General features: G+C 43.4%; 9 protein-coding genes and 1 pseudogene across 14 annotated transcripts in view; 5 read left to right on the top strand and 5 right to left on the bottom strand.

The window, feature by feature from the left end:
• The window catches only part of LOC118364966 (mucolipin-1-like), a 24,055-nt gene extending 13,474 nt beyond the window's left edge, over window positions 1-10,581 (bottom strand). Inside the window, exons 1-4 of the mRNA XM_035746810.2 lie at window positions 10,308-10,581; window positions 1,370-1,641; window positions 881-1,048; window positions 244-400 (exon numbers count right to left, since the gene is read on the bottom strand). Coding sequence (XP_035602703.1) covers window positions 244-400; window positions 881-1,048; window positions 1,370-1,641; window positions 10,308-10,353 — 643 coding nt within the window. The 5' untranslated portion in view covers window positions 10,354-10,581. The remainder of the gene's footprint in view (window positions 1-243; window positions 401-880; window positions 1,049-1,369; window positions 1,642-10,307) is intronic.
• A 992-nt stretch (window positions 10,582-11,573) lies between these two features.
• LOC118364967 (trafficking protein particle complex subunit 5-like) lies at window positions 11,574-13,704 on the bottom strand. The gene is made up of 3 exons (XM_035746811.1): window positions 13,642-13,704; window positions 12,975-13,247; window positions 11,574-12,735 (listed from the first exon to the last, which is right to left on the bottom strand). Exons 2-3 carry the CDS (start codon window positions 13,242-13,244, stop codon window positions 12,439-12,441), a joined length of 567 nt encoding a protein of 188 aa, XP_035602704.1. The 5' UTR covers window positions 13,245-13,247; window positions 13,642-13,704; the 3' UTR covers window positions 11,574-12,438.
• A 1,401-nt stretch (window positions 13,705-15,105) lies between these two features.
• LOC127914378 (N-acetylmuramoyl-L-alanine amidase-like) lies at window positions 15,106-20,200 on the top strand (annotated as a pseudogene).
• Window positions 20,201-20,595: 395 nt separating this feature from the next.
• Window positions 20,596-22,725, top strand: LOC127914379 (neuroblast differentiation-associated protein AHNAK-like). The gene is made up of 6 exons (XM_052490160.1): window positions 20,596-20,618; window positions 20,775-21,114; window positions 21,314-21,422; window positions 21,759-21,821; window positions 22,074-22,456; window positions 22,615-22,725. The coding sequence occupies exons 1-6, from the start codon at window positions 20,596-20,598 to the stop codon at window positions 22,723-22,725; spliced, it is 1,029 nt and encodes a 342-aa protein (XP_052346120.1).
• Window positions 22,726-24,877: 2,152 nt separating this feature from the next.
• On the top strand, window positions 24,878-40,096 carry LOC118364968 (ras GTPase-activating protein nGAP-like). Of its 4 annotated transcripts, none has more exons than XM_035746812.2 (18): window positions 24,878-26,145; window positions 27,127-27,266; window positions 27,500-27,578; window positions 29,612-29,679; window positions 29,867-29,952; window positions 30,041-30,173; window positions 30,421-30,519; window positions 31,266-31,934; window positions 32,051-32,195; window positions 32,319-32,463; window positions 32,625-32,861; window positions 34,565-34,766; window positions 37,892-37,983; window positions 38,131-38,449; window positions 38,634-38,744; window positions 38,884-39,074; window positions 39,198-39,282; window positions 39,520-40,096. In XM_035746812.2, exons 1-18 carry the CDS (start codon window positions 25,521-25,523, stop codon window positions 39,634-39,636), a joined length of 3,543 nt encoding a protein of 1,180 aa, XP_035602705.1. In that variant the 5' UTR covers window positions 24,878-25,520; the 3' UTR covers window positions 39,637-40,096. The 4 variants fall into 4 exon arrangements, with proteins under 4 accessions (XP_035602705.1, XP_035602706.1, XP_035602708.1 ...); XM_035746813.2 differs by having other exon boundaries at window positions 30,044-30,173; XM_035746815.2 differs by lacking the exons at window positions 24,878-26,145; window positions 27,127-27,266; window positions 27,500-27,578 and adding an exon at window positions 27,877-28,257 and having other exon boundaries at window positions 30,044-30,173.
• Window positions 40,097-50,226: 10,130 nt separating this feature from the next.
• On the top strand, window positions 50,227-65,331 carry LOC118364970 (E3 ubiquitin/ISG15 ligase TRIM25). Of its 2 annotated transcripts, XM_052490617.1 has the most exons (11): window positions 50,227-50,361; window positions 52,558-53,268; window positions 54,216-54,311; window positions 54,524-54,757; window positions 54,929-55,097; window positions 58,271-58,315; window positions 58,539-58,649; window positions 59,193-59,243; window positions 59,730-59,849; window positions 61,452-61,511; window positions 62,269-65,331. In XM_052490617.1, exons 2-11 carry the CDS (start codon window positions 52,660-52,662, stop codon window positions 62,799-62,801), a joined length of 2,028 nt encoding a protein of 675 aa, XP_052346577.1. In that variant the 5' UTR covers window positions 50,227-50,361; window positions 52,558-52,659; the 3' UTR covers window positions 62,802-65,331. The 2 variants fall into 2 exon arrangements, with proteins under 2 accessions (XP_052346577.1, XP_035602709.1); XM_035746816.2 differs by lacking the exon at window positions 59,193-59,243.
• Window positions 65,134-76,479, bottom strand: LOC118364971 (diacylglycerol kinase epsilon). Of its 2 annotated transcripts, none has more exons than XM_035746817.2 (11): window positions 75,424-76,479; window positions 74,921-75,104; window positions 74,638-74,757; window positions 74,183-74,326; window positions 73,699-73,856; window positions 73,346-73,394; window positions 72,763-72,876; window positions 72,329-72,400; window positions 71,890-72,017; window positions 68,839-68,950; window positions 65,134-68,458 (listed from the first exon to the last, which is right to left on the bottom strand). In XM_035746817.2, the coding sequence occupies exons 1-11, from the start codon at window positions 75,873-75,875 to the stop codon at window positions 68,237-68,239; spliced, it is 1,755 nt and encodes a 584-aa protein (XP_035602710.1). In that variant the 5' UTR covers window positions 75,876-76,479; the 3' UTR covers window positions 65,134-68,236. The 2 variants fall into 2 exon arrangements, with proteins under 2 accessions (XP_035602710.1, XP_035602711.1); XM_035746818.2 differs by having other exon boundaries at window positions 74,945-75,104; window positions 75,424-76,478.
• Window positions 76,480-77,874: 1,395 nt separating this feature from the next.
• On the top strand, window positions 77,875-82,023 carry LOC118364706 (uncharacterized protein C17orf67 homolog). The gene is made up of 3 exons (XM_035746401.2): window positions 77,875-78,035; window positions 80,729-80,817; window positions 81,230-82,023. The coding sequence occupies exons 1-3, from the start codon at window positions 77,978-77,980 to the stop codon at window positions 81,344-81,346; spliced, it is 264 nt and encodes an 87-aa protein (XP_035602294.1). The 5' UTR covers window positions 77,875-77,977; the 3' UTR covers window positions 81,347-82,023.
• A 1,884-nt stretch (window positions 82,024-83,907) lies between these two features.
• LOC118364972 (chromobox protein homolog 8-like) lies at window positions 83,908-87,690 on the bottom strand. The gene is made up of 5 exons (XM_035746819.2): window positions 87,516-87,690; window positions 87,374-87,417; window positions 87,086-87,151; window positions 86,872-86,938; window positions 83,908-85,640 (listed from the first exon to the last, which is right to left on the bottom strand). The coding sequence occupies exons 1-5, from the start codon at window positions 87,678-87,680 to the stop codon at window positions 84,771-84,773; spliced, it is 1,212 nt and encodes a 403-aa protein (XP_035602712.1). The 5' UTR covers window positions 87,681-87,690; the 3' UTR covers window positions 83,908-84,770.
• A 9,465-nt stretch (window positions 87,691-97,155) lies between these two features.
• LOC118364973 (E3 SUMO-protein ligase CBX4-like) lies at window positions 97,156-106,009 on the bottom strand. The gene is made up of 5 exons (XM_035746821.2): window positions 105,712-106,009; window positions 105,481-105,524; window positions 104,348-104,413; window positions 102,083-102,149; window positions 97,156-101,786 (listed from the first exon to the last, which is right to left on the bottom strand). Exons 1-5 carry the CDS (start codon window positions 105,778-105,780, stop codon window positions 100,302-100,304), a joined length of 1,731 nt encoding a protein of 576 aa, XP_035602714.2. The 5' UTR covers window positions 105,781-106,009; the 3' UTR covers window positions 97,156-100,301.
• Window positions 106,010-122,500: the final 16,491 nt, after the last annotated feature.

Here is a 122,500-nt window from a genome sequence, read left to right on the forward strand (position 1 = left end):
TTGTTCAAATCCGGCACAAAGCTCATCGTTTTTCAACCAGTCAACTAATCATCAAAAGCATGATAAGCCGAATCAGGCGTTTTAATGCTGGAACAGAACTACATTTAGTGCAACCCACTCCAGTGCAACCCACTCCAGTGCAACCCACTCCATAGGGTGCCATTTGGTAAGCGCAAACACTGTGTAGCTCTAGTACCAGGGTTGGTGACCACTGGCATAATGCAAGAAAGTAGATCGATGTACCTGTGATAACATGAGGGTCAATGTTGAAGGTATCATTGGCGGGATCGATGCTGCCCTTCTTGTAGTACTGCTGGCAGAGAGAGAGGGCCCTCCCTTTCACCCCGACCCCATAGACGTACGCATAGCGTCCCACCGTGGTCTCGGGTAGCATCAAATACTGTGAGGGAGGAGCAAGGGTACGAAGATGGAGAATAAGGCCCTGCTCTAATATTTTTAAAAACATATTCATCCCTCCTTCCTCCCTAATTTGAGGTAATCAGTGTTCTGCATGAGGATTCGTGGACGATTAGTGAACGTTTCCACACTACCTCTTCCACCAATCAAACTCGCTCAGATCTGTGATTACTTCAAAATGATGCAGGGAAGGAAAGGATACATTATAAATATTCAAACAGGGCCTAAGAGTTGGAGGCTTTCAGTTGAAAGTAGAGGATGAAAATATGAAGGGGACGAGATGTGGTCCTTCTTTGTGCTGCATGGACATGTTTCCATATCAGTCTGTATGCCGGGTCGTGTACATTCGGCACCAAAAGGAGAGATTTGCTGAAACCCTCATTAACATTTTAGTTTAAAAAAATAAAAAAATTCTATTGCATGCCCTAACGAACATGACCCAGGTGTCGTTAGTGACTGTTACCTGGTCTACGGCGTAGAAGATGTGTTCGTAGACGTCGCTCTGTGTGTACACGGCCAACGTGTCGTCGGAGCCCTCGTCATAGTCCTTCAAGAAGATGTGCTTAAAGGACATGGTGTTCTCCTCCTTGAACGTCACCACCATCTGGTTGCTGAGGCCAAACAACACCAGCTGAGGGAGGGAGGGAGGGAAGTAGGGATTCAGGTGTTTTATTGAAGGACAGCGACTGTTCGCAACTATAACATAACCCTTTTTGCTCGTAGGGAAATTATAGAAGTTAATGTTGTAAAGATTGTCGGTCCCTATTTAAAAACGTCAGATGCACAGACATCCTATCCACCAATAGGAACGGTGCACATGAAACAAGGTGTCAGTTGTTATGGACTTCAGGATTGTTGGTCCTGCCATAAAACCCGAGCTTTGCCATGAGGGAGTTTAAAATGTACTGTTCATACACTCAAAGTGCATATGAAACTAAATGGGTGTAGTTACCTGCACCGTGACAATGATAATCTTGAGCAGCTGCAGGCCCAGTTTGAAGGGCTTGCGGCCCTTGGCGTGGAACTTGTCACAGGGGCTCATGAAGAAGTACTTGAGCTTCCTGCGCAGGGCCTCCTCTTCCTGCTCTGCCCCCAGCCAGCCCCCCGCCGTTGCTGTGGGCAACCGGGGGTTGCCATGGCTGTGTCTGTGGTGAACATGCTTGTCACTGCTGTCGCTGGAGCCGTAGCCGTGAGGAGACACAGAGGAAACCAACCACTCCTTCTCTGGAGAGACAGATGGAGAGCGAGGGAAGAAAAAAACATGTTAGCAGCGATAGAAGGATAGTGAGAGTGACTAATATGGCCTATCAAAGAAACAGCGATGTAATCTGCAATAGCGCACCGCTAACGACACTCCTTATTAGTGCCATTTCCTCTGTGAGCACCGACACGGTTTACCCAGTGAATGTGGCTTTGAACCGTTGACACTGTTTCTTACCGATGAATAGGCTACGTGTCATAATGTTACCCTTCAGTGAGTGACAGCTCTTGGACTAGTTTGGGCAGCTTTCATTCACAACATTTCCTAATCTCCCTCGCCTCATGTAGTCATCCTTCACCACGTCTCTATCTAGTAAAACCCTGGGAGGTGACACAGGCCAGCTTTTTAAAACAACACCCAGATCAGAGGCCCTGGGCTGAGCCGAGCCGGGCGAGACAGACAGCCTCCCTGGAGGAAGAGAAGCGGGTGATTGGTGTGCTATAGCTGACGGCTCCGCCCCTCAAGGTAGACAGAAACACACCACTGGAGATGGAAGACACAGAAAGACTCCAGGGATGGTCGGGCTACTGCTACGCTACTACACCCGTCTGACTTGGTAGCCATTTGTCAAAGGAGCAGAGCTTCGAGGTGCGATGCTACACATTTCGATTGGCGTCGTCGATAACGTAAATCATAAAAGGTGTAGCAACCTCAGAGTTGACCAAAAAAACATGTGACAATAACAGATTTGGAAGGGAAATGTGGACCACATAGTTAGTGGGTAAAAGAGCTAGTTCAGCAGTATTAGAAAAAAATGAAGTTGAACTTGGAAATTAACTGCTGTCAACTCTTGGGTCACCTCACATCTGGTAAACAGGATGTGAGTTTACCAGAACTCAGACCCAGACCTGAAGACACAAAATCTGGTCTGACGGATGTAGAAGAGATTATCACTGATGTGTGTGTGTGTGTGTGTGTGTGTGTGTGTGCAAGACTGATATCTCAATGTTTACCTAATAGTAAGTCATCCACAATAATCACCTGCATATCTAACAATCTTTAGTTCGGCCAAGTGAATGAGAGAAGCCTATCTAGCTGGGGTGACCTGCCTACATTATATCAACAACTTGCACACCCAGAACCTTGCAAGGTCACAAAAACTCAGACATGACAGCAGTTGCGTGACTCTCCCTGTCAAAAACAATTCAGACCTGCGCTGAAAGAATTTGACTTTGTAACATTTCGTGCCAGCAATAGGAGCCCAAGCCAAGAAATTGACAGATCTTGATGGGGCATTCGTCAAAACAAAATTGCAGATGATGAGGGCTTGTTGCTGAGCCGCACTAAGAGATAGAGTCAATCAAACTGAATAAATCCGCTGAAAAATCCTGCTTTTCCGGTTCAGGGCAGTCAATGGTGTGTTAGAGAAGGCTTAATAGATAATCCTGCACCTTGTCCGTCAGTCATAGTCAGCACTGTGACCATCAGTCTGCCAGCATCTCTATCGCTACAACGGATCAGTCTGCACTGGGCAACCTAATTGGAACCAGTAAACAAGCAAAGCTGCTCCTCGTCTCTGTCAAATCTTAACTCTCTTGGACTCTATTTCCTGTTTCTATTTCCTCCTGTGGCAAGAGGACATGGTTATGAGGTGGACTTCTTGTTATTGTTATTTTTAACTTTAATCTGTTTCTTAGTCTCAAAATGCACATCAGCCAATTAAAATTGTTGATTTACTTGCACGTTATAGAACACTACATTGTAGCTGGTCCAGTCAGATAACCTGGCACATGTTAGCACTATGCTAGCCTCACCAGCTGACAGTGACTATTTCCTGTAACAAATTCTGCATCAGCCTATAAAAGATCTTGGACTTTATATCCAAAGGTGGGTTAACTGCTTTGTTCAGGGACAGAACGACAGAGTTTTACCTTGTCAGCTTGGGGATTCGATCTAGCAACCTTTCGGTTACTGGCCCAACGCTCTAACCACAAGGCTACCTGCTGCCGTGTGCCATCCACGCAGCCTCCGCATTGGATTAGTCGACTCAGACTGGCTTGAATCAGACGTGTCTCTTGTGCCATAATTTGATTTGAAATATTTGCCACTGCTCGACCCCAAAAAAATCATGGTCGACCAAACAATCACCCAGTCGACTAAATGGGGTCAGCCCTAATAGTAATGCATAGAAAACGTACATGTAAGTGTAGCCTACATAAGAAATTAAGTGATGTTTTTGACCTAACAGTAACATTAAACTACAGTGTATTTGAAAAGTATTCAGACCCCTTGACTTTTTTCCACATTGTGTTACATTACAGCCTTATTCTCATCAATCTACACACAATACCCCATAATGACAAAGCAAAAACAGGTTTATATAATTTTTTGCAAAATATAAAATAAAAACATTTAAATGTCATATTTACACAAGTATTCAGACCCTTTACTTTGTTGAAGCACCTTTGGCAGTGATTACAGTCTCGAGTCTTCTTGGGTATGATGCTATAAGCTTGGCACACCTGTATTTGGGGAGTTTCTCCCATTCTTCTCTGTAGATCCTCTCAAGTTCTGTCAGGTTGGATGAGGAGAGTCACTGCACAGCTCGGCCACTCCAGATATGTTAGATCGGGTTCAAGTCCGAGCTCTGGCTGGGCCACTCAAGGACATCGGAGACTTGTCCCGAAGCGTTGTCTTGGCTGTGTGCTTAAGACATTGTCCTGATGGAAGGTGAACTTTCACCCGTCTGAGGTCCTGAGCGCTCTGGAGCAGGTTCTCTCTGTATTTTCCTCTGTTAATCTTCCCTCGATCCTGACTAGTCTCCCAGTCCCTGCCACTGAAAAACATCCCCACAGCATGATGCTGCCACCACCATGCTTCACCGTAGGGACAGTGCCAGGTTTCCTCCAGACATGACAGTTGGCATTTAGGCCAAAGAGTTCAATCTTGGTTTCATCAGACCAGAGAATCTTGTTTCTCATGGTCTGAGGTACATTTTGGCAAACTCCAAGCGGGCTGTCATGCAATGCTTTGTCGTTATGGGGCATTGTGTTTAGATTGATGGGGGAAAAAAATAATTTCATCCATTTTAGCATAAGGCTGTAACGTAACAAAATGTGGAAAAATTCAAGGGGTCTGAACACTTTCCGAATGCACTGTACACTATTATAGTCAGTATGTTAGGCCAATGTAGAATACTAATGAAACATTAAGTGATCTTGAGAGACTGTTTTAGCTTTTATCAAAACATTTTTTTTAAATAAGCACCATTCTGAGAATTGGTGAAGTATGGCTCTGGTGCACTCCAGCAGATCTACCCCCCTGTATAGCAGTAGCCTATAAGTCAGTCTGCGAGAGGGACTCCAAGAACTCCTCATTAAATATATTTATAATCTTAATTTCTAAGGTTTTAGCTGAACCTTTCACAACATAAAACCTTAAAATAAATACCTGTAATTCACAAGGAATTGTCAAAGGAAAAATGTATATCACAACTAGGATTTGAACATCACAAACTGCAAAAATGACCAGAAACCTGGCTCGCAACACTGTGAGCTATTTGTCCAATTTAACTTTTGTAGCAGATGGTGCCGTGTGACTTCTGTTAAAGGACATTCATGTAAAAAGTGTTCGGTCACGTCAGAGAGGAAGAGGCGAAGTGGGAGGGTTTACTCCGCGCAAAATCTGTACACATAAGCAGATCATTAAAATTTAAGCAAGTTGAGGAGTTTTTGTATGGGGGGGGGGTAAGAATGTTGAATTTAGTCAAGCCATTTTATTATTGCTATTTAGATACATGAGGCTTATTTGATCTAATAGAAGCTTCATAATGCTTACAGGTTTACTGATAAAATTGTGATGCACATGACATCCTGGCAACTTTGAGAAAACAACACCGATATAAAGTGTTAAGGTTGCACATTTTGGGGAATATTCAAGGGTGGAAACTTTGTGGTAATTAATGCGAATATATGCAAATTCATTTTAATACCATTTAAATATAGATGTTTTTTTGCATTGTATATATTTACCATATCATATGGCGACAGAAACATAAACCTTTTACCTTATCACAAGTAGACATAATTGCAATTGATTAAATCCTTCCAATAGAAAAATTGAACTTTAATTAACTGAGTTGACTCTTCACATGGGATGATTTCACTGAACAACAAAAGAAAGGGAATATTGAATGATCCCCAATGATCTATTGCATCTCCCAAAAACATTTTCAACATACATCTGTAAAATGATAACCTAAGCTTTAGTTTCTAGACCGTCTTCCTTTCAGGCTTCTATGTCTTCTCCCTGGACCTCCTCAAATGTCAATTTCTTGAACAACAGACTGAGGCCTCATCTTCACTGTCACTTTCAAACCTTGTTGAGGATGGCTTGTTGTCAGGCTTAAAAAGTCTCAAATTTGCACAGATGGCCACCAATTTTTCAACCCTTGTATTGGTCAGCCTGTTGCGTGCTTTGGTGTGTGTGTTCCCAAACAAGGGCCAGTTGCGCTCTGAGGCGGCTGATGTTGGTGGGATTTGGAGGATGATGGAGGCAACAGGGGAAAGAGACTCAGATCCACAAAGTCCCTTCCACCAGGTGGCTGATGAGACATGTTGGCACGACTTGCATATTGCATCTACACCCCAAAGCCCTAGCTTGGAAGTGTACTTCCTTCTCCAGACTGCCAAGAACCTTGCCCTCATCCAGGCCAAGGTGGCGAGACACGGTAGTGATGACACCATAGACCTTGTTGATCTCTGCACCAGACAGTCCAACTTGTACGCCGCGGCATGTATTGGCTTCAGGCAGAGGTCTTCACACTTTTTGATGTATTTCAGAACTGCAGTTTCCTCTGCTTGGAGCAACAGTGAAGTGGGCAGGGCAGTATGGATTTATTCTCTTACATCTGCAAGCAGAGTCTGAACATCAGACAGGATGGCATTGTCTCCCTCAAATCCGTGCAATGGCTACTGCTATAGGTTTCAGGCTGCTTACCACTCTCTCCCAAAATACATCATCCAGGAGGACCCTCTTGATGGGGCTGTCCATATCGGCAGACTGTGATATGGACATTTCTTGGAGACTCCTTCCCCTCCAGGACTGTCAAACATGATGACAACACCACCCCAATGGGTGTTGCTGGGCAGCTTCAATGTGGTGCTCTTAATCTTCTCACTTTGCTTGGTGAGATAGATTGCTGTTATAACTTGATAACCCTTCACATACCTAACCATTTCCTTGGCTCTCATGTAGAGTGTATCCATTGTTTTCAGTGCCAAAATGTCCTTGAGGAGCAGATTCAATGCATGAGCAGCACAGCCAATGGGTGTGATGTGAGGATAGGACTCCTCCACTTTAAACCATGCAGCCTTCATGTTTGCAGCATTGTCTGTCACCAGTGCTACCTTCTGTGGTCCAAGGTCATTGATGACTGCCTTCAGCTTATCTGCAATGTAGAGACCGGTGTGTCTTTTTGTCCCTTGTGTCTGTGCTCTTGTAGAACACTGGTTGAGGGGTGGAGATTATGTAGTTAATTATTCCTTGCCCATGATCATTCTACCACCCATCAGAGATGATTGCAATACAGTCTGCTGTCGCTAGGATTTGCTTGACCTTCACTGGAGCTCTGTTCAACTCTGCATCCAAAAAATGAGTAGGTAAAGAATGTGTGGTTGGAGGGGTGTATGCTGGGCGAAGAACATTCAGAAATCTATTCCAATACACATTGCCTGTGAGCGTCAGAGGTGAATCAGTTGCATACACAGCTCGAACAAGACATTCATCAGCATTTCTCTGACAACGTTCCTCCATTGAGTCAAAAAAACATCTGATTCCAGGAGGACCATGAGCTGTTGCTATCGATAAGGTGTCTGATTCATAATTTTCACCTCGAATAGAAGTAAAGGGACTTTTGTCAGAGGTTGCTTGTTGTGAGCACTGAGGGAACTTTATGCACTTGGCCAGATGATTCTGCATCTTTGTTGCATTCTTCACATATGATTTGGCACAGTATTTGCAAATGTACACAGCTTTCCTTCTACATTAGCTGCAGTGAAATGTCTCCACACATTAAATAGTGCCTGTGGTATTTTCCTGTAAAGATTAGATAAAAATGAGTAATAAAAAAACAACAAATACAATTCCATGTACAGATAAATAGATTAAATAACTCATTTGTAAGATAAATGTTGTAAACTGAAACATGTATGGAAACAGGTGAATTAACACTCCTCGGTTAGCAGGCTCAAGCAAGTTAAAACCCACATGGTAGCAAAAACTAACTAGCAGAAATTGTTAACAAGTTAGGTGATTCAAAACACACTTTGCTGTAGGCTGCCATTTACTAGTTAACAAGAAATAATGGATGTCATATAAAATGTATTCACCCCAACTAGTATTGTATTCAAAACATACCAGAAAAGATGTTGTCCTAGGCTACTAGGGATTGTGAATCCCAGGTTTTCACTTTAATCATAAAAAAAGAAGATCTTTACAGGCAACCTTACATCATACACACACGTCTTACATATGCAGTAGTGTGGGCTCAATAGCATCTCATCAGTGTGCAAGATCTGAGAATCAGTTGTACATGTGATGAAAGAGTGCACTGCACATGTGATGGAAGAATGCACAGTGCATGCAGAGGGTTGAAATTCCATTGAATTTGGGAAAGTTTAATCAAAATATGCCACAAGACCTAGAATTGCCTTATGTGTAACCCACAAGAAAAAGGTTCACTGTTATAAGCTAACTCTTTTGATAAGCAAAATATCCCAAATTCCAGGGCTTAACTTTCCATGGAAAAATTCCAACCCTTTGCAACCCACAAATTAAGTAGTGTAAATGAGTCGAAAGTATACTACGGCATGAGAAGAAAAAATGCATTGACTGCTTACAAGACAATTTCTAAACCCCTGACCCACACACAGTGAAGTGCAGAAGTGAAAGCCTATGTCCACAGTCATATGGGCACCATAGACTATGACACATGTGAGAGGAAGTTAAGTAACTGGGTGGTGGGAGGTTATCACAGAGTATGGTAGATGGAGAACCTGGGTCAGTCTGGTTTAAAATGTAGCAGACATGCTATGGTGGTAGGGGGGAGCAAGAGTCGTCAGTCTTTGGAGTCCTGGAGGGGGCTCATGAAACAGTTTCTTTCAGCTTCCAACGCTCTAGAATTTTAACGGAATCCCTGGGACGTCCAACTAATCATTTAAAATGCTTGTGGTGGGGGCTAGTGTTTAGGGTAGAGATGTCCCAGGGATCCCGGATAGCGCTAACCCTGGAATTTAGGAATAATTGCTTGAATCAAGACTCATGAGCATTGAAGTACAGCATTGACTGTAATGGCGGGATAGAATAGAACAATTTCAAGGCTACAATTGTCCTTGCTGAAAGTGGCCATCAGGTATAATTTCCTACCTCAAACTTGACAAGTGTAAACTATTATTAGCTAATTCTGTCAGCAGCAGGTCAACATAAAGCGAACTCTTTGCCTATTTCATCCAGAATGTCTGTAGGGGAGAGTGGGGTATGTTGAGCCAAAGGGTAAGTTGGCCACCCCTTGTTTCTAGGAAACCATGCACAAAATGTATGATTTGACCAAATATTTAGGAAGAAGTCATGATTTCATTGAGTCTGTGGAGGAAGAAACCACATGGAAAGTGGTAAGCAAGTTAGGTCCAACAAACTGTTTATCACCAACTCAAATGAATGTATTGTGCTAGAGGTTTCATGATGCTTGCATATAAACCAAAGATTGTTCTATACATCACTTGGGGTCTCTATAAGCGTCGACATGAGGCCCTAAACCTATAATGAAAGTTAATCCTTGTAGTTCTGTTTGCCTTGGGGTAAGTTGAGCCAGTGGCAAGTTAAGCAAATTGAAGTGTTTTCTTCCTAGGTGTAATGCAATACATTTTTGCTGGGATATGAGGTAACACCAGGGCCTGGCTTATATTAAAAGTGTTTAAAATATACTGTGTTTGTTAGGTGATAATACTGTGTTAAAAGATGAGTAAAATGATTAAAAGACAAAGCGATTGTGATTGTTTTGAATTGTGTTTGAGAAATATGGACATGGTTTTAAAGAGGTAATGATAATATGTAGGCGGCTCAACTTACCCTGTGAATATGGATAGCATAACGCTACTAGATTCTATTGGAAATACGGCATCATTCAGGATTCAGGAATAGCATACACACAACGACTCATATTGCACACATTAAAGCTGTAGGACTTGCCCAGAAACAGCGATCACATGATTAAAAACAAAACATATTGTGGATAACTGACTAAATATGGTGGATGGTTTTGTACACATTTAAGCAATAAAGCTTCTTCCAGTCAGTGTTTGGAAACATTGTAACAAAACATTGTTGATGCTGCTGCGTCAACCTCATACAATGTTACCGTGTTGCACAATGTTACTGCGTTATACAATGTTACTTATGCATTTATTCACGATTAATCACCATTCATTTTGTACCTAGAATGAGATGTATGTTTTATGGAGATGATTGGCATGACAGCCCTCTGTAGAGCTACGTTACACAAGTAGAATATACTCAGGGCCCTCTTTCAGTGAAAGACATGCAACAATATAACAAACCATTTAAAAACACAAAGTTACAAAGTAACATGTCAGAAAATTCTTGAAAATAACTTGTAAACAACTCAACATACCTGAACCAGCGCCGCCGTGGTTGCAATTCCCGCTTGCTGTAGCCATGTAAGCGTTTTGAAACTATAAATAAATATGCGACATAAAAATCTGACCTGTTTCAGAATAAGCGAAAGCAAATAAAAGCTGTTATTAAAACGCGAGTATATTGTTGGCGTGGAATTAACTGTCCGAGAAGATAGCCATATGAGGACGACGTTTTTCTGTGTGTTCTGCATTTACTGTAGAGGTTCAGCATCGGGACAAGACATAACTCGCTTCCTCAGGCGACATCACGTGACTCATGTGTCACGTGACTGCACAAGGTGGCGCTTGTTCTCATCTCTTTCAATTCACACGGCTGTATTGCCACGGGGAACGTGTTCACAGTGCAAAAACAACCGAAATAAACCATTTATTTAAATGAACAGTTATACATTACACTCACCAAAGTTCAAACAGAATAAAGACATTCAAATGTCGTGTTATGTCTGTATACAGTGTCGTAACCATGTGCAAATAGTTCCAACATCAAAAGGGAAAATATATGTTCTTCACTGGTTGCCCTTTTTGTTGTGGCAACAGGTCACAAATCTTGCTGTGGTATTTCACCCAATAGATATGGGAGTTTATCAAAATCAATTTTTTTGTGGGTCTGTGTAGTCTGAGGGAAATATGTGTCTCTAATATGGTCATACATTTGGCAGGAGGTTAGGAAGGGCAGTGTGGACATAGCCTGTCTTCTCTTTAGAGCCAAGTCTGCCTACAGCAGCCTTTCTCAATAGCAAGGCTATGTTCACTGAGTCTTTACATAGTCAAAGCATTCCTTAAGTTTGGGTCAGTCACAGTGGTCAGGTATTCTGCCACTGTGTACTCTCTGTTTAGGGCCAAATAGCGTTCTAGTTTGCGCCGTTTTTTGTTAATTCTTTCCAATGTGTCAAGTTATCTTTTTGTTTTCTCATGACTTGGTTGGGTCTAATTGTGTTGCTGTCTTGGGGCTCTGTTTTGTGTTTGTGAACAAAGCCCCAGGACCAGCTTGCTTAGGGGACTCTTCTCCAGGTTCATCTCTCTGTAGGTTTCGTTCTCCCACTTCAACTTTGCCATTTCTTTGCAGCCTCTGGCCAACATTTAATTGCAGACAATAGTAAAACACATACCAAGCTAAACATCTAATTATGTATAACTTGAGACCTGTTATTGACACAATTATTTATTATCATGGAATTTCTGGTCCATATGGCAAATGTAAACATTACATTTCTTGGTAATTTCAATGAAATACAAAGGCATTATTTCAGGTTTGACAGTATTTATTTCCATTTTGACAAAGCAATATACAAGCACCAAATAAGTTGTGAACATTAAAGCAGCCACACATATATTTACAATGACACAATGATTCGTCAGGTCTAAAATGGGGAGCATTGTAACATTTCCCACCCATAAGATATTACAAATAAGACCGAAGTGCATATCATTGTACAGTGCTAGATAACTCTGTTCAATCAGGGGATTCCATTTTTACAAAAATCACATCTTGCTGAACAGTCCAGGATAAAGCGCATTCAATTGTGACCATTTCTGTTTTTTCATTAGTGAACTACTGAGCTGCTCAAGCCACACTCCTCTCTTTCCATACTGTTACTCCTCCCTTTCATCTGCCTTTAGAGTAGGTCCTTTGAAATAGTGAATACCGTACTATCAACTAGCTTCCTTTCCTTGTTCCATGTCATTGTCCTCACTGATTCAAATGCACCGAATAGGTCAAATAACTCATAAAGCTAACGTTTCTGAATAAAATCTGTGTACTTTCTGCAAATGCCATAAAGTTAATTTACGGCAGTGGAAGAAGTATAATGTAGTTATAGTGGGTTAGTCATAGTAGGGAAGTTCTGTAACCATGTACACAAATTGATGCATTGTTGTAAAAACTGGCTCCGCCCACGTAGCTATATTCAAGTAAGTATGTTGACCTTGCCAACAGATAGGGAAGTGAAAGTGAGTACTTTCTCCGATCTTCCACATCTGTCAGGACAATCAAATGAATAGGGAATAGGAAAAGAAGCACTATATATTATACAGCCAATAGGGTATACAGTACATCCCTTTTACATCTCAGTCCACACTTCCTACTACCTCTGAACTCTATCTACCCTATCTGCCCTCCAGTGCCTTGTCTCGGGCGATGACGACCTCATCAAACTTGATCATGAGAGTGGTGCCCTTGTGCCAGTGTACCGTGACCTTGGCGGGGAAGCCGCTGTGTGTTAGAATGGCCTCCACCACGCCCCCGGTGAAAGCGGCACAGTTGAGCGTGCTGTTCTCTTTGGGCACCGAGATGAAGGCGTTGATCAGGGGCTCTTTCTCGATGATATAGTAGGTCTTGTCATCGTCGTTGGCCTGCTCCAGCTTGTCCGCTTCCTTGCCGAACAGGGCCCTCCACACCGACACCTGGGGAATCGAGCGGGAACGGAAGACAGAGAAAGGTGAAGATATGTTTGTGTTTATGCTCATGTCAGAGGCCAGGTCTGTTGAAGTGGAGGTCAAGTCGCTGCTACAGCCAAGAGCCATGTATACTGAGGCTATATTTGTATTACATTATAGCCTAATGGTAGTATAATGTCAAACATGGGTTGTTATTACACTAATGAAAAAGTCTAGTATGTCAATCTCAGTTCTCTTGGTCATACCTTGATGAAGAGCAGTATGTTCAACACTTTGGTTTCCCTTTTTCCATTCTTCTCTCTCAACACCAGCACATCCAACAGGCTGGCCCCCACGCCTTGACCCAAGTCTGCCAAGCGTGCCTGCAGCTCGGACACAGAGTACACCCGACTCTGGCAGTATTGCACCATTTCAGAGAAGAGCAGGGCGAATGCGCTCACGCTGACCTCAGTCTTGGGTCTGGTGAGCGAGCGCTCTAGAATCGCAGACTTGCCCCTGGTGAAGCGAGTCTCCATTTTCTACACGGGAAAGTGAGGAGAGTGAGTGACTATCAACAACATCAGAATGCTGGTGTATAATAAAATATCTGCACATGACTGTTGGTGCTTTCAAGACAACTGGGAACTCTGGGAAAAACGAGGTCAAATCATGACATAAGTGATCTTCAGGTCGTAACTCCAGAAGGATGCCCGAGTTGGATGACAGTTCAAATTATTTTTCCCAGTCATCCATTTCAACACACCAGCAAACGTGCTACTACGGTTAGATACTCTTGAACAGAATATGAATAAAAACAAGGATTATTTCGTTCAAAGAGCACACATTGTTGGAAAGGTGACTCTAAAACATGCACAAAGAAGAAATAAACATAGCAAATACTATAATTAAATGATTCAAATGAATCTTTCTCACCAATTTCTGTTGTTCTTCTTCACAGAACAATTGGCAAACATCACGTTTTACTTCCTGTTCCGGGGAAACGTCACAGTGACGGATCATGATATTAATGTTGAAATATTTCCGTTTAAACATTATGGTATTGATACAATTATTTTAAATATTACAGTTTTCATAAATAATTATTTTAAATAGATTTTTTAAAAATCCTATACAAACGATTAAAAAATAGCTAATTATCATCCAGTAGAGGCCACTATATTGTCCCATTTATCCACTGGTAATTATGTTTTTCTTAATGTCAAAAAATGTTAAAATTCACCTCATACATTGAGAACAAGAGGTTTGGGGATGGAAAAAAACACAAAACAAACAGACATTGGCTGCTATTCTCTATGCAGCAGTCACTCAAATGTAATAGACTTTGTTCCCCTTTACTCCCAACCACCAAAACCTCATAAGCCAATGAACACCACCTGCCACGGGACACTAATGTCATGAGTCAGGAACGTTACTGTCATCTGAAAAAGCATACATGCACTGATTATAGTGTCTGCCTACTACATTGGCTTGTTTTTGGGGAATTTGTTTTTTGGGAATTTGAAAGTGTCATTTCCAGTAAGGTTACTGGGCTTCCCTGACATTGACGGTAAACAGACCGCCCCTCTCCTCTATGCATCATGGAACACATTTACCAGACTTCACCATCTGTGTGTGTCTGTGTGTGTCTGTGTGTATATGTGTGTGTAATTACATCCATATGTGTGAAAGGTGGATGTAATAGATGTATATAATGGAAAAAATACTGTGATGGCTAATACAAACCAGCATAACTTCAGCACTTCTCTTGTCCCTTTAAGCCTGATCTCGTGACAAAAAAAGGGCCTTATTTGTTTTCTGATGACAAACTTTGACTTTGGGTAAGAACCAATCAACATTTGGAGAGTTATTTCATCTATTGGGACACCACATTACAAACACATTAATTCCCCAAAGTGGGAAGTGAAACCAGCTTTAGGTACTTATTGAGCACCTGGACATTCTGCTTGTGGTTTGTCATGAGTGGTTGTGGTTTGTCATAACAGAACGTTGGACTGTAAGAGACAAGAAGATTTACAACTCTCGTCGGCAGCCTGGGTTGACCTTGTCTGGGGATTGTTTGTGGGTTTTAGTTTAGCCTCTGGATCTGGTGTGATACAGCTGCACTCAGAATGACTACAGTGGTTCTATGGCTCTTCATTGTGGCTGGAACGTGCTACAGCGTTCTCTGTTCAGGCAGCCTGAGTTAATGGACTGAAATTACAGTACATGTTCATTTGGGTTAATATGTCTGAAAGTATGGCTGCCATACTGTGTTGTCCGTACACATCTTCATTGGCAACATATGCTTCTATCGGTAAACTGAGAGCTCAATTGAACAGAAAAAAAGTCACTAGTATTTAACTGGTGTACGAAACATTAAATACCCCAAGATATCAAATCAAATCAAATTTTATTTGTCACATACACATGGTTAGCAGATGTTAATGCGAGTGTAGCGAAATGCTTGTGCTTCTAGTTCCGACAATGCAGTGATAACCAACAAGTAATCTAACTAAAAATTCCAAAACTACTGTCTTATACACAGTGTAAGGGGATAAGGAATATGTACATAAGGATATATGAATGAGTGATGGTACAGAGCAGCATACAGTAGATGGTATCGAGTACAGTATATACATATGAGATGAGTGTGTAGACAAAGTAAACAAAGTGACATAGTTAAAGTGGCTAGTGATACATGTATTACATAAGGATGCAGTCGATGATGTAGAGTACAGTATATACGTATGCATATGAGATGAATAATGTAGGGTAAGTAACATTATATAAGGTAGCATTGTTTAAAGTGGCTAGTGATATATTTACATCATTTCCCATCAATTCCCATTATTGAAGTGGCTGGATAGTATGAATATGAATGAAGCCCCAGGTGACTGTTTGCACGGAGCCAGTTGTAGCATGAACGAAAAACATTTGTTTTAGTTTCAGAGGACCACCTGCGGGACATGGACTGTTTCATCAGTGCCGTTGAGCAGGCTGAGGACTCTAACCCAGACCTGTCCCCACTAGCCCTGGTGAGGACCCACTCACCCTGCACCTCCTGGGGGCCTCCAACAACATCAGCCGCATCCACACTTCCGTGTTTGACACTATTCTCTTTGGCTTCTTCGACAAAGCCATCCACCGTTTTGTGACGGACTGTGGTGAGGAGAGAGGGGTCATTCTGACCCAAGATGGCACCACAGTGGCCATTGCTCCCATGCTTCTAGGCATCGAGGTGGGTCTGAAAGCTAAGCTTGAGGGCACACTTCCTCTGGGCATGTTTCCCCTCACCTTGGCCAAAAACCTAGGGTTGTCGTTCCTTAGCCTCCAGGACTTTCCACCCGCTCAGCGTCTGGGGCTGGACGGCTGCTGGGACAAAAGTGACCCACTCCAGGGTGTTCCAGCTGTCACGGGTGCCCACCCATCAAAGGGGGAATTAAGGGGTCCATCTTGGGCATGGATCTTGCCACCCTGGCCCCCTCTGAACAGCCTAGTAAACTCAGCAAGGTGATGAAGGGTTACTACAACCATGTCCTGGAGGGGCAAGACCTGGGGATTGTATCCAGCCACATCGGCCCCAAGCGCAGGGAGATTGCCAAAGCCCTGCTGGGCACCCTGGACGTGATGAAGGGTTACTACAACCATGTCCTGGAGGGGCAAGACCTGGGGATTGTATCCAGCCACATCGGCCCCAAGCGCAGGGAGATTGCCAAAGCCCTGCTGGGCACCCTGGACAACTAGACCCTCCCTATACCTGGTGTGGAGGCTGGAGGACAATCAGTGGATAGCCAAGGATACAGGGGTGGAAAAAGCAGTGAGAGACAGAATGCTGGAATTTGTCCACAGGTACTGGGGTGGGTCTCAGGATGGGGGAGAGGGAATCATTTACCCCTGTAATTATGAAATTGTAGGTGATTAATGGCTATTCATTTGAAGTCTACAGACAATTGGCCTGTAAATATGAAGAGTATATAGGTGACCTTTGACCCCCTCATCCATTCGCAGATATTAACAAAACTTTTATACTAAGCTTCATAGATGGAGACAAGTGTCCTGTACAATTACTGAAGCAGTCATATCATAGTGTAATGAAAAAGATTGGAGACAGAGAGCTGGTTTCAAGCGCAGGGCGCAGCAGGTGTTTCTTTGTAAAGGACCACATGTCCACGGGCATGCAGAAGGTCATACACAGGGGGTCCAAAAAGGCAACAGTACAGGCAGGGAAAAGGCTAGTTACGTCGTCCGGGAGATCAGGCAATAGGTAGATAACAGGAAATCCGATAGGCTTAAGTACAGGCGTCGTTAGTGAGGCAGGCAAAAACTATGAGGATTAAATTATGGGAAAAACAGAGCTCCGAACAGAAGTGTGTCACAAAACAAACACCTCACAATGACGGGGTGCAAAGAACTAAATAGTGTGCGATAATGACAAACAGGTGTGTGAACAGGTGATCAGAATTCAGGTGATTGGGATCTGGAGTGAACTGCGTTCACGGGGATCCACGTGTTTGAGAGTGTGAGCTGGAAGCAGACGTTACACATAGCAAATCTTGACATGATGTTACACGGTATAACTTGAAGCAATATGTAATGACAAGACTCTATAACAGGAATCAGGGTTGTGAGATCATTTGTTTTATCACTCTAACTCCTAAATGTATGTCACCCTCAGCTTTGTGGTGGGTTCTGACGGGTACATCTACGCGGGGCGAGGCTGGCATCACCTTGGCACCCACACCAGGGGACAGATCTCTTACGGTTACGGCGTGGCATTCAAGTTATACCGTGTAACATCATGTCAAGATTTGCTATGTGTAACGTCTGCTTCCAGCTCACACTCTCAAACACGTGGATCCCCGTGAACGCAGCATAAACATTCATTGGCAACTACTCCTCCTCTCTGCCACGCCCTGGATCTGGTGCACCAACACCTGGCCAAGTGTGCAGTGGACGGCGGGGGCCTGCAGGCCAACTTCACCCTCCACGGGCACCGGCAGCTGGTGGACACCTCCTGTCAAGGAGATGCACTCTACTCAGAGATCAGGGGCTGGGAGCACTTTGGGGTGAGAGACTGTTCAGTATTATAGGCTACTATACTGTTTGTTAGTCAATGTCAAATGTATCCGTTTAAACACAATCAAAAGGGCATCACAGTTGCGCCAGAACACTATTCAGTCACAATACAATTGTGCTCTTTTTCATACATTAGACATTAGGTGATAAACACCAACATTAAGCTGTTTGTGCACTGTTGATATTGGTGCTGCTGACACGTTTTCATCCGGTGTTATCTTGACCACTAATTACAGCAATCTTTTACAGGAAACCAGCTCATCAAAAAAGGACCAATGAAGGAGACAAGCATGTAAAAAGCAGTGTGGAATAAAGCCAGTTTTGTCTAAATGTTTCATCGGATTGTATGGGGGTATCAATTTGTTATGTCCATGATAATAGTGTGTTTTAGAGTTATAACAGCGTATAACACTCACCCTTATGGTTGTCACTGCTTCACATGATAGTATTGTAACACAACAGAGAGACATGCACACTGAACAACATTATTAGAGCAACATGTAAAGTGTTGGTCACCATGTTTCATGAGCTGAAATAAAATATCCCAGAGATTTTCCATACGCACAAAAAATTTATTTTTCTCCAATATTGTGCAGAAATGTGTTTACATTCCTGTTAGTGAGCATTTCTCATTTGCCGAGATAATCCATCCACCTGACCGGTGTGGCATATCAAGAAGCTGTTTAAACAGCATGATCATTACACAGGTGCACCTTGTCCTTGGGACAATGAAAAGCAACTCTAAAATGTGCAATTTTGTCACACAACAAAATACCTCAGAGGTCTCAAGTTGAGGGAGTGTGTGATTGGCATGCTGACTGCAGTAATGTCCACTAGAGCTGTTGTCAGATAATTGAATGTAAATTTATCTACCATAAGCCACCTCCAACGTTGTTTTTGAGAATTTGGCAGTGCGGCAATCGGCCTCACGACCGCAGACCACATCTAACCACGCCAGCCCAGGACCTCCACATCTGACTTCTTCCCCTGTGGGATCGTCTGAGACCAGCCACCCGGACAGCTAATGAAACTGAGGAGTATTTATGTCTGTAATAAAGCCCCTTTGTGGGGGAAAAACTAATTCTGATTGGTTGGGCCTGGCTCCCAAGTGGGCGGGCCTATGCACAGTCTTGTGAAATCCATAGATTAGGGCCTAATTTTTTTATTTCAATTGACTGATTTCCTTATATGAACTTATAACTCGGTAAAATCGTTGAAATTGTAGCATGTTGCATTTCTATTTGTGATTAGTATAGCTGCATCTGTCGAAAGAGAGAGAGAGAGAGACAGTGACACCCAGTGGCATAGGAATGACTCCTGTCACCAAGGCTACAAGAGGATCCAGGATGGATGTGTTCCACAATTAAATTAATGTAAACATCGCATTTAACACAAAACTAACATCCGTTTTAGCGGGCGTAGGGAGACAATTAGCCCTATTGGAATACTTTGAAACTGTTTTGGCAAATGAATTATACAACTTGGCTATCTGTCCAATTCGTGAAAAACATATTGATCAGGTTGTGAGAGCGAAATGTTTAACAGGTGTGTAAGTTCATATTAATGAAACATTTATTAAATAGGCCTAAATCCTCGATTTCAATCAAATGATTGTAAACTCAACGCATTGAACATTATTTTGAACATTCTTATTAATATCATTATTGTAATAATGAATATTTTGTAATGTTATTTATTTTCTTCATCAGCATGGGTTGACAATCATGGCATATTTGTTCAGTCAACACTGATTTAGCTATTTTTCATACACTTTCAATGTATTACAAGTACAGTATAATGTTAAATATCAACACTGGTCATTGTTGATACCTAAGCATACTGTAAATCGTATTGATTCATAAGGTAATTAATTTCATATAGCCTACTTTAAATAACATGTTGTCTTGTATTTTCTAAGCGATTTTTTTTATCAACAGATTTTAATGCTGTATTGCATGTTTTATGTATTTCTCTAACCCTTGTGTATGCGAATTGCCAATGCCAATAAAGCATCATAAATTACGTTTTTTTTTCAAGTGACATCGCGTAAAAATGTTAGAGGATCTGCTGTATTCATTAGGGAGAAATAGGATTGGCCCGTGGCACATAATACAACAGGATAAATAAATGTGCTCGGAAATGTACGCACGCTGTGCGCAATAAGGAACCTAGATTATAATTCTATGTCCGTCACAATGTCCAATAACATACATTTTAATTCCTAATTCTATGTGTATTACTCAAGAGTTTTAAGTTATTCGCAATCACAACCCATCTACAGTATATCGATAGCAAACTCGAATTCTTCATTCAAGTCGATCAAAAAAAAAACATTTTTTCCTGTTCTCAGTAAGGTGTTCCCATAATGAAAAGGCCCGATATTGCACGCATTCGACATTTTAGAAAAATAATCAAATCTATTAGCTACACAACCACTTTATCGATCATCTAAGATGACTTGCTTCCTCGTCATAATTAAGGTCTCATTAATCTCATTTGCACGTTCATTGTTTATATTGCATGTTGTTCTTCTATGGAAGGTATAATGTATATTCTTCCCATTTAGCTAACTTTTTCCAGCATTCATTTGAAAAAGACAGATGTACTGCTGTAGACACCTGGTATTGGGTCATGTGCTCAGTAACCCTCCCTCTTTCTGCAGAGCTTTGGCCAGCAAAAACAAATTATCAAAAAGACCTTGTCACTCTCCACGGAGGAACAGTTAGTTCGTGCCATGAACCAATTCACATCACTCTCGCTCGCCACATTGTTGGAAGAAATGTTGGAAGTTGACCTTCTTGCATCTAAATGATGAGACATGCCGGGCCACTGAGGTATACGACATCTGCAATGCCAATATTGTTTCTTTGATTAAAATGTCAAGCATCTTTGTCATTTCTGTGTATGATATGGTGTTCGACGTTGGTCAATATTACATAGGAGTTACCATCAACTTTGGATGTATTTGGTGTGTTATATTTGTGAAGTAGCTATAGGATAGTTCTGTATCTCTCTGAGCTGTACGGACATTCTGAGACCTCTTCAGAACAAACTCTAATTGACGAGAAAAGTCCAACAACCAAGTGCCCGGCCAGTGTCGCTGGGGCTGCTTACATTGACAACACCAATGAGGAGGCTTCAGAGGAGTCTCCGAATAACAATGTGGTGGACGTTCAGGCTGAGCCACTGGACCTGGTCAGTGTGGAGAAAGAGGCTGCTGGAGATGGAAAGGTCCTCAGCAAGGTGTTGAAGCCCAAAGTGTGTCTGAAGGAGGGCTGCCAAGATCAGCTAACCCCCAAAATCTATGATATGATTGCGGAACTATCAAAGGTAAGGAACAAGAAGCCTGTTTCGTAAATGAAAGGTCAAGTGTCTTTGCATGTTGAGGTGTATCAGAGTTGTCTCAAACTAGACAATATTACAAATAAGCTGCTATAATCTGACTTTGGATGTATGTGGTATGTTTTGTGAAAAAGGACAGATATCTGTTTTGTTCTTACTCTTTCATTGCTCTGCATTGTCTGCTTAGTCCTATTTCGGATCCACTGAGAGCATTCCTGAGATGTGTAGCAGAGGTCCTGAGGTGACCAGCAGAGGTCCTGAGATGTGTAGCAGAGGTCCTGAGGTGACCAGCAGAGGTCCTGAGGTGACCAGCAGAGGTCCTGAGGTGACCAGCAGAGGTCCTGAGGTGACCAGCAGAGGTCCTGAGATGTGTAGCAGAGGTCCTGAGATGTGTAGCAGAGGTCCTGAGGTGACCAGCAGAGGTCCTGAGGTGACCAGCAGAGGTCCTGAGGTGACCAGCAGGGGTCCTGAGGTGACCAGCAGAGGTCCTGAGGTGACCAGCAGAGGTCCTGGGGTGACCAGCAGAGGTCCTGAGATGTGTAGCAGAGGTCCTGAGGTGACCAGCAGAGGTCCTGAGGTGATCAGCAGAGGTCCTGAGATGTATAGCAGAGGTCCTGAGATGTGTAGCAGAGGTCCTGAGGTGACCAGCAGAGGTCCTGAGATGTGTAGCAGAGGTCCTGAGGTGACCAGCAGAGGTCCTGAGGTGACCAGCAGAGGTCCTGAGGTGACCAGCAGAGGCCCTGAGGTGACCAGCAGAGGTCCTGAGGTGACCAGCAGAGGTCCTGAGGTGACCAGCAGAGGTCCTGAGGTGACCAGCAGAGGTCCTGAGGTGACCAGCAGAGGTCCTGAGGTGACCAGCAGAGGTCCTGAGGTGACCAGCAGAGGTCCTGAGGTGACCAGCAGAGGTCCTGAGGTGACCAGCAGAGGTCCTGAGATGTGTAGCAGAGGTCCTGAGGTGACCAGCAGAGGTCCTGAGGTGACCAGCAGAGGTCCTGAGATGTGTAGCAGAGGTCCTGAGGTGACCAGCAGAGGTCCTGAGGTGACCAGCAGAGGTCCTGAGATGACCAGCAGAGGTCCTGAGGTGACCAGCAGAGGTCCTGAGGTGACCAGCAGAGGTCCTGAGGTGACCAGCAGAGGTCCTGAGGTGACCAGCAGAGGTCCTGAGGTGACCAGCAGAGGTCCTGAGGTGACCAGCAGAGGTCATGAGGCGTCAAATGCAGTGGAAGAGGTGTGCAGTGACAAAATGAAGATAGAGGCTACTGGAAATCTTCTGAAAACTGGAAATGGCCTAAGCAAGGTGGTGATCCTATCCACTGAGAGCCATCCTGAGGTGTGCATTAGAGTGTATCAGGGTTGTCTCAAACTGGATAATATTACAAAGTAGCTACTATAATCTTTGACTTTGAATGTCTGTGGTATGTTTTGTGAAACAGCTAAAGGACAGATGTGTTGTTCTTACTCTTTCACTGCTCTGCATTGTCTGTTTAGTCCTATTTTGGATCCAACGAGAGCCTTCCTGAGGCGTGCAGCGGAGTGCCTGAGGTGTCGAACGCAGTGGAAGAGGTGTGCAGTGGCACAAAGAGGCAGAAGAAAGTGTGACTGAAGCACACACAACTCCGGGCCACACTTTGCCTCAGCGACTGAATTTCTCCACCATCTCCCCCTTTCCTTCTAACTGCCTATTTTTATTTATAAAAATAAAGGGGATTTGAACCACAACAAAAAAAAAACAGTTTAGGATTTTTTTCCCATATAACTTTGTAATGTTTGAAATACATTTTTTACTAATTTGTTATCCAGACTATTAAGCTGCTTGAGAAGTACTTATTAAGTGCGTATTAATCACAGTATTACTGCATTACACACTAGTAAATATGTACGAAATCATTTGAGACACTTTGTAAGTTTGTGGTTGAATGGCTCTACTGTGGGCTGTTGTCCTCATCAAAACCAAATCAAAACTTTACTTACATAGCACATTTCTTACAGATGATGCATTTCAAAGTGCTTAGCAAATAAAATAAAAAAAGGTTAGAAATATAGAAATGAGACCAATTAAAATAGTAAAACGCTAACAGTGGACATGAGACTAATGCATTAAAATACATGAAAATAAATAAGATATACACAATGGGCTAAAATAGACAGGACTAAGCAAAAGCACTGCTAAAAAGTAGCTCTTCAAAATGTCTATAGTTTCTGAGGCCATCAGATCCTCCGGCAGGCTGTTCCAAAGGCCAGGACCACAGTGGCCGAAGGTATCCTCACCAAACATTTTGGTTCTCACCTTTGGAACAACCGAAAGACCCATGTCAGAGGTTCTGAGGTTCCGACCAGGCACATACAGTATCTTAAAAGCATGTTAGACATGTATTCAGATGCAGGGCCACATAGTGTGTTTAAAATCAATTACAAAACTACAGGCAACCAATGCAGGTTGTCACGTTCTGACCTTAGTTCCTTTGTTTTATCTTTGTTTTAGTATGGTCAGGGCGTGAGTTGAGTGGGTTGTCTTTGTTTGTTTTTCTATGAGTTGGTATTTCTGTGTTTGGCCTGGTACGGTTCTCAATCAGAGACAGCTGTCAGTCGTTGTCCCTGATTGAGAACCATACTTAGGCAGCCTGTTTTCACCCTTGATTTGTGGGTGATTATTTTCCTGTGTCTGTGTGTTCCACGCGGACCTGTTTCGGGTTTTGTTATTTCACGTCGTTATTTTGTATTTTTCTGTGTTCTATTAAAAGTATCATGAACACTTACCACGCTGCGCATTGGTCCTCCGATCCTTCCTACTGCTCCTCGTCAGAGGAGGAAGAAGGACTTTAAAATAGGTGTTACAGTATGTTCAATTACATCTCCTGACGACAGATCAGTTATATTGGTGTAATAGTGCCCTCCAGTGTTTCTGAGTAAAGGTTTAGATACATTACGCTTGTAGTGGTGGGGCTTTGACAAAGCTATTGGAAGTTGTTAGTTTGTCTTCTAAGTGCGTTTTAGGTTGCATAAGGAGACAGTTAAAAGAGAATCTTTGAAAATGGTTCTCTGGTCTGGCACTGATCAGAGAGAACTGTAATGTGGAACCCTGTTTTCCCCTATCCAGTGGTGTTGGATCAGAATTCTTGGCTGTCGGTCCAATTCAAACTCACAGTCATAATCTCATGAAACACACATTGACCAGTGTGTGAGATTGAAATATTAAACAGGTGCATGTGTCACTACTGTGCAGCGTCAACACAGGAAGTGGTTTAGAGTCTATCGAACCTGTTTGTCTGGCAGGAAGTGCTGCTAGTTTAGACGGGAAACTGAGCCCAACAGCCACTGAACACAAACAACCACATGTATGTATATATCTGTGTCAGACGACCTACAGATGGTGATGATGTTCTATTAAATATCATCCTACAAATATTTGACATCTTTGTTGTCGTTAATGTATGAACTTCAGGGTTGATCCGAATGGTTGATAGAACTGGTGAATGGGACAGGCCCCATGATCGAGTTGTGAAATGGATGTCTCAGCTTCCCATTATTATGATAGCATCAGATCATGTCTCAATCAATGTTTTAAAAAAAGAAGAAAAAAAAGAGGAAGGTGTGAAGAAATAAGAGCCATCTGTGTAAAATGAAGGTACAGATGCAAACCATTAATATCTAGGCTCGATGAACAAATCAGAACCAAGCATGTATTTGCATTTCATATACAAAGAAAGAGTAGGCAAGTGGATGGGGACATTTGAAGACGTCCCCCTGTTCCTCTCTGGTGCTTTCAAAATCATTGAGTGAACTGACACACTTCCTGTGTGACAACGTCGCAGACTTAACAATGGTTTTAGTTACCTAAACCATACACGTGAAGAGGTCCTGAGGATTTTATGAGGAGATTTCACTCCAAGCAGCGGAGGAATCTAACAATACTCTGCTTTTCAGGACAAGGGGCCAGTAAAAGCCATTGAGAACCTGACAGAGGGTGTGGGATGATTTGAGGGAAAGTAAAAAGAGAACTCTTGAATAGGATGTCAAGGGGAAGAAGGGGAGAGGTGAGAGAGCAGCGAGACCAGTCAGAAAACTCAAATACATGAAGAGAAAAAAACAGAGTTAGTGACACTGTGAAAGGAAGCAACCGTTGAGTGTGGGAGGTTGAGGGCGTGAAGACTCACAGCAAAGGAACTACACACGAAGCAGTCAGACTGATGTTGCCGGATGACGTTTTGGAACACAGAAATCAACAACAACAAAAGTCATCAAGAAAGAAAAACAAGTAATGTCCAGATTATTAGTCACCCTAAGTGATTACATTTTGAGGGGACCTTAAGTAGGGAGGTAAAGACGATTTACTCCATTCTTGAAAACAGTGAGAGGAGCAAGCTAACAAAAAAAAGATACTCACAAATACCAAGATGAAAATGGGCACAAACCAGGAGGCTGAATCTGAGCCAGAAGCGAAACAGATAGCAGAGGAGACGGGCCCCACAGAGGAGGAGAAGGAGACACCTGCTGAGCATCCTCAAGACGCCCCTCCTCCTGAGGACGTCGACCCTCTCAACACCTACAAGTGGCACACTGGAGCCAAGGCAGCAACCCTCGACGGGACGAGAGGAGATGGTGGAGTCACAGCATCAACAACAATAGAGAAGGTGGAGAAGACCTCCACCACCAGATGGAGTAATAAGATGCAGAACTGGCGGAAGGCCCTGAGCGAGGATCCCGGGGAAAGAGCCTCAACCGTTGGACGAGGAGGGGAGACCCCCAGGCTGGAGAAGAACCCTGCCTCCAGGAAGAACCCCTTCAGAAGGGCCCAGTCTGAGCCTCCAGGGTCGCTGTTCACTACCCAGTTCCCCTCCTCTTCAGCCCAGGCAACATCGGGACCGGGGGCAAGCCCAGAGGCACCGGAACCATCCCTCGCGGACACGCCACAGAAAGGGGGCGGAGGGGCACTGTTCAGGAAGTACATACGCACCGTCTCGCAGAAGCTCAAGAGGCCCCGGCTGCTGAACAGAAACACCCCCCCGACCCTCCTACAAGGTGAAGGCACAGAATGCACACCATAAGCGGATTGCCTTGTTATCTAAATGCGCACCTAGCGCCACACATGACAGTGCCATGCTCTTTCTTCTGCATCGCTGTATGTCAACCATTTCGAGTACAGTTTGAAATTCTAGGTTTTGAATTTGTATAGTTTAGTTAGTCTCTCGATTTCAGTCTAGTTTAGATTTTCCGTCATTTTCCTTCAGTGAAATGCTGAAATCTGGTGTTGTATACCACGCATTTAGTGTGCGTCTAAGAACCCATGATGAAGGTAGACATGGTTAGAAAGCATTTTACACGTTAAAGAAGCAAGTTTGCACAAAGCCAAAAGCATTATACTCAACCACACGGTCAGAGACCATTTTGAGTGGGCTTTTCAGACAGTCTATTCCCGTTGGAGACTAGAATAAACCTGAAGATATAGATATGGATGAAAAAAAAACGATATGATTTAGGAGAAGTTAATACAGCCATACTTAGATTAGAAAACAAACTGACACAGGATGTGCGAGAGTTGTGGTTGTTATAGATGGGGAGTGAGGAGGGGCGGAGAAGATAGCATCAAAAACAACAACTACAAACCAGAAATGGGAGTGGCCATGTTGCACTGTGTCAGATAACAACATCATGCCATAATTACTCCGAATGAAAAACATCCAAGGGCTAGCGTGTGCACTCAATTACCCCACCCCCAGAATGACCATTGCTGGTTTCCTTAGATTATACTGTAATTCGGAAAACTCAAATGTCAGACACAGGAATAGAGTATTGTTAAAAAATAACGGTGTCCAATCACAGAGACATGACTAGGGTCATCAAAATGAGTCGAATTAGTGGCATCTATTGTAGACCATGTAGTTAGTTGTGTCACACGGACAGTTCAAATAAAAAAAGGCCAGGATTTCAAGTGACTATTGGAGTGATCTGGTCATTCTGTACTGATCTAGTGTGCTGTCGTCATGGTGTGTGAGTGTATAGATGCGGGTGGGAGCGGGCTTGCAGCTGCGTCCCTAGAGCTAGCCAGGCTGTCATGGGCCCCTCCCCAGGACGTCCCCGTTTGGGACATCAACAACTGTGTCCTGGAGGACGGACAGATCCTCATCACCCCGGAGGAAGAGGTACACGACACAGACCAACAACACTGAAAATGACACAACACTTAGCAATGCACTTCCATTATTAAACAACATGGAGTCAACACCACCTTAAAGCGTTGCATTTAACAGTTAGTACTATTGCTGGGAGCACTGCACTCACAATGGAAACTCACACTGGACTGTATGAAGTTGATAGTCATGGTTTCTCTCTAGGTTATTATGTGAGTGTGCATCTCTTCTACTCCCTCTCTCAGCCAATGATGTGGACCCGGAACCGAGTCAGCAGCTGCCTGTCAAACCTCAGCATGCAGAACCTGGTAGATGTCAACATGGGTCAGTACTACAATACTGCCTCATGGTTTAAGACAGTAGGAGTGTTTCGTATGAATGGGGTTCCTGGAACTGTGCTCAATACCTTGCTTTCTCTAATAGCTTTCCCAACGTCAACATCAGAGACACAAAGGAGATACAACAGTGAAGTCCCATTTTCTCATCAAAATGGTTGATCCTCAGAAATACAGACAGAGCAAGACGGAGTTCAGGGATGTCTTTGCGAGGACAACATCCATTCGGCAGCATCACAACCACTAGAGAGTCTAGCAGAGTAACGGTAGAGCAGGCACAGAGGAAATTGCTGACGTGATTATGCTTTCGAGTGGCTTTCAAATTGTTTCCTCAAAATTTGGGGGGTAGATACCATCGCATGTGTGTGTTCCAGAAGACCAGTCAGGGCTGGTTGAGAAGAAGCAGTGTCGGTAGCGTGGCTTCTCTCGTTCATGTTACTTGTATTAGTATTCGCTTGTGGACTTAGTCCGGCTATATAATATTAGATACCGATTAGTTCTATGTGATGCCTACATTGGCGAGGCCCATTTGGTGAAGAGCGGAGAACCATGAGAGGTTGAAGCAGTGTTCACTCTTAAGTGTGATTAGGAGAAGCGGGTTCGACAGATCTCTCGCCCTCTCTCAATGATGGGATTTAGACGCTGGATTGCATGTGGAGGCACATTGGGTAAGCAAAGGGTTAGATAGAAGTTTATTTGTACGGTCACAATTGCTATTGATTCAGACAAATATTTCACTTGGTTATGTCTATGACAAGAGGAATATCAACAAAGGTGAATTTTTAACGAACGCTCTGAAGAAAAGTGATGTACTGTATGATGGCTTTAGTTACTGCCATAGGTAAATGTATTATTTTAGCCCAAAAAGTGTCACAATGGGCCTCCCGGGTGGTGCAGTGGTCTAAGGCACTGCATCGCAGCGCTAGCTGTGCCACCAGAGACTCTGGGTTCGAGCCCAGGCTCTGTCGCACCCAGCCCGACCAGGAGGTCCGTGGGGCGGTGCACAATTGGCCCAGCGTCGTCTGGGTTAGGGAGGGTTTGGCCGGCAGGGATATCCTTGTCTCATCGCGCACTAGCGACTCCTATGGCGGGCCGGGCGCAGTGCACGCTGACCAGGTCCCCAGGTGTACAGTGTTTCCTCTGGTGCGGCTGGCTTCCAGGTTTGATGTGCGTTGTGTCAAAGAAGCACTTGGTTGGGTTGTGTTTCTGAGGACACATGGCTCTCGACCTTCGTCTCTCCCGAGTCCATAAGGGAGTTGCAGCGATGAGGCAAAAGAGAAAAAAAGGGGTAATAAAGTGTCTCAAGTGTTGTTTTATTGACGTGGCTGATTTTCTGCCCTGCAGTGGTACTCAGTACTCTGAAATGAAGGCTGCACGTGCAAGGTTCCTGCCCTGTCTCGGCCACTAGACAAAAGCAATATCCGGTGTGACTGTCAGAACACTTATCAATGGTTGACTCATTCTGACACGGAGCCTAGTCATCCCTCAACCTTCTTACGTTAGACATTTCTTACTGTTGGAGAGACTTAAAGCTAAAGTGGTTATCAATAGGATTTCAAAGCCAGTGTATTAATGTTCAGTTATACAGTACACATACTGTACTTGATTAGTTATTCAAACTCAGTCTGAATAATCTCCAGCCTTGCAGCATCATCTATTTGAGCAGTTATTTGTTCGGTCTTCAGAGGAAATGCAGAGAGGGGGAAATGACTACACTTCCCCTGGTGGTTTCAGAGGACTGCAATTTCATTTGGGGAGATTAGAAGAACCACTGGTTGTCTCTCCACAATGGTTTCCAAATGAACAGGGATATATGTAAGACGTGAGTGATATGTAACAAGATACACAGTAGGTCTCCAGATGAAGCAACAATAGCAGAGACAACCCACAATGCCCACTTCCCGCCCGAGACGCTCTGATAAAAGGTTGTCATTTTTTTCAAAGGGAGGGGAGGGATCATGCCAAGCCAAAACTGTGTTTACATGTTTACATGCTAACTGTGTGTATCTCCTGGACCTGCAGAATGCAGCCCCGACCACATGGCCCCCACTGGAGGCCCCAGACTGAAGGGCCAAGATGGAGGAGTGAGGGTGAGCACTGCATACTCCACAGATAAAATACTGTTATCACATGATTCATAACAGCTCTGGATTTCCTGAGGATTCTGTATGACTCAGGGCCTGCTAATCAGTATGCCCCTGGGGATGAATTGAATTGCATCAACCCATCTCTCCCTGCCCCTTCTTTAATTGTCTTCTTCCTGCCCTCTGTCTCAAGGGGCTGATCAAGCGGCGTTTCTATGGTGGAGCCATGCGAAAGAGCAATACCCAGTTAAACACCGTTGGGTTGAACAAAGGGAGCAGGTATGCGGTCAGTCTCATAGTGCTCTTGGTGTGTAAGGCAGGCTGTTCCTCATCGACTCCTCTCGTCTCCTCCTCCCTGTCTGTTCAGCAGGCTCCATGGCTCACGGGAGTCCGTGTCCATCCCAGTCAGCGCTGCAGGAAACCTGGATCTGAGCACAGACACCAGTACGGTCATCAGGCCTGTACACAGCTCCATCCTAGGGGAGAAGTACTGCTTTGAGGTAGAGCTGACCTTTGACCTGTAACACCTGCATTGCTTGCGGTTTGGGGTTTTAGGCTGGGATTATGTGCAGCATTTTGTGACATCAGCTGATGTAAGAAGGGCTTTATGAATACATTTGATTGAACTTCTATACTCGTCCCATGTCTTAAAAGTGATTTGACCAGGTTCATGTTAAATACTGCCCAATAACATATTTTCTTCACTCTGTCCTGTCATGTATTTCCGCCTTCATATTGATGTCCTAGGTGATAAACTCAGAGAACAACCACTGTTTTGGGTGCACCTCAGCTGCTGAGCGGGACCGCTGGATAGAGGACCTGAGACGGGCTGCTCAGCCCAATAAGGTAAAGAAACTATTTAAAAACATTAATCTTCAATACCAATTAAAGGAGAAGTGTTTTTTGGTTGTAAAAAAACATTTTATTTATTTATGTAAATGGCATGTTATAGAAGGGTCCAGACACCTTTGTTACTGCACTTGTTTTTGAGAAACATATCAAACAGCAAATCATTTCCTCATCCTTGTTGTATATTGTGGGGGCCCCCGAAAAAACAAACAAAGGCTCCAAAAACACCCAAATACGTCCTTTTAGAAACAGCAAATCTCTCAGTGTAGTGACGCAGGTCTTTAAATGTTGTACACATGAAATTGTCACTCCAAAGTTGATCCGCAACGTTATATTCCCTTTTGTGTGACTCAAGTGGTTTCCCCGATCCAGCTGTTCCATTCTTCATGTAGCCTGCTTCTACAGGTAACTGCCAACACAAATGGTCTTAATAGGGCGTTGGGCCACCACGAGCCGCCAGAACAGCTTCAATGAGCCTTGGCATAGATTCTACAAGTGTCTGGAACAGGCTTTCAATATACAGTACTTTGTGTCCCTCATAAGTGTTTTGTATTTCATTTTGGCAGTTACTTATAGAATGGAGAGGAACCACTGGAGTCACAAAATGGAATATTACAAAAGAAATTGATATTTTTGTACAAAAGAAAACATATCCTTTAATGTATGCCACATTGCCATGATATCCTAGGAATCCATATTGTGTACTCACTGATTGATGTTCTAACATGTTCCGTCTCCGTTAGGACAACTGTGAGCGGACAGAGAACTCCCTCAGTCTATGGGTGAACGAGGCCAAGGACTTGCTCCCCAAGAGGCGATACTACTGCGAGCTGCACCTGGACGGCACCCTGTTCGCCCGAACCAGTAGCCGAGCCGTGGGCAAGCCTTCCCATCACTCCAGCTTGGTTGGCGATGGATCCTCTGGTGGGGTGCTCGGGGGCAGCGGTGGGGTGGTCGGAGGCTGCCAGCTGTTCTGGGGAGAGTTTTTTGAGCTGGACAACTTGCCGTCGGTCTCCCAGATCACCCTGCACCTCTTCCGCGATGAGGAGCCCAAGAAGAAGCGTCACTCCCGGGATGAGTCCACCCTGCATCCCCTTGGCAGTGTGGCCATATCCCTGGCCGACATCCGTGGAAGGGCCTTCCAGGAGAAGTGGCACCCGATTATTCCCTACAAGGCGTCTGGTGCCGGAGGGACGAAGGAGCAACTGGGGCCCCAAGCGTCGCTCCGTGTCAAGGCCCGCTTTCAGAACCTGCAGGTGCTGCCCATCGAGAGGTATAAGGAGTTTGCAGAGTTTGTGACAGTGGACTATGTGGGCATGTGCAGGAACCTGCAGCCACTGCTGTCAGTCAGGAAGAAGGAGGAACTAGCCGGGGCACTGGTCCACGTCTTGCAAAGCATTGGCAAGGCCAAGGTAAGCAAAACAAAGGGGTGACCGCTGCTTCATGATAAGCATTTAAAGTAGACCTTTACAATAGTCAGCTAGTCATAACTTGCTAAAAGTGCTTATTCTGTGTGTTTATGTTCCAGGAGTTCCTTATCGAGTTGGGTAGTGCAGAGGTGGAGCGCCTTGGGGAGAAAGAGGCATTGATCTTCAGGGAGAACACACTGGCCACCAAGGCCATTGATGAGTACATGAAGCTGGTGGGCCAGAAGTACCTCATCGACACCCTGGGTAAGGAATATCTGTGGAAATACAACGTTTCGCCCTGGGTAACAGTGGATCTGTTTTAACACTTTTCGTAGACCTTCCTCTAAGAAACTGTTATGGAAAACTGTGCCATTGGTCTTCTTACAGGGGATTTCATCACTCGACTGTATGCCTCAGTAGACAGCTGTGAAGTGGACCCTCTCAAATGCCCCGCCTCCGAGCTGTCAAACAACCAGCGGCACCTGAAGGAGAGCTGTGAGGAGGCAGTGCAGAAAATCACTGAGATGCACGGGTGAGGGACAAAGAGACCTGATGGGAAACCATGTATAAAGATAGGAAATGGGGATAGCAGTCTTAGCCAGAAGAATGCTATCAAATTAATGCCGATTCATATTCACTCACAGGAAATACAAGGCTGCAATTGACCGCTCTCGCCACCGTTTCCCCTCACAGGTCTTTCCCTGAAGAGCTGAACAGGATCTTCTCCAGCTGGGTGGAGCTGTGCGAGGAGCAGGGACGACCTGGAATCGGCCAGCGCCTCATCTCTGCCTCGCTATTCCTCCGTTTTCTGTGTCCCGCCATCCTCAGCCCCTCCCTGTTTGGTCTGACACAGCCCTACCCGGAGCCGGCCACCCTGCGCACCCTCACCTTTACCGCCAAGGTCATCCAGAACCTGGCCAACTTCACCCTGTGAGTGCGTGGGGCTTCATCTCTGTCTGCACCCCATCATCATTCATCCATCCATGTATCCATGGATACCAACCTTAGAGATGAGCTACTAGATACATTACATAATATACCCGCAAAACATCTGACACAATGATGGAAATAATACACTTGACGCTCATTTTAATTCTTCAAACTATGTGGTCCAAGTCAATCATTTCTTTTACAATTTTTATTTCACCTTTATTTAACCAGGTAGGCTAGTTGAGAACAAGTTCTTATTTACAACTGCGACCTGGCCAAGATAAAGCAAAGCAGTGCGACAGAAACAACAACAAAGAGTTACACATGGAATAAACAAGCGTACAGTCAATAACACAATAGAAAAAAAAAAAGTCTATATACAGTGTGTGCAAATGGCATGAGGAGGTAACAGTAGGCCACAGTAGCAAAGTAAATACAATTTAGCAGATTAACACTGGAGTGATAGATGAGCAGATGATGGTGTGTAAGTAGTGATACTGGTGTGCAAAAGCGCAGCAAAGTAAATAAAAACAATATGGGGATGAGGTAGGTAGATTGGGTGGGCTATTTACAGATGGACTATGTACAGCTGCAGCGATCGGTTAGCTGCTCAGATAGCTGATGTTTAAAGTTAGTGAGGGAAATGTAAGTCTCCAGCTTCAGCGATTTTTGCAATTTGTTTAAGTCACTGGCAGCAGAAAACTGGAAGAAAAGGCGACCAGAGGTGTTGGCTTTGGGAATGACCAGTGAGATATACTTGCTGGAGCGCGTGCTACGGGTGGGTGTTGTTATCTTGACCAGTGAGCTGAGATAAGGCGGAACTTTACCTAACATAGACTTATAGATGACTTGGAGCCAGTGGGTCTGGCGACGAATATGTAGCGAGTGCCAGCTGACTAGAGCATACAGGTCGCAGTGGTGGGTGGTATAAGGCGCATTGGTAACAAAACGGATGGCACTGTGATAAACCTCATCCAATTTGCTGAGTAGAGTATTGGAAGCTATTTTGTAGATGACATGGCCGAAGTCGAGGATCAGTAGGATAGTCAGTTTTACAAGGGTAAGTTTGGCGGCGTGAGTGGATGCTTTGTTGCGAAATAGAAAGCCGATTCTAGATTTGATTTTGGATTGGAGATGTTTGATATGAGTCTGGAAGGAGAGTTTACAGTCTAGCCAGACACCTAGGTATTTGTAGTTGTCCACGTATTCTAGGTCAGAACCGTCCAGAGTAATGATGCTAGTCGGGCGGGCGGGTGCGGGCAGCGAACGGTTGAAAAGCATGCATTTGGTTTTGCAAGCATTTAAGAGCAGTTTGAGGCCGCAGAAGGAGTGTTGTATGGCATTGACACTCGTTTGGAGGTTAGTTAACACAGTGTCCAAAGAAGGGCCAGATGTATACAGAATGGTCTGCATAGAGGTGGATTTGGGAATCATTCGCAGCAAGAGCGACCTCGTTGATATATACAGAGAAAAGAGTCGGTCCGAGAACTGAACCCTGTGGTACCCCCATAGAGACTGCCAGAGGCCCTCCGATTTTACACACTGAACTCTATCTGCGAAGTAGTTGGTGAACCAGGCGAGGCAGTCATTTGAGAAACCAAGGCTATTGAGTCTGCCGATAAGAATAAACTTCTTTCCATATTCCCAAACCAGGCGTTCCCTCCTCCAACACTAACCCATTCCCCATCCTCTTCCATTAACAGGTTTGGGGAGAAGGAGGAGTACATGCTGTTCATGAATGACTTCCTGCAGCAGCACTGGGAGAGGATGAGGTGCTTCCTTCAGACAGTGTCCAGCCCAGACATAGAGATCCCAATGACATCCTTCGATGGCTATGTTGACTTGCCTCTGCGTCTGGCTGTCCTACACAGCCTGCTGGTCGACATAATTTCCCCAATGAAGCAGGTAGGCATAAATCAACTGAATCAAAGGCAACGGTTATGCTTTGACATTCTTGTACTCCTGCTACCAGTCACTTTTCAGCCCTGTTTAGATGTATATCCGCCTATCGCGCCTACACTGACACTCTTGCTGTAACGAGGGCATAGGGAGTTAGGAAACAAGTGCAGTGTGAGTTTAATGATAACAAAACATGGAACAAGCATCTAACAAGGAAATAGAAACAATACTACCTGATGACTGACAGAAAGAGTGCTAGATAAATGGTAAGTAGTCAAGGTAGTAATGAAGTCCAGGTGTGACTGACAACGCTGGCCAGGGGGACGGCCACAAGGCCGAGGAGCGGGCTCATCCCGAAGGTGAGATTGTACTCCGCAGAGGTACCTTGCAGGAGTTGGAGTAGTTGCCCTCTGGTAGATGGTCGAAGACCGCCCTGAACAGAGCCATGAACCCCTCGTAGGAACCCAGCTCATCCTCTCCTCTCTCCCAGACGGCCATAGCCCACTCCAACACCCGCCCAGTCAGCAGAGAAATGACCGTGGCAACCTTGGACCTCTCATTGGTGGGGACTCTCGTCTGATGAGCGAAATAGAGGAAGCCATGGCAAAGGGATGCCATCCCATCTTATTTGTCCAGGAGGGACATTTGGGCCTCGCTGACCTGGGCTTGGGAGACTGGCTTGTCGGGATGAATCACGGTAGAAGGCCCTCCGTTATTTGAAAGTGAATCCTCTCGGGTGGTGTTGAGATGGTGGAGGACCTCATCCATAGTTGCACCCAGTTGCGCCAGCTGATCGTGGTGTTGACGAAGTACAAAACAAGAGAAAAGAAGCGTCTAACAAGGAAACATAAACAATACTACTTGATGACTGACATAAACAGAGTGCTAGACAAATGGTAAGTAATCAAGGTAGTAATGAAGGGGAGCAGGTGTGCGTAATGATGGGCAGCCAGGACCGGCGGTTAGTAAACCAGCAATGTCGAGCACGGAACGGGGGAGAGGGAGTAGACCTGACACTTGCGTGCACACACACACGCACACACACCCACCTCCACTTATGCTGCTGCCACTGTTTACTATTATTATTTATCCTGCTACCAGTCACTTTCTCATAATCCCTGCCTACATGTGCATCTACCTCAAATACTCCAGTATCACTGCACATTGTAAGATCTCTTATTTTTATTAGTTGTACTATAGTTTCTACCAGCATGTCACGTGTGCTACCAGAGGAAGAAAAGAAAATTACTCAAGACCACTTTTACTCCACACACAGAGACGCGTACAAAGCTCTCCCTCACCCTCAATTTGGCAAATCTGACAATAATTATATCCTCCTGATTCCTGCTTAAAAGCAAGAACTCAAGCAGAAAGTATCCGTGACTCGCTCAATACAGAAGTGGTCAGATGACGCGGATGCTAAGCTTCAGGACTGTTTTGCAAGCACAGACTGGAACATGTTTCAGGAGTGGGTGCTTAGTCCCCTCATGTACTCCCTGTTCACCCACGACTGCGTGGGCACACACACACACACACACGACTCCAACAAGACAACGGTGGTAGGCCTGATCTCCGAAAACAATGAGACTGCCTATAGGGAGGAGGTTAGAGACCTGGCTGTGTGTTGCCAGGACAACAACCTCTCCCTCAACGTGAACAAGACAAAGTAGCTTATCGTGGACTACAGGAAAAGGCGGGCTAAGAACAACCCCATTCACACCGACGGGGCTGTAGAGGAGCAGGTTGTGAGCTTCAAGTTCCTTGGAGTCTACATCACTAACAACCTATCATGGTCCAAGCACACCGAGACAGTCGTGAAGAGGGCACGACAAAACCTACTACCCCTCAGGAGACTGAAAAGATTTGGCATGGGTCCTCAGATCCTCAAAACGTTCTACAGCGGCCTCCCGGGTGGTGCAGTGGTTAAGGGCGTTGTACTGCAGCGCCAGCTGTGCCATCAGAGTCCCTGGGTTCCGGCCGCGACCGGGAGGTCCGTGGGGCGACGCACAATTGGCCTAGCGTCGCCCGGGTTAGGGAGGGCTTGGTCGGTAGGGGTGTCCTTGTCTCATTGCGCACCAGCGACTCCTGTGGCGGGCTGGGCACAGTGTGCGCTAGCCAAGGTGGCCAGGTGCACAGTGTTTCCTCCGGCGCATTGGTGCGGCTGGCTTCCGGGTTGGATGCGCACTGTGTTAAGAAGCAGTGCGGCTTGGTTGGGTTGTGTATCGGAGGACGCATGACTTTCAACCTTCGTCTCTCCCGAGCCCGTACGGAGTTGTAGCGATGAGACAAGATAGTAGCTACTACAACAATTGGATACCATGAAATTGGGGAGAAAAAGGGGTAAAAAAAATATATATATATATTTTTTTTTAAGTTCTACAGCTGCACCATTGAGAGCATCACCGCTTGGTATGGCAACTTATCGGCAACCGTCAGCAAGGCGCTACATAGGGTAGAGCGTACAGCCCAGTGCATCACTGGGGCCAAGCTTCCTGCCATCCAGGACCTTTATACCATGCGGGGTCAGAGGAAGGCCCTAAAAATGGTCAAAGACTACAGCCACCCAAGTCATAGACTGTGCTCTCTGCTACTGCAAGGCAACTCTAGGTCTAAAAGGTTCCCAGACAACTTCTACCCCCAAGCCATAAGACTGCTAAACAGTTCAATCCAATAGCTACTCTGACTATTTGCATTGACCCCATTTTTTAACGCTGCTGCTACGCGCAGTTTATTATCTATTTACATGTACATTAACTCAATCTGTACACCCCCACATTGACTCTGTACCGGTAACCCCTGGATAAAGCCTTGTTATTGTTATTTTATTGTGTTACTTTTTATTTGGATTATTTCTGTAGCAAATATTTCCTGACTTACTTTTTTTTATTTTTTTATGTATTGTTAAGGGCTTGTAAGTAAGCATTTCACGGTAAGGTCTACACGTGTTGTATTTGGCACATGTGACAAATACTGTTTGATTTGATATTGAATACTGCAGTGTTGGGGAGTGCTGGGAAATTAAGCATTTCGCTGTATGTGACAAATGTGGCAAATCAAACTTGAAACGAAGCTGAAACCTCCCATGGTAAGGTTTAGTGGTGGCTAACATGCTGTTCATATCTCTTCCTCAGGACACCATAGACAAATTGCACCCTCTGCCTTCAATCCTGAACCAGATTACAGAATCTCTGGGCCCAGATGCTCTACGGATTACTGTTAGCAGGTGAGGTTGGCGAGTGCACTTCTGCATGTGCACCCTATGTGTATTGCACATACGCACTTTTGTAGACCTACTTGTGTGCGTACATAGTTTCACAATCTTTTTTTTTACGTCTCGTTTCATTGTCGCGATTTTTCTTTTTCACAACAGCAACATTGGTCATTCCAAGCCGACCTACGTGCCCCCTAAAGACGTGAGCAAGTACAGCCCTCTGCACAACTCCCTGCAGCAGCTGCCTACGGATGTGAAGGCCGGCCAGCGGAAAGAAAGTTTCCAGGGGGTCAAGCGAGACAGGATGAGTGCCAGAGAGAGGAAGCCAGTATCCAGGACCCAGAGTGCTCCGCACAGACGGCAGATGGACCCCAAACAGCAACTGAGGAGACAGAGCAGCACTGAAAATCTGCCGCCAGAGGACCAAGAGGCAGAGCAGGAAGCCAACCCTCCGCTTGACATTTCATCACCACAGAACGTGAGTTTGGAAATCTTGGTCATGTGGTTTCAATTGTCAACATTCTATCTTATGTTGACATTATCCTCAGGAAGTACATGGTTCATAGTCATAACCTTGCATTGCCATGTGGTTGTTCTGCTGAGAGTCGATGGGTGGGAGGAGTGATTGAATCTCACGAAAGCATCCCCTCTTCTTGTGTCAGAGTGTCGGTGTAAAGGCTCCTCCTGCTCCAGTGCCTTGGATCAAAGTGTCCCAGAGCAAGGAGACAAACGAGAGGAAGGTAGAGAATGAAGAGATCAACCTACTGGACAGGGTGGGTTCATCTTCATGTTATTTACCATCCAGCAATGCTGGTCCTTCCTCTTTCGGCATTGATTACGTCAGCTCATCAAAGAAATACAGCAATGATGAAACTGCTTGATCACCATGTTGATGATTTGCGATTTAACCAGCATGCACAGGAGCTGTCGGAGCTCCGCCTGGGGCTGGAGCAGGTGACAGAGAGTGAGTTGGAGATGGCCAAGCGGCTGGAGGACTTCATTGTCCAAAGTCAAGATCAGAATGCAGTCTTGTTGGCTGAGGTTAACGAACTGCGTAATCATCTGGCTGTCCGTGAGGAACAGCTCGCCAGCGCCACTTTCAGGTGAGACAGTGGAGTAAGAGGGACAGATCGAAAGGTCATAGCGTTTCATTCACAACCTTTCAAATGAATGAGTTTATTTGGTTTGAAGATGAACTAAAATGCAATTGTTAATCGGCGTCATAGGCTGGGGGTTATCGAGGAAGAGAGGGAGGAGGATGAGAGGAAGCTGAACGTCGCCGTGGCAGCAGCTGAGCGAATGAACGTACTGGTAAGACTGGAGACATCTACCACAATCATTAAGATAAAGATGAGTTATGACAAGTGTTTAGGCTACATATTAATTTTCAATTTCTCTTACTTGCCCACGTCTTTAGGGGGCACGTAGGTCGGCTTGGAATGACCAATGTTGCTGTTGTGAAAAAGAAAAATTGCGACAATGAAGCGAGACGTAACATGACTTGAAAAGCAAAACTAAACGTAGCCGTTTGTTGCTGTGTGTTCTCAGGAGGAGCAGTTTGCAGACCTGCTGAAGGACAGGTACCAGCTCAGTGGAGACTACACCGGTGACCAGAGCAACACACAGTACCCTGGGGTCGGGGCCAATCATGTCAACAGCATCTGAAGTCAGGCTGGCAGCACAGAGTTGTATTATAGACATATGCCTAGTTTAGTCCCCATAGCTTTCACGTTCTTCCAAATACAACCCCCCCGAATTATGTTCACAGAAATGAACTAAAAAGTCACAGGTATGCTAAGCCTGTTTAACATTGCACTTACTGTGTACACTGCACTTGAAACATTTGTGGAACATTAGTTGATTTGACAGGAACAGACTGATCGAATTTGAGTGTAGAAACCTCAACATCAATGATAGCCTACGGCAAGAACAATTTCCCTCTCTGCAGTTTAACAAAATGAATGTAAGGATACCACACCTTGATATGTAATTAAATACATCGTTGTCCTCTTTTGAGTCACCACTTCTTAGAATGTTGTCCATTTTCCATACATTTTGAATGCAGATTTACCATTTCTGTGAACTTAATGAAATAAAAACTTGAATAAAACAGATGCAACATCAATATTGCTACATGTTCTCTTTTTTTCCTTTTTTTTAAAGACAGAGACAGACTCCACCTAACTTTGGCTTGTAGTCCATGTCTGCAATAAACTGGAATGTGAACTGAATGTTTGTTTACTGTCTCCGACTGTCCATTAATTATTATTATTTTTTACCTTCACACAAATTCATTCAGGTGTATAGGTCTTCGGATGGCGCTACCAGACCTTGTGTGGGGAGTGTTGATTACATTTGTTTACTCCATGTGTAACTCTGTGTTGTCTGTTCACACTGCTATGCTTTATCTTGGTCAGGTCGCAGGTCGCAGTTGCAAATGAGAACTTGTTCTCAACTAGCCTACCTGGTTAAATAAAGGTGAAATAAAAAAAATAAAAAAATAAAAACATCAGGAGTTGCTTGACCTGAGATGTTTGGATCTTCTTGTTGAGGTGCAGCGTCCGCCTCCAGGTTGTGTTCAGCACCCTGCTGGGCGTCAGCTGGTGCTCTGTTTACAGGCTCTGTGCCAGGCTCCTCAACAGTGGGGAAATCCTCCCCTATTTCTCTGCTCTTCCTCAGGTGTCGCCTGTTCCTCCTGAAGTCTTGTCCCTTTTCTGTCTTCACCTCGTAGGACCTTTGCTCCACAGGTCTGACTACTGTGGCCCTCTGCAACCACTGTTTCTGTCCAGTGAGTGGCTGAACTCTCACCCTGTCATCTCGTTGCAGCTCTGTGAGATCCTTAGCAGAAGTGTCATAGTACTTTGGCTGTTTCTGCAGGGCCAGGTATGGGACAGCACCTGCTCTCTTTGCTTTTTTGCCATCCGTCTTTTGGCTGTTTTCACTGCAGAGTCCACTTTCCCATTACTTTGCGGGTATCCTGGGGACGATGTTTTGTGTGTAAAGTCCCAAGCCTTGCTGAAACTTCGGAACTCGTCTGGAGAGTACTGGGGACCATTGTCTGAGTAAAGGATGTTGGGTATCCCATAGCGTGCAAAGTGTGCCTTCAGTTTTCGAATGACCGTTTTCGACTGTGTGTTCTCCAAATGGTCCACTTCCCAGAAGTTGGAGAGATAATCAACTGTGACCATGTAGTCTCTGTCGTTGAACAGGTCAGTCCCTATTTTTTCCCAGGGACGCTTTGGTGCTTCGTGTGGCCTCAATGTTTTTTTCTGCTACTTCATACCCCATGCAGTGCAGGTGCTACATTGTGCCATGTTTGTTCTCAGCTGTGCATTTATGCCTGGCCTCGTAGACACTCGCAAGCTCTTCCCTCTGTTCCTATGTGTGAGGAATGGATTCTCTGCATTATCTCTGACCTGAGGGCAGTAGGCACAACGACTGAAGATAACTCCATTTTGCACACTCGGCTCATATCTGTTGTGAAAATACATGGCTACTTCCAAGGGTACATGTCCTTTCACTTCAGGCCACCCATGCAGGATCACATGTTTCTGTGTCTGGAGCTCCCGGTCCAGCTCAGTGGCTCTCTGGATGTGCTTTAGTCTCTCGCTTAACACAGGGAGGTAGTGTATCATATTGATTGATTCTACTTGGACCTCCACAGGGCCTCTGTTGTCTTGTTCTGTGAAGTACTCCCTGCTCAGGGTGTCGGCCAGCACCACATGTTTTCCTGGAACGTATCGGAGACTAACCTCGTAGTTTTGGAGTCTCATGAGCATGCGTTGTAGTCTTTTTGGTGCGCTGAAGAGTGGCTTTGTCATGATGCTCTCTAGAGGTCTTGTGATCTGACTGCACGTCGACAGTTTGTCCATATGTGAATTGGTGGAACCTCTCCATGCCAAACACCACTGTAAGCAGCTCCTTCTCTATCTGTGCATACCCTTTTTGTCTCTGTCAGGGCTCTGCTGGCGTATGCTATTGGTTGTCCTCCCTGCATCAAGGCTGCTCCTAACCCACTCTCTGAAGCATCACAATGTAGTACAAGCTGCTCTGTTGGGTTGTAGTATTTCAGCACAAGGGCCTGTGCAATGGTATCCCTGATTTCATTGAAAGCCTGCTCATGTCTCTCTGACCACTCCCACAGTGAGTCCTTGTGTATTAGATGTCACAGTGGTTCGCAGAGCTCCGTGGCGTGCCTACAGAACTTGGCTAGGTAGTTTACCATGGCCAGGAAGCGCTGCACCCCCTGTACATCTGTAGGCCTAGGCATCTGTTAGATGGCTGTCACCTTTCCTGGGTCCACTTTCAACCCCTCCGATGTTAGCAGGTGGCCAGTGTAGGGCACTTCTTTCAGCCTGAGCTGCAGCTTCTCCGGAATTCACCTTGATATTGAGCTTCCTGCCTCTGTCCAGGAGCATTTTCAGGTTTTTGTCATGGTCCAGTCGCCACTTCATCGTTGTCTCCTTCTCCCACAATCAGTTTTACGAGGGTCAGAGCAGCTCATAGATTACTGCACCTGTACATAGCCCATGTATAATTTAGCCCAAACAACGACCTGTTGCACCCTTGACAAACACTGTGATAATTAAAATAAAATTATGCAAATGTCAGCACATACAACAAAGAAGAGGAACAAATCACTGTTGCACAAACTTAAAGCCAAGGGCAATGTTATTGTTTTCACACAGAGAGCAATGTCAAGGAAGCAATCTCAATTACCTCCGTGTCCAGGTGCATAAAGTAATCCAACAATATGTGCGCCACCATCGTGTCTTTCAAGTCTTCTCACTCTTTGATCGAGACAGGTCTCTGTCATCATGACATGCAGAATTTTGGGGTGGACACTCACCTTTTGTTCAACTTTACCTTCCCCTTGTGCAAAGCTAGGGGTTGGAAGCTCATGTTGGTGGAATCAGATTCTGTACCACCTACAACAAAATACAGAACAATACACAATTTAACCACCCCATTAATATTATTGATCTCTATTAGACTGGCTAGCTAAGCATACCTAACATGGACATTTCAATATTGTCAGCTTGCTGTTAGCTAACTTGCGTCACTAAATTGGCAACAAGATTGCTAGACAGCTGAGACAGTCTGAGAACTAACCATAGACATGTTTTGAATAGTTCTCTAATTACTGCATCAAAGTGAAGATTGATAAGCTCAAGTTGCAGGTCAGTGGGAGCGTTTCCACTTTGAAGTTCAAAGGAGAGGAAACCAATAGCATGTAATTTTCCAACAATTAGAAAACTCACCGTTCAAAGCACGCAGCAGTGATGTATACTTCTCCCGGTGGTCATCTGATAGGGAGCAGACAAGTAGTGGCTTCTACTTCACGGGTCAGGAGGAGTCATTTTCCTTTGAAGGCTTTGACAAGGCTGTACATGTGATGTGCAAACAGGCCCTTCCCTTGTAGTTTGGAATTCAGTTCATTCATGAGGGCCATGATGTCCACGGTGAATAAATAAATATTTTGATGTCCACTCTTGCTGGAACACCCTGCATTCATTGTCTAGTTTCCTTTTCTTTGAAAAACTAATTAAAAAAAATATATTCTAGCTTGCTACTACTTGTAATTGTGACGTGTGTGTGTCAGTCTTTCAATCACTGTCTCATCTTGTGCAGTTGTTATTTATACATGCCTTCAAAATAAATGTCCCACAAGCGGTGGGAGTGTAATGACTCCTCTGACGAGGAGTATGGCAGATCGGACCAATGTGCAGCGTGGTAAGTGTTCGTCATGTTTAGTGAAAAGACACTGAACACGAAAATACAAAATAACAAAGTGAAAGACAGAAACGACACAGAAAACAAATCACCCACAACTCAAGTGGGAAAAACAGGCTGTCTAAGTATGGTTCTCAATCAGAGACAACGAACGACACCTGCCTCTGATTGAGAACCATACCAGGCCAAACACATATATACTACACAGAAAAAAGAACAGACTACCCACCCCAACTCACGCCCTGACCAAACTAACACAAAGATATAAAGGAACGTTAAATAATAGTTAAATAGTTAAATAATAATTAATTTTTTTTCCCCTTTTTCTCCCCAATTTCATGGTATCCAATTGTTTTAGTAGCTACTATCTTGTCTCATCGCTACAACTCCCGTACGGGTTCGGGAGAGACGAAGGTTGAAAGTCATGCGTCCTCCAATACACAACCCAACCAAGCCGCACTGCTTCTTAACACAGCGCGCATCCAACCTGGAAGCCAGCCGCACCAATGTGTCGGAGGAAACACCTCCGACACGAGGACATCCCTACCGGCCAAACCCTCCCTAACCCGGACGATGCTGGGCCAATTGTGCATCGCCCCACGGACCTCCCAGTTGCGGCTGGTTACGACAGAGCCTGGGTGCAAACCCAGAGTCTCTGGTGGCACAGCTAGGGCTGCAGTACAGCACCCTTAACCACTGTGCCACCCGTGAGGCCGGAGTTAAATAATTACACAAAGATGAGTATTCATTGGGCTTTTAATTTGAATAACAATTACGCATTTCAAAACTGTACTATCGCAAATTCTTTATGTAATCTGAGCATGATTCCGCGGCCTGGCCTTTGCTTAGGCCTGAGTTTGAAACAATTCCCTAGCGGACTTACACAATACGGACTTGCACAACTTGTTACAAAAGACATGGAGAGGGTGAGAGAGAGACAGAGACAAAATACTTTGGTACATTTAGAAACTACTCTTACAGTAATCATATACTTCGCACACAAACCGCCACCCGTTTGGAGTAAGAAATCATGAATGTATTTACGTGTAAATTTCAGTGTTCTTTGTGCATTTCTGTCAGAACCAGTCCTTCTTGGAAAGGGTGTTTAGCCTTTTTGCGGCACGCTTGTAAGGCTCCGATTGTCCTAAAGGGGCCCCCACCAGTCTCCTACTGTTGCTCTCCTCGGCCGTCGCCCGGCGACTGGTCGTGTAGTCCTTCACAGAACTACAGAGCTCACTACTTCCACTCGCTCTGGAAGATGATTCTTTGAAGATATGCTAGCCAGCCATGTCGATGGTTCTCAGTGGGGTGATGAGAGTAGCGTACTACGGTGATTTGAGAAGAGTAGTAGAAGGGTACCACTTAAATTCGCTTTTGTAGATACTTTACTTAGGACAGCGAATCAGCCATACCAGTGATTGTCCGGGAGGTGACTATCGTCTTTACCTCGTGTTGAGATTTCAGAGTTCAAACCACTTTTGGACGTGAGCTGCAGCTCGATGCCTTTCTGGTCTGATATGTTAATTCTTAACCCATCATATTATGCAGTTTGTTCAAAAGGGGCGGTTCCACCAGGCTGACACGCTCTCTGACCTCACTCAGGGGGCGGTGACTACTTTCTTGTACAAAGTTATAGAAACAATTTCCTCCTATAGTTTCTAAGATCACATCCCTCTCTTAACAAAAACACTTTCATAATTTTCCATACAACGATTCGAATGGACACGTCACACATATAGTGTGTATACTTTTCAAGTCACAGTATTTCCTTCATAAAAAATGCCATGACATCACAAAATAACAACCAAACAACATTAGTGGTCTTTGGGTCGGCTCTAACCATTCCCCGCGTTCTATGTTAGAAATAGCATGGGCAACGTACACAATGGGCGTTAATACGATTCTAATGGAGTTCTCTCATCTCCTCAAAAGTATCACTGGCTCTGCTCAACGGACTAAGAGACATGAGAGTGCTTCTAGCTATTTTTGGTGGCTCCAACAATATCCAAGGAACATTATACATTTGTTTTAAATAATCTGTCATCTTATATTTGATGAGGTTTAAGCACTAAACACCATGTTATGATCTTAGTCAGATAAGACTGCATTGTGCAGCAGAGCACAAGCAAATGGCTCAGCTTCAGTGGCGATTTTAGCATGTAAATCTTGGTGGGGTAAACCCAACACAACACTAAACAATACATTCATTCATTGCACTATAATGGTGACAAACTGTTAGGGCATACATAAAGCTGTCCCTACAACTTACCACTGCTACACCTGGAAATCAAAGGAGCCTTGTCTGGCAGCCAAACAGTTCCTTCGGCCTCATTTACTGCCGTTTAAAAAAACATAGCTGATATGGTTGACTTGCTTAAACAAATGTGGTTTCTACTGACAATCGAGATGTACAAACTATGGCATAAGGCAGTGGTCGCTAACCGGTCGATCCAGATCTACTGGTTGATATTCAGGGCATTCCTAGTCGATCACCAAATATTTCTGTAGAAAAGCCAACTTAACTTAGAAAGCGAGAGTTGCACCCCTTCTGAAAAAACCTACACTCGATCCCTCCGATGTCAACAACTACAGACCAGTATCCCTTCTTTCTTTTCTCTCCAAAACTCTTGAACGTGCCGTCCTTGGCCAGCTCTCCCGCTATCTCTCTCAGAATGACCTTCTTGATCCAAATCAGTCAGGTTTCAAGACTAGTCATTCAACTGAGACTGCTCTTCTCTGTATCACGGAGGCGCTCCGCACCGCTAAAGCTAACTCTCTCTCCTCTGCTCTCATCCTTCTAGACCTATCGGCTGCCTTCGATACTGTGAACCATCAGATCCTCCTCTCCACCCTCTCCGAGTTGGGCATCTCCGGCGCGGCCCACGCTTGGATTGCGTCCTACCTGACAGGTCGCTCCTACCAGGTGGCGTGGTGAGAATCTGTCTCCTCACCACGCGCTCTCACCACTGGTGTCCCCCAGGGCTCTGTTCTAGGCCCTCTCCTATTCTCGCTATACACCAAGTCACTTGGCTCTGTCATAACCTCACATGGTCTCTCCTATCATTGCTATGCAGACGACACACAATTAATCTTCTCCTTTCCCCCTTCTGATGACCAGGTGGCGAATCGCATCTCTGCATGTCTGGCAGACATATCAGTGTGGATGACGGATCACCACCTCAAGCTGAACCTCGGCAAGACTGAGCTGCTCTTCCTCCCGGGAAGGACTGCCCGTTCCATGATCTCGCCATCACGGTTGACAATTCCATTGTGTCCTCCTCCCAGAGCGCTAAGAACCTTGGCGTGATCCTGGACAACACCCTGTCGTTCTCAACTAACATCAAGGCGGTGGCCCGTTCCTGTAGGTTCATGCTCTACAACATCCGCAGAGTACGACCCTGCCTCACACAGGAAACGGCGCAGGTCCTAATCCAGGCACTTGTCATCTCCCGTCTGGATTACTGCAACTCGCTGTTGGCTGGGCTCCCTGCCTGTGCCATTAAACCCCTACAACTCATCCAGAACGCCGCAGCCCGTCTGGTGTTCAACCTTCCCAAGTTCTCTCACGTCACCCCGCTCCTCCGCTCTCTCCACTGGCTTCCAGTTGAAGCTCGCATCCGCTACAAGACCATGGTGCTTGCCTACGGAGCTGTGAGGGGAACGGCACCTCAGTACCTCCAGGCTCTGATCAGGCCCTACACCCAAACAAGGGCACTGCGTTCATCCACCTCTGGCCTGCTCGCCTCCCTACCACTGAGGAAGTACAGTTCCCGCTCAGCCCAGTCAAAACAGTTCGCTGCTCTGGCCCCCCAATGGTGGAACAAACTCCCTCACGACGCCAGGACAGCGGAGTCAATCACCACCTTCCGGAGACACCTGAAACCCCACCTCTTTAAGGAATACCTAGGATAGGATAAGTAATCCTTCTCACCCCCCTTTAAGATTTAGATGCACTATTGTAAAGTGACTGTTCCACTGGATGTCATAAGGTGAATGCACCAATTTGTAAGTCGCTCTGGATAAGAGCGTCTGCTAAATGACTTAAATGTAATGTAAATGTTAACAATAAAGGCTTGCGCTCCTTTTTTAAAATTGTGTTGAGCTGTTGCCGGTAGGTGCACTTGATTCAAAAGTCCTGCGCACCGGATAAGCAAAGTGTTAACATGAGACAAACAGCAGCTCTTTGCTGTATTCGTTGACAGTCTCTCTGTGGTCATGGTTTTAAAAGTTATTAAATCTTATGTCGGCTAGCAGCCTATTACACTTGTCTGTGGCCAGGGTCATGGAAGCTCTGTAGCCACTGTGATTTGAGGTATCCGATTGGGCAATGCAGTAGGTAACTAAATCGGAAAATATGTGAGTAAATATCGTGCACCTACTGCATTGCCCAATCGGATATGTCAATGCACCTGTTGATGCTCTGACCCTAGAGGAATGGGAGGTGGTGGAAGAGGTGTGCAGAGTCCTGGAACCCTTTGAGCAGGTCACTGTGGAGATCAGTGGAGGTACAGTAAGCAGTTATTACTACATTATTTAATATGTATATGAGCAGTGGATGAGAATGTAGTATCAGTAGACAAAACATGAACTAATAAGTTACTGTTCAAAAATGATATGCAATGGTCTGCAGCGAATCACCAGAGAGAAGCAAAGGTAACCACAGGACATGTGACAGAGTTGATGGACACCCTATTTTCATCAATGGACTGAAAGTTCCACAGAATGGAATATAATCACGTGCTATCAGAAACCGCTGCACTTGACCCCAGGTTTAAGAACTTATCCTTCAGTGATGCCAGAGCGATTGATGAGGCTCTTCAAAGAATAACCTCAGCAGCAGGGAGGGACAGCCCCAGCAGTCAGCTGGCTCAGGCACCAGGGCAACAGGAAGAAGAGGAATCCGACAGAGCAGAAGCACCAGCAGTAGTGCCACAAACACCTTCTGTTTGGATGCTGTTTGACTAGAGAGCAACTGGGGATGCAGCACGAAGGAATCCCTCAGCAGATGCCATAATGGAGGTCCGATCATATTTGGAGGAGCCCCTCCTCCTCCTCCGATCTGCAGATCCTCTGAGCTGGTGGAAGAACAAGGCCTCTGTCTACCCACGGCTTACTAAAGTCATGACAGGGAGACTCTGCATAGTGGCCACAGCCGTTCCCCCTGAGAGGGTCTTCTCAAAAATGGGACAAATAATTACAGAGAGAAGAAACCGCATCAGCCCCTCGAAAGTGAGGCAGCTTGCATTTCTGAATGCAAATCTCTCATTAAAGCAAAATATGTTCAGCATTGCTGTGTGCTGCTGGTTATAACATGGCAATAAGAGATAAAAGAGGGACCAGTTCAATGTTTTAAGTGGGATGCTGCAGTTTTACACATTGTTATTTATTTTTCTTTGATATGGTGCAATATTCTATTGTGTTGTTCAGATTGTATTAGTTTTGAATTGTTACATTTATATGCACTTTGTTTATATACATAAAAAAATGTATACTTTAAATGCACATCTGTAAACGCAACCTTTTTTACATTTATTTCAATTTGTGGGATGCTGCAGGTTTCCAAATTGTTATTTATTTTTCTTTGATATGGTGCAATATTCTATTATGCTGTCAAACTATCGCAAACTGTTTGACTTGAAAAAATACAAAACTTATTTTTTTAAAGAGCCGTTTGGGAGCCAAAAGAGCCGACTCTTTTTGTTAATGAGCCGGCTCACTGAAAAAGAGCCGGAATGCCCATCACTACTCATAAGTGCCAAACCAACTGATCTATTTTGTTATCAAAGCTCGAGTTTTGAAATATAATATGGTCTGATTAACAATATTGGCAGCCCAATCATAGAGCCAATATGCTGTGATAATGTATTAGGACTACAGCCCAAACCTCATTCCTACAAAACTGTATATGAGGTTTAATGTAACATAAAATACCACTCATCTCTGCCTTGTCCGCAAGCGTCTCGGCCACTCATCTCTGCCTTGTCCGCAAGCGTCTCGGCCACTCATCTCTGCCTTGTCCGCAAGCGTCTCGGCCACTCATCTCTGCCTTGACAAAAATGTAAGTGTTCTCCTCAAACCACAAGGAGCGTATTATCACCCAGTTTCCAGTCAATTCGCTAATGTTTCATGCTGCTGACATGCAGTACTGTTAAATTATGGAGTAATAGCCTGTAGTTTTTTGGGGCTTGTTGTATTAATACTTTCACCCCGAGTCTGTCATAAGCCCTTAAAATAGAAGACTATCAAACCGCAACTGACTCAACATTCCACACAAAGCAATGTTGTTTACTCTCAGGTATGGCCGGGTATTGATGCCCCAAAAAACTACAGTGGAGCTTGTATTGGCATAGTGTGGGCAGTATGAGGGGGGAAGAGGCTGAGATCCAGTATAAGGGAGAAGTGGATACAGGAAATTAGTTTAAAGAGTATACTAAGTAGAACGTCATTATATACAGTCTACATTTTTTGTTGTCTTTTTTTAAGAGAAACTGGGCTCCACTCCAGTACAGTAGGTGGCGGTAATGCACCATAACGTTGGATGCCAACTGCGGATAAACTCCACCGAAGAAGAATCCACAGACAGCTTCTCAGATCTTGGACAAGTCAGGGGACGTACGTAGAATACGTTTGTCAGCTGTCAGTGCACTTTACAGCCTGGTAAGTTTGATTACGTTGGCTACTTTACTTAAAATATTTTACATGTTCATGAACATAAAAAAATTTAAAAAATCATGAAGGCCTAATAGACATACAGCTGGCCACTTCACTCAAGAAAATAATGTAATAACACAACATCTAATTTCTCTATCCAAAAGAGGGAAACGGTAAGGTTAGAATCAAAATAAAGTAGATAATGACTTCGCGCAACGATAGTATCTTCAAAACCTAAATATTTAATATATATGCACCACGGAAGCAAAGACTGTAAATAAGTTTCGTTTCGCCAGAGTGACGCACTGAAACTAGAATACCATTCTAATAGCGACAGGATTTTCTTTCAAAATAAGAGTCTCCCTGCAAGGATAAGGAATGCTTTGTGACTATCCTTTTGTTTCACACTAGTTACGTACAACTGTTTCTCAAAGCATTGCAACCACCTTGGAAAAATCACCTATTTTTTTTAAATCATTCATTATTTATACCAGCATTTAATTTGAAAGTTTACAAATTGTTAATGTTAATACAAAGTGTTGCTGGCCTTTTACTCCACATTGGCCACAATGCAACAAAAACATTTTAAATATTTGTAATTTTTATTTAACCGTTATTTAACTAGGCAAGTCATTTACAACGACCGCCTACCCTATATACACTGAATTACATACTGGTTTATAGAGAAAAAACAACTATTATTTGTGCCGGTGTTCCCCAAGTTTTCACAATCATTGTAAAGCCATAGTTATGTTTTTGCAACCTGTGTGAAATGGCTAGGTAGTTAGTCGTGCTTGCTTGTGGCGTTTCAATCAGTGACGTCGTGCCCTCAGACCTTGAAGTAGTTATTTCCCTTGGAAGTAGTTATTTCCCTTGGAAGTAGTCATTTCCCTTGGAAGTAGTTATTTCCCTTGGAAGTAGTTATTTCCCTTGGAAGTAGTCATTTCCCTTGGAAGTAGTCATTTCCCTTGGAAGTAGTTATTTCCCTTGGAAGTAGTCATTTCCCTTGGAAGTAGTTATTTCCTTGGAAGTAGTCATTTCCCTTGGAAGTAGTCATTTCCCGTGGAAGTAGTCATTTCCCTTGGAAGTAGTCATTTCCCTTGGAAGTAGTCATTTCCCTTGGAAGTAGTTATTTCCCTTGGAAGTAGTTATTTCCCTTGGAAGTAGTTATTTCCCTTGCTCCGCAAGGGCCACAGCTTTTCTGGAGCGATTGGAAAGGGGCCGAAGCAATACACTGACAGTAATTTCTGAAGATTATTTATTTAATGTGATTTGTGATTAATTTAACGAATTAAACAAATCTGTCCAAGATTTTAAGGTCAACCCTGTTACGTTAACTGAACTCGCATTTTAATATTGTGAAGCTATTTCTGTAAAACATCTAATAGTCAAATCAGTGTAAAAGCAGGTGAGCTGGTTCTACTCTTTTTGCCCATTTTCTGGTGTTCTGTGTTGGAAAACTGAGCGGATTGAGAATAACATCAATCCTGCTACTTTATTTCTGGTCAACCCTGTTTATTTATGGTCAACGTTCAACCCTGCTACTTTATTTATGGTCATCCCTGCTACTTTGTTTATGGTCAACCCTGCTACTTTATTTATGGTCAACCATGCTACTTTATTTATGGTCAACCCTGCTACTTTATTTATGGTCAACCCTGTTACTTTATTTATGGTCAACCCTGCTACTTTATTTATGGTCAACCCTGCTACTTTATTTATGGTCAACCCTGTTACTTTATTTATGGTCAACCCTGTTACTTTATTTATTGTCAGCCCTGCTACTTTATTTATGGTCAACCCTGCTACTTTATTTATGGTCAACCCTGCTACTTTATTTATGGTCAACCCTGCTACTTTATTTATGGTCAACCATGCTACTTTATTTGTCACCCCCCAAAAATATTTAAGGGATTGGGATTTTGAAATGTTTTATTAAGTTTAACATGTGCGTTTTGACATTCAGCTAAATAAACTTTTTTCCCAAAAAGTTGCACTATTCCAAAGGCACCTAATTGGTGGAGCTACCCCAATATTGTGAACATACCAATAGCTATACCAAGTGGTCTTCATTTTTTTTTACACTTAAAAAAAATACTTTGCATATAAGCACCATGTAAATGGCAATTGATTACAATGTAATATCTTTAGAATGAGTTATCAACATTGCAATGTTTTGAAATGTGAGCTTTTATTTTGAAGGTTTCCATACAAAGGTGACGTCATCATTTCTGCTGTTGGCAGAATAGTAGTTTAAACAGAACACTCACAGACAACACAGCAGCAGACAGTTGTAGTTCCATCATGGCGGAGGATATGTTTTCCCTCATGAGTCTCGAAGACGAACTGAGCTGTAGCATCTGCCTCTGTGCTTTCGACTGTCCGGTGACAATTCCATGTGGACACAACTTTTGCCAAGAGTGTCTCCTAGAAACATGGAAAGACAACTACAGCTGTCCACAATGCCGGACCCACTTCACCACCAAACCAGAGCTGAAGAAGAACACAGTTCTCAGCACTGTTGTGGAAACGTTCAAAATGAAGTCGAAAAAAAGCGACCTCCCCAGTGAGGTGGGCGACTTAATCATGTGGGATGCAGTCAAGATGGTGTCCAAAGAGGTGGCTATCTTGTGCGACACCTGTATGGAAGCCAAAGCATTCAAGACCTGCCTCACCTGTATGGCGTCGTTCTGCCTTGAGCACGTGAGGCCTCATCATGAGAACCCAGTGTTTGGCGCGCATCAGCTGAACGAGCCTCTGGGCGACCTGCGCGACCGTATCTGCACCGACCACCACAAGCTGATGGAGTTCTACTGTGTCCAACATGGCCGCTGTATCTGTGGTGTCTGTCTGCAGCAGGTGCATAAAGGCTGTACCTTCTCCAGCCCTGATGAACAACGGGCACTGCAAGAGGTAAGTTCACAATAGATGTTAATAAACCCCATCCACAGTCAGGCATACAGTAGTGTTGTGCCAGCCCATTGCCCCCATGTAGTGCATTACAACTGTCTAGATGACTGGACTTTTTTATAACGGGAAAGGGGATAGACCAGAGCCTGTCGTTTTAATGGGAGCAAATGAATCATAGTGGGCAGAGCCAAGCACGAGCTAGTGAGATCCTATTGGCTTATTCTGGCATTTATTTGCATATTTCCGTTATGGAACGCCTACTCTGAAGTGTATGTACAAGAACTCAATTCGCCCTTGCACTCCTAAACAATGTCGTTTTAAGAAACTTTGGCAAAGGTTAGTCTACAAAACCCAGTTCACTGTTACAGATTCTAGTTTTGGAAACGGATAACTGAATGTTGGCCAAAATCCTTCAACCACTGCCGGCCCCTGGGCTTCCTCTCATCACAATATTTGGTAGTGAGTGGAAACTAACCAGATGTTTCACATTTATACATCTGGTGAAATACCTAGCATACTGTTCTGTTGGGATACCTAGTCAGTTGCGCAACAATGCGTTCAACCGAAATGTGTCTTCCGCATTTATCCCAACCCCTCTGAATCAGAGAGGTGCAAGGGGCTGCCTTAATCCATGTTCATGCCATCAGCACCCGGGGAGCAGTTGTTAGGGGTTAACTGCCTTGCTCAAGGGCAGAACGGCAGATTTTTCCACCTTTCCGGCACGGGGATTCAAACCACCTTTTGGTTACTGGACCAAAGCTCTTAACCGCTAGGCTACAGGCGTAAGGTCACTGGTTCAAGCCTCAGTACTGACTGTTTACCCTATTTAGCTACAGAAGTGATGTCATTGATCAAATCACTAATCCTAAAAGAAAACAAAAGTTAACCCATCTTAAGAGTTAGAAATGTTTTATTTGGTTGAAGATGATATTCATTCATGTCTCATTCAGTCTGATTTGAGGGGCAAGTTGAGTCTGCTGGATGGAAAGATTGACAAGAACCAGACTGTCATCTCTCAGATGAATGACCAGCAGAGCAAGTTGAAGGTGAGCTACCATTTTTTTTTAAACAAAGGACTCAAGAAAATATCTTTAACTACTGTATTCACTAGCAAGTAATCAATATACAAAGCAGTTTGAAAGCTTTGAGCACGTGGAAAGACTAAATATCGAACACCCACACAGTAAGAGCTGTGTGATATGCTGTGCGAGAGATCAATTTGAGAACTCCACGTATACCGTGTGTCCGTTTCCTCCAGGACTCTGCAGCCAGCAGGAAGAGAGCTCTGGAGGACGAGTACCGCCAAATCCGGGAGCTGCTGGACCGTGACGAGCGTGAGGCTCTGAACACCGTGGACCGCGAGCAGGAGAGCGCTCAGACCAAACTCCAGAACCTCATAAAGAAGTTCAACCAGAACATTGCGAAGCTTAGTGCGGCAAAAGATGGCGTCGACAGCCTGCTCAGTCAGACTCAGACTGTGGCTTTCCTACAGGTGAGTCCGGGTGGCTTTGGTGAACTGCTCGCACTCAGGTGATGAGAAACCTTGCCTGAAAGCAGAAGACTTGCGTCAGCTCCCGGCCTTAGCTCAGTGGGCTAATAGTCTTGAAATTATAATATTGACTATAATATATCTGGTTGGTTTTTACCTTTTCCTTTGGGACAGGCCTCAGTTGACATGCCGGCAGCGGTGGCCTTTGACCCCCATACCCCGAAGGTCAACCTGGACTCTAGGGCCGTGGCAGCCTGGCTTGCCTACTCTGCAGTCCTGAGGGAGCATCTCACACATGTACTGAAACAGCCTGTAGAGGCCAGACTGCAGATACTCAAACCAGGTGTGTGTGTGTATACAAGTGTATGAAACATGCTTATGGGCGCCATTTGTATGATGCCTTGTGATATTGAATTTAATTCCAGAACTTTGCATGGACATGTTCGACAATGGTGATTTTTTTACATTGGAGAGCAATAAGGGATCAAACATGAGTCCAATCAAACAATAATTCACAATCCAACATCTCATCCCTCAAATTGGTTACCAATCTGGTGTTGTGAGGCGTTTGCTTTCCAGATTCCAAGCATTATACTTAGAATACCTAAGTGAAATAGTCACCACTAGCCGGCCTCCGCCCAGTACCCTGCCCTGAACTTTAGTCATTGTTACTAGACGGCTACCACCCAGTACTCAACCCTGCTGCCCTATTTACATAGTCATTGAATACTGGTCACTTTAATAATGTTTACTTACTGTTTTACCCACTTCATATGTATATACTGTAGTCAAGGCCTGTCGTATTTAACTACGGCTTTAAATCCAATTTCTATTCATAATGTGTATACACACCATCATATACATAGTGTACAAACCATTAAGAACACCTGTTTTTTCCATGAGACTGACCAGGTAAATCCAGATTAAAACTATGATCCCTTATTGATGCCACTTGTTAAATCCACTTCAAATCAGTGTAGATGGGGGGGTACACTGGGATTTTGAAGCCTTGAGACAATTGAGGCGTGGATTGTGTATGTGTGCCATTCAGAGGGTGATTGGGCAAGAGAAAATATTTATGTGCCTTTGGTAGTAGGTTCCAGGCGCACAGATTTTAGTGTCAAGAACTGCAACGCTGCTGGGTTTTTCACACGCAGCAGTTTCCCATGTGTATCAAGAATGGTCCCCCACCCAAAGATTCAATGATTATGAAATCTTGCTATTATCAAAAGTATCAACAGTAGTAGATGTAGGCTACCGTTAATCATTGCCATTTCCCCATTAATCTATAATCTTTGGTTATGGTAATTTCCATTTATTCAATGTATTAATATGGCATAGCGTTCTCATTCTCGTAGTGTACAGGTTGTTTGGAGAGCTCAAACTGTCTAATATTTATCATAGAAAGAATGTAACCATCTATATTTCCTAATCTAATGTTTTGCTTATAGTTAATCTAGCATTTTACCAGAGAGAAAAGAGGCTACACATCAGAGCGCTGTCTGTTGATAGAAAGCCAGTTTGTGAATTCTCATCCGAGTGGAGAAGTGCAACTGAAGCAAAAACTAACCGCAACATTTAAACGAGGCTACAAAGAAAACGAATGGGACTGTAGCGACTGTGTTGACTTCTAAATCGGGGGTGTGAACTAGATTTCTATTCAAGCGGTGATCGACATGGTAATGGCTCTATAGTGTTGGAGAAAAGTTGAGAAAACTGACCCTCCGTTACATCGTGACGTGTCATATCGTAACGTACAGCACGCATAAAGCAACTATTTCTGTCTTACAATCTCTCTACACCAGGTGTAGCACTTCTCTCATCCTTTAAAAACAAGAAATGGACAGTGACAGGGGTAAGGGGGGGATACCTAGTATTTTTTTTGCGTCATCATTGCATGTGATCATCATTCTCAAAGCCGCTGTTGACTTCTAAGATCACTTTATCACCGCCCTAAAAACCCGATTCAAATTCGACACAAACGTTCAAATAGGTATGTAATGACACATTATATAAACTCTTTATAGTGTTTTATTTACATTTTAGAGGCGATAAGGTGATAAGTTGGACAGATCGAGTGGGAAAAAAGCAATTTTCCCACACGACATCTCTCCTTCTCACTATCACGCATTAGTTTCACTTCCCCACCCGCCATTTTTAAAAAGACCCGACGGGGCTCATTACCTTCTTGAATCATGCAGAAACGGGCAGCGTGGAGGTCATGTAATTGATTCTGTTGGAAAGTGGAGAAATTGTGCTTTACAATGGTATTGACATTACAGTTGATCTGGAAGTATTACGTTTTTAGGGTGCTAAAATAAGGCCAATTGTACGGACCAAGGCGGCGTACGAGTTTGTTACAACTAGATCATGACAAATCACATGCTTATCAAGCACAAAGAAATGTTCTCGGGCGCTGGACAAGCATCAGCAGACATCTCGCATTTTGTCTTTTGCCACTGCAAAGCACAGCTGTGACGCCACCAGAGCCGAGCATGTAAAAGCGTCTGCTTGCTTCCCAGGCGAAACAGTACGGTGCATATTATTGAGTTTGTGCATATTATTGTGACGTTTTTGTTAGTTTTGGACTTTGTTGAGATTTTTTTCCGGCTGTTCGGGTACACAAAAAATGTTCTGGAGGCAAGCTGAAGTTCGGAGCTGAAGTCACGCCCCTTCAGTGATTGGTCAACAGTAGGGATTCTTCAATAAAGTCTGTCATTCAAGGAGACACGACTCTTTCATGCACATTTTTTCGTTGTAAAAAGAACTGCACAGAACATCTTAGTTAGATGTAAAACTGCTTGACTAAGATTGTCGGCAAAAACTCATGTCATTAATTTTGACGGTATTTTAGATGAATTCGGACTATTTTGAGGAAGTGTATACTGGCTACAGCGTCTCAAAATGGACAAACAGTACTATTGCCGCTTTTTTTCCCTCTCATTTTTCAAGCACACTCGTTCGTTTAGGCTAGCCAAGGTTGGCTAGGCGCAAGCCTAACTAACTGACGCCTTAACATAGCTCATTATGGTTTCAATGAATGGCAATCGAGCAATTAGAACTTATCTGTAATGGTTATGATAAGTTATGCATGGTTGCGTGCTGTTGGCATAGACAAATGCACACATTTTCCAGTGTGTTCCATTTATTAAAATTTTTTCATTAGAGCACTCAAATTATTGCGAGTACTAGAACAGTAAAATGTCACACGCCCATCCCTATTGTAGAGTCCATGCCCCGACGAATTGAGGCTGTTCTGAGGGCAAAGGGTGGGTGCCACTCAATATTAGGAAGGTGTTCTTAATGTTTTATACACTCAGTGTATACATTTATTTTCCGCACTTTGACATTGCTTGTTCTAAAATTTCTTAATTCATTTTGTTTTTGGGAGAGAGATTTGGGTGTATTGTTATTACTGCACTGCTGGAGCTAGGAACATAAGCCTTTCGCTACACCCGCAATAACACCTGCTAAATATGTGTACATTACCAATAAAATGTGATTTCTTCCCAACAGCTGAGAGGTTTGCTCCTCCTCTGCTGCCAAACTTCTATGAAATGGGTGAGTGCCGATACGCCCTCGTCTTTATAATAACTACATAACTCCTGCATACAGTAGCGGTTGTAACCTCCCAGAAAGGTATGGCTTTTGTCCGGCTAAATGGTACAGCCACAATAGTTTGTGAAATAAGTAATAGACTCATAGCCTAATCACGACCTTGGGCACTGTATTTATTTGGGTACAGTGTGACACTATCTAAAGTTTCATCTGGTCTTTGTTTCAGGAGGCATGCCACCACAAGGTCACCCGAGAATGCCTCGATCCCACAGCCCAGGAGCTCCCCTCAGGGCAAACCAGAGGAAGAAGCCTCCACAAGATTCAAACCGAGAGAGAAGTAGGCTATTACATGATGGGTTGTTGTGGCCTTGTAGCCTGATAAAGATGGCCTTTTTTTAGTGTCTAGGTACATTCTACCAAGACACTACATTGAACCATTCAACAAACATAGAATACGATGCACCGACTCGGTCTCTCCATTTCCTTATCAGACCAGACAAAAACAGGACAAAAACAGCTCGTTCTATTCAGTCAGAAACATCTGTGACATGAAGGGTTCAAAAACCGAGTGGCAGATCATTGTTATACTGTCAATTTATTTTACCTTTATTTAACTAGGCAAGTCAGTTAAGAACAAATTCTTATTTTCAATGACGGCCTAGGAACAGTGGGTTAACTGCCTGTTCAGGGGCAGATTTGTACCTTGTCAGCTCGGGGGTTTGAACTTGCAACCTTGCGGTTACTAGTCCAACACTCTAACCACTAGGCTACCCTGCCGACTTACTGACAATTATACCACTCTATTTACACCTCTGAAGGGTCAACTATGACCCAGAGTTACTTTTTTGATCCTAGTCTCTCAACCATTTCTCCCTTTCAGAGTCAGACAAGAAACGAGATCACAAGGAAGGGAAAGAACATAAGGCTGACAGTGAGAACAGATTTTTCAGTGTTTTTCTGTGTGTTTACTTCAAATACTGCCAAGCTCCAGATAACAGGTGTGCTGTGCACGACATGTTTTTTTGTTTATGATCCGGTTTAACAGGCTGTTCAGTCTGTTTTGCAAACCTTAGTTGGAGAGAGCGCTTAAAGGGATATTTTGTCAAATAAGCAAATGTTGGCTAGATGCTCCCATAGACTTCCAGACATTGTGCTACTATTAGTTAGCAATCGCGTTAGAAACTACCTTCAACTTCCTTCAAACTGCATGCAGACACTAATATGGTATCAATGAGTTCATCGGACTCTGGGTAAGTAAAAAATAAATAAAAGGGGGCTTAATTGCCAAAAAGTCCAACTATCCCTTTAACCTACACGCTGTAGGCAGCAGCTGACTCATACAATATTGTGTAAAAGTACTGCCTGCAATCATTGGATATGAAAATATATTCTAAATGAGTTGTTTGTCTTCCCTCAGAAAATCCCCAAAAGCCACCTAATGCTCCCAGAGAGTTCGCCACTCCTGTTCCACACACACCAAGGGACCACCCCAGAGGACAATCGGCAGAACCCAGACCCAGGAACAGGGAGGACCCAGGTAGAACTGTTGTTCATGCAAAACAAACATCTATACACTGGGGAAATGTTGCTTAAAACGATATCCTCTGCTCGAGCAGCTGAATTCCATAAGTGAGCCTCCAATGACAAATTTGAATGCAATTCTGGATACTTGTCGCAACTTTGTGGGGGGTATTCCAGAGAGATGGTTTTACATATTTAGGATTCCCTAAAAATATCCCGCTTCTCTTAACCATATGAGGGAGTACGTGATTTCTTGGTTCCAGAACGTCTGCTTCTCGTTTAAGTAATTATGCTAAGTGATTTGCAGATTGGTTGATCCGACAACTGGCACGCAAACATTCAAAAATTGGCCTCGTGTCGATGACAGAAATAAACGACAGCTATGGATTCAAAAAGACAGAGCCCAACATTTCACAAGTTTAGAACAAGAAACTATTGTAAACATACAACGAACATGTTCACATATTTACCAAAAATGTAATACAGCTACCGCTGCAACAGCCTGGCAGAAAATTGCAGACCGAGTAAATGCTTAAGTGAAGCGGCCCAATTCCAATATCTAATAGGCCTAGCTTACACACATGGGTGACTAGTGATAACGCTTTCACTTTATGAGCACTGTCATTGCAACTCTGGTGATATTCGTGTCACGGCTATGGCCTAATAAGTCAATTGTAGTAGCCCATGTCACAATTGCAATGGTGGGCCCATTCCATAGCCTATATAGGATGAATCATTCATGGAGTGCGTTTCACGACAACATGGGCAACAATGTGTTCTATGTTAAGTTGTAACACCAGTGACGTTTGCAAAATCTGCGGGATGAATTAGGCTATTTATCACTTTTCATCGTGTTGCTTAGGTTTATTCATTTAGCGATTAGCAAAACATCGCAGCCTACTGTACCTGCAAGACTGTTAAAGACCTCCTTGATTATATGGACCGCTTGATGGGCAGGGAATGTAACAAAGACATTAACAACAACAAAAAATCTCTAATGCAAGACGGGCTCTTCTTACGGCTCTACGCACAGTTGCCTTACCAAATCGTTCAGCGTCATCCTCGTTGTACAGGAAACTTCCAGAGGCCAAACGATTGCTACGTAATACAGAGTTTGTAGGCCTATGTCAGTTAAGGCGAAACTACGTTGGATTGCATTGGCTATGTACGGGTTGGGTAAATTGGCCAGATATTGATTGTGCGGAATAGGTTCCACAAAAAAAAACCTCTGAATGATTTCAAGGATCTAGTCGAGGTCCAATAGTTTGTTCCCTTCGTTGTTTGCCGTGCGTTACAAAGGCTCTGATGTCGATTGTGTTTTCCGCAAAGGGACAGGCCATAGTGACGGACAACAATCTGATTGGCGGAGAAGCCCCGTCTTTATTCACCAGGACAGGCTAAGATCAAGTTAACCTCTGAAGGTAGCAGGTTTGCTTCCGAGCATTCGTTGCTATGGTCGATCAGGCTATAGGTCGAGCTCTCTTTCTGGAACCGGAAATCCGGAGTTAGTTTGACAGATCTCGCCAACTCCCTAATCCGGCTTTCTGGACCACCCCTCCGGTTGATCAAAGTCACCTATGCACTCTACTAAACTAATGTCATGGTGTTTCTCTTACAGGACAACCAAGTGTTCTCCCAAGTATCACGTCTGCAGCAAAACGAAATGACCTTCTGCAATGTAAGTTCACAAGTGGTTTACCGCAACCGCGTAGCAAACCGACTCTGGCTCAGTCTAGGGAGGCTAGGACAGGCTATACGTGTGCCAGAAGATACCGACCCTACCGTTGCGCTTGTTTACACTGAGCTGCACTGGGGCCGGAACTCAATCATGGTTACATTAAGACACCGTGGAGCCGGCGTGAGATATGGGAAGGAAAACGTACCTCGATGCAGGGATGGGATATGCCACTGTGCTCCTTTTATCCACGCTGCTCCATCGGAATCTTCTGGCAAGTCTGTAACCTCTGAGTGTGCGTTCAACATAAGTCAACAGGGTGTTGTGAATGTCTCGAGGGGAGACGGCTCATGGTGGTTGTTGTCGCTCATATGATGACAAGTATAACAATATACAGAAAGGCATGCCAAACAAAAAAGTCTCAAACACTCAGCAGGAGATCCCCATTGGCTTGGGATGCTACTCTTGATCCGCTTCTAAGATTGTTGCAGTAATTGCCAGTCAATCACTCGCACCTGTGAGCAATTACACAATCCTTAACCCTGCTGGTACTCCTAACATCTGGCCTGGCAGCTGCTGCCAGCCGTGGAGGGATGTCTGTAGTGGAAATAGACTCTGTGGTCTAACCACGTATCTCCCTGTATTCCTAACACTAGCTTGAAAACAAGTACTGCATTCTGAAGGAACTTTTAGAAAAGTGTGTGCAATGGGTGTGTTTGTGTGCGAGAGAGAATCTTACCTCCTGTTTCTCCCTCACCAGATGGCACGGTTCTCACCTTTGACCTCAAAACAGCCCACAAGCGCATCTGCCTCACAGAGAACATGACCGTGGCCTCTGTGTCAGACGAGCCCACCCCTTACCCCGATGGCCCCGCCCGTTTCTCCGTCTGCAGCCAGGTGCTCACTTCCAAGGGCTTCTCCCGCGGCCGCCACTACTGGGAGGTCAAGATGAGCAGCAACAACTTCACCGGCATCGGCCTGGCCTACAACAGCATCGACCGGAAGGGTCCGGCTAGCCGGCTGGGGCGTAACGCCCAGTCCTGGTGCGTGGAGTGGTTCAACGTCAAGCTGTCGGCCTGGCACGCCAGCAGTGAGACTGTACTGCAGAACCCGAATCCGACCCGCGTCGGCGTGCTGCTGGATTGCGAGGAGGGAACGGCCACTTTCTATAACGTACAGGACCGGGCATACCCGTTCCATACGTTTGTGTTCCAGTTCGCCGAGGCAGTGTACCCGGCGTTCTGGCTCTTCTCCAGCGGCTCGTCTGTTAGCCTGTGCAAGCTGCAGTCTTGAGAAGTTAACACACAGACACACATTCTTCTCCCTCGCAAATAATTAGAATATACAGCATCTGGGTCAATAAATGACTTAATCATACTGATATTGGGAACTTGTATCTTAAAGGTTATTATTTGGTTGTGGTCACTGACTATAGTCATAATGCAGTGTAGGTCATATCATTTTGGACTTTGGTCTCTTGTAACTGCAGCAACCTCTAAACAGGCAGCATTTGTTAATCAGTAACTAATGAAAACTAAGCACTTGCTTACGGGTAAAGGAACATTACAAATTATTATACAATATTATTGTATTGTCAAAAGCATGATTGACATCCTTACTACCTTTTTGTTTTACTACTGTTGTGATGTCAGCAGCATGCCGTGAAAGGAATTTAAGCCGATTTATTCCTTAATGGTTCATCAGACATAGCGAGTTACATTGGCTGGATAGAAGGAATCAGCTGACATTGTGACCATTCATGTCTGATTCGCAAGGGGTTACGTGACGTGCTATAGGCAAACACGACTTACAAACAGAACTACTAAGTGGTATTTGAACCAGGCGAATGAGTTCTTTCTCCGGCTCTGCAGTCCTGGCTAAATGTCTTGATCATCCAGTTTATTTACAGATACATTTAAGTGGTCTGTGGGTTTACAGCCTGTTTTATCAGAGCTTATGATCTCTTGGTGTGGGTCTTGGCAGTACACAGTAATCACATGTAATATACACAAAACGACTTGAATAAACATGTATGTTATCTGCTATATGTGAACGGTACCACAACGTTCAGAAGGCCATGTACTGGCACACCTACGCAAGAGTGTGGATGGCTTTTGCTGGTTGTCAGGCATCCCGCATTAGGGAATGTCATGTCCAATAACACCACTGGATATAGAGAATCAATGAATCGAACAGAAAAGCATCCACATTATTCTTGATACCCTCAAAGGAAAAGTGGGTATCGTTCACTTTTTTTCTTGATCTAATACATTTCGCTACGGTGTTTCACATAGAGCCTGGAAGTGAAGGGGTTTCCGCATGGTGCAGTGTGAGGATGTGCTGAAAGCGCTTCCTGACACTGCTACTACAGGCTTGATAGAACCTAGCCTGGTTGCCAGATCTGCATTTGTTTTAGAATTACAGTGAACAGGGCAGAGGAGTTGGTTGATCTGGCAACCAGCCTAGATAGACCCAGCCTGGCCCATAAGAACAAGCAGAGGTCATTTGGACCCTGTGAACAGGAGTTGTTCCAACTCTGTGGGTTTTGTAAATAGTGATGATTTTTTGGCTGGGGGTTTTCCTGTCTATGTGACCAGACAAAAGAAAAACTCTGGGCCCAAGTTATAGCTAATTTAGCTATAGCCCATAGCTAGGGCCTTCTCATGTCCTAGAAGGGTACGTATCTGTAGCACAGTGATGGTCTGTTAGTGTTAGTTTGGACATCTGTGGGTGTCACATTGTCTGTAACGTGGGCACATGCTTTTCATAATTCATGCCTCTGATATTGTGGATTGGAACTTTTCCATTTATGGACATACTGCCATTGCTACGATCGGAGAGCAAGTTGAGAATAGCATGTGATGGATTAGTTTTGCTTTGCAAAGCCCTGTGCCAAATGAATAGTTGGTGTCATTACCTTCTCCCGCTATAGAAACACTAGTTTTCCTGATTTAAGGGATTTCGACTGTTAGTGGAATGAAGGCAAGCTGATATTTAAGGAAAAGATTAATTCATTTGCTGGATTTAAGCCATTATTGCCACTGGCTTTATAAGAGATCCCCAAAGGTTTGGACAAAGTCTGAACGACTCGCGTACACAACACCAGATAGAGCAAAAATCTGAGGGCCATTGTCATGGTCCTTGTGTGTCAGCACGTTATCCTCTCTGTCCATTCCTTCCATCTTATAAGCTCGGTTCTTAATTAATGTGCTGATGGTGTACTTCGTGTTGGTTTGGTTTACCGACTTTGTTTGATCGAGTCTCGTTTCACTGAAAAGTATATTTGAAATGGTTGGTCGTGTTTTAAAGGGTAAGGTATTGATTCTGTTTGTGTATAAGGGGTTTAATCTGGTTAAAGACAACTTGATAATGTCCCCTCGTGATTTACTATTATAAGCTATTTTGTGCTAATGTATTCCTCCAAAAATGTATCACATACAAATACATATAGTTACTAATGAGTGGTGGTTGTGGCTTATTTGTTCCACATATCTAGACACATATATACTGCATTTGGGGATTACATTACTTCAAACTGCTCAGTAGACTTACCGCAAGTGCATGGGAAGAAAAACCACTATTGCTTTTCATATTATATACATGTAAAACAATGACATTCATCATATATATGAAAATATTTATTGTTGGTGTTTCCAAATCCTAATTTACATTGCTTATTACATGATCCGTTTCAACATCTGTAGTAGCAAATTCAGTAAAGCCGATTTTATTTTCATCTTTATGTCTCTTAAATGTTCCTCTGTTTTTTTAATTGCTTTAAAGTGATTCATTGTTTGCTTACAATAAAAGTAATTGATCCATCTCTCGATCCATCTTTTCTTTTTAAATGGCCATGAAGCAGGTGGCAAATTTCGTGCCAATTCGATGGGAGAGAAAATGGGAGTCATATGCATTCTATTCTATTATGCCAGTAAAGTGCTGTTATGACTAAGTGATTTCTTTGACACTTCCCACAGCAATCTTGTGCATTTTATGTAGTGGTTTGACTGCAAAAACTAGATGTGTAGCTAAATATATCTCCAAATATACTGTACCTTGTGGTACGCTGTAAATGTACCCAAATCTTTACAGGAAAATGTATCAGCAATAGACTATCACAGGTCTCCTTCCATCGTTGGGTGTAGACATAATGACATGTACATAAACGACCAAGACTACGATTATCCATTACCATTCAATATCTGAAGACAATCTAATTGAGAACATTCGGTGGCATACAGTACATGCTCTTCGACAAAACACATGGAATGAGGCTATTTCTCCAGCAATGCATTGACATTTCTAAAAAACCTCACAGCCTATAAAGTACCACAGTATGAGTGATAATACCCATAAAACCTAGCAGTCACATTCCTATGGAGGATTTTTTTTAGAAACATTTAAAATAAGGGGCTGTGTTTCTTGTAGGCTTACCCTGGCGTGATGTTTCGATAACCAGGGAAATCTCTCTAGTAAAAGGTGACCTTAATAAATATATTTGCCTGTATTTACTCCCCTAGCGATGACGTGCAGGAGCTTGCGGGGATTTGTAGTTTTGCATTTCCACTTTGATGCTAATTAGCATTTTCAAATCTAAGAGTACATGGAGCTGAATATATTGATAAGTCACCTTGTCCGAGAGAGTTCAATGATTATAAAAACGTCACGCCAGGGTTAGCCTACACGAAACACAGCCCTCAAGTGTTTTTAAAATAGGAGAGCTGAATGGTGGAAAAACTATTGGAACCATTTCCCGGTTTGACCGCTAGGTTTTATGGGTATTATGACACCTCCAGTGTGGGGCTCTATACCCATTAAACTCAACTCTGGACATTGAAGCCAGTTCCACTGCATTTTTTTCATTGTTCCCCTCTAATCAGGGACTGATTTAGACCTGGGACACCAGGTGTGTGCAAATCATCAGGTAGAACAGAAAACCAGCAGGCTCCGGACATCATAGGGTAAGAGTTGAGTACCCCTGACCTATACTGTTTGAAATAACATTTCCGTCCACAGTTAAGATGCTCAGACCTGTTTCTAGAACATTCAGGTTTGTTGTAAACATACAGTAGAAGCGCAGATACACATCAAATGGGTGTCCTCAAGCAACGAGACGATTGCCCAAGGGCTTAACACACACAAAGGGAATGTAAGCACTTATATATCACAAGCATAGGCATTATATTGATAACTATGGACCTCCGAAGCATTAGGTTAACATTGACAATCCTCCCATTGTACAGTTGATGCCACTGGTTGGCTCTGGCTTAATCTCTTAAGCGCCGAGACTTTTAGGAGACCTTCCAGGTCATATTTTTTTTTGCAGTCACGCTGCACAGATGATTAGGAGTGCTGATCTAGGATCAGTTTTCCCTTATAGCTCACACTGAATGAGCTTATATGGACAGGGGGGGTCCCTGGTAGAACCAATCTGATTGCTGTGTTAACAGTTCTGTTCTACTGCATGTGATTTGAAATAGAATGGCAAACGCAGTGATCAGACTGGTTCCACGGGCTTAGGGACCTGCAGAAGTGCTTAGGAACCAGGTGCGCAGCGTGACTGCATAAGAGTCAACCTGGAACACCCCCTATAACTTTATTATGGCTGTAACAAACCTGATATCATCTCAACTTTGAACCTTGACCTCACTAAAATGACAAAAACAATCTGACATTCTTGAAAGGTGACAGAGATTCAGAAAAACCCCAATCACAGATCATTAAAACATTCCGAGGTAATAAACATTGACAGTCGACACACCATAGAAATAGAATGGCTAGATGCTCACCTATTTCCATGTGACAGACATAGGGTGTCACCTAGCGGTTGTCTAGTGCTAAGCAGCATGAAGACATTAAAAAGTGTTTGAAATAAACAATCTTTCCATCGTAGACAACATTAACAAAATAGATACAGACAGTGTAATACAACTATACCTATGAACACTTTGAGCAGTTGTAACTCAGTTTTGAGGGATGGTACAATTCTAACTATATCCTATGGAGTAATTCCTACAGTGCAACAAGAAGTATCCAACACAAAGAGGTCTAATTTAAGAAAAGGACAAAAATATTGCAACAAAAAAAAAAGTAGGAGCACGCTGACAGTAGATTATAGTGGTAGACATTTTGTTTCCAAAAATTACAAGGTCGAAATGAAAAAAATAACTGTGATTAAATCCTTCATAAGCAACGGATATTTCACTAGGAATGGTTAACTAGGAATCCTAATAAACTCATTATAAGAAGCATAGTCAAGTAACATTTTCTCGAGACTTAGTAACCACTAACTAGTGTCTGCCCAATACAGGACATATAATAGGGGATTTGGCCAACATGGCAGTAACAGTGCATCATCACGAAATACAGAGTTAACCAAACAAACGTCCAGTGATTGACTTACTAATATAAATATATATTCTATCATAGGAGTACGAGTGTCGAGGTCAATGCTTGCTCCTGAGTCAGGGACACACGGGGTCCATGTTGGGAAACACTGCCAAACTGTTATAACTATAGAGCTATTATAACTATGGAACAAGGGATCAGTGGAAATACACCATTCTCCACTGAAACATCTGCCTCCTTTACCCAGACAGGAATATGCCTGAGCTCTCACTTATATAATCTGGGGAGTGTGCAAGCGTGGCATTAGGTCATCAGCATTTACTATAAACAAACAAGAGGAGGGGTATGGATGAAACATTGAGGAGGTGGAACTTGGGGGCTCAGGCACGAGCAGAGGCGGGACCTGCTGGCTTGGGAGAGTCATGGGGGGCGGAGCTCTCAGCCTCGGAGGTGCTGGATTCGTCGTCGTCGTCGTCCGTCTGCTCGGCGCTGTGGTAGAGCATGAAGGCCTGGGTCTTGTGGGTGATGGTGATGGTGCACGGGCCCTGGGCCCACGGCTCCCCGTCCACCTGCATGGGCATCCGGGACGTCTTCAGCACCAGCTACAGAGAGATAGGAAGGGAGAGGTGGTAAGAGAGATGGGCGGAGAAAAGGGAAGAGGGAAAGAGGTGAGAGAAGGTTCTTTTTTTCCCTTTTTCTTTTTACTTTGAAAGAGCTGAACAGTGATGAGCAGAGTAAAAGCACATTGACATTCACTGTACATGTACTAACCACATTTAAAGACAAAACTTGCAAATTGCTCCGTTACTTACAGAAGATGGCCATTCAAACGGGTACCGTATCTATTCAGCTCAGTTCAAAATGAACCAGGAAGTAAACACAGAATACACCAGTCCAGTACACCACTGCTGTCCTCTCACACTGTGGAGATAAAACAGTAAGTGGTGGTGATGATGATGATGGAATGGTGCCGTAACCTCACCCTGACTGTGTGGGCCTGACCCAGCCGCACCGGGTTGGCCATCTTGACTTGGATCTGAGCACAGTGGAAGGAGCCAAACACACCCACCACCTCCAGCAGCCCGTCATCCAGCCTGGGAGAGAGGACAGGAGAAAAACACTTAGAAAACAACATAGAAAAGCTTTACAGAGCATTCATAAGCCCTAGATATATGCTTCACAAATCACCCTTTAGATCGCATGACATTAGCTTATCAATGACTTCCGAAGCATCTCTAAAAAGGCCTAATGTAGAGTTTATGAAGGCGTCAGCTTGATGTCTTGATAAGCTCCTTTCCTGAGGACGGCTCACCTCTCACAGTTCTGGGCGACTTTAACCTCCCCACGTCTACCTTTGACTCATTCCTCTCTGCCTCCTTCTTTCCACTCCTCTCCTCTTTTGACCTCACCCTCTCACCTTCCCCCCCTACTCACAAGGCAGGCAATACGCTCGACCTCATCTTTACTAGATGCTGTTCTTCCACTAACCTCATTGCAACTCCCCTCCAAGTCTCCGACCACTACCTTGTATCCTTTTCCCTCTCGCTCTCATCCAACACTTCCCACACTGCCCCTACTCGGATGGTATCGCGCCGTCCCAACCTTCACCTCTCTCTCCCCCGCTACTCTCTCCTCTTCCATCCTATCATCTCTTCCCTCTGCTCAAACCTTCTCCAACCTATCTCCTGATTCTGCCTCCTCAACCCTCCTCTCCTCCCTTTCTGCATCCTTTGACTCTCTATGTCCCCTATCTTCCAGGCCGGCTCGGTCCTCCCCTCCCGCTCCGTGGCTCGACGACTCATTGCGAGCTCACAGAACAGGGCTCCGGGCAGCCGAGCGGAAATGGAGGAAAACTCACCTCCCTGCGGACCTGGCATCCTTTCGCTCCCTCCTCTCTACATTTTCCTCCTCTGTCTCTGCTGCTAAAGCCACTTTCTACCACTCTAAATTCCAAGCATCTGCCTCTAACCCTAGGAAGCTCTTTGCCACCTTCTCCTCCCTCCTGAATCCTCCTCCTCCTCCTCCCCCTCCTCCTCCCTCTCTGCAGATGACTTCGTCAACCATTTTGAAAAGAAGGTCGACGAAATCCGATCCTCGTTTGCTAAGTCAAACGACACCGCTGGTTCTGCTCACACTGCCCTACCCTGTGCTCTGACCTCTTTCTCCCCTCTCTCTCCAGATGAAATCTCGCGTCTTGTGACGGCCGGCCGCCCAACAACCTGCCCGCTCGACCCTATCCCCTCCTCTCTTCTCCAGACCATTTCCGGAGACCTTCTCCCTTACCTCACCTCGCTCATCAACTCATCCCTGACCGCTGGCTACGTCCCTTCCGTCTTCAAGAGAGCGAGAGTTGCACCCCTTCTGAAAAAACCTACACTCGATCCCTCCGATGTCAACAACTACAGACCAGTATCCCTTCTTTCTTTTCTCTCCAAAACTCTTGAACGTGCCATCCTTGGCCAGCTCTCCCGCTATCTCTCTCAGAATGACCTTCTTGATCCAAATCAGTCAGGTTTCAAGACTAGTCATTCAACTGAGACTGCTCTTCTCTGTATCACGGAGGCGCTCCGCACTGCTAAAGCTAACTCTCTCTCCTCTGCTCTCATCCTTCTAGACCTATCGGCTGCCTTCGATACTGTGAACCATCAGATCCTCCTCTCCACCCTCTCCGAGTTGGGCATCTCCGGCGCGGCCCACGCTTGGATTGCGTCCTACCTGACAGGTCGCTCCTACCAGGTGGCGTGGCGAGAATCTGTCTCCTCACCACGCGCTCTCACCACTGGTGTCCCCCAGGGCTCTGTTCTAGGCCCTCTCCTATTCTCGCTATACACCAAGTCACTTGGCTCTGTCATAACCTCACATGGTCTCTCCTATCATTGCTATGCAGACGACACACAATTAATCTTCTCCTTTCCCCCTTCTGATGACCAGGTGGCAAATCGCATCTCTGCATGTCTGGCAGACATATCAGTGTGGATGACGGATCACCACCTCAAGCTGAACCTCGGCAAGACGGAGCTGCTCTTCCTCCCGGGGAAGGACTGCCCGTTCGTTCCATGATCTCGCCATCACGGTTGACAACTCCATTGTGTCCTCCTCCCAGAGCGCTAAGAACCTTGGCGTGATCCTGGACAACACCCTGTCGTTCTCAACTAACATCAAGGCGGTGGCCCGTTCCTGTAGGTTCATGCTCTACAACATCCGCAGAGTACGACCCTGCCTCACACAGGAAGCGGCGCAGGTCCTAATCCAGGCACTTGTCATCTCCCGTCTGGATTACTGCAACTCGCTGTTGGCTGGGCTCCCTGCCTGTGCCATTAAACCCCTACAACTCATCCAGAACGCCGCAGCCCGTCTGGTGTTCAACCTTCCCAAGTTCTCTCACGTCACCCCGCTCCTCCGCTCTCTCCACTGGCTTCCAGTTGAAGCTCACATCCGCTACAAGACCATGGTGCTTGCCTACGGAGCTGTGAGGGGAACGGCACCTCAGTACCTCCAGGCTCTGATCAGGCCCTACACCCAAACAAGGGCACTGCGTTCATCCACCTCTGGCCTGCTTGCCTCCCTACCACTGAGGAAGTACAGTTCCCGCTCAGCCCAGTGAAAACTGTTCGCTGCTCTGGCTCCTCAATGGTGGAACACACTCCCTCACGACGCCAGGACAGCGGAGTCAATCACCACCTTCCGGAGACACCTGAAACCCCACCTCTTTAAGGAATACCTAGGATAGGATAAAGTAATCCTTCTCACCCCCCTTAAAAGATTTAGATGCACAATTGTAAAGTGGCTGTTCCACTGGATGTCATAAGGTGAATGCACCAATTTGTAAGTCGCTCTGGATAAGAGCGTCTGCTAAATGACTTAAATGTAAATGCGTCACAAAAAAAAAGGACAATGTGATCTTTAGTTATCCTTTCAGTGATAATACACAAGCAACTTTTCAATGGACATAGTCTGATGGTAGGGCTTATGAGGCCTTTATTGTTTCCATTTCTGCAGTGTCTAAAGTCCTGTGTGAGCCAGTGGTGCTCACCGCGTAGGGGGGTAGGGCTCGTCCCCCATGCCCTCCCACAGACGACAGCCTCCGCCCCAGTAGCCGATGTTACACACGATGATGCCCTCCAGACTGGGCAAGGCCACCCTCTCTCCATCCAGCTCCAACTGTGGGAGCACACACACACAAACAAGCACACACACACAATACTATTAAATTATATGAGTATCAGCTAGTTCAAGGAGGCATCCAAGGATTATACAACGCACAAAGAATGCTCGAGTTCATTTTAAGTTTGTGACATTTACCAAGGCAACGGAACATTCTATTAAATTCTCCCAGGGGCATAGAGGTGAAAGAGGGCACAACAGACATGAGAGTCGTTCCCTGAGGCCACAATGCGTGTGCCTGCGTGTGTGTTGTTTTTGTGTGTCTGCGTGTGTGTTTGTGTCTGCGTCTGTCTCCTTGCATGCCTTACCTCAATCCTCTTATCCAGGTCTTTGCATTCTTGAACTAAGCAATCTTTGGTGCCATACATAAAATATACAGCCTAGAAGGAAAGGCAACAGTTTGACCAGTATAAATGGGGAAAGCAATAGGACACGCGTTATCAAAAGTAGGTCACGTTTAAACGGATTCAAATATATATGTTTTAAATTTTCACCCAAATAACCACTCTTAGACTATTCTGAATCAGCCATTTACATAACCAACCAACCACATAATTAATATTCAGTAAGTAAAAGCATTTCCAAATGTATTTGACTAAGAGAGAAAAGTAGCATTCAAGCATTTCTTTTCCAAATTGAGGTGTCGACCATTACACTCAAGCAACCATCCTGTATGTAAATTCAACCAAGACATTTGCATATGTTTGTTAACATTTTCAGATGCGTCTTCGGGCCGACTGACCTTGTTGATGATGCGGCTGGAGAAGAAGGAGGGGGTCTTCTCACGGTGGGTGTGGAAGTTGAGCGCCATCAGAGCATCTGGGCCCACTGAGAAATAGTTATTCATGGACAGGACCTGATGAGGATAGGACACACGAGTTAAGAGGTCCTTCAGTGAGCAAATCAAGGTTATAAACAGTGAATAATCAATCACGTAGGCTATTCCAGTGAGCAGGATTATTAAGTTAACCAGCTGACGTTGACAAACAACCATTTAACTTGTTTTTCTGATGAATTAAAAACGTGTATATTGGTGGTTGTTTGTCAAGGTAATTGTACCTTGTCAATTTTAAGTAATTTTTCTTAAAAATAAGTTATTTCAAGCAATTTTGGACAGTTAGCTGGCTTACTAATTGATACAGCCCCATGTTTGCAATGGATCGCTTGGTTGGAGCATGGTTCTGTCAGTGGAAACAACAGTTACAGGTGTGATTCCTGTATGGGCCACACACCGAATACAGTACGTGTTGCTGAATTCTATCAGAATGCAGGGCAAACGGACAAGATCAAAAGAGGCTAGCGAGAGAGGGTGAAACGCAACTCACCTTTGGCTTACGAAAGTAGAGCCCCTTTGAGGCTACCTGAACTTTCCACCTGTTAGGACAATGAAGATCATACTGGATCATTTACAACCATGTTACAACACAAATTGAACTAGGGATATTGAGGGTGGCAGCATTAGCACAGAAGGCTACGTTACATGAGCTTTGTAGCATTAGCACAGAAGGCTACAGTACTTGGATTTCGTAGTATTATAAGCCGTTGCTTGAGCTTCATAGCATTAGCACAGGAGGCTACATGACTTGCGCTTCGTAGCATTAGCACAGCAGGCTACGTGACTTGGGTTACGTAGCATTAGCACAGGAGGCTACACAACTTCCTCTGGCTCTCCACTGACCTGTCCATCTTGACCACCTCTGCTTCGAGGATGTTCCGGAGCACCTGCTCCACAGGGATCTCCCCGGCGTAGCCCGACCCCCAGCCCAGGGAGTTGGACAGGTCGTTCCCCGTACCGAGGGGCAGGATCATCACCCTGGGGATGAACTGATCTTGGCCCTGGAGACCAATACACACACGCGCATGTGAAGCAGACGTCAGTGTGCTGCTAACACATCTTCCTCCACTGTCCCTATACCGGGCTCAAACACACGTGACCGCCCTCCGTTACAATGTACCAACCGTTTGAGCTAAACATCTATAGTGATTAGATGCAAATGTGATTCCAATGGAACATGCACGCCATCTAAAGACGTCTTATTCAATAATAACCAACAACAGTAGTTACAGCAACGTTAGTTACAACAGTCTCTTGGCATAGAGCTGCACGACTCATTTGCTCCTGCCCATTGTCATGCGACGCATGTAGAAACACAGTCCTTCACCTTGAGCTTCATGGTGTCGATGGCATCCAGCACCCAGCCCACGGTTCCGTCCCCCCCACACACCAGCACCCTCACACTGCCTGGAGGCAGCAGGGTGCACAGCTGCAGGGCCTTAGAGGGAGGCAGCTCTGACAGGTCAAACACCTGAGAGGGGAGGAGAGAGGAAAGGAGAAGAGAATAGGAGAGCGGAAAAGAGGAAAGTGGAAGAGGGAAGGAGAGAGGAAAGGAAAGGAGAGAGGAAAGGAGATAAGGAGAGGATAGCAGACAGAAAAGGGATGATATGGGAGGAAACAAAGGGGAAACGGTGGATAGGAGGGGAGATGTTTATGCATCCCACCATCACCGTGCCACCTCCACAATCACTTTAACTCGAAAGAGTGCTTATTGTGCGCCAGTTCAATTTGACCTAGACATCTTAACAATTCCATAATATGCTACACAGAGGACTGACTGACCTGGACAGGGTTGAGGATGGTGCGGAACTCTCCAAGCAGAGCCTCCCCCATGTTGTTCCCACTGCGAGTGTTGGCCAGGACCAGCACGGGAGTCCAGCCGCTCCCGCAGGCAGATGCCAGCTAGACACACACACACACAGTTAAAATTAAAGTAAACAAAACCTGTTTCAAGCCACAACCCAGTCTTCTAACCTGACTCAAGAGGGACTGGTAGTTGCTAGTAATGCAACCAAACAGTCGGTTCCAATCCACCATTTGGGACACCCTAACCCCAGACACTGACCCCTCCCTGGGTGTGACCTATGACCTTGCTGTACTCATCGGGGTGCCTGCGGCGGAGCTTGTTGACGTGGTGGAGGTAGTGAGGGGGGATGATGAGGCTGCGGAACTCGCCCAGCTCACAGCGCTCCCCGTCCGACAGGCTGAGCTTGCAGTCGTCGTGCACCGTGGTCTGACACCACACACACCTGCCAAGGGACAAACACACACCCATCAAGCACAATTTAAGAGTTCACTGTAATGTCAAGGCAAAAGATGGACAGTGAGCTGGTTAAGAATTGCACATGAAAGGAAAAGGACATGATATTAATTCCTGTCAATTTGCAAATAAAGCAACGACAGCTTCCCCCATGATTGAAAAAGTACAATATAGCACCCTCTCCATCTTTCGTGCCAGAACCATAAGACATAAAAGTTAACGCCTTTGCATCCCGCTGGACTTCACTCTGATTAATGTGGCATACAAAAACTCACACAAATGACAGCCTAGAAGCAAAGTAATATTACCTAAAGTCACACAGCTTCGGTTGGTTCCCACATTGCTCCTTGCAGACCGCACATACACTGCATAGAGGGACGTTTCCCCGGACCCAGCGGTGCGCCAGTGTCCCATCCGTTCGGGACGGAGCCATGATCTCTTTGCACACAAGGCTCCGGTCGGCGCGACGCAGGCATGTCTCGTCGGCGCACACTCCGCAGCAGTCGCAGACCGCCCCTTGTAGAATGTGTTGTTGGCATACACAGCAATAGGTGGGCTTGTTGAACAGGTCGGTGCAGTGCCAACCGTGCTTGCTCTTGCGGAAGAAGTCTTTCATGTGTATTTTCCGTTTGGAGCGTTGGACACTGCACCACAAAGTAATGATCACGGGCACTACGACAGCAAGAGTGGTCCAAAACAGGAGTGTCCACTCTTCCCGTGACGATAGGTCGCGGTTTCCCTCGTCCCCCTCCATAGACATTCGAGGAAGGTGGTTGGTATTAACGCGAATAAACTAATCAAATCATGGAATATCACGAGAATTCACAAATATAAACATTGTGCGCAAGTCGCGCGCATCATGATGTCCATGCAATAGCTACGAGAAAATGGCAACCTTCTCGTGTTGCGAAATAACGCACAAAACAATGCTTGAGCGAGATTGTAAACATTGGCTACCGTACATTTTTGGGGGGCAAAAATACGTAGCTAGACGACGACCACCAACATTTGGAATATTAGCATACTGTTCTTGTTATCGGAAGTTATGCTAGCTATAGTTACTGGGCACCTGATGTGCTCCTTACCTACCCAGCAGTGACTACATTAGAAACTGATAATCCATCGTCTGTAAAAAAAATAAAAATTAAAAAACACGAAACGCATGTCCAGGAATTTCTAATATTAAAGGTTGCATTGACATGACAGCTTCATTACTATATCAATAACAGGACTAAACAATAGATTCATCGATAAAACATATGTCCCATTTGCAAACAGTGGCCTTCCCACCTAATGGCCGTGTTCAAGCGCGTCAAAACCGTGTTGTATCATGGGTACATTTTGACTGACTGATCTGCAAATAATATTGAGCAGTTATTTACATAGAGATAGATATAGGACTCATCTTTGTCTCTATGCCATTATAGTGTATGTGACATGGCCAGCGCCATTGAGGCTATCTCCATTTTAAAGTAGTCCATGTTCTTCTTCCCGATTGGCTGATCCCTCCCGATGACCCGGTTGGACATGACTCCAAAAGGGTCACCAGGGGGGATGAGCCAATGAAGTCCCACCCAGTTGACTACATTAAAATGGTGGAAACCCTCAATGGCGCTGCCTATGCTTAATAGCCTTTTGGCCACTAGAGGCCCCTATCATTCTCTATGGCTATTTATGCTGCAATGTGATTTGTAGATCAGTCATTTTCGACTCTCCTGCAATGTTGAACGCCCTCATTATCAATAGTGTCGTTCGTTTTAATTGGCCAATATGCTAACGAAACCATGACGTACATTTTTACGTAATGCACAGCTGACTCTGGCAACTGAATAACAGATCAACAACAGTTTGTTGAGGGGAAAGATTTAGAGCTTTTCGTTCAACACATTTAAATAGTATTACTAAAATTTGCCTCAAAGGCATCAAGGTACATCTACATAACATAATTATATTATAAACGCAGACAGAGCTTCACATTCACTGATAGGTTACTAGGCCTATAGGAAGTTACCCGTAATTTTTTTAATCTTATTTTTAGGAGAAACAGACACATCATTTGGGCATTTCTACATGATGATAGAAAGAAGTTGAACAATAACTTTATTACATTACATTTGGCTGGAATGACTGTTAAAAACGAGGCACGCTGTCAAAAAATCTTGCAACCCAAACAGTGATAAGGCCAAAACAATGTTTTTACGGCACTTCGATACTGAAGCAGGTTAGGAGAATTTGCGAAGGAGGTTAGGATTCTGAGGTTAAGGTTAGGACAAGGGTTATGGTTAGCGAAAATACTCTCCAAACCTGCTACGGAAATAACTTTGTATTGAAGTGCCGTAAAAAAAAGTGTGGCCCAAGGCCGATAAGGCGCATGGCTTAGTTTCCGGGAAACCAAGAACAAAACAGAATATAGCCTTTAAAAAACCACTGCCTTGCGAAAAACACATCCATTATTCCTTAACAAATGATCTCTGTATAAAATTAGTTTTGCGCGCCATCAAGTGGATAGAATCAGCATTGCAAATTTGAAATCATAACACTAAATCTGCAACTGGATACAGATGTAATTCGTGCTAGAAGAAAAATATATTTGAGTACGCTAGCAAAGTTCAAACTGATGAAAAAACAAGTACATTGCATGCTATAATCACCACCAAATAAATATACAAATAAATACATGTCTCATGCCAGAACAGCAGGCACATTGACACTCAACAGATGTTTTCACAGTTATGTGACCCAGTTTTGTGATATTTGGATTGGGGAGGGGATCGGTGACGTAAAGATGAGAATTTACCCCCTCATCTCCTACGGGCTGGGGTCTCAGTGCAGAAGTAGCAGGGCAGGAGAGCTGAGACCAAGATGAAGAAGTTTGTGGCATTTTCCCTCTGTCTGGTCCTCTTGATCATCTACACAGCAGGTAGGCTCATTTTGAAGAGGTAAATTGCCTTTAGAAAAATGTATTAATTCACCTTTTGGTGGCTTGTGAAGGTCTCTGATAAAAAGTTTATCTTTGCATTTTTTTCTAAATGTTAATGCAATAGAAATTTTGTTTTAAAGAAAATATGATTATGCAGTTGTTAAGTAGTAATTAATGCAGTACTTTACATGCATAAAGCAAAGTAATTGCTTCATAATTAAACTTACAAAATAAAAATACAATTCAGTCGTGCACAGAAAAGCAAATATTGTGTTGCGTCATTGTAACTAGTAAATATGAAACTGAATACATTTCTGTTGTATGAAGATATTGCATGAAAATATGAAAAATAAGCCAAACAAATGATTGTTGATGTAAAACAAAACAAATATGACAGAATTATTTTAACTGCAATGCACATAGCTCATTTAAATATTCTATTGATCTGCCCCCTTCTACAATATATCATGTACTTCCATTTTTAAACTCTTATCAATGCCGTTTAAAAATCATTGCAAAAAAGCTGCCTGAGCCCTGGGTAGTGCTTTGCCACGTCGCTGTGTGTGCCTGGCGCTGTTGACAGAGCCAGCCAGGTTCATTTTCATACCCCCTCACAGGTTGGTCTTTGGGGGTCACGTGCTCCACGGGCTGGCCTGGCTCTCTGGAGTGGGGGAAATGAATGGCTACTTTGTTGCTCCACCAAAAAACAACCTCCTAATGATATTCTGCTGCTGCTGGGGGACAGACAGAGACAGAGCTCTATGAGACTAGGGTTGCATCTCAAATCACACCGTCTTCCCTATAGAGTACCCTATGTCACTGATTTGCTGCAATATTTTCGTTTGAGATAGATGTAGACAAACTAAGGTTGATGTTCATTGTCATGAATCTTGCCCTGGAGGCAGAACTGAGCGATTTTCCGCTAAATGGGCCAGCTACAAAGTCAAACTTGGCTATATCATAAAAACGAATGTCTTAATTTAAGGTTAGGGTTGGCGGTGTGGTTACGGTTAAGGTCAAGGTTATGTTTAAAATCCGATTTTGGGGGGGTATTTGGTATTTATTAAGATCCTCTTTAGCCGCTCCAAAAGCATCAGCTATTCTTCCTGAGGTCCACATGAAACATGACATTATACATAGTACAGAACATTATTAGTCAAGGACTGAAATACATTCATTTACAACTTCACACATAGCCTACATGCAGTGCCTTTGGAAAGTATTCAGACCTCTTGACTTTTTCCACATCCAGAGATGTTCGATCAGGTTCAAGTCCGGGCTCTGGCTGGGCCACTCAAGGACATTCAGAGACTTGTCCCGAAGCCACTCCTGCTTTGTCTTGGCTGTGTGCTTAGGGTTGTTGTCCTGTTGGAAGGTGAACCTTCACCCTAGTCTAAGGTACTGAGCGCTCTGGAGCAGGTTTCCATCAAGGATCTCTCTGTACTTTGCTCCGTTCGGCTATGCCTCGATTCTGACTGGTCTCCCAGTCCCTGCCGCTGAAAAACAACCCCACAGCATGATGTTGCCACCACCATGCTTCACAGTAGGGATTGTGCCAGGTTTCCTCCAGACGTGACGCTTGGCATTCAGGCCAAAGAGTTCAATCTTGGTTTCATCAGACCAGAAAATCTTGTTTTTTCGTGGTCGGAAAGTCTTTAGGTGCCTTTTGGCAAACTCCAAGCAGGCTGTCATGTGCCTTTTACTGAGGAGTAAAAATTTTGGTACCCTTCCCCAGATCTGTGCCTTGACACAATCATGTCTCGGAGCTCTACGGACAATTCCTTCGACCTCATGACTTGGTTTGAGTGAGACATTATACAGACAAAAATATCCAAAAACCTGTTTTTGCTTTGTCATTATAGGGTATTGTGTGTAGATTGCTGTGGATGAAAAATATTGAATACATTTTAGAATAAGGCTGCAACGTAACAAAATGTTGAAAAAGTCAAGGGGTCTGAATACTTTCTGAATGCACTGTATCAGCACATACACACAATCTCTAGGTCTAATACACTGCTCAGTGCAAATTACAATACAATATATATAAAATGACTGTGTCGATTCACAGTTCCCTTTGTGCAGTAAGGTGTTGTTTTATCTGTTGTTTTTTTTAAACTGGTTTTTATTGCTAGTTTAAGTTACCTGGGGTGGCAGAGAGTTCCATGTAGTCATGGCTCTATTTAATACTGTGTGTTTCTCAGCCTCTTGTTCTGGACCTGGGGACTATGAAGAGACCTCTGGTTGCATATGACTTGTGTTGTACAAATGGGTGTCCGAACTGTGTGCCAACTGCTTGAACAGACAGTTCAGTACCTTCAACAGATCAAACACCTCGCACAAAGACCAATAGTGATGCAGTCAATCTCTCCTCAACTTTGAGCCAGTAGACATGCATGCCACTGACACTGTCTACATCTAAGTGCGATTACGTGCTGCTTTTTACTGGACTAACTGCAATTTACCTTTGTCCTTCTTTGCCACACATGGTCGCACATCTGGGCAGTAGTCCAGGTGTGACAAAACTATGACTTTGTTGCTCTGCCAGCTAGTGACCACTTTGCAGAGCTGCCTCCAGGGCAAAACTTATGGCAATAAATGCCAACCTGCGTAGGCAAGCAGTGATGTTGCACCGTCAGCTCTTTGAAAACGAAGGGACATTGATGTCTTGAAATGATTTGTCTCTCTATCGACAGATGCAAACCCAATCATCAAGGAGAGCTATGCTAAGCAACTTCTGCGGACCAAGAGGCAGAAGCCCGGCCACCCCGATGAGCCAATGAGGGTAAGGTTCAAAGTGCAAGGGGCACAATTCAAAACCTGCAGCGTGGTGCTCATCCTTCTAAGAATCCATAAAAAAATGTTTCACTTATCAGTTACCCTGTAATTTCTTCTGTTTTGATATGATAATGAGAGATGCTTACGGCTTGATAAACTAACAGCACTTTAGATAATATGTAGTGATACAATGAAACTGCTTGTCAACTCTTTCTTTCCCTGGTGTGTTTCATTCCAAAAAAAGAAAAAAGACAGCCCACCCCATTCATGATTCTCTCACACTCTCTTCCCCCTCTTTTGACTCTTGCCCCCCCCCCTCTCTCTCTCTCTCTCTCTCTCTCTCTCTCTCTCTCTCTCTCTCTCTCTCTCTCTCTCTCTCCCTCCCTCTCCTCTCCTCTCTCTCTCTCTCCTCTGTATAGGAGCACTTGCTCCACATGCAGGTTCTGGATCAGAGGGCCCAGGAGACCAACCTGGAACACTGGCTGAACCCCCACTGCTACCCCCGCTGTGACAGGAACTACGGACACCCTGTCTAATCCCCAGTGACCTCGCCTTGACTCCTCACAGCCCAGGTTCCTGTCTGTCCAACACAACCATAAAGCATGCCTGCTTGGGTCCCCTGGGGCTTTTTAAGTATGGAACAGGGTAGCAAAATTCTGTGTAACAAAAAAGGTACCAGAAAGTACATAATTTCACTACATTTCGGACACATTTGAACACAATGTACTGTACATATAATTAGCCTATTGGCTGATCAGTTTTGTATTTCCCTCCTGATTGGTTATAGTTAGAATTGGGGTAAACTGATTCTAGGTCTTTTTTTTGTTGTCTTCTGGCGAACAACTTTTTCTGTGTGGCAGAAGGCGTTGACGGCAAGAAGGATGTTGAAAACTGTGATGACGACAATGATGATGATGACCATGATAATGATATGAGGGTGAAGCTCAGAGTGTAACTCTGTCACATGCATTTCATGATGAAGCCTCAGCAGGGAACACAGTGGCCATCAGTAGATACTGGCCACAAGAGCATGATCAGCTTATTCCAGCAACATTAGCATACAGGAAACATATAAAATTATATTAACATCATAGAGCATACATGATCCGTTTATATGTGGATACAGTTATGAGAAAATATACATTGTATTATGTAAAACAATGTTTTAAAAAAACAATAATGTAATAAACAATCTAATCAAATAAATAAAAAATATGGAAATGTGGTGGTTTTTTTCTCTTCCGTTTTGAAACTGGACTTTGAACAGGCTTCGGTAAGACTTTAGAGAAAATAAAGACTTTAACTACTAAGAAAGAGGAACTGTGAAGCGGAAGATTTTCCATGGTGACATGAGCAGTCATGTGGGTTGACCCCGCTGGTGACCCGGGGTTACGGTTGTTGCGGTCGGCCATGACCCGAGGTTACTATCGTAGTTTACTGATGTTTGGGGAATTTAAAGACAGTGCCCTTCAGTGGAGTTCACTGTATGACTCTGCACAGTGCTGCACACTACTTTCTCGCGCAGGAGGCTCTACAGAAGAACGGCATGCTATTGACCACAATGAATAACAACTTGTGAAAGGAAAGAGGGGAATTATTTGATACAAAGTATTCAACGCTTTATCGCAGATAAACTGAATGGCCGGGAGCACTAGGCTAAATCCTACGCAGTTCTGGACATGTGAAGGGAGTAAATATATCCAGACAAGAACAAATACAGTTTTTATCCGAAGTGAACGTCGTGCAAATTATTTGTAACATTGCGTAAGATATCATTAAACTGATAATGGCCATATATGGCCGTATACGACTGAACCGGCACACATTTTACATGCAATTTAAGAAATGTGCTGCTGATGTTTGGGCTGATTAATGGCCAAAACTATCGAACTTTTATTGTATTGTATTATATCCCCATGATTCAATGACAACATCTAACACCTGACGTGTGTTTCATCTGGAGAAATTGCATTGTAGCCTATCAAGAGTCAGATTGTTCAATTACTATCTGCATGAGGCATGCGACCATCATCGAATGATTCTGCAAAACGAATGCACCGATAGGCGTTCAAATAGGCCACTGGAACCAACCAAGTAAAAAAAAACAGTAAGCCCGCAACAATCATGCAAATTAATCATTAAACATTAAGCCATAGCCTATACAGAAATGACCGGAGTCTTTTGTCAGGCAAATGCATTCCTGCCAGACATACGTGTATTAGCAGGTTATAACGTACATTTCGTAGGCAATCTATGTTAGCTCTGATGACCTATTTGGTAACACAGGCCTACCTACCTTGTGACCCCACATAACCATCGTGTCAATTCCGCAGATACCGATGGGCGCTGGATTGTAATTGGTTTATGATTTGAGATTTTTTTTTGCAAAAGTACAATTAAATTATTCATGTAAGCCCAATGTCAACCATTTAAAATAATTATAGGCTACGGGTTTTTCTGTGAAGTTTGCAGGACGACAGCACAATTAGATTTAAATAGAATTCAATATAAAACTCTTATTAAAATGCTTTATCAACTGTCTCTGAGTCCCTACTATCCCATTCTTTTAGCAATCTTTGCCATTTTAATAAAAATAAGACAGTGAAATTAGTATTATATTTTTAATGAGAGCAAATAGGCCTATACATTTGAGTTGCTTCCTGATTTGTTTTGAAAAAATCTAAATCATTACAAAATATATAAACCAAGGTCTTGACATTCTAGGCCTTTGTGGACCGTTGCCAAAACGCACTAATCTCAACGAAAAATAGGACATATTTCTCTACTATAATTGGCACTACAATATTGCTAAGAAAATGTCATTATGAACCACGGCAAAGATGAGGTAAACCTATTCCTGCAATTGGTCTATAAATTCGAAATATGGTCAACGTTATTTGAAATTAGGACAACGGGAAACATGCGAACTAAAGCAGCTTCCTAAATAAAATAAATAAATAAACATGTCACCAAAATATTTCTGAAACCTGTAATTCTATAAAGCACATTTGCAACTTTCATCAGTCCTTTTCACAACCAAGGCAAAAAAGGAATCTTAAAATCAGTTGGTCGAAATCATGACAACCAGAAACAGAGACAATTGCAACAAGTTTACTGGAAAGCATCTCAAAAGCAAACTGTGTGACATCAGGTTGTGATCATCCTGTTACATTGAAAGCATCCGATTTGTATGTCTAACACAGATGTCAACAGAAAGACGACCGTATGTTCTTCAGCAAAGACAGCGTCATAAACATCAAGCAGCTTTCTTCATTTTTATTAACAGCTTATAAAATCTGGAAACAAGACCGACATCTGCTGGCCTATAGCATTGCACAGGCTATATAAACTCTTATAGAGGACATGTAGGTCAACAAGACATTGATTTGATTCACTTTTTTATTAAACCTTCCAAAAGGTAAACTTTTGCAATGAATAGGGTAAGCTACGCCTCAAACTGAAACGGCATGACCTGGAACATATAGTTCACACTATAATTGGTTTAGGATTTCTCCATATTTGTTTTTCTCACTGACATGTGAAATCAAATGACAAATGCACCCCCATTATACCTCTTAACATTTAAAAGGTACTAGCTTGACATAATTACAGCCTGTCTGACAAAGTATATTGTTTGTTTAAAAGCGGATTGTTGAAAACTAAAAGCCATTTGTAAACAAGTAAACGCTGTACACAAGGCATGCAACTCTTTCAAATAGCCTACGGGTGGTGATTAGCTTCAAATGGACTTCCTTTAATTTTGGTCATTACATTTACTAGACTTCCAATTATAGTATATATATATATATATATATACACACATATGCACATAAAATCCTGTATTTTGCTGTTATACATTACATCAAAAATCTGAATGATAAATGACACTATAAAGTACGGACTTTCAAAATAATTTGGTACAAGATTGACAGAGCTGAAGAGAATTAAAATCAGAGGAAATCATCTTTTATCTTTGAAAAATCCTTGATCTGTGCTACTCTCCCTGATAGTCACTGTCAAAAAGTTTGTGGTCACATCAGTCACCAGAACCTTCTCCACGTTGTTCAAGCAAGGCTTCCAAGTCACCTCATCCGTTTGGCCCAGGATCTGCGACACAGGGATTTTGGCGATGAGTGAAGGCTTCCCCCTCTGTGGCAGCTCTTCGCTGGGTTGATGCACATTCTTTTTGGATAGGTGCTTTAGTTGGGGAGGGGATAAGTAGTTTGAGGGGCACTCTTTAGTCCTGCAGGCCTGGGAGTCTGAGCCTATTCTGTGTGAGTGCAACATGCCCCTGTCTGGGCCGCAGTGCTGCTGTGTGCTCCCACTAGCCACGGGCCTAATTTGCTTGTGGGGATAACCACCCAGCTCCTCCTGGTGCCTGTGGGCTAGTTTAATCCCCCTCATCTCAGACCCCCTCTCTTCACCACCGGACAGGCCCAACTTGGCCAATTTGAGTGGGCCGTATGTCACCTGCTCCTCTGCCCTCCTCTTGAGGGGCGACAGGGCGGCGGGAGGAGCGTTGAAGGGATTGTCCTTAAATCGCAGCTTGGGTTTGGGCCCTCTCTTCTTGGGGACAATCACAAAGCCATCGGGGCCTGGGGGCCTCTGGAGGACTGGTTGACGGTGCTCTCGGACCGGTTCTGGGGGCCTGACCCGCACACTCTCGCCCCTGTTGACGGTGCTGGGTGGGAAGATGGTGGGGACCACGGCCCTCAGCCCCTCTCGCGCTCTGGGGGTGATGACAGGCTCTGGGGTCGGGTAGGTGACGCGTATCCCTCGGACCGCATCGCTCCTGAACTCGTACAATTTGGCTTTAGCTTTAGCTTGTGCCTAAACGGGGAAGGAAACCAGAGAAGAAACACTTTTGAACGGGGGAAACTTATCAACAAAGATGGAAAATTGAAAGTAGGCTACTGCCGATGGCAATATGGGAAAGGTTTTTCCACTTCTCCAATTTCAGTGGGTATAATGTTCTCTTTCATAAAGACGAATTTAAAATGTCAGTTGAGGATACTCTTTATTTGTCATTAAAGATATACTAAGAGTATGCCAGCCGCTTTATAATGGCTTAATAAATGCGCACTTGCAATTAGCAAAACTATTTTTATAAAAAAAAGAGTATAATTGCAACAATACATGTACACAATTATAAATGAAGACCATAGACAAAATCTTTACTTCTCATTATATCCCCTGAAGAATTTACAGGCTACACCAGTTTGCTAGCACTTTTACACTTTCACAATAGTTACTTGTTAGACATGTCTTTGCAGCTCAGTTTGAAAACAGCCATTTACCGGCCTGCGAGAAAACCTGTACTCTAAATAAGATGCTGGTATTAAGCAATTGTCATAGTCGGCTCTCGTGAAAAGACACGCGCATTCGTTTGATGACGTCTTCAGATTTTAAGATTTAATTTAAAACCAGTCCCATGCAAACTTTTGGTTTTAGCTGTAACGATTGCTTTACTGATGATTACACGTCAAAACGTGCTAACTTTTAACCGTGCCGAATAATCGATGCACACCCGAATAGACGAACCCTCGCTTTTATAGGCACATTTTATATTCCACCCGTGTAGGCCTAAATTGAGTTCATTTCGAAATATAAACAATTAACCTGGCATGTTTATTGATCAATTTGGCTACCTGTCAATACAACCAATTTACCATGATTCGGTTTTTTAAAAAACGTATTAAGGTCTATTAGCACCAGCCTAACTAATTCGTCTCCCTAAAAACACATTCACACCTACACAAATACACATCAAGCACTAAATATAATGTTGCCTTCATACCGGTAGGAAAAAAAGGTGATTCTCATGGGAAAACTTGACACGTGGGATCCTTCAAACTTGCATATTTACGTTAGCGCAACAACTGCTATATATTAACCAGATGAAGAACCTGTGGATACACAGTGGGTGGAGACTGTGGTCTGTTTACATGCCACATGCTAGAAATCGTGTCCAACCATGCAGCCCTAAATTCAGTAGATTCCACAGTATCATTGCGTGTTGGATGGATTATTTTCAACAATGCATGTATTTCAACATAGCTACCTTTAGCAGAAATGTCTTCGGTTTCGGGCCTCTCTTTTTGGGCCCAAATAGTTCCCTTTCACGCTCCCTGGAACAGCAAGACACCCATTTTGAGTATCAAGAGAGTGAAGTGCAATAGGCGACTTGCGTGACGGATGCATTTTATTTGGCTGTGCAGCTAACATTGCATGCAATGAATGTACAACATGAACAGGCCCATATCCATACAATTTACCTCTCTTCGAATGCGACGAAGAGGCGGGAGTCCAATATATTTTCCTCCGGTTCCCAAGTGCTAAATCTATGGAGAAAAATACAATTGACAGAGGTTAGTTTTCCACTACATTGGGAAAGCAAGCGAAGATACGGGCTAACGTTAGCTAGCTTGCTAACACTGCCAGCGTGCTGCGCTGACTTTGTCACTAGCAGATGCCACTTAGCAAGCAAGCGAACACTACAGCTAGCAGCCAGCAACATCCATGTAGAAGCAAGGTTCTCTAGCATTAAATTCAACGCAACTTACTTCGGTGACCAGCCCTTCCATTTCACAAGGTATTCCATTCGACCCTGCGTGTCATCAGAAATAGAAAAAGAACGCTTCGTTAGGGAACTGCAGTAGCGCGTCAAAATATATTATGCATGTTAGGGAAATGTGTTTCACATACTCTCCTTATTCGCCGTTTGATGATAGATTCGGCTGCGAAAACCCGTTCCCCAACTGCAGACAGCTCCATGTTTACTTCAATCCAGCTACCGTTAGCTAAAGCTTGGTGGTGAACGCTAGATATTTTTTCTCCCCTGTCTCGCGGAGTGAATTCCAGACAGCCCATAATACTCCTGCACAGAAAAGACGTCATCAAAAAAAAAAATGTGTTGCCTAGGAACCGCAGTCGGTGGAACCATTTAGAGTAAGCCCATTGGGTTACCCGTTGCTACGTGCCCGCGGTTGCTAGGTGAGAAGGAGGAGCGTCCACTTCTGGAAATTCTTAAGGGGAAAATGGTGGCATTAGCGCGGTGGATCAATTACTCGGATTATTCGGAGATCTTTAAAAACATATGTCGCCAGATATATAACGCAGAACATGTGCAGAATGAAAATAAATGAACAATGGGATCAACTTTCCTCAAACGTAATACCCAAAAGAGGTGAAGGAAAGCAGATTGAATGTGTGCACATTTCAGTTAACAACTGAACTGTCACACAATATTTCAGTTTAAAGTACTCCTAATCAATAGTTTACAGTCATGGTAAGGTAAATTGTATGAAGATTACTAGGATACAATATAGGCCTACAGGAAATGCCCTATGTCTAAATAGAACATAGACTAGATCACATTCATGTGCAATAGTTTATCCTTATTCCAGTTCTCTTGATCCCTACACTTTTGTCTTTTTCTCTCGCAATAAAAGGTGTCAATTATAGTCTCCATTCAGTAGGATATTCGTTTAAACCTAAGCTACAGTTTCCATACACGTTTGACTTCATTCAACGAACACAATCGAAGATGTCTAAATGTGGGGATGAGAGAACACATTCCACCTTTAGCTTTAGTCGTAAGTATTTACCTAATGTATAGCCTTTAAAGTGTTTGAGTAGGCTATTGCCATCAAATTGTTAGGTAGGACCTCAAATAAAATGAATGAACCTGAACATAAACTTTAGACCAATCGGGAAAATATTGTAATTATAGCCTATTTAAAGTTGAGCGAAACAGAAATTGGCCTATAGTTTGAGTTAGGGTATGGAAGTAGACCTATGCAGTCTAATTCGTTGAGTAGGGCTAGGCTTCATATAGAAAAACACAAGCTTAGAATAGAGCTTGTAGGCCTATGCATGGGCCTCAATTAAGCAAACATATTTTCAACTCGCAACACCAAGTGATCATAGCACAACCACTCAACACGGGATAGATTTAAGTCTATAATTTCCACGAAACCGTCACTTAAAACTAACCATAAAATCTCGTGAGTTGCGGTCTCTAATAATTCAGCCTTGGAAAATGAGTTCGCTGACTTGAAATAAGTGCTTTAAATAATTTGCTTACTTTCATTACGATCTGCTCAAATAATTAGACACATGTGTGATAAATCCTGTTGTTTACACAGCATAAATCAGTCAGCCAGGCCTACTGCGTTTATCCACGTTAAAGCAACAACTGAAGGAGTATGTGGAATATATAGGCCATATGTACAAGTCAGACCAAAATAGATAAACTAATAATAATAATATCCTTGTATTTATCGTTATTGTTAATTGGATAGGCCTAAATATGTATTTCAATTGTTTATTTATTAATACTAATAATAATGATCATATTATTATTATTGTTATTATCTGTATTATCATTACTATTTCAATATTATTTCTTTAAAATAAAATTAATATGGCATTATAGCCCAGATTCAAATGAACAGCTTAATGAGACTTCTCGGATCGGAAAAGGTCCATTTCAATAATGTCCCGCGTGTTGGATTATTGTCAAACTTTCCATTCGATTTTTTTTTTTTTTGTCGGAGCATTAATTTGTCTAAATATTAATTTTCAGTGCATTCAACTAAAGGTTAAACTCACGACACCAATTGATTGGCGGCAGGTAGCCTAGTGGTTAGAGGCGAGCAAGCAACCGGAGGGTTGCCAGATAGAATCCCGGGTCTGGTGGGAAGTCAGCTGGCAACCGGAGGGTTGCTGGTAGGCCTATCAAATCCTAGATTACATTACCTGCTGTTGTGTCCTTGAGCAAGGCACTTAACCTCTCACAACAATAGCTCCCCGGGCGCTCAGTTGTGGCAGCCTCCTGCACCTTTCCACAAAACCTGTAGGCTTATATGAACGGTTTGGGTTAAAAGCAGAAGTCACATTTCGGTTGGACCTTGTGCGCAATTGACCGATAAACTGATTTTCTTAATCTGACAGCTATTTGGCTGATCACACATCTACAAATCATTCGCAAATATATTTAATTGAGGACTAAAAATAACATATCCATATGCTCTTGAAACGTCATATTAATTCAGACCTCATCACCAAGTCCCCTTAAAGAAAACAGACTCTAAAAGTTCAGATTGATTTTCAAACAAGATTACAGACCTACATTATGAACTAAATTCCACGACCAAAAAGGCATTAATTTAACACAAACATCCTTCCATTTAAGAATATAGGCTCATACGAATGAGGATTTCCTAATTAGGTTGATCTATGCCTAGTCATATTAATACAACTATATCAGATAGGCTAATCAATCGGATAATATTGCTGTTAAGGCCAACTCATGAGTTGAGATAGACGCACAACCATTTGACAAAAAGTATATTGATTAAAATATGTCTCAGATGTCGGCCTTTATTATGGTAAAAGTTTATTTGCACATGTGAAGAGAAACAACGTTTTCTACAACGTTGGTATTGGCATTGTCTCATTTCAATACGTTTGCATTGTCAAAGCATGCAAAGATCACGAAAGCCTTCATCTTATACTTCTTAAGACTATAGGCTTTTACTCTCTGGGATCATTTGGCCCCCGTGAGCAACTCGTTTAGGAGAAAACTCATATAGGACTATGATAACATTGTTTCCCTGATAGACCCAGCCATAATCTATTTCAAATCATCTGATCTTGACTAATAAGCCATACTTAAATACCATTTTCCGATTCCTCGACAAGAATGGAGAGAAGAGGCAGGCCTTATATATAATTGAACAACCTAACTGAGATAGACTAATGGTTGTTTCAGTGTAGCATGCATGTCGATTTAAATGTATAGCGGGCCACCCTAAAGCTTAGAGACATGCAGGTCCATACAGTCCATACACAAAGCAAATCTCAAACGCTGACTTCATGCCTAAACCACGAAATAGACTCTTCATTGCTTAATTACACGCCTATAGGTCAATCTTGATACATTGGAAATCACAGTAGGCTAATGGCAATATTGCCCTGACAGGCTGTAATGGATATGGTTGAAACAAAGGACCCCCTCTTTGCCAATCATTGCATGTTATTGCATTGTTTGTTATGATATCAATTAGGCCCATGACGGCACCCATGCAGACACATCAACATCTAGTCAATTACAAGCAATTTCCTAATGTAAATGCTCTCAAAATCCCTGTTGACATAGCAGCAGTACAGGACAAAGAAGACATGCAGAAAATAGGCTAGATGGGATATTGTACCGTCCCTCGTGTTATTATTCGTCATATGCATTTACATTAGGTTTTCATTTTGTCTCATGTATTTTTCCACAAGCAAACATGATGCCAGTAATGAATTTTGTGCATGGCTTTACCGGAGGAAGACGGGCTGCGGGACTCCTTTTATGGGGTAAGCATTGGTCTCCGCGCGACTGCAGTGCAGCAGTGGTTGCAGCCATATATGGGTGCATGGTCGACCTGTTAGAAGATTATTGGTTCGCTCGTATCTGGGCAACCGCCATTACCTATCGCTCAGGAAAGCAAAAAACGAACATCATGCAAAGGCAAGGACATCATGCACAAGGTGAAGAACGATTTTTAATTTATCCTCTCCTATGCAGACACGCGAACACATAATTGTCACAAGCGCGCACGCAATCTCTCTCACACGCACACAGACACAGAGACACAGTTATCATGTATTTCAAGTCCTCTGTGCTTATTAATTATTTTTTTGTGAAATTTGCATAACAACACAACTTCTTGGGGCTAGTTGTCTAAAAGCTTGGCCAACATCTGTCACATTTTGCATCGGACATAATTGATATGTCACCTTTATTTTCATCCTGTTGGTCATGAAAGGAAGTCACATCTATAACCAAGACCTTCAAGCTATTTTCATTAGACCTCTAACCGAGATCACATTGCCGTGCACACAATATTGCCAACACAAAAGTTCAAGGTTACACTTTTTGCTGATTAGGAGGAGGGATGTGGAATGTGTGCGCAGAGTGAGGGAAAGAGGCATCGGCAACTTCTGTTTGTTTCGATGGAGCTTAATTGTATAAATTACAGGGCCAGCCAAGGTATCTGTGAAAAGAAACAATGGTACAACATTAAATCCACAAGACCCAACGCGTTACTATAGACTAGCATATTCATAATGTCAAACGTTTCCAAACATCATTTAGAACAATATAATTCACATAGGAACAATTCACAGAGAATGGAATGTATAGGCCTAAATGACGTGACATTGGTTGCAAAAAACAACCAAGTTGTGAACATTCTGAGATGACTGAAATAGACTGCCAAAAGAGATCACCGCTCTCGCGGATAGGGCTGTAGAATTAGAACACTATTATACAATATATCTATATCTCTATGGTTGGAGGCAACAAGAACAGAATTGATCTAATAATGTAATATAATAAAGCAAACGCTAATAGTTTTGTTATATTGCCACAGAGCCGACACTTAACAAAATGGGTTGGGTTTGTTCCGTTGGCAGGCTGGTAACATTTTTTACTTATGGTCTCCAGACAGTTAGGCTACAGACATTAACCTTATAACATTAAGACATCTAATTTATTTCATTTATATCGGTTTCGGTGGTGTCACATGCGCCCATTTTAAAACCTCGATAAAAAATACGCTGGATAGACTAAAAGAGACAGCCATTTTCTCTCTCGTTCTCTGCGCGTTAAGGTGTCGATAGCAGTTTTTATTGTTTTATTCCGGGGCTCCGCGGCAATGGAATGAAATAAAATGGTCGAGAGTAAAAGCTTCTGCTCTGCGGTTGTGGTTTGTCAAGGCGATGGGTTTTTGCGACACATCATCCCTGAAGTGTCGCAATGAGGCGTAGGGGCTAAGGGCAACTTTTGCTCTCGACCGTGCAGCTGCCACGACTCAATTTACAGTCAGTCCGCCATGTTGATGATAATTTAACTGGAATTCTTCACACTCTTTACACTGTCCCTAGTTGCGTTTGTAAATCTACTATATCAAAAACTGCATGACAAATAGGGGAAGACAGATGATAAATCGGCCACAGGTTGACCTCATTTGTCATATTTTCCCACATAAATTAGACTCGCATTGTGACAAATGCAGGGCATAGCTACAATATAAGCCAAAATGTCAACATTTGTTTGCCAACACTGTCAAATAAGTAGGGTACACAGAAACAGTGGCTTTATAGACAACAAAACAACATTTGAATCATGCATGAACAAACGTCCGGGAAATAAATACACAGCAACAGCCGATGGATTTATGAATGAGAAAACGTTCAGTGCCATTGTAAAATAACAAACAATTTCATCACTCCAATCCAGTATGAAACATTTTCCTATAATACATAGATTTCCTGTCAATCTCCAATTTAGCAAATGTATGTGTGTGTGTGTGTGTGTGTGTGTGTGTGTGTCTGTGTGTGCAGGTTAGAGAGAGGACATGCTTTACTTCAAACAAATTGGACCAAAAAGTATACGGACTTTAATCGAACTTGTTTTTAGGGCAGGGACACACGTTTTCCTTTTCGGGAAAAAAAATAATGTCAAAAGTGCATGCGAAATCATTGCAGCAATCTCTGCAATTCGGAAAAATGATTAGGCCAACAAAACATGCCATATAAACCCGGTCACTTTTTAACGAGATACTCTGCTCTTTACAATTTGGTACCACATTGTCCATATAACTTCAAAATGTTTCAAAATAATTTATGAGAATGGATTGGCGGGGGGAGAAGAGTTGGCACGGGGAGGCAGATCAAGTTGGCTAGTTGAAGAGCGAGATATTTGCAGCGGTATTAATTGTTTGGCCCTATTAATTCCCATTATTGTGGGCAACGACTGATTTATGAAAATGTGGCTTTTTTCGGGTCATGTAGCCTTCTTAGGCCTACATCTGATCAGCTAAACATTATCACCCCCCACTTACATTGTGTAAGCTATTTGAGCGTAGCCTATATATTTAATTGTCTCTGCATAGTTTCCAAAGTGAAGTTCATTTATGAGCAATTATAGGAGGCATATCAATGTATTCCTTCAATATAAATGGTTCAATGACGCACCATGGTAAATCATCTCGATGGAAATCGGTCTGCAGCCTATAATTCTATAGCAATTTCAATAATGCCACCCAGTGAATGTTTTTTTGGGGGGGATTCTTGTGCCAACTTCTACAAGTACACTACAAGCCTGTGGAGCCACCCGATTGCAGCAAAACGAAATAATATGCTTGCAAATTAGCCTACATAGGTGATAAAGGCCTCGTTGGCCTTACAGGTGTTGATTAACAGGCTTTCTAGCTTCAGTTGCATATAGACAAACAGTTTTGTTGGACAGCTTCATACACATTGGGAATGAAACCATATGCATCCAAGGTGGATGTCATAGGCCTAGGCTAGAAACTCAGTCATTTACTCACATGTGAACAACAACCATGGATTATGGGGTTGTACCCTGGAAGAAGGTAGCTGACTAAACTCAACTCCACGACGAAGGAAGTCTCTGATTAACTCTGATTAACTGATCAACAGAGTTGAGTAGAGACCAAGCTTTGCGGAATTCAGCTCTGACTACTTCCATTTGCCCAAGGTCGATACAAAAATGTTTGCAACATTATAAAACGCTTACCTTGTCCCTGACTTTGACCTCTGTCGTTGCATGCCTTTCTTTGTTTGCTGAAATACATACTTTTTCAATAAACATGAATCATATACAACCGCAGACATTTTGCTCATTGCTGTTGCTCTAAGATGGGAACTCAGCACAAATGTTCATGTGCTAATTGAATCCCAACAAGGAAACAGTCGGTGTTTGTATTTGATTAACGTTTTATTTAAAATAGTATTGATTTCAGCAAACAAAGAAAGGCATGCAACGACAAAGGACACACACAGGTACAAGGTAAGCGTTTCATAATGGAAACATGCTGAAGTATTGACATTGGGTGAATAAGTGGAGTTGGTGGAGTTCATCAGAAACAAGCTTCACAATAGAGTTGAGTTTCGTCAGCTTGGAATAAGGAATTAGATAAGATACTGTCCTTCAACATGTATATATTTTAAAAAACTGACCATGGGTGAGATGTCATCTAAAACTAGGAGGGCTTATTGTAAAAGAGCAGTTAGGTTACTGTGATTGTCCTTAGGCCTACATGCATTTGCTCCAATGCCTTTGACACATTTTAAAGCACTATTGCATAATGAGTGTGACCAACACATGTCTACGGAGTTGTCTAGACTTGCTGCTAACCTTTGTGCTCGGCCTCCAAATGCAAGGCACGACAGAGGGTAGTGTGAACAGCCCAGTACATCACTGGGGCCAAGCTTCCAGGACCTCTATACCAGGCAATGTCAGAGGAAGGCCCTAAAAATGTTCAAAGACTCCAGCCACCCTAGTCATAGACTGTTTTCTCTGATACTGCACAGCAAGCAGTACCAGAGCACCAAGTCTAGGTCCAAGAGGCTCCTAAACAGCTTCTACCCCCAAGTCATAAGACTCCTGAACATCTAATCAAATGGCTCCCCAGACTATTTGCATTGCCCCCCCTTTACACCACTGCTACTCTCTGTTGTCATCTATACATAGTCACTTTACTAACTCTACCTACATGCACATATTGCCTCAACTAACCGGTGCCCCCCCCTCCTTTACACCACTGCTACTCTCTGTTATCATCTATACATAGTCACTTTACTAACTCTACCTACATGTACATATTGCCTCAACTAACCGGTGCCCCCCCTCCTTTACACCACTGCTACTCTCTGTTATCATCTATACATAGTCACTTTACTAACTCTACCTACATGTACATATTGCCTCAACTAACCAGTGCCCCCCCTCCTTTACACCACTGCTACTCTCTGTTATCATCTATACATAGTCACTTTACTAACTCTACCTACATGTACATATTGCCTCAACTAACCAGTGCCCCTCCCCCCCTCCTTTACACCACTGCTACTCTCTGTTATCATCTATACATAGTCACTTTACTAACTCTACCTACATGTACATATTGCCTCAACTAACCAGTGCCCCCGCACACTGACTCTGTACCGGTACCCCCCCTGTTTATAGTCTCGCTATTGTTATTTTACTGCTGCTCTTTAATTACCTGTTACTTTTATTTCTTATCTGTATTTTTTAAACTGCACTGTTGGTTAGGGGCTCGTAAGTAAGCATTTCACTGTAAGGTCTACCTGTTGTATTCGGCACATGTGACTAATACAATTGGATTTGATTTGATCAATAAATAATCTAAATTCAGCAGGCAGGGCCGGCCCTGGGCATAAGCGACACCCCCCAAACCTCCCCAAATGTTTTGTTTGTTTGGTGAATGAATCTAGCCAGGTATCTAAACTCATAGTAACCATGGTCAAATTTTCTGACAAGGCACGCAGGGCATATGCACAGGGGACCTGACCACCAAGGGGTCCCCAATAATATAGTTAGTTTCTATAGTTGGAAAAAGTACCCAATTGTCATACTTGAGTAAAAGTATAGATACCTTAATATAAAATGATTGAAGTAAAAGTGAGTCACTCAGTAAAATACTACTCAAGTAAGTCTCAAACTATTTAGTTTGAAACATTGTTAAGTATCAAAAATAAATGTAATTGCGAAAATATACTTAAGTGTCAAAAGTATGAATAATTTCATATTCATTATATTAAGCAAACCAGACTGCATAATGTTCTTGTTTATCGTAATTTACGGATAGCCAGGGGCACGCTCCAACACTGAAAGATCATTTACAAACGAAGCATGTATTTATTGAGTCCGTCAGATCAGAAGCAGTAGGGATGTCCAGGGACATTCTCTTGATAAGTGTGTGAATTGAACCATTTTCCTGTCCTGCTAAGCATTCAAAATGTAACGAGTACTTTTGGGTGTCCGGGAAAAAGTATGGAGTAAAAAGTATATAATTTTCTTTATGAATGTAGTGAAGTAAAAGTAAAAGTTGTCGAAAATATAAATAGTAAAGTTAACTACAGATACCTCAAAAAAATGACTTTAGTACTTTCAATTATTTTTTACTTAAGTACTTTAAATCACTGGTTAGTGACTCTCACTCATCATATTACATCGGAATAAGACATGGCATTAGGCCCTAAAATGTTTTGCCCGCAAAGAGGGGGGCTAGGGCCAGCCCTGCAGCAGGCCAGGAAGCGAGGTTAGTTCTGCATCTATTTTAACCTCCTGCCTGTGATGAGTGCCAGTGCAAGAAGCAAGCAATGCGGTTTCTACAAGATTGTGTTGCAAGACCGCAGTTCATCGTCTTTTGCTCACCTGAAGACACCCTTGAGACAATGTAGATCACCCTAACATCTGATCATGCACAGTCACGTAGCCCATAAAGAAGAGAGATTCGGCACATAACTTTCTTACCATTTTAATCTTGCCAAACACATCAGGAGAAGCCTTTTCAGTTTAGTCTGCGCACATGAACAACAAAGTCCCTCTTAAAGCAGTTACAATGCATATTTGATAAAAACCAAGTGCTGAAAAGGGGTTTCAAACAGAACATTGAGAAGGTCCCATGAACTCATGTTTTTTGATGATACAAATATAGGCAATAGACTAGCCTAGGATACCATATACCATATACCCCTTGCAATGAAAACACTGAATGCCATTGAAACATTAACAGTGGTACACGCCCACAAAAGGCCACAGGCCTATCAAACGCATTAGCATTAGAGTGTAGGCCATGAGAACAGGGATTCATAATTACTTCTGTACTTCTAGTTATAACGGAGAGTGAAGAAAACAGGGTGAATAAAAGAGTAGCCGGACATTTCCTTAAACGCATTGAACAGGAAAGGCCACCTGTGTTAACTGTAGTTTACATTCTGAATATGACATGGAGGCGAAGTCATCATTAGTTCCAACAAAACGGCAGGGATGAATGTGATTGTTAGTTGGCCTACACACACGACCTTCTAAAAATGAATACTACATAAATCATGTCCAACTTCCCTCTTCATGTTTCACATTAATAGTGAATAGCTACAATAAATAGGATCAATGATAAACATAGAGTTGTTTTAAAATGAATAGTATCCATGTTATGGGTCTTGAAGAAAGAACTAGGGCAATGGGACTTGAATTGATATCTAAAATGCCACATTGTTACAGAGCTACAGGGAATGAATGATATCAGTGGGTATTTCACATATTTACAATAATTGAAACCAGTAATATCTATCTTCCTAAACGTTACCCTCAGATAAGAGGCTAAGGCCATCCCCTTCGCAGCAGCCATTCACCCCCCTCAGCCAGCCTACAACAGTGCAAAGTACATGTTAACTCCAAGGTCCTTCATTGACTTGTGCAGTTTGACCCGGGAGGCCCTGTTTGTTTGGCTCTCCCTGTCGTCTCACGTGGCATGATCTGCCCAAGCAACAGACTTCTACCTTCCTAGTGTGAATCTGTCCATCTTGCAAACACGCAAACACACACACACACACACACACACACACACACACACAGTACCAGTCAAAAGTTTGGACACACCTTCTTATTCTATGGCTTTTCTTTATTTTAACTATTTTCTACATTGTAGAATAATAGTGAAGATATCAAAACTATTAAATAACACATATGGAATCATGTAGTAACAAATAAAGTGTTAATCAAATCAAAATATATTTTCTTTTGAGATTCTTCAAGGTAGCCACCCCAGCTTTGCACACTCTTGGCATTCTCTCAACCAGCTTCATGAGGTAGCCACCTGGATTGCATTTCAATTAATAGGTGCGTCTTGTTAAAAGTTAATTTGTGGAACTTCTTTCCTTCTTAATGCGTTTGAGCCAATCAGTTGTGTTCTGACAAGGTAGGGTTGCTATACAGAAGATAGCCCTATTTGGAAAAAGACCAAGTCCATATTATGGCAAGAACAGGTCAAATAAGCAAAGAGAAATGACAGTCCATCATTACTTTAAGACATGAAGGTCAGCCAAGAACATTGAAAGTTTCTTCAAGTTCAGTCGCAAAAACCATCAAGCGCTATGATGAAACTGACTCTCACGAGGACCGCCACAGGAAAGGAAGGCCCAGAGTTACCTCTGCTGCAGAGGATAAGTTCATTAGAGTTACCAGCCTCAGAAATTGCAGCCCAAATAAATGCTTCACAGAGTTCGAGTAACAGACACATTTTCAACATCAACTGTTCAGAGGAGGTCTTCATGGTCAAATTGCTGCAAAGAAACTACTGATAAAGAACACCAATAAGAAGAAGAGACTTGCTTGGGCCAAGACACATGGGCAATGGACATTAGACCGGTGGAAATCGGTCCTTTGGTCTGATGAGTCCAAATTTGAGATTTTTAGTTCCAACTGCCGTGTTTTTGTGAGACGCAGAGTAGGTGAACAGATGCTCTCCGCATGTGTGGTTCCCACCGTGAAGCATGGAGGAGGTGTGATGGTGTGGGGGTGCTTTGCTGGTGACACTGTCAGTTATTTATTTAGAATTTAAAGCTACCACAACATTCGGCAGCAATACGCCATCCCATCTGGTTTACGCTGAGTGGGACTATCATTTGTTTTTGAACAGGACAATGACCCAAAACACACCTCCAGGCTGTGTAAGGGCTATTGGACCAAGAATGATGACCTGGCCTACACAATCACCCGACCTCAACCCAGTTGAGATGGGTTGGGATGAGTTGGACTCCAGAGTGGAGGAAAAGCTCAGAATATGTGGGAACATCTTCAAGACTGTTGGAAAATCATTCCTCATGATTGAGGTGGTTGAGAGAATGCCACGAGTGTGCAAAGCTGTCATCAAAGCAAAAGGTTGGCTACTTTGACAAATCTAAAATATAATATATAAAACACTTTTTTGGGGTTACTACATGATTCCACATGTGTTATTTCATGGCGTTGGCGTCTTCACTATTACTCTACAATGTAGAGAATAGTAATAAGAACCCTTGAATGAGTAGGTGTGTCCAAATGTTTGTCTGGTACTGTACATGCGCACACACAGCCCGTCATTTTGCAACGTCGCTACACATGAACGCACAGACACACACACACACACCACAAGCAGGCAAATAAACTGAAAGAGGGTGTCATTTACCAATAATCAATACATAGACTTTTTCTTTCTGAATATATAGACCTGAAACAAAGACTGTAAACCAAAACGGATATAAAGCCTTTGTCAAAAGTAAATCATATTTACACGAGTAAGTGCTTTTTCACTGAGCCCTGATACCATGTGTCAAAATAGCATGTACTAAAGTAGTTTGTAACTCAATTAGAAGCCTACATCGTCAAGTATGACAAAAACTATGGGTCTCATTTAGAGAATGATAGCCAAAGTTACGTACATGCAAATTATAGGAGGGTTAGGAACCCCGAAACAAAATGAATCACAACCCCACTTTATGCAAACTGTAAGGGCTCTTATTTACATTCAAACATCTGAAAATACCAATATGTTCCAACACACATTTGTACAAATTCACACAGTTGCTGTTAATCCCTGGTCCTCAGATTGTCTTTTGTCAGCTTCGTTACACTGTAACGTATTCCTTAAATGTCACCGTGAGACAGTTTGTTGTAATATCCGTGATGACTATATTCCCAAGGAAAGGCTTGAATGAAGGAAAAGGCTCCTCCTCCACAATATGTTCTGTTGTGATAGCCAATGGCGGTTTTGTCTGTTCTGTTGTGATAGCCAATGGCGGTTTTGTCTGTTCTGTTGTGATAGCCAATGGCGGTTCTGTCTGTTTGGCAGTCTTCTCTTCCTCGGCAGAAGGAGCCACCTGTGTCTCTGTGGGAACTGGAGCCTCCCGTCTGGACCTCACACAGCTGAGGTCCATGGGCTCATCCTGGTTAGACTCCAGGAAGTTGTAGTTCCGCTGGCCATTGTGGCTATGGTGGCCATTTTGGTCCGTGGAGTTGCTTTGAGGAGGTGAGGACACAGTGCAGGGTATACTGATACTCCGGGAGTTTAGAAACTGTTTACAGCCACCCCGGTCCTCGCCCTTGTCTGCCTCCGAAAGGTGACGTTTGAGGGCTGGAGAAGAGCCCTTTCCTGGCTGAGTCCTATGAACCCCCATCTCAATGGGCCAAGGGGCAAGGTTAGGTTTGTCGGTCAGCTGCAGGGGCTGATCCTCCGTAGCCTCCTTCTGACCCCTGACATTGAAATGTTTATTCTGCTCTGTCGCACTAAGCCCCACTTTGGGCGAGTCGACCTTGTCAGCAGGACACTTAAATACGTTAGATCTGTTAGACCCTTTGTTGCAGTCTTTCGCGAATCCGTTGGTGAGACCCAGTTTCTGGACGAGCCTCATCTTTTCAAGTTGATTTTCTGCTGCATCATCATTATTGTCCAGCTGCGGCTCGCCAAGGGTTTCCACGTCTCCATTTTTAATCCTCGCCGCCTGCATGCCGTTCTCCATGTACTTGCTCATGACAATGACGATGCGTCCGTTCTTGTTTTTGTTCTTGACGATCTTCAGCTTGCTGTCGCTGACACCGTCGGCCTCCAGCAGCGGTGCGTCCTCTTTGGCCGTGGCCTTGCTCTGCTCCAATTCGCCACTGGGGCCGTTGAGGTGAGCCGGAAGCTTCTTTAGCTCCATGGTGATATCCTTGACTTTGCTCAGGCAGCCAGAGTCCTTGTCCCGGACCCACTTCTGCTGCAACGCGGGAGGCAGGTTCCAGCTGTGGTTGGTGGGCAGTTCCGGAGCTTTGGTGGCCTCCCTTGGCTTCATGCACTGGGTGCTGTCGTACATCTTGGGGTCAGGCTGGTAGTGGTGATGTTTCTTGCTGTTGAGCTGGTAGTAGAGCTTCTTCTTTCCGTTGGCCTGCTGCTCGGCCTCCCTCTCCTTGGCCAGCAGGGGCTGGTACTGGTGGTGTTTCTTGCTGTTCAGCTGGTACTGCTGGGTCTGCGAGCGCACTGTCTGGATGGGGTCCACTTGCTGCCGGTTGTCCTCGTCCAGGGTGGTCTCCTGAAGGCCTGAGAGGACGCTGGATCTCCGGGCAAAGGACGGAACCTGCGAAAAACACAGCTGTTAGTTAACTGATAGAGCGGACTTGTTGACATCCCCATCTGACTGATTTTCTCTCTGTAATGCAGGTTGGGAAAATGCTATCATCAAATGGTATTCCTCTAGATGATCTTTGGGTGAGTCCTGAGCCCTAAACTGGTGTTTAGTTCTAAACTTGTGTTTAGTTCTAAACTCGTGTTTAGTTCTGTGAGGGCCTTTCATACATAATTGTAACATTTATTTGATGAAATGTATCGTAATACAGGAGTTAATTGTCCCCTCCAAAATATGTGAAGACTCACCTGGCCCATCAGGTGCTTTGGCTTTGGCCCTCTTTTGCGATATCCCATAAGCTGCTCGTATCTCTCCCTGTGAAAGGCAGAAAACGCCACCATGTCACTCAAACCATCCACAATAACGGTGATGTACTAACAATAATGAAATAGCGTAATGCAATGCAGTCATTTATGGGGGAAATCCCATGCACCATTTCATCCTAATTGGTGACATGAACCATCAGTGGAATTACCCCTCAGTCAAATCTCCCCTGTTTTACCACTAGATCCTCTAACTGAACCCACGAGACATGAATTACAAACCTCATCCTTTATGTAGTGCAGGGCCTACAGGCTTCTATCCGTATTACTTGTTTTACCAGGCATTGCTGTATATCAAAGTCCTTCTCATGTCAAATGTGGTTTAGGCCCCGACTAAATCTGCATTACTCCAAAATCATTTCCACATGCAATTCATCGTTTTCAGGTCAACATTCAATCCATAGAAGGATGGAATAGATTCAGGGCTTGAATTAACTACGCATCTATAGACTATTTAACGGGTACGGGTGGATAGGATATTTTTCCCATAGCCCACTGTTTTCCATGCTTACTCTAGAGCAGTAAGTCAATACCCAATGAGTACTGATGTCACCCCCCTCCTTGCGCACATCTAATTACGGTGGCGACTCCGTATATTTTCATAGCCTGGTACTCTGCCCGGTGATGCCCCCTGGAGAGTCACGTAATTAGCTACAATAAAAACTCCCCCGTTTAGAGACAGAGATAATGGCGAAAACAGACACCGCCCTCCGTCAACATTTTCCCTACTGAGTGACCTGTCTCTTTTAAAAGCTGGTTTGCGCACACTGCTGGAGAGGATGACAGCAAACCCGACCATAGGCCGAGTCACTGCATAGTTTTTGCGCCATAGTGCAGTTGTAGTTGTGTGTTCACGTCCAGAAAAACCCCACAGGAGGTTTAGCAATTACCGGTTAATAGTAACGCTTGTCCAGCAAACAAGGTATCTTGAAAAGGCACACGGTGTCTTCAAGCGGATGCTTCTACGGTTGTTACAGAGATTTTGCCTATTACTAATTACTAGTGCCCTTTTTGTCTATCTAATGTTGTTATCAGTGCCTTCCTCATCCAATACATGCTGAGGTGAAGCGGGGATGGGGGGATAAGACAAAGCATGCAGTCAAGGAATGTTTGGGCCTGGTGTCTGGATAAGCATATAGCCTGTGAAAGATGATAGCCTATTGTGGCATGGGCAAACTAAAATCAATCCATCTATTGTTATAGGCCTAAGAATATCACATAGGGACAACCATGAAATTGACCACGAAATTGTAACAGTCATACGCAATCTTTACAAAATGTTTTCAATCCGATGTGTGTGGTCACTGTATAGGCCTACTGTTATTATAGGCCTACTGTTATTATAGGCCTACTGTTATTATAGGCCTACTGTTATTATAGGCCTACTGTTATTATAGGCCTACTGTTATTATAGGCCTACTGTTATTATAGGCCTACTGTTATTATAGGCCTACTGTTATTATAGGCCTACTGTTATTATAGGCCTACTGTTATTATAGGCCTACTGTTATTATAGGCCTACTGTTATTATAGGCCTACTGTTATTATAGGCCTACTGTTATTATAGGCCTACTGTTATTATAGGCCTACTGTTATTATAGGTCTACTGTTATTATAGGCCTACTGTTATTATAGGCCTACTGTTATTATAGGCCTACTGTTATTATAGGCCTACTGTTATTATAGGCCTACTGTTATTATAGGCCTACTGTTATTATAGGCCTACTGTTATTATAGGCCTACTGTTATTATAGGCCTACTGTTATTACATTTAACATTGACATTTAAGTCATTTAGCAGACGCTCTTATCCAGAGCGACTTACAAATTGGTGCATTCACCTTATGACATCCAGATTATAGGCCTACTGTTATTATAGGCCTACTGTTATTATAGGCCTACTGTTATTATAGGCCTACTGTTATTATAGGCCTACTGAGATTTTTTAATTCTTAAAAATTTTTTTTTATTAAAAACATTGTGATCGCATCAGGTCCTTTTTTTAGGGCTTTGAAAAGTTTTAACATTGTCATAGGAAAATGTCATTCAATTAGGCCACATTTTACGCACACCATGAGATAGAAGTGGTGCGCTATGCGCGCACACGCACAGACAAACGCACAGAGCAGCGCCAACCACCCCCATTGACTTACGTAAGGTTGTCACGCCAAATCGAGTCTGTCAAACTCACCTGTTCTGGAAAGCGTCAAGCAGCCGCGGGTCGAGAATGTTTTCTTCTGGTTCCCACGTGTTATATCTATTAAGACAGAAAGTGTGTGAGAGAGAGAGCGAGATATTAATATCAACATCAGCAGAGGTCGCCTTCTATCAACCAAACTACAAGCATATATCAAATGTGCTTGATCCGCTTGATTGCAGACAGAATCCATTGTAAAGTAGCTAGGCAACTTCTGTAATCAGATTAGCTGTTAACAGTTAGCAGTCAGTCTTGACGAAATAGGCCGACATACGAAACATAAACATTATTGATAAATGTGTAATAAAGTAAGAGCAAAGTGTAGCCTATACTCTGGAAATAGGTCATTATAAAGTGTTAATAATTGCTAGGAAGTATACTTCACAAAGTCAGCACAAGCAAAACAGCAACTCTATGAGGGTGTTTAGGGTAACGTGGGGTAACAAGTCCCCGGAGTAACTGCCCCCCCTACATTTCTCACAGAAACCACTTTGTCTTCCGTCTAATCTACTTTTTTTTTTAAAAGTCACTCGAACAAAACGATTCTGAGGTAAGGTGATCTAATGATTGTCATTTAGAAAAAACGTACATATATATTCAAATTACGTTAGACCTATACACTTTTTATAGATGTACCATTAGGGCAATCCAATGCAAGATAATGGTACCTAAACTTAGCATGTCCAAGTCATCTGCAAATAACTCCATTGAGTTACACAGTCAGTTTTTTCTATATACTGTAGCATTTGGACATGATTTAGTGTGAAAAGGAGAAGAGGAACCTTACATCAAAACCTCATCATAGTGAGGATATTAATAGTGAGATGTGTAATGCCATTGTTTCAATATTTGATTTATTTAACTTAAATAAGATACATAGATTATAGCTTTTAAGAGCTAATTACTAGAACATGATATTGGGGGGCTAGTTACCCCAGGTTACCTTAATTTTCACTTAACACATCAATTAGTGATAGCATCCTAAACGCCATCGATCGAATCAAACATTCTCTTCAACGCGCGCAAAGACGCACCCGCGCCACACACACACTTGAAAACTTGAAATATTAATTTGCATTACTAAGGTAGTACTAAAGTATGCTATAGTATTTTAAAAGGTAACTTACTTTGGAGACCATCCTCGCCACTTGACTAGGTATTCCATCCTCCCCTATACGCAGATAAGAGAACATATTGGTTCATTTGATTATAAGCGGTTCTTTGACATTATAGTCTATCTGCAAAAACACAACAACAACATAATTTACTTCCATCAATTACGCAATATATTGCATAGCGATACCAACTAACCCTGTTTGTGGACATTGAGCAATCATATATTTGAAGTGTTTTCAAACCTTTCGATTCCGCTTCTTCTCGATGCTCTCCACCGCAAAGACGTGCTCTCCCGCGGCGGGTAGCTCCATTTCCGATGCAAAGGGAAGGTTTCTCTTCCAATCCCTGTAGAAAATGTCACCCTTCCCGCGTGTGTGCTGTTTTTCCGTCGTTCAAATTGATACGGGAGATTTCCCTTCTCTCCGATCTTCCCTCTCTTTCCCTCTCACTCTATTTGGAATTCGTTGGCAGTAGCAGTGCGATACGTTTTGCTTTGCACACGAGAAGGGGTCGCAGAAAACTGTTAACGCAAAGAGCCATTGACGTGACGTCAGGAGGAGGAGGCGCTTTTGGGGGCTGGGGCAGTTTCATGCTTTAGCCCATGGATGTATAGGGTGAAATGGAACTGCAAGAGGGTACTATGAAAAGTATAATGTTGTTTTATGATATGTCAAATTGAGAATTGTAACTGAATATTTGCCTTTTACGCATGTCATCCAAATCACGAAAAAAGGAATCAAGGCTCCATGCCCATTTCCTTTGATCTATTTTAATTAATGTAGCCTATTTGTTAACGTATTCATTAACATTTTCACAAGTGTATGGTAGATATCTCTAAAGGCCACACCCATGATTTCCTTAAAGTCTGAAACCGATGGATAAATGAGGTGATCGTCATTGGTGTGCGACTCATCATCAATAGGCCTACTGAAATTCAACTTTGGGGTCCCACACCAAAACAAATATATGCAAGAATTAATTATGGGTATGGTAGGCCCTATGTAGCCCATAACTGAATGATACAATAAATGGTACCCTGAGCATTTAACCACGATAGAAAACCAACATTATGCACACTGATTAAGCTATAGAAGATTGTATTAATCAGTCCCCTATCTAATTGACACATTATACTAATAATAACCACCATCACCGTCATAGGATTGTGATAACTGTATTATGGATTTCCCAGGTTATTTATGATCATTTTCCAAAAACTTCACACGGGGATCTTTGAAAGAAATTCCATAAACGTGAGCTTTGCTATTCGCCTTAGTGACTTGGCTAACATACCCAATGGCTGAGCAAGGCTGCGTCGTGCTGGTAGGCATTTTCCATAAACATCTACCCTCTCCATCCATATGATCTGTCCTTCTTAATACAAGGTCATATGTAAAGCCATTTTCGAGAGCCAGTGTCGCGGTACGGGGCATCTAGTGAAATTTCTCTGCACATCAATGGCCCGTGGTTGTGTCAGAGATATGTAGGTCACATCAGTTAGTCTTAAACCCGGTTGGCATTTCTTTCACCGCGTTTATTTCTGCCATGACTTTGACGGGCACCAGCCGCTGCGTTATCACTTTTGGGCGACAGACGCATGGGCCTTCCTCTGGCACATAGAAAAGGCAACATAATGTGTGCTTGCTTTTTTTGCACCTTACAACAGCACAGTTATTGCCGCTGGTGGTGGTTCGTGTGTGTCTTATGCCCGCTGTCTTTTTGAAACATGAAAAAAGGTTGAACATGTTGACAAGTAGGCTATAGTCACCGCACACGCACGGTTGTACACGCACGGTTGTACACACGCGGGCGCGCACACACACACACACGCACACACATACACGCGTAGATTTGGCTTGTCAAATGACCTGTTTTATTGTATAAGTCTTACACATTGTACAATTATTGGTATTTGTCTACATTGTTATTTATTTCGTTATATGTTTTCGGTATAAAGGCGCGAGCGTCGAGTATAATTTTAAACCTAAATAAAATTCAGCAGCTCAAGGGTTAAAGGAGAACAGTTCATGCAGGCGGCAATGTTCAGCCTATTGCAGACAGGCACGACTTCCTTTCCTTATAAGGCAATGAGCTCAAAACGCCAGACAAATATCACATGAACTAGTTGAACGACCAGCTTCACAAGAGTATTTGCGCACAAATTCACTCCCATACTCAAAACATTCATTCATTTTCAATAGGTTCAAAGGAAAGACCACAAAGCATTGTCATCGTGGCTCGAGCAGCGAGTTTTGAGCGGTCACAAAAAACAGCAATTCTATAACATTCGTAATCTTCTTCACAATAAATACCGTTTACTGCAAGGGCCACAATACTCAAATACACTTATTTGGATGAAAGCCATTTGAAACGAAGTTTTGCCATCTTTTTTTAGTAGATACACTATTCTCCAATCACACCTGACCCTTGATATGCCCATGGAAAAATCATATTTGTATGTCACCAAAGGGCTGTGACTGTCGTATCACCTATCTTGTATAGGTTTTGCGTAATATTACAATTTATGAGCCATATCAGTTAAAGATGTAACACTGTATGTAATTGGAACGATAAAAATGGACACCAACACATCATTTCCACTTTACTGTCTTTCAACTTGCGCGTGGCACATGTTCAAAGGTTCAAGGGAACGCGATGCACGTGCAGTCCAATGAATATGTTATATTGTCCATGCAAACTCCATACGGAGAATTCTGTTCGGAGAATAACCCGACTGAATGAACAGACCCTTTCAGCAACTGAAAGCTCAATGTCACTTATAAAAAAAAATCAGCAAAGGGATCTACATGGCCAATTTGAGGAACAATTATATCGTAGACTAGGCCTGCATCATGTCATAACTGCAACCAGCCATTCCAAAACTACAGTAATTCGATGTTTATTAGGGGCATTTCTTGTGAAGTCATCACACATGGATCTCTAACCCACAGAGATAACGCATGATTCATCTCAAGATAATAAACCCATGTGAAACTCAGGTTCAATGTTTAATTGGAGATTTCCATTCTTACATAGAATGATGACCACACATGAGACTGAAAATAGCCTACACAATTTCCTCTTAACTTAGAAGGACAGTTTATGCATAAAGGACTTTCAAAGTCATTCATTTGTCTTGATAGAAAATGATGTTCCTGACAGCACAAGGTTTACCAAATAGGTTACAATGGACCGGGTGATCTATTTCATTTAGGTTACAGTTGCCATGGTTGTTGGGATGAACAGCCAGATTGTATAAAGAATTTGAGAAGACTTGTAGTGTGATATGCCCTCCTTTCAAGTAAATCCTCTATTATATACGTCAAGCTTTTATAAAACAACTCATTGACTGCCTGACATGTACTTCATAGCCTCCCTATGTCAAATGGGACTACAACTAAATGTATTGAGCAAAATGAATAAACAAAATGAAACATACACACAAAAAAAATGGTTCGATATAGTGCCATATATGGGTTCTTTGGCTTGTAACCAACCTTTATTTGAAGGTTCTATAAAGAATAATGCTCATAAGGTTCTAACTGGAACTCGTATGGTGCTATAAAGAACGCTTTCCCAAGGTTCTATAAAGAACCATTCACATAGCCCCCAAAAAAGATTTCGCTATGGTTAGAACCCCTTTTGAGACTGCATACAACCATTTTTTTAATGGATCTTTATAGAACCTTGATGGAAAATGGTTTTATAAAGAACCTTTCTCAATCATCCCATAGGCTCTTTGTAGAACCATACAGGTTTTTCTATTCTGGTTTAATAGCCATATTATATTGTTAAAATTCCAGTGGTTTTTATTATTGTCTTAATTAACAAGTTGAATCAGGTGTGCTAGCTCTGGAACGTCTTTTTTTAGAAACAGACAACCATTACATTTACATTAGGTCTACATTAACGGACCCAATGACATGCATTAGTTATGGGAGAGAGAAACATATGAATTATGTTAAGCAATGGGAAGTATAGGGGACATGGTTGGTCAGAAATTGAAATTATGGCCCTCAGAACAAGGGTAGGGGATGGTGCAGGGTAGGTACAAAGAAGAGGAGGGCATTTGGGTCAGGGGTTTTGAAGGGAATCGTTGCTGCATGTATGAATCTGTTTGAAGGGATGTGGGCAAGAGAGCAGGGAGAGCTAGGCAGTGTACAAAAGGGGCAGTATGTAGTGACAGGATGGTTGATACAACAGAGCGACATCTGAGTAAGATGACATTTAGCCTACACGTAGGAAATAAACTGACTTTATGTGCGTCAGAGAGAAGAAACCTGACAAAGATCAAATGACGAAGAGCTTAAATTACGACCAAGAAACTCTCGGGGTGTGTATGGAGAGAAGACATGAGAGTTTACACAAGAGGAAGGGACCAGGAATGAGGAATTTATTGTCCAAGTATGTAATGGTGGAGAATGATAAGAATAATAAAAAAGATTTAGAACTGAAAGGGACTGTACAGACAGGTAAACCAGGAGGAGTCTCGGGTGGATGTGACAGATGGGGGAAGGGATGAAGAAAGGTTTGAGAGTTGAAGCAGGAGAACAAAGTCTTGGCTTCGGAAATTGACCAACTCAACTAGATAATATAGCATGGTAATTTACATAATGTTTACACCATGTATATGCTAATTAGGTGGAGTTAATGACACCTGTTAAACTATTATAAACTATCACGATTTGGAAGACCAAACAAGTGGCTACCAATGGAGGTCTTCGTCATTAGGATCAGTGACTTTTATTCAACTCAATCATTTAAGTCCTCCACCCACATAGTAATCCTTACTTTCAATAACGAAAGGAATCATTTCCAGGTTGGGGCACATTCTTATGGGAATAAAGAATCAAATGTGCCACTGTGAGTGATGAATATCTCCATTGAGCTTCAATATTCCGGTTATTCAAGAAACATCGGCTCTGATGTTCAGTCATTCATAATAGGGACCATCACAAAGCTCTAAAATAAATAAACACACATATGACTCATTCATAATGGCTTTTATGCCAGAGGGCCGTTTTAGTAACGTCAAACAGCATCCTTCCCAGCAGCCTTCACCAGACACGACGCAAGTCGTTCACGTCTCTCCACACATCAGGGGAGAGAGCCACGATGTCACGATGACTCAACATTCTCCTTAGAACAGGCAGGGTAATTGGTTGGGAGTCTATGGAGCAGCTCAGGACGTCAGAGGCAGGTAACAGTTATGACTTTTGAACAGTCAGCTGACTCACAGTTGAGAATGTTCTATTCATGTTTTTTCCTCTTTTTCTCTCCCCTCTGCTTCTAGTGACGTACTCTCCCTCCCTCTCTCTCCTCTCTCTGCGTCTGTCTGTCTGTCTGTCTGTCTGTCTGTCTCTCTCTCTCTCCGCCTACCTCTCTCATCCCTCTCTACTATGTCTGTCTGTCTCTCTCTCTCTCTCTCCGCCTACCTCTCTCATCCCTCCGTCTCCTCTCTCTCTCTCTCTCTCTCTCTCTCTCTCTCTCTCTCTCTCTCTCTCTCTCTCTCTCTCTCTCTCTCTCTCTCTCTCTCTCTCTCTCTCTCTCTCTCTCTCTCTCTCTCTCTCTCTCTCTCTCTCTCTCTCTCTCTCTCTCTCCGTCCGCCTACCTCTCTCATCCCTCTCTACTCCCTCTCTGACTCCACACGGCCCCACCCACCAGATTAAACCAGTTCATCAATCGGAATATTGACCGCGCCTTTCGCGGTTTTACGAACCCCCCCGTCTGCTCTTCGTGACGTTCAAACGGCTTCTTCTGCTTCCATGGTAGCTCGGATCCTTTAAGCACCAGAACAATAAAAGCAGGAAATATTGTGAACGTCAACTATTAGAGTAAAAAGAAGACTATAAAAAGCTCCTGTTGGTTGTGTGGACGTCTGTGGTAGTTGGTGTGATGTATCGGTTCACTGGCAGCCAGGTGTGGTTAGTTGGCAGAAAGGGAGTGAGTCCCTGGTCTTGGTCCACTATAATATAGCACCTCTGATGGCGAATGTTAACCGCCCCTAATCATGTGTCTGGCAGGGAGCGCCACAGACGCCATTTGTGTTGCCTGTCGGGGTCTGGAAGAGGCCCAGTGAGAGAGTGGTGCTGGTGATGGAGGGCCAGACGGGGTGAGAAGAACAGACTGGCCACGGCTGGGAAGACAGACAGACTGGGCAAGGATGGGCAGACAGGCTGGGTCGGCAGATAGACATGTCGAGTGAGCAGGAAAACAGACAGAGCGGGAAGGCAGGCACACTTAGAAAATAAGGGTTCAAAAAGGGCTCTTCGGCAGACCTTGTATGATAACCCTTTTTTGGTTCCAGGTAGAAGCCATTTGGTTCCAAGAAGAACCATTTCACCTAGCAAAGAACCCCCAAAGACCTCTTTAAGAACCCTTTTCTAAAAAGGGTCTACCTGGGCCAAGATTACCTACTGCCATATAGATCTTGCAGAACTTTAAAAACCTCTGAAGAGAATTCTAGAAACCTCCACAGAGCTCTATAATCCTCATTCTCCTGTCACTACTGTATGGTTGCCACCCTGTCCGAAATATGAGAACAAACAACTGGAAGTGAGTACTACATTAGTTAAACTCCAGCCTGGACATATACAGTATATTGGCTTTTTAACATTTTATTTAACCTTGATTTAACTAGGCATGTCAGTTAATTAAGAACAAATTATTATTTACAACGACGGCCTACCGGGGAACAGTGGGTTAAACTGCCTTGTTCAGGGGCAGAACGACACATTTCTACCTTGTCAGCTCGGGGATTCGATCCAGCAACCTTTCGGGTTACTGGCCCAACGCTCTAACCTGCCGCCTAGGCTAGACTGAGAGTTTCGAGATCCACCATTGGAGATCCCCCCAACATCCCTCTAGCCATGATGGTAACCTAGTGAACCCAGAAGTGACAGAGAGAGAGAGAGAGAGAGAGAGACCCTGATAGGCACCAGTAGTCATTTACGAGAGAGAGGGAGAAGGGGGGGATCTTAAGCTGAGGAGTGAGGGTCTAGGATTGTATTCTATGTGCCTGTGAGTGTGTCTAGATGTTAAGAGCGGCCTGCAGCCACTCTGACAGGGCTCGATGGGGGATGATTAGGCTGTGCCATCACACTGGCTGCCCAGCCAGGCCCAGCCGAGTGCTGCTGTCTGCAACCACTGAGGAAGAATTATTATTAGGCCAACACAATGATTAGCAACCGTCTTAACGCCATGCTGTTCTCATTTCGGGGGGAAACTCATCCAAGATGGATGACCTGGGGCCGATTTGAAATGGAATATCCTTTCAGTTTAGGGAAGCAAATTGGGGAAGCTAGCTAGCTAGCTGGCTAACATTGGTTACAGAGGTGGAAGCAAATCCAAGTCCATTACATGCTGTCCTACTTGGATATGACATTAATGTGAACTTATCCAGTATGCTTTGATGCAATGCTTTAGATTTCCTTTTCCGTTGACGTGCTTAACATTTGAATGTTTTTTTGTTTGTTTGGCCAAACCAGAGGAGCTGGTGCTAAAATTGGAATATTCAATTGAATATTCAATTCAGTCCTATTAGATGTAATACGTTAGCTACAGTAGATACAGCTGTTTTTTTTTATCATATGGATCTCATTCAGGTGTTGTATTCTGTATGTTAGATCTATTTGATAGATTCATTGTTTTGTGGTGCCATAGATGGTAGTGAGTGTGATGCTTAGCAGAATGAATGGCAGCTGTGGGGCTGCGTTTTCTGGCTCATTGCTCTGAAATGGCTCTCCTAGTGCCATTGTCACCGTTACTGCGGTGAGTAGGGAGTCTCTCTCTTTCTCGCTCTCTCTCTGTTCTTCCCTCTCTCTCTCTCTCTGTTTTTTTCTTTCCCAAGCAAGAAGCCCCCACGTCATCGCTTCCCTGGAGCTGTGAGTGGGGGATGGGAAGCAGGGATGGAGAGAAGGAGGGATGAGGGGGAGGGAGGGGGGGGTCGATGGACAGGCTGCCGGGCTCGTGGGGAGGCGGCGGAATTCTGCAGGTTGCCACGGTGAGCCAGTCGATAGCGTATTGAGCACTTGGCTGCCGCAGAGTGTGCAGGAGTCAAGAAGAGGGGAAAGAGAAGGAGAGAAAGAGAGGGAGAGAGAGAAAGAAACCGTGTCTCTGCCCTTCAGTGTCTGTAGCAGAGCCCATGCACGCATGTACGCACGCACACACACATACACACACACACCATTCAAAATCCATTATCTGCCCACTGCAGATTTGAACCAGACCACATCAGCCCTGCTATAAGTTGGATTAAAGCGCAGCTCAAAGGAAACTTAAGTACGTGATCGCTTCCTTTCCCGGAGGTGCCAGATATCTTCTGTGTGTGTGTGTGTGTGTGTATGTGTGCGCGTATCCTGTGTGCGTGTCTGTGTGTGTATGAGCCGAACACCCTCCTGTGTCATGCAAATTGTGAGTTCCTGGTCGGTCTGTGCGGAGGGAACAAGGCCATTGATTGGAGTACCTAACGCCGTGGAGCACGCTCCTCTCAATGGTGTCCTGTGGGGGAGCAAATTTGCCTATTTTGATTGAATTTTAATTTTCCGGAGGTGGTGCAGTGAGAGAGGGAGGGAGTAATGGGGCTTTTCATTTATCCAGTGAAAACGGCGGCTGCCTCCTCCTCTGCGGCAAGGGAGTGGATTCATGAAAATGATGTTTTACGGAAAAAAGGATCATTATCATTCCATTTGGCAGAGTTGTTTTAAAATGGAGGGAAGCGGTTTGGCCAATGTTCAAACAAAGAAATAAGAAGTTGTCTACACAATGCCTGGTTTAAATAGGACAATAGGCTGTATTTGTTACACACACTATATTCTGACCAATAAAATGCTCTATTGGCTATAAGACTATTATCTATTGCCATATATGGGAAATGGAAGCTCTATCATTTTATTTGTATTATATTTTATATCATATAACACTATATATCAGAGTGGAACTGAATTAGAGCCCACTAGTGCATTAACGTCTGGCCTTTATCCTGGCTCTTTCTCATAAATTCATATATGTGGATCATATTGCACTTATTACATAATGACAATACATGTTCTTTTTACCATATCTTTCTTAGTCCTAAAAAAATAAAACTGAATTATAGAGCACCAGTGGATTAGGGCTAGGTACTGAATAGTCCACTTCCTTTGGCCGTTATCCTGGGTTTTTCTCCTTGATTTTAATAGGACTTCCTACGTGAATCTGCCCTCATCCCAGCCGAGGCCTCTGGTCAAAAGTAGTGCACTATCTATGGCATAGGGTGCCATTTAGGACACAGCCTTGGTATTCATCTTGACCTTATTCTTCTCTTGACTTTGCCTGCCTGCTTGGCTCTCCAGCTCTGGGCTTTTGACATGTGGCCACAGTTTCTCCACTGTGCATCTCTCACCCTGGGTTACACCGAGAGAGAGAGAGAGAGATAGAGAGCAAGAAAAAGAGAGAGGGAAATATACATGGATTTCACCCATGTGCTGTATATGAGAGCGAGAGCAAAAGAGAGTGAGCGACAGAATGATGGAGAGAGCGAGGGAGAGAAAGAGAAAGACGGCGAGAGACAAACAGCGATCAATGTCTGTGGATTTCTGCATGAACCACCCCACCACTCTATGCCAGAGAACTGTCCCTGTATCCCTCCCTTCCCTGTATTCCTCTCCATGGGTCCCATCCAGCCTGTCCCTCTCTTTTCTGCCCAGTCCAGTCCAGTCTGTTAAAATCTCTATAAATAACCAAGTCCTGCCTTCTCTCACAGACAAAAGAGACAGACAGTTGGTGTTGCTGGTTCTGCTGGTGTTCCATGTCAATGCCTTCAATGCCCCCCTCGCTCCCTGCCAGAGCTAGTAGGATGACGGGGATGGAGGGACCACGAAACATCATTAAACCAATGGGTTCCTTTGATGGCTCGTCTGTTGTCTCCTGACCCCGCCTGCCCCCCATTGTTTGTCCGGTAATCACGTTAACCAACACAGGCGCTGGCCCCGGCACGTTCCCCCGACAAACAAACAGGTGGTCATTAGTGAGGGTCAAATTCATTATGAGACGGCTGGCTTGTTACGACGTTGGAGATTGAGAGAGAGAGAGTGGGGAGCGAGAAAGAGACCGGTGAGAGAGGACAGCGGGGGGGGGGCAGATGAGGGAGACACGTGTAAACGTAAGCAGACACGGAGAAAAACACATTCACACAACACGTAGGTGCACACACGCGCAGACAAATATACATGCACACACACACACACGTACACACACACAAACAAACCTATACACATCAAATCGAAGTTTGTTTGTCACGTGCGCCGAATACAACAGACCTTACAGTGAAATGCTTACTTACAGGCTCTAACCGACAGTGCAAAAAAGGTATTATGTGAACAATAGGTAAGTAAAGAAATAAAACAACAGTAAAAGACAGTGAAAAATAACAGTAACGAGGCTGTAATAGTAGCGAGGCTACATACAGACAGCGGTTAGTCAGGCTGATTGAGGTAGTATGTACATGTAGATATGGTTAAAGTGACTATGCATATATGATGAACAGAGAGTAGCAGTAGCGTAAAAGAGGGGTGACGGGTGGTGGGTGGCGGGATAGAATGCAGATAGGCCGGTTACATCATACACACACACACCCACTTTCCCTAACACACATCTCTCAATGCGAGCCCTACTATACAAAAGCCAGTGGTAGAGCTGTTGGTCTGGGGCCAGTTGAGCGCTGTCTGCAGAATTATAACTTGGGGGCTTGTGCAAAGCTGTGCAGCCTGGGAGAGTAACACGAGACAAATTTGGCATGGACAGACAGCGCGCATTCACAGCTCACACACACACACGCACATATGCACACACAGGGCCGCACGCGTACCCACACACACCGTGCACACACGCGTACAGACACACACACACGTAGACGACACACACACGCACGCACACACACATACACAGCGAGATCTGTCTCATAAATCAGAGGCCTCTCATAAAGGACCGGAAACCCAAGGACAGCTCAGACACGTGGAGCAGACAGACACAGCCAGGGAGGGCCTCTGGTCCCACGCCACCGTCTGGGAGAGTGTGTGTGTGGGTTCCAGTGTGTGTGTGTGTGTGTGTGTGTGTGTACGAGAGATTCTGATTTTATTTAGGATCCCCATTAGCTGATGCCAATGGCAACAGTTAGTCTTACTGGGATCCGACACATAATTACAGACAAAAATACTTTTCAATTTATATACATTTAAAAACATGAACATGTAGACATTCCAGTGCCTTCCGAAAGTATTCATACCCCTTGATTTATTTCACATTTTGTTGTGTTACAGCCTGGATTCAAAATGAATTAAATATATTGTTTTCTCATCCATTAAACACAATACCATGTGAAAACATGTTTTTATTTTTTTATTTTGCAAATCTATTGAAAATGCAGAAATATGTCCTTTAAGTAAGTATTAGGTACTACTTTGTAGAACCAGCATTGGCAGCGATTATAGCTGTGACTCTTTCTAGGTAGTGAGTTTTTCCAAACCTGGATTGTGCAACATTTGCCCATAATTCTTGTCAAAATTCTAATTGGTTGTGGATCATTGTTAGAACCATTTTAAGGTCTTGCCATATGTTTTCTTTGTAGATTTAAGTCAAAACTGTAACTCGTTCACTCAGGAACATTATCTGTCTTCTTCGAAGCAACTACAGTGCAGATTTGGCCTTGTGTTTTAGGTTATTGTCCTGTCAAGATGGCACCGACTGACATGGCAGCTCTGCTTCTAGCTCCTAAGCAACTTTGCAGTATTCCGTTTTTTTTGTTGCATTATTAGCCCAGAACGTTTCTTGTATTATTACATACAGCCGAAAAACATAAAAAATAAACAAGAATTTTGCGACACCTGCAATAACATCTGCTAAATATGTGTATGTGACCAATAAATGTAGATTTGATTTGAAAGGTAAATTAATCTCCCAGTGTCTGGTGGAAAGCAGACTGAACAAGGTTTATCGCTATGATTTTGCCTGTGCTGTGCTGTGCTGTGCATTGCATTTATTTTTTATCCTGAAAAACTCCCCAGTCCTTAACGATTACAAGCATATCCATAACATGATGCAGCCACTACCATGCTTGAAAATATGGAGAGTGGTACTCAGTAATGTGTTGAATTGAATTTTCCCCAAACATAACATTTTGTATTCAGGACAAAAAGTGAATTGCTTTGCCACATTCAGTTTTATTTTAGTGCCTTGTTGTAAACAGGATGCATGTTTTGGAATATTTGTTTTCTGTACAGGCTTCCTTCTTTTCACTCTGTCAATTAGGTTAGTATCGTGGAGTAACTACAATGTTGTTGATCCATCCTCAGTTTTCTCCTATCACAGTCATTAAACTCTGTAACTGTTTTAAAGTCACAATTGGCCCCATGGTGAAATGCCTGAGCGGTTTCTTTCCTCTCTGGTAACTGAGTTAGGAAGTATGCCTGTATGTTTGTAGTGACTGGGTGTATTGATACATCATCCAAAGTGTAGTTAATAACTACACCATGCTCAAAGGGATATTCAATGTCTGCTTTTTTTTACCCAGATACCCATAGGTGCCTTTCTTTGCGAGGCATTGGAAAACATCCCTGGTCCTTTGGTGGAATCTGTGTTTGAACTTCACTGCTCGACTGGGGGACTTTACAGATAATTGTATGTGTTGGGTACAGAGATGAGGTAGTCATTAAAAAATCATGGTAAACCCTATTTTTGCACACAGAGTGCAACTTCTTATGTGACCTTTTACGCAAATGGTTACTTTTTAACGTATTTAGGCTTGCCATAACAAAGAGGTTGAAAACGTATTGAGTCAAGAATTTTTAAACGTAAAATGTATAAAATATCATTCCACTTTGACATTATTGGGTATGGTAGGTCATTGACAAATAATCTCAATTTAATCCATTTTAAATTCAGATTGTAACACAACAACATGTGGAATAAGTCAAGAGGTGTGAATACTTTCTTAAGGCAATGTATATATATATATAAACAACTAAAGACACACCAATTTCACAATTTAAAAAAAATACAACCAAAGAATAATAATGTGTGGGTGTGTATTGAGTGTGTGTGTGTGTGTGTGTGTTAGAGAGAGAGAGAGTGTGTGTGTTATTGTGTGTTGGCATCTATCAGTTGCACATACAGTGCATTCGGAAAGTATTCAGACCCCTTGACTTTTTCCACATTTTGTTACATTACAGCCTTATTCTAAAATGTATTTAATAGTTTTCCCCTCATCAATTTACATGCAATATCCCATAATGACAAAGCAAAAACATATTTTTAGACATATTTGAAAATGTATTAAAAGAAAAAAAACAGAAATATCACATTTACATAAGTATTCAGACCCTTTACTCAGTACATTGTTGAAGCACCTTTGGCAGCGATTACAACCCCAAGTCTTCTTGGGTATGACGCTACAAGGTAGGCACCACTCTATTTGGGGTGTTTCTCCGATTGTTTTCTGCAGACCCGCTCAAGCTCTGTCAGGTTGGATGGGGAGCGTCTCTGCACAGCTATTTTTAGGTCTCTCCAGAGATGTTCGATCGGGTTCAAGTCTGGTCTCTGGCGGGGTCACTGAAGGACATTCAGAAACTTGTCCCGAAGCAACTTCTGCGTTATCTTGGTTGTGTGCTTAGGGTCGTTGTCCTGTTGGAAGGTGAACCTTCGACCCCAGTCTGAGGTCCTGAGCGTGCTGGAGCAGGTTTTCATCGATGATCTCTCTGTACTTTGCTCTGTTAATCTCTTCCTCGATCCTGACTAGTCTCCCAGTCCCTGCCGTTGAAAAACATCCCCACAGCATGATGCTGTCACCACCTTTCTTCACCGTAGGGATTGTGCCAGGTTTCCTCCAGAGGTGACGCTTGGCATTCAGGCCAAAGAGTTCAATCTTGGTTTCATCAGACCAGTGAATCTTGTTTCTTATGGTCAGAGAGTCCTTTAGGTGCCTTTTACTGAGAAGTGGCTTCCATTTGGCCACTCTACCATAAAGGCCTGATTGGTGGAGTGCTGCAGAGATGGTTGTCCTTCTTGAAGATTCTCCCATCTCCACAGTGGAACTCTGGAGCCCAGTCAAAGTCAACTGTGGGACCCATATAGACAGGTGTGTGCGTTTCCAAATCCTGTCCTATGATCAATGGAAACAGGATGTACTTGAGCTCAATTTCGAGTCTCCTAGCAATGGGCCTGAATACTTATGTAAATAATGTATTTCTGTTTTTTTTTTATATATACATTTGCAAACATTTCTAAAAAACGGTTTTCACTTTTCATTATGGGGTATTGTGTATAGATTGACGAGGAAAATGTTTTATTTAAATCATTTTAGAATAAGGCTGTAACGTAACAAAATGTGGAAAAAGGAAAGGGGTCTGAATATTTTCAGAATGCACTGTATCTCTTGCGTTCGCAAATTCACTCTGGCTCGCTATCTACTCTGATTTCAGATCACTCTGGTCTGAGTGTGCCAGAGCGCAGAATAACTGATGAATTTACGAAACCGTAAGACCCGGTGAATATGTCCGGTGATCAGTGAGGTGTGTTGTCATTTGTGTCTGAAAGTAGCTAGCTAGCAAGCTATCCAACTTTAGCCAGTTAGCTTGGGTGCTTGGTTGGAACAACGCATGCATTGGCAGGCAAGCTGTAGAATAATGAATAGGCTATTCCACATAGTCTATTAGTGCAATTTTGACAGCCAACTAGCTGAAAAAGTTTGAGAGGGTTTATCTAATGTTCCTTCATTAGATTTTAGCTCATCTTGCTCTGGCTATAATTAGTTGTTGATCTTGTTGTTGTTGATGTGCATATATGGAAAGATAGCCTACCCTTTTATGGTTGTTTGATCAATAGGACTGTAAAGTTCCAAAATGTAAGAGGACTCCCGTTGTATTTAGCTACATATTTGCAGAAATCCATTCAAGTGTATTTTGTGGCTTTTGCCGGATGTGTTCTAATGATCTAATGTAGCACTGATGCAACTGCCCGTAAACACACAGTCCAGTTCAAAGTGAATGATGGCAGGCCCTTGTGGCAAATGGCTTGTTTGGGCATTTCAGTTGAATGCATTCAGTTGTACAATTGACTAGGTATCCCCCTTTCCATTTCCTTTCCCTTTCCCATATAGGCCTACTGTGCCTCTGATTGGCTATGGCGCACTGGTCTGTGTAGACTCCGGTCCTGGATGAGACAGATGTTTTTATTAGGTTTTATTTACTGCAGTATCTATTAATTGTCCAAACGCACAGCCACTTTCCCACTCTATATTGCAAATATTTTAAGAATCTATGAAAATGTCATAAAATGTCATCCATAAAAGTCTTCCTGGGGATGTATATGACCAGATTATGATAATATTTCATGTTGCTGAAATGCTATCAGTTCCACTAATGCTAGTGGTAGATCATTAGTAAAAATAGAGAACAGTAAAGGGCCAAGACAGCTGCCTTGCGGAATACCACACTTTGCATGTTTTACATTAGAGAAGCTTCCATTAAATGAAACCTCTGTGTTCTATTGGATAAATAGCTCTCAACCCATGATATAGTAGAGGATGTAAAGCCCTAACACATATGTTTTTCCAATAAGAGATTATGGTTAATAATATCAAATGCTGGTGCCACACTAAAGTCTAACAAAACAGCTCCCACAATCTTCTTACTATCAATTTATTTTAGCCAAACATCAGTTATTTGTGTCAGTGCAGTACATGTTGAGTACCCTTCTTTAACGCATGATGAAAGTTAATTTGTTCAGTGAGAAATAGCATTGTATCTGGTCAAACACAATTTTTTCAAAAGTTTGCTAAGAGCCGGCAGCAAGCTGATTGGTCGGCTGTTAGAACCAGTAGAGGGCTCTTTACCATTCTTGGGTAGCTGCATGGCTTTAGCTTCCCTCCAGATCTGAGGACAAACTCTTCTCTCCAGACGCAGATTAAGATATGACCAACAGGAGTTGCAATATAGTCTGCTACCATCTTCAATAGTTTTCCATCTAAGTTGTGGCGAAACCAGATGGTTTCTCGTTATTGATGGACAGCAATAATTTTTCCACCTCTCTCACACTAACTTTACAGAATTAAAAATGACAGTTTTTCTCTCATTATTAGGTCTTTTATGTATGAATGTGACGTCTCACAGTTGTTGTTGGAATGTCATGCCTGAGTTTATAATATAGTCATTAAAATAATTAGCAATAGCTAAAAACAATTGATGAATGAGCCTTCTGTTTCAATGAAAGATGAAAGATGAAGTTGAATTAGTCTTTCTGTCCATCATTGCATGTAATGTACTCCAAAGCCTTTTTCCATGATACTTTATAGAATTTATTTTCAAATCAAATCAAATTTGATTGGTCACATACACGTATTTAGCAGATGTTATTGAGGGTGTAGCTAAATGCTTGTGTTCCTAGCTCCAACAGTGCAGAAGTATCTAACAATTCACAACAATAGTCTAAAAGTAAAATAATTGATTTAAGAAATAGAGAAATATTAAGACGAGCAATGCCAGAGTGGCATTGACTAAAATACAGCAGAATACAGTATATACAAATGAAATGAGTAAAGAAGTATGCAAACAGTATTAAAGTGGCCAGTGATTCCATGACTATGTACATAGGGCAGCAGCCTCTAAGGTGCAGGGCTGAGTAACCGGGTGGTAGCCGGCTAGTGATGGCAATTTAACAGTCTGATGGCCTTGAGACAGAAGCTGTTTTCAGTCTCTCGGTCCCAGCTTTGATGCACCTGTACTGACCTCACCTTCTGGATGATAACAGGGTGAACAGGCCGTGGCTCGGGTGGTTGATGTCCTTGATTATATTTTTGGCCTTCCTGTGACATAGGATGCATTATGTGTCCTGGAGGGCAGGCAGTGTGGCCCCAGTGATGCGACCGCACCACCCTCTGGAGAGCTCTATGTTTATGGGCCCAACAGGATATTGAGGATATTCTCAATTGTACATCTGTAAAAGTTTGTAAGGGTCTTGGGGGCCAAGACCCTTGGGGGCCAAGACAGATTTCTTCAGCCT

The sequence above is a fragment of the Oncorhynchus keta genome, chromosome 32 (genome assembly GCF_023373465.1).
Source record: "Oncorhynchus keta strain PuntledgeMale-10-30-2019 chromosome 32, Oket_V2, whole genome shotgun sequence".
In the NCBI taxonomy this organism is placed as follows: Eukaryota; Metazoa; Chordata; class Actinopteri; order Salmoniformes; family Salmonidae; genus Oncorhynchus; species Oncorhynchus keta.

What these genes read in the sequence shown, in the direction of transcription:
- LOC118364972 (XM_035746819.2), bottom strand. Translation starts at nt 87,680, where the DNA reads ATGGGCTGTCTGGAATTCACTCCGCGAGACAGGGGAGAAAAAATATCT. An exon ending in TCAAACGGCGAATAAGGAGA is followed by an intron (nt 87,418 to 87,515) that starts GTATGTGAAACA and finishes GATGACACGCAG; the next exon opens with GGTCGAATGGAATACCTTGT. An exon ending in CGAAGACATTTCTGCTAAAG is followed by an intron (nt 85,641 to 86,871) that starts GTAGCTATGTTG and finishes TTCCCCGTTTAG; the next exon opens with GCACAAGCTAAAGCTAAAGC.
- LOC118364968 (XM_035746812.2), top strand. Translation starts at nt 25,521, where the DNA reads ATGAAAATGGGCACAAACCAGGAGGCTGAATCTGAGCCAGAAGCGAAA. An exon ending in GGGTTGAACAAAGGGAGCAG is followed by an intron (nt 29,953 to 30,040) that starts GTATGCGGTCAG and finishes CTGTCTGTTCAG; the next exon opens with CAGGCTCCATGGCTCACGGG. An exon ending in CTCGCCAGCGCCACTTTCAG is followed by an intron (nt 39,075 to 39,197) that starts GTGAGACAGTGG and finishes TCGGCGTCATAG; the next exon opens with GCTGGGGGTTATCGAGGAAG.
- LOC118364971 (XM_035746817.2), bottom strand. Translation starts at nt 75,875, where the DNA reads ATGTCTATGGAGGGGGACGAGGGAAACCGCGACCTATCGTCACGGGAA. An exon ending in TCTACTTTCGTAAGCCAAAG is followed by an intron (nt 72,877 to 73,345) that starts GTGAGTTGCGTT and finishes TATCCTCATCAG; the next exon opens with GTCCTGTCCATGAATAACTA. An exon ending in CCAGCCGCATCATCAACAAG is followed by an intron (nt 72,401 to 72,762) that starts GTCAGTCGGCCC and finishes CTTTCCTTCTAG; the next exon opens with GCTGTATATTTTATGTATGG.
- LOC118364706 (XM_035746401.2), top strand. Translation starts at nt 77,978, where the DNA reads ATGAAGAAGTTTGTGGCATTTTCCCTCTGTCTGGTCCTCTTGATCATC. An exon ending in CTTGATCATCTACACAGCAG is followed by an intron (nt 78,036 to 80,728) that starts GTAGGCTCATTT and finishes CTCTATCGACAG; the next exon opens with ATGCAAACCCAATCATCAAG. An exon ending in ACCCCGATGAGCCAATGAGG is followed by an intron (nt 80,818 to 81,229) that starts GTAAGGTTCAAA and finishes TCCTCTGTATAG; the next exon opens with GAGCACTTGCTCCACATGCA.
- LOC127914379 (XM_052490160.1), top strand. Translation starts at nt 20,596, where the DNA reads ATGAGACATGCCGGGCCACTGAG. An exon ending in TGATTGCGGAACTATCAAAG is followed by an intron (nt 21,115 to 21,313) that starts GTAAGGAACAAG and finishes TTGTCTGCTTAG; the next exon opens with TCCTATTTCGGATCCACTGA. An exon ending in TCCTGAGGTGACCAGCAGAG is followed by an intron (nt 21,822 to 22,073) that starts GTCCTGAGGTGA and finishes TGTGTAGCAGAG; the next exon opens with GTCCTGAGGTGACCAGCAGA.
- LOC118364973 (XM_035746821.2), bottom strand. Translation starts at nt 105,780, where the DNA reads ATGGAGCTACCCGCCGCGGGAGAGCACGTCTTTGCGGTGGAGAGCATC. An exon ending in CTTGACGCTTTCCAGAACAG is followed by an intron (nt 102,150 to 104,347) that starts GTGAGTTTGACA and finishes TGCCTTTCACAG; the next exon opens with GGAGAGATACGAGCAGCTTA. An exon ending in CAAAGCACCTGATGGGCCAG is followed by an intron (nt 101,787 to 102,082) that starts GTGAGTCTTCAC and finishes TGTTTTTCGCAG; the next exon opens with GTTCCGTCCTTTGCCCGGAG.
- LOC118364967 (XM_035746811.1), bottom strand. Translation starts at nt 13,244, where the DNA reads ATGGAGACTCGCTTCACCAGGGGCAAGTCTGCGATTCTAGAGCGCTCG. An exon ending in ACATACTGCTCTTCATCAAG is followed by an intron (nt 12,736 to 12,974) that starts GTATGACCAAGA and finishes TCGATTCCCCAG; the next exon opens with GTGTCGGTGTGGAGGGCCCT.
- LOC118364970 (XM_052490617.1), top strand. Translation starts at nt 52,660, where the DNA reads ATGGCGGAGGATATGTTTTCCCTCATGAGTCTCGAAGACGAACTGAGC. An exon ending in GCCAAACTTCTATGAAATGG is followed by an intron (nt 58,316 to 58,538) that starts GTGAGTGCCGAT and finishes TCTTTGTTTCAG; the next exon opens with GAGGCATGCCACCACAAGGT. An exon ending in GAAAGAACATAAGGCTGACA is followed by an intron (nt 59,244 to 59,729) that starts GTGAGAACAGAT and finishes GTCTTCCCTCAG; the next exon opens with AAAATCCCCAAAAGCCACCT.